The sequence below is a fragment of the Peromyscus maniculatus genome, chromosome 21 (genome assembly GCF_049852395.1).
Source record: "Peromyscus maniculatus bairdii isolate BWxNUB_F1_BW_parent chromosome 21, HU_Pman_BW_mat_3.1, whole genome shotgun sequence".
In the NCBI taxonomy this organism is placed as follows: Eukaryota; Metazoa; Chordata; class Mammalia; order Rodentia; family Cricetidae; genus Peromyscus; species Peromyscus maniculatus.
In genome coordinates this window covers 9,254,084-9,363,561 of record NC_134872.1, presented here as the reverse complement: position 1 = coordinate 9,363,561, position 109,478 = coordinate 9,254,084, and the positions used below count along the sequence as shown (strand labels likewise).

Genomic DNA, 109,478 nt, shown 5'->3' with positions numbered 1-109,478 from the left:
GCAAACACCTAAAGATTTCTTAACACAGATATAACAAGACAGAATTTTTACAAACTCACATATCTTATTTTCATCTTTCTACTTCTTACTCTTAATTATTATCACCATCTCTATTAGAAAGATTCTCTTAACTAGACAGGAAATATGTACATCATTTCTAAAGTTTAGCGTTTATAGTTAGCTTTGTTATAAAGCACTGGGATTTAGTGAGTGTTGTCATTATAGAGTTGTGATACTTGTTGCTAGGGGGCTGTAACATTCTCAGGACAAAGCCACACTCCAAAGTTGCCAGTTCTCTCAGCCGTTCCGGACCGGCAGAGATGCACTGTCAGCGGTAGATAGTTTTTAACTAGAGGCTGTCCCTTCACCCAAATTCATAGTAGTTCCCCTAAATGCTTCAATTCAGACAAACGTTTCTGTTACAGCAGTATTTTTGGTTCGCTCTACTGAAAAACTTCACACTGAGGGTGAAATTACCATATTTAGCTGCTGTAAAGTTCTTCGCCAAATACTTAGGTGATATAAGGTATTTTTCTAAAGACGCTAGTAAAGCCAAAAGCAGCACAGCTCCGAACTCTGTTTCCTCACTGTTTGCATTAAACCAGTGACAAAAACCTCAAATACTAATCGAGCCACTTACATTCTGGTTCCTTTATAGGGACGTCATCGGAGCTGACTTTTCTTAGTTCCACGCTCCTTACCAAATGCTCCGGTAACCACCAAGCTTCATTCTCCTCTTGTGAAAAAACACAAACATGTCCTCGACCCCATATTAAAACAGGATCGAGACCCTTTCATAATCCCGAGCAGGGATCTTTCCATTTCACTTGAGTTTCAGGATTTAGTATTTTCACTTCATTAGCTTTAACTCCTGATGTTATTAGCATCGGTGATATTTAGCATTGATTTCTTGTAAGGAACTTTCAAGTAAAGCAACTCTTTTATAAGACAGCTAGATTTTAAGTTTGTTTCCCATCTATAAAGCAGTCATTTCTTTTTTGAATGCCTGTTTCCTTGTCTCCTTATTAGATTTGCAAAGGAATTACTTATTGTAGGTAGTTTGTTCAAAAGGCAAAAATTTTTAATTTCAACATAAGTTTCTTCATATCTAAGACAATGTTCAGTGTATAAACTGTTTTCCCTTGTTTTAAGGATTTTAAAGTGGCTTATTTGCTCTTAAAGGTAGCTTTTTGTCATCCAACTACAGTAAAAACTTTTCACAGCTATTAGGGTAAATAAGGCATTTTACCAATGGAGCCCCAAACCGCGAAGCGCCTAGTTCCATATCCTTTCAATTTTTCATTGGAACTGACACTTAAACTCTTAGATATCTTCCTTATTCTTTTAAAGGCTGTATTTTAAGTTTACCATGAACGTATTTTCGAGCTGACAAAAGTGTTTCGAGGGCAATGTCGCCATCTTTAGCAGAAAAACTGCCTTTCCCAGAATGCATTTCCCTTATATCAGTCCATAATAATATCAGTCCCTTATATTAGTCCCTTATATCATTCATTTCCCATAGTTCTTTTTGGGTTTGAGAGTCAACTGGTTCTCTTTTACTAGACTTGCTTACAAATTCTTGCCTGGGAGGTTTGAACAAAGTTTTTTGCTTTTGCAATGGGAGATTTGAACAAGCATTTTACATTTTCAGCTATGGCACATTGGGAGGTTTCTATTCTCCTCAGCTGGCTTTAACAGGTGTTTCAACTTCAGACACTGGCCCCGGATCAGAACCACACCTGCCTCGTTAGCCGGCATTGATGCTGGCATTTCTGATAGCAACTTTGCTCGGGGCTTGTGCTTGCCTTAGCCAGTCAGTGAAAGATAAGATCATTTGCAACAGAGCTTTTCCATAGCTCCTTCAGAGATTTTCTCCCACTGATCTTATTCTCATTTTGCTTGTTCCTTCCTTCCCCAGATGCAGAGCTTCAGGTATCTGTCTGCGGCTCTGTTCCTCTGCCAGCTGCCTTTGGAAGAAGGGGCTTTTTTTTTCTCCCCCCCGAATCTGCCTCAAATTCTAGCAGTTTTTTCAGGTCACATATTTTCTGGGGAGGATTATGTCCCTTCTCTGTTTCTTCAGAGTCTTTCTCCCAGACAGTTCCAAGTTTGGTCTCAATTTATCCCCTCTACCCCAGAAACAGTTTCCGACACTACAGTGGCGGCTTTCCCTGCTACTGAAGGTAGGGCTTTTTATCCGTTTCTGTTTTCGGGGTCTGTATGGTTTGCATACAGACTAAAAATCTAACAAGGGAGATTTTTGCCATTTCTAAACTCCCATTAGGACAGGTGTTTTGCCTCATCAGGCCTTCACCTGGCCCAGTCCCCCAGTGGGTTGTGTTTGCTTGTCTGGGTGCTCAAGGACAGCTTATGCCAGAGGCAATCACCCCTCAGGGCTACACTCCTTCATCTCAGGGAGTCAGGTGAAACAAAGCTTTTCTCAAAGAGGTGTTTTCTCTGACAGAAAAAAAAAAAAGCCTTAGTCCTGGGACAGTACTGTTCTGCCCTGACTGGCTCTTTCCCCAGACAGACAGCGTTCTGACTAGGCAGCACGACTGCTTCAGACACAGTTCAGCTTTACTGTTTTCCCAGGAAGGTCCTTTCTCTGATAGGAAAGCTTTTCTCAGATTTTTTGTAGCTGTGGACCTATCAACCCAGGACTTGTAGGAAAGTGTGCAACTGTGCCGTTCCCACCAGCTTTAGCTTTGTTTATTAGCAGTTTTCCCCTGGGTCCTGCACCTTCCTGCCTCAGCTCTGTGCTCCAGAAAGTTTGCAACTGCAGGAACCCTAGTATCCCCAAAATGCACTCCAACTCAGAGACGCTGGCCAGTCGCCTCTGGGTTTTTGGTCAGAAGCGAGGATTCAATGCTAACAGTTTGCATTGCTTCAGGGGATCTTTGCATTAAGACAATTAGGAGCACCTTTTCATTCTGAAATGCTCACTCAGACAAAACCTTTGATGCCTCAGCTCAGCTGTAACTGTGAAGCTTGACTATTTTGCTTTTCTCAGGCAAAGTTTCCTGCCCTTTTGGGCTCTCTATAGCTCTTCACCCTTACTCTCCCCAAGCTTTTCCCTCGGGGTACTCTGACCCACTGTCTTTTACTAGCTTGAAGAGACAGAGCTTAGAAGGGGTTTTTAGAAACTTGTCCTTGCCTCCTGCATTGCAGGGAGGATTGTTAAAGCTTGAAAGAGAACTTGGAGAGGTTTTGCCATCTTAAGAGGTTTGTTGTTTTCCCTTAGAGCTAATCACAGGTGGTCCCCATACTAATATCTTCAGGTGGTTCTAATTTTTGTCATCTCCCAGAAGGACAAATTTAGTTTTTAAGTTTAAGAGAGCTTTTGAGAAAGATTAAGGTTTTTTAGAGAGTTTTTTTCCCCAAGTTTTTCAAGAAAAGCTTTAGAGTTTAAGAGAAAGTTTTTTTTTCCCCAGGAGAAAGACCAACTTTTCCCAAAACTTCTGAACTTTAAACTTTTTGGCTTCTTACACCCCCATTTTTGCTTCAGGGAGAAATCACTTTCTCCTGCCGCTTGGATTTGGCTTTTCAGCTGTCCCCAGGTCAAAAGCTTCCATAGGAAACTTTTCCTTCCCCATAAGCTCAGAGAAGAGCTTTTTTACTTCCCGTAAAGCCCAAAGAAAGATTTTTTTTCCCAGTTTGCTTTCATTGCCCCAAAGTTAGAAAATTGGAGAGTTTTTCTGTCTAGTTGCCTTACTTATTCCTACACAATCTTACACTTCTAAGTTTTTCCTACACTATATTACTACCCTATACCTTACTTATTTTTCACAGATAGAATTTGAGAAAGGGATAGAAGATAGAAAATTTTGACAGAAGAGAATTTCGCTGCAGCATCGGACATCCTTCCAGTCCGCTTTCCTTTTTCTCTCGAGGATAAAACCCCTGCCTCCCGAAAATATATATAAAAAATATATATTTTTTCATAACACCGGCATGCCTTTCCACTGGCAGGGCTGACTCAGCACTTATACCAACTCTGTAATAAAACTATTATTTTCCCTTATCTTTAGTCCCTATTACTTTGTCTTTAGTCCCTGTACATTTGTCTTTAGTCCTCCCTTTTTAGTTCCCCCTTTTTTTCTTTAGTCCCTTTTTTTCTTTTTTCTTTAGTCCCTGTTCATGGCGCCATTCTGTGGGGCATTTACCCACCACCCCCAAAGCTTCCCAGAGTTTTCTTGAGTGCGAGCAGCAGGAAATATTAGATAGAAGGATTTATAGTGGAGAATCTTGCAGAGATAAACAGATAGAAAATAAAGGATAGCCTCGAGAGGGCCTGGAACCTATTCCAACGGGCCCCGACTATCTCTGGCCCAGGGTTTTTATAGAGACGCGAAGGGGCAGAGCAAAAGACCTCCTCCCCCAGCACAGCCAAGTGCAGGCCATCTCAGACCCCTGCACTCAGGCCCGTGGTCCTGATCATCCTCTATTCGGACCTGCTGGGTAAAGCCACCAAGAACCCGAGAATGGGCTCCCACACCCAGCCTGCTTCCTTATACCTCAGGACCACCTGCTTAGGTATGACAGCACCCACACTGAGCTGTGTCCCCCCAACACCAATCGCCAATCAAGAAATGCCCCAGAAGCTCACCCACAGAGCAATCTGATAAGACATCTTGTCAGTTGACCTTCTTCTGTCAAAATGACCCTAGCCTTTGTCCAATTGACAAAACACAGCACAGATGTCTTTGCCTGTCACAGGCTTGGCAGCTGTTCCGTCTCTCATAAATCTTTCTTTCCCCACACTATGCCTTAGTTGACCGTGTGGCATCTTGCAGACTTCAGATTGTGTCAGCTCCTGCTTTCCCCAGAGGGCCACTACCAGGCTCCTCCTGTCTCTGCAGCAATAGTGACTCTTGATTAAAAAAACAAAAAACAATCAAGCTGATAATAGAAAAATAAATAAATGAATTAATTTTAAACAATAAAAAATAAATAAAAATAAAAGAAAATCTTGAAATATTAAACAAACAAACATTTTACTAAAGTTAAAAAAAGGGAGAACTAGGGACTCATCATTCCATTTCACATTCTATTCTTTCCCTTGTTTTATAGATTTTAAATTTTTTTATGGGTGGATTCTGCTGGAGGATCCAATGCAGATAAGCACTGGAGGGCTCCTGTTGCAAATTACCCTCTGGAGCGATGGAAGGATCTTTCTAGTAGCACATGGAGGAGACCCGATCTAGTGTTGGTGTGGCCCCCGGGGATCCGGTTATGTCTTTCCTCAGGACAATGAGGTTCCTCTTGGGATTCCTGAGCACTGAACACGCCCTGTGGCTGCTGCTGAAGCCCAACATGACAGAGACCTAATGGGTCTTCATGAAAAAAATCTACCCTTCTGATGCCAATGGAGATTGAGAGCACAATATGGCCAGCTTTGGCAAGCATTAATGTAAGCCTAGGAACTGTAGCCATGAGATTGGATTCTCCAAAAGAGCTGCCAGCTAAAGTCATGCTGGGATCAAGAAAAACGGTCCTTGGTGATTCATGTTACTGGAGTTGTATCCATGCCAGTGGATGTCCACACAATCCAGAAGAGAATTTGATATTGCTGCTGCCACTGTTGCTGTTGTAGCAATGGCACACATCGCTGCTACTGTTTTGGAGTTACCATTTCATAAGGATTTGACTAAGAACTCAGTTGACTCCCATTCATGTTTTGGGGTTGCATTTTCTCCCTTCTCCTACCCAGCTACACTGGTTCTGGCCCGAGCCTATTAGCTCCTAATTCTCACATCTCTGCAACTTAACTAGAGAACTGTGCCAAGTCTGGTCTCCCCACCTCCAGGAAGAAAAAGGGGTGTTTGGGGATTTGCCTGGTTGTTCCTCTCTCATGCATCCCCATCATTTGACTGTGTTTTAGAATCCAGTCCTAGAGAGGTTGGTCTGGATCTCTTTCTATGTGGGCAGAAGTAGATGCCTGGCTAGTACCCAAGGAACTCTCAATTGTTAATATTCCTGAATGGATAGACATTATAACCCTCAAGGTGCATGGGGGGGGTTGAAGGCAGGAAGAAAGTGAAGAGCAGATGTGAGAAGAACCACATCCCTGCAGAGTCATGGATTCCTTAAGAGAATACATGGAGGTTTGCACAACCACGTTCTAGAGTGTCAGTGAACCTCAAGGGAGGAGGCAGTCAGGTGTCCCTGTGTTGTACTAGGGTGAAGTGAGCCCTGTGGAAGCCAGGCTGGAGGAGAAGGGTGCGGTCAGAGGGAGAGCTGAGCATCTATGTATTAGAAGGTTAGGCTTTAGGAAGCAGCTGCTATGGCAGCCATAAAGAAAGAGCTAGAAGTGAGAACATCCATAATAGAAGACACCTGTGTTTTGTCCTTGTAGAGTCCAGGTTCTAAGTGAGAGGGCAAGTGGGAGTCCTAGAGTCCAAGAGAAGATACAGAAGATACAGAAGATACAGAGCTGGGCAGCCATGAGTCTGGATGTGATATGCAGAACTGAAGCCATTGGAGATGGTACTAAGGTTTGGATCAATGACCTTCAGAATGAGTCCATGATGCAGGAGCCAGGGCAGGGAACCCCAAGTGGGGCAGGTGCAATAGATGTGGTACAGCTCAGAGTCTGCATCCCACAGGACCCACCAGCTGCTGTACATGTAGAACCTGCATCCTTGTGATCATGAGCGTCTGTGGTGGGACCACGGTCTGGTTCTACAGATTGGGCTGTCTATTGTCATGCCCTCAGCTCCTCATCAACACTGATGCAATGGTTATCTGTGGGCACAGGCTTCTACAGGGGACTGGGTGGGGGGTGTTCCAAGGGAGCAACAGAGATGGGTGAGTGTCCCTTAGGGGACAAATGACATCAGAAGAACCTCTGGCAGGGCAGGAGAAGTTGGGTTATTATGTGGACCAGAACGAGGAAGGAATGGGAATGTTTGAGATAATGGGTGATGGATCAGCTCATAATTTGATGTTTGTCTGAGTTTGCTGAGGAAAGAAGCTTGGACAGCAAAGGGATTATTTGGCTTCCACAGCTCTATCACACTCAGTCATTGAGGGAAGTCAGGGCAGGAGCTCCCAGCAGGAACCAAGAGGCCGGAACTAAAGCAGAGACCATGTAGAAATGCTGCTTGCTGGCTTCCTCCCCATGGCTTGCTCAGCCTGCTTTCTTATAGAAGCAGGACCTCGTTTTCCTCTTGCCACATGCCCCTGGCTTGTGTCAAGTTGACAACAAAACAACCAACACCTAACAAGGGTGTGACATCATGGTGGGGTGTGCTGCAGGGAAATGGACTCCTGCTGGATTTTCAGGACTCAGGGGGAAGAACCAGGAGAGGCACTGAGGATTCAGGCCTGCCCAAAAAGCCTGGGATAAGGCCAAGGCTTTCAGATTCTGAATCCCGGTCACTGGCTCTGTAGCCTGTTACCCACAGATACACACATCCCTTCAGCCCCAAGGAACACACACACAGTTCCTCTCTCCTCTTCTACTCTGTCATTTCTCTTTTGAGTTCTCATGAAGCCCTGGCTTTTGTTCTCTGTGTCCAGTGAACAAAGCCCTTCTCCAGGGTGTCTCACCGTGGACATCTCAGTGCTGGGCACCATCTGAGGGAATGCAAAGGACCCCTGTGGGACAAAGAATGTCCAACATCAGGGGTGATTAAAAGAAACAAACAAACAAACAAACACCAGCCTCTCCTGGCTGTTCCTTTGGTCCCTGTCATGTGGTCTTTGTGGACACAGTTCTGAGGCTGGCAGTGAACAAGGTCAGGGAGGGTAATCTCTGCATCAGAGGTACAAACTAGGTACCCTGAAGGTGCCTCCCATAGTCCTGTGAGATGCCCAACCCTGGAAGGCTCTTGTATGAAATATTCTTCCCGGTGCTGTTCATTTTCCCATATAGCCTCACTACAAATTTTTGTTTTAAAAAAATTCAGATGTCACTAAGATAGCCACAAAAGTTATTCAGGGTAACACATGGCTAATCCCAAATAGGGTGTAACCCTGAGAGAGCCCAGCTCCAGCTGCACATGTGGCCCATGCCCCACATCTCTAGCCTGGCAGGACCTTGCTTCCTGCCAAGGGCGGGGGTCAGCTATGCTTATAGAGGCCAGCCTGACCCAGCCTGGAAGCCTTGTGTGAATACACTCTCAGGAATTTCTCCCACCTCCTTCAGGCCTCCACGTGGAGCTGTGTCAGCTCTTCAGCACAAAGGATCCAGAGGGCTGGAGCCACTGATAGGGGGCGGTTCTCAGAGCCACTGAGCAAACAGAGAGGAGCCAATAAAACATCAGGCAGTGGGAACTGGACATTCTGCAGGCTGTCCAGATACAGCTGGAGCAGACATGGGTCCTCGAGGCGCCCCTCTCCTGGCAGTGGTCCTTGTCTTGGGGCTGTATGCTCTGGTGGAGGGCCAGAAACCCTGTAAGTAAAAGTCCAGGGTGATCCCTCAGGTGGGAGGTGAAACCTGCTTGAGTCCCCATGAGTGGTGGGCTGTGGGTCACCCATCCCCTGTACTAGATGGGGTTTTTCTAGATGTTTCCTCAAAGGACAAAGGCAGGGTGACAGCTTGCAAGGAGCTAGACAGCACCCTGCAGTCTGGGTGCTGCTTGTGGGGCTCAATCTGTGACTCCTATTCAGAAGGGCCGAGTCCACAGGTATCAGCCTGGTTAGGAGGACAGCAGGGCATGCTGTCCTGGGCCCATCTTGTCCCCTTCTACCTGGATCTCTGCCCAGGTCCACAGGGCCATCATCTTTACAGAAGGTTTGTGTGGCCTTGTTTCTTTTTTAACAAATGAAGCTGTTTCTATAAAATCCCGTGGTTTCCTCAGGAGGAAGTCAACAGCTCTAACATGGGCAAAATAAGCCCCCATGTCAGTCCTGGGGTCATAGGACTTTGGAAGGTCCCTGAGGGCCCAGAGCAGGGGGAGGCAGGCATATGGCACCTTGGACAGGTTCGACTATGAATGGTTCTCTCCACAGCTCCCTGTCAGTGCTCAAGGATTACACCACAGAACAGAAAGACCTGTGGCTACCTGGGCATTGCCAGCAAGCAGTGCTTTAATCTCGGATGTTGCTTTGACTCCAGCATCAGTGGGGTCCCCTCGTGTTTCCTCCCACTTCCAAACCAAGGTATACTTTGGAGATCTGGGTCTTCTTCCTGCTGTCAGCTTAGGATGGGGCCCTGGGCAAGGTCTAGAGCAAGTTCTTGGAAGCCTGGCTGTCTAGAGCTAGCCCAGGCTTAGGAAAAGGAAGCCTTAGTGTCTCTTCTAGACCTTCCCTACCGTCTAGAAGCCCTCTATGTATGCCTGTGAGCAGACCTGAATGTTTCCCCCCTAGATTTAAAACCATAATTCCAAAGATGCTGTTGAAAGGAAATAGAGGTGTTGGGTAAGATGGCATCACCACCCTGGCAAACAGACTTCAGATGTTAAGTAGAGTGTTGAGGTTTCTGGTAGATTTTTATTATTTTTGAATGTGTTTGAAGCCAGGGCAAACTATGAATACTGTATGCACAAGGCTAGATGTGTGTGTGTCCACTGCAGGCATGGATCTTGCCATTGGGGCACACTCATGATTGGATATTCTCTCCCAAGGTTTTTGTGTACTTTAAAGGAAAATCAGGTTGTTTGTGGCCATGTGCTAGGCCCTTCTCATGATCAGGGTCTTTAAGTCTCCCTTGGGCTTGGTACAGTGGGCTACTCACATTAAACAAAGTTGAACCCTGAGTCCAGAAAGGGTGATATGGTTTTCCCAAGATTCCGTTTCTATCGATATTCCCACCTCTGCTGACCTCCCTATATTCGTGTCCTCCTGTGGGAAGCACAGCTGGTCCCTAGCTATTACTGTGCTGAGAGACACCAACCCAAGGAGCTCCTTGGGACACACTGAGGCTGCAACTCCAGTGTCTTTGGAAAGGTGGGACTGGTGGCCCTCAGTGAGCAGCTAGCCTGACAGAGTCTTGTATGCTGCTTCCCCCATAACCAGAATCAGAGCAGTGTGTCATGGAAGAATCATCTCGAAAGAATTGTGGGTACCCGGGCATGAGCCCTGAGGAGTGTGCTGTTCGAAACTGCTGCTCTTCCAACCTGAGCTCTGACGTGCCCTGGTGTTTCTTCCCACAGTCTGTGGAAGGTAAATGGTTGCAGGTGAGGGTCCCCCTAGGGCCTGGCATGAGCTTCTCCCATCCACTCCCACCTGCGGAGGACCCCTCCTGTGTGTGTGTGTGTGTGTGTGTGTGTGTGTGTGTGTGTGTGTGTGTGTGTACATTCACAGGTGTTTGGAGGCTGGAGTTTGATATTGATTGTCTCCCTTAGCCTCTCTCCACCAGGTCCATCTTTGAACTTTGAGTTCACTGATTGGGTAGGGTGGCTGGACAGTGAGCTCCAGGGGTCTGTCTACATGCACCCCAACCCACTCCCAACAGGAAGGTTATAGACACGTTCCAGCACACCTGCCTTATTGTGGGAGTTCAGGGGTTCGGAACTCTGACACTCCAGCATGGGCAGCAGGGTGTTTTCCTGACTGAGCGATACCCGGGTGGTTTGTTGTGTGACCTCACACACTGGTCGGCAGGTTCCTCTGGGAAATTTCTAGTGTTTGTGGAGAACAGGCCCTCAGAGAATGCCGAGGCTTGGCGGTCATCCTTTCCCATTTTGTCCTTCCTCGGCACCTGTTGGTTATGAGGGGCCACACTGCTGAGCGCAGGCACTTGTGGCTCCTTGGCATGCTTACCAACCACCCTGCTTTTCCTCCTCCAGATTGTCATTACTGAGAGGTCCTGCTGTCCTGCTGCTGGCTCCCTGCGAGCTGCAAGCCAGAGGATAAAGGTCTCAGCTGGACTCCATCAACTTCTGAGTTTTCATAAAGGATCCTGACTCTCTGCAGTGGCCAATCATGGCAATATTCCTAGTAAAGAAACCTTTAAAACCTGGCAAATTTTATTTTGGTTTCTTTGAGGCAGATGGATGATGGCAGAATGTATGTGAATATGTGAGTATGTCCGGGAGTGTGTGTGTGGTGTGTGTGTGTGTGTGTGTGTGTGTGTGTGTGTGTGTGTGTGTGTTTGGGTGTGACTACATGGTGTGTACATGAGGATATGCACAAGTGCGTGAATACGGGCATGTTTGTGAATACATTGGTGTGTGCCTGTGTGAACAACATTGTATGAATGTGTGCATGTACACATGGGTAAGAGGTACAGTCTCAACACATTTTCATCCCCTCTGAGAGCTGTAAGTCACTGGACACTTGAGGGCACTGCAGTAATGTCAGTGTTCTGCATCTGTGAACGTCAGAAGCCACATCTCTAGGGTTCTGTACACTCAGATCTCTTTAAAGAACTCAGGGACTCTGACCTCTGACTGAGAGGAGCAACACGTGATTTCTGATCACAATTCCCCAGACCCATCACTTTTACTAAATGCTCAACGAGGTACTCACTTTGGACTTGGGTCCAAGTCCACTGGTTGCCTCCCCTTCCTGATGTGAACAAGAGCAGGGAGGACCTGGTTCCTGGGCCTGCTCCCTGAACGGGGTTTCTTGACCTGAGAGCATCCTTCATAACAGCTCAAATGGAAGTTACTGAAAGAGGAAACAGTGTTTCCATGGGGCAGTTATTTTCAGGGAGACTCCAGCACATCCTTTCCTCACAGCCTTGTCTAAGGCATTGGTCCTAAACCTGTGGGTCGTGACCTCATTGACAAACGTCTGTCTCTAAGATATTCACACTATGGTTCATGCCAGTAGCAAAATTACAGTTCTGAAGTAGCATCGACATGACTTGGTGATTGGGGTCAGCAAAACATGAGGAATTGTATTATTGGGTCCCGGCATCAGGGAGGTTGAGAACCACTGCTCTAAGGGCTGTATATGGTATCCAGCTGTGGCCAGGAGGATGCCCGGATGCCATAAGATTGGCTTCTGAGAAATTTTTTATCTCCTTTCCTTTTCCCAGCCCAAGGCAACTGGCTAGCACCACCCAGTGGCCTACTTCTGTTGCATGGTGTAATCCTAAGTCCTGGACCTCTGGTTTGCCTCACTCCAACCTCCTCCTCTTGGGAAACACTGGAGAAAGGATGGCTCCCTTTTCGGAGCCCTCATTCTCAGCTGGGGCCATCCAAGAGCAGTGTGATAATTTGCTTATCTGTTGCTGTGAGAAAACACTGGCCAAAAACAACTTGGCAGGAAAGGGTTTATTTGGCTTTTACATTCCTATAATGGTCCATTATGAAAGGAAGTCAGGACACGAACTCACACAGGGCAGGAACCTGGAGGCAGGAGTTGATGGAGAGGCCATCGAGTGGTGCTACTTACTGGCTTGTTCCTCCTGGTTTGCCCAGCCTGCTTCCTTATACCTCAGGACCACCTGCCCAGGTATGGCAGCACCCACACTGAGCTGTGTCCCCCAACACCAATCACCAATCAAGAAATGCCCCACAAGCTCGCCCACAGGCCAATCTGATAAGACATCTTGTCAGTTGACCTTCTTCTGTCAAAATGACCCTAGCCTTTGTCCAACTGACAAAACACAGCACAGATGTCTTTGCCTGTCACAGGATTGGCGGTTGTTCAGTCTCTCATAAATCTTTCTTTCCCTACACTATGCCTTTGTTGACCATGTGGCATCTTGCAGACTTCAGATTGTGTCAGCCCTTCTCTTCCCCAGAGGGCCACTACCAGGCTCCTCCTGTCTTTGGAACAATAGTGACTCTTGATTAAAAAAACAAAAAAAAATCAAGCTGATAATAGAAAAATAAATAAATGAATTAATTTTAAACAATAAAAAATAAATAAAAATAAAAGAAAATCTTGAAATATTAAACAAGAAAACATTTTACTAAAGTTAAAAAAAGGGAGAACTAGGGACTCATCATTCCTCTCCACATTCTATTCTTTCCCTTGTTTTATAGATTTTAAATTTTTTTATTGGTGGATTCTGCTGGAGGATCCAATGCAGATAAGAACTGGAGGGCTCCTGTTGCAAATTACCCTCTGGAGTGATGGAAGGTTCTTTCTAGTAGCACATGGAGGAGACCCGATCTAGTGTTGGTGTGGCCCCCGGAGTTCTGGTTATGTCTTTCCTCAGGACAATGAGGTTCCTTTTTGGATTCCTGAGCACTGAACATGCCCTGTGGCTGCTGCTGAAGCCCAACATGACAGAGACCTAATGGGTCTTCATGAAAAAAATCTACCCTTCTGATGCCAATGGAGATTGAGAGCACAATATGGCCAGCTTTGGCAAGCATTAATGTAAGCCTAGGAACTGTAGCCATGAGATTGGATTCTCCAGAAGAACTGCCAGCTAAAGTCATGCTGGGATCAAGAAAACCGGGCCTTTGTGGTTCGTGTTACTGGAGTTGTGTCCATGCCAGTGGATGTCCACACAATCCAGAAGAGAATTTGACATTGCTGCTGACACTGTTGCTGTTGTGGCAATGGCGCACATTGCTGCTACTGTTTTGGGGTTACCATTTCATAATTGCTTACTACAGCTAGCACAGTGGAGACCCGGGCAACAAAAGTAGCTACCACAGTTAGTTAATCTTTCATTCCTTTGGGCATGATAAATTTAATTCAGTAGTTATATACATCTCTATTGGCTTTGAAAATTATAAATTTATAAACTCAAGTTCCAGTTGCTTTTGGGATACTATCTTACAAGGACTCCAACGTACAGTATTGGTGGTTAAGGAAGGGAATGGCTCAGTTGCCTTTAGCCTACTGGCTATGGGTGAGATAGGACCTCTGTTGGTCTTTTCTGTATCAAACACACAGATTGCAAGCCCAGAGCCACTTTGAGATCTTTGGCAGCAATTAACTATGCAGCTCTCACACAATTGAGCCTTTATGATAATGAGTATTCAGAGATGGGTAATGCCTTGGGGGCACTCACCAACCTAAGACAGAGCACCTGTGTGGCCTGGGCAGGCATCTCTATGACAGGTAAGGTGATCTGCTGATGTTCCACGCAACCCACATCAGAAGCTCATTTTTTAATAAAAGGAGGACCTGTAGGGCCCTGCCCCCATTTTGGGTAACTGTTGCCTTGCTTGTGGACCTTGATCTTGATATCCTCCCTATGCTAATTTCCTGCCAGGTTCCACCCTCCTGAATGCTTAAGGGAAGTTCCTTGTCTGTGTATTCTGAATAATGGGTGTTAACATCTTAGATCCAAGATTGTAAAACATCAGTAGCCAACTTCAGCCCTCTGGGGTCCTCCCATTGTGCTCTAAGCCTGTATTTAAGACCTCCTATCCCCTTCAAGAAATGACATTCCACCTTTAAAATTAACATATATATAATTATATATTAACATATATAATTAACATATATATATAGAGAGAGAGAGAAATAAAATTGAATAAATACAGCAATGCAATATATGAAAACCACAAATCTGATTATTATCATGAGTGTAATTAATAAATATCATGAGTGTAATTTAAAAAATAAATTAAAAAAATAAAAATTAAAAAAAGGAAATGCTGAACTGCTCTATATGAAAAAACAAAACAAAACAAAAAACCAACCTCTCTTTCCCCCTTAACCCCGCCCCCTCTAATGTTTTCCTCTTCCTCATGTCTCTGTCTCCCTAAGATCCCTCAGCGGCTTCTGCCTTCTCTGCCAGACCTTCTGTGCTATCTGTTTCACAGGCATCCACTGTGCCCACTTTCTCATGGGGTACCTCTGAGAACCCCAAAAGGCAGGGCCTGGTAGGAGGGTCTTGCAGCCGTCAATCTTACAAGAAGCAGATGCACAAGGGATTTGGGATCCTCAGTTGATCTGCCCTGGCTCTGTGGGTGGGTCTTGTACCTGCCCATGTGTCCCTTCTCCTTGGTCATAGCCCCCTTTGCCCTTCAATACTGTAAGCTGTCACCCTTCCCAACCCCCCCCCCACTCCCCTGACCCCCACTCCTTCAACCCTCACCCACCCCTCCCCACCACCCCTGCCCTGTTCCTGTGCACCCTGGGAGGGTGACCCGGCTGTCCACCGGATAGCTTCGGCTTGCAGGTTAGTCAAATAGACTGGGGAAAGGAGAATCCCGTTGCTCCACAGCCCTGTTGGAAGGGGACACACCCCAAACCCTCTGGGTCTCCTGGAGGCTCTGAGAACAGGACACACAGTCCTCGGTCACAACTGCCAGGTTTCATCCAAAGCCTCATGGCCAGTAACCCCCATATTTATATTTTTTCTCAGCATTCAGTTATTGTTTGATACTCGGGCAGCGCAATAAAAAACGTGCTGATGAAGGAAGGGCCAATGCATTTCTCCAGAGTCCTGCCTGGGATTGCCCACTGGGCAGCCACTGTTCTCTGGTGCCCTCTGCTGGCCGACTCAGGGAGCAGTCTGCCTCCAAGCTTCTCAGTAGCCCACCAGCTGCCAGCCACCCTGTCAGGTAGGTAACCAACCCAGCCCCTTTTCGCTAGTGGAACTCATAAGGGTAATAGTTATACCATGGACTTTTATTGAAATCAGATGTATTGATGAGTGAGTGGTGTGCATTAAAATTTAAGTAAGTAGTCGGGTGGTGGTGGCGCATGTCTTTAATCCCAGCACTCAAGAGGCAGAGGCAGGTTGATCTCTGATTTTGAGCCCAGCCTGGTCTACAGATGGTCTACAGAGTTCCAGGACAGGAGGACCTACATAGAGAAACGCTGTCTCAAAAGACAAAACTAATAAAAGGGAAGTAAATTCAGCAAGTCTGACAAATGCACACAGTTGTGTAAATATTATTTTAGTCAAGCACAGACTCATTTTGCCCGCCAAGTAGACCCTTTTGTCTACTGCCATGTGTCCACTGCCTGTCCCTCCAAGAACCAGGTAATCAACTTCCTTTCTCCCTGGCTCCACCTCCTTTAGAGCTTCCTTATGGTGTGTCCTGCAGCCAGTGAGTTGGCTTTCTCACAGAGCCCCGCCCTCCTTGCATGTAAGGAAGCTTCATTCTTCACTGTCACTGAGCAGCAGGGCACGGTGATGTGTTAGGATGGGCTTTGAGTCATGTCCAAATCTTAGTTAGGAAGGAAGCTGCCAGGAGCCCCTGGGCCCAAGTCTTTGGACTGACTTTGTAAATAATCGATCTCTGGGATAAACACCCATCATTTTGATGGGTCTGTTGAACTTTATAAGAGTCAGGACAATTGAGGTCGCACCGTTCTCCAGCCCACCAGCCATGGGTGAGGGGACCGGATGCTCTCTGTGTTCATCCAGCCCTCGGCTTTATCAGTGCATATGATAGCACAGCTCCCTTTCATCCTAACTAACTTTTCCCAGTAAACGAATGATGTTGGGCTTATTTTTTAAATTTTTTTGTTATAGTAGCCTCTGGCAAAGTATCTATCTAGATAGTTCATTTTAATTTCTTAACATGAAAAAATTATTTTTAGTTGGTCATGCACATACCAACGGCAGGTATGTGCAGTTTAAGGGACAACTCAGGGGAGCTGGTTCTCTCTCCTACCATCATGTGAGTCCTGGGGTTTGAACTCAGGTCCTCGGGCTTGGCATCAAGTGTCTCTTCCCACTGAGCCATCTTGCCAGTCCCAGCTTATACGTTTTTTAATCATGTGCTTTGTCTTTTTGCTGTTGGTGTTTTTACATCCCACGTAGAACTCATCTCGCAGAGCCCAGGGTGGTGGGTCACCCTGTAATCTTTGCCCTTGAGAGGCTGAGGGCGGGCAGAAGGGTGAAGCCAGCCTTGGTTGCAGAAGTCCAGGCCAGGCCAGGTTTACACCCAACAAACAAACAAGTCCCCTATCCCTGTGTGGTGAGCAGATATCTTCTTCTGGTCCATGACTCATCCTTGTGTTTACTTTGGCAGTCTCTGGCAAGAGTAAATCCTTCTAATTTTGATGAAATCCAGGGGTGTGTGTGTGTGTGTGTGTGTGTGTGTGTGTGTGTGTGTGTGTGTGTGTTTCACTCTCTGTGTCCTGTCTAAAAACATCTGTCTAACCCAAGGCACAAACACTTCCTGTTACATCTTCTTCTGGGGGATCCATGTCCTCAATGGCCACATCTCCTGTGTGACACCTCTTAGGGAGATCTGTGGGTTTTCCTGTCATTTCCTCCAGCGTAGCCACTGCAGTGTGAGGACTTCTTGGTGTGTGAAGCTTTTGGGATTCCCAGACACACTTTAAGCATGGAGACCCTGATGGGCCTGCTCCTCGGAACTGCGGCTTGCCTGGCATCCTTCAGCCTATGACTGTGCTGGCACAGTCCTGTGGAGATGTTGTCTTCTGAGCGATTTATCCATCTCACCCAGTTTCTTGTTTTCAGGTTTACTGACTATCATCGTAGGTGTGTGTGTGGTCACATGTGCCATGGCATGTGCCCAGGGGTCAGAGGGCAAGTCTGTGGAGTCGGATGTCTTCTTCCACCTTACACAGGGATCCCAGGGCTCGCACTCAGACTGCCCAGCTTAAGTGGCAAGGGCCTTTATCCCTTGAGTCATCTTGCTGGCCCACTGCTCTAGTAAAATGTCACTATTTCCTGGTTTTGTCAAGCCTGATCATAAAGTGACTATAACATTTCCACTTTATAGGGTTGACTGTTTTCTTTGTGAACAAACACACCATTAAATGCTGGGAATGTAAGAGGTTGTGTTATTTCAGGGTTACAGTTTGATATGCATAACCGTAGGCTCAGCTTCCTGATTACCCTCTGTAAATATGTTATGTAAATATTGTCCACTTAAGCTTCTCTTATCTCAGTGGTGTTTTCTCTGCCGATGGTGCTTTTGGAGCATTTCTATCCCAATCATTCCAGGACTGCTGGGCAGATGGGCTTTCTCCAGCCTCCATAGCAGGATGCCTGGTATTGCCACACCTTGGCTGTAGATGGTCACATACAGTGTCCTTCTTTGCCATATCCCATCCTGTGGTTGCCTAACTCCTGCTTTGTCTGATATCAAAATCGCAGCCCCTGCTCCCAGCTCTGAGGCCTGGGAGCTCAACCACCTCTGGTTATTGGGTGTTTTAAAAACCTTGCTTGGTAAATCACTAAATGCTGTTTAATCAGCGTGGCTCTGGCAGAGCAGAGAGGGAATGGATTGCTGGTCAGGAAACACACAAGACCTAGTGAGGAAGAGAATGACAAGACAGTAGCCCTCATGGTGGTAAAACCGCAGAGGTGCCTGGGATTTTCCAACAGGCCGGTTCTCCGGCAAATTGACTCAAAACTCTTCTACAGCGTAACCAAGTGTCTCCAAAAAGAAAAACAGGATCCTGATACAGATTATATTTTTGATGAAACGCCTCAACACTCTTTTCGTTCCATTTTGTGTTGTACCACAACTCCCTGTCTGTGACTTTAGGTGATCTCTGCAAGGGTTTGAAGGTCTTTCATGGGAGGAGTGTTAGGTCAGGAAGGGTGGGCACCCCTGGCTCCTCATACTCCCCAACCTTATCACCCAGAAACCTCCTAATGACCCATGAGTTACTTATCAGCTCTTCTGTTTTATGGCTCCATTGTTTGCCATGTAGCTGGGCACATAAGAGTATCAGTTATCATCTAAATAGCCCTCATAGCAGCGGAGGGTGCCGGTCCAGGATATGGCCTGCTGCTGCTTTACCGGGGTCTGTCAGACAGAGTGGCAAGCAACTGTACAGCCTTGGAGACAATTTTCTAATCCCCTGGGAGCCCCATGGCTGCCCAGATTCAGGCAATCACTGATGACTAATGTCTGCCTTTACAGTACAGGGCTGGGGCACACACTTCCGACGTGTGTGCTGTGGGCCAGGGCATCAGTGTTTATTACCCAAGCTTATTTATTCTGCTCACTGTACCCCCTGCAAAGGCTACCCTCTGTCTTGTGGGTCACTGAGGTGAGCAGGGGCCAGCTCCACCCACCCCTAGAAGAAGAGGCTCGGGAGAGAAACTCAAGGACAACTGAGGCCAAAGCTCTGCCCAGGGAAGGAAGTCACTGTGGTGTGGAGAGTGGGCCTTGGTCCGCACAGTAGGACGAGTCTAACTGGCCCCACGGTAAGTGCCGGTGGAGTTACCTGTAGGAGATGGCCATCACCATATGAGTGACAGGGGCATGCTGGTCTCCTGTCCACCGTGTGGCTCTTCCACACATCCTACCACCATTGTGTTTTGTCGGACTATGGAGCCACGTGGCCTTGTAAAGGCCCAAGCCCAATAAGTCTTTCGTCCTTTGAGTCAGAGGTTCTCAACCTGTGGGTCTTGGCTCCTCTAGTGACCTTTTCACTAAGACCATCAGAAAACACAAATATTTATCTTACAAGTAATAACAGAAGCAAAATTACAGTTAAAGTCATGAAGTAGCAATGAAAATAATTTTATGGTTGGGCGTCACCACAACATGAGGAACTGTATTAAAGGTCCACAACACTGGGAAGGTTGAGAACTATTATTTTAAGTTGTTTCAAGTATTTAGACACATTGATGACCCAGTAACTAAACAGAGTTCTTTGCTTTTCCCCCTCTCTCAAAGAAGGACATGAGTCTCCCTCTGCGGGGAAGCCCTTCCTGTAGACCCAAGCACCTGTTTCACTATTGGAGGGGTTTTTTTTTTCTGTGACGTCTTCTATAAATATGAAATTATGATATTAGCATCTAGTGAGATTTGTCCTGCCTTTCTCCTGTCAATCATCATGATCACCATCTTCTTCCTCCTTTTCTTCCTATTCCTCCTCCTCCTCTTTTCAAAACATACTTTAGATATAGCAATACAATTCACATACGAAAGGACAATAAATAGAATGATTTGATATAGTTTTTGTTGTTGTTGTATTTTTCCTTTTATTTTATTTTACAATACCATTCAGTTCTACAAAGCAGCCATGGGTTCCCCTGTTCTCCCCCCTCCCACACCCTCCCCTTGCCCCCAGCCCACCCCCCATTCCCACCTCCTCCAAGGCAAATCCTCCCCTGAGGACTGAGATCAACCTGGTAGACTCAGTCCAGGCAGGTCCAGTCCCCTCCTCCCAGACTGAGCCAAGCGTCCCTGCATAAGCTCCAGGTTTCAAACAGCCAACTCATGCAATGAGCACAGGACTTGGTCCCACTGCCTAGTTGCCTCCCAAACTGATTAAGCCAATCGACTGTCTCACCTATTCAGAGGGCCTGATCCAGCTGGGGGCCCCTCAGCCTTTGGTTCATAGTTCATGTGTTTTCATTCGTTTGGCTATTTTTTTTCAATAATTGAGTAAAACCGAAATTTATTATAAGCCACTGTTGTCCTAGGGACCTCCATGCTATATATATAGCCTCTATGGTTCTATGGGTTGTGGTCTGATTGTTCTTTATTTTATATCTAGAATCCACTTATGATATAGTTTTTTTTTTGTTTTGTTTTTTTTGTTTTTTGTTTTTTTGTTTTTCGAGACAGGGTTTCTCTGTGTAGCTTTGCGCCTTTCCTGGAACTCACTTGGTAGCCCAGGCTGGCCTCGAACTCACAGAGATCCGCCTGGCTCTGCCTCCCAAGTGCTGGGATTAAAGGCGTGTGCCACCAACGCCCGGCGATATAGTTTTAAACAGAAGAAAAAGGGGGAATTTTCAACTTATAAAATTCCTACTCCCAGAACAAATTTTTTAAAAATTGTTTTTCTTTCTAAGTGTGCCAGTATGACAAATGTATCCAGTGACTAGTCGTATCTAATTCCTATCACACTAATGGTCACTGGAATTAAAAAGAAACTTGGCCAGTTACATTCATGAACCCCGGTGGCAGCACCAGGTGGCATAGAGGGGCAGTACCCTGCTAAACAAATGTGAACGGTGCAGGCCGTAACTGCTGGGTCTCGGCTCTTGAGAGGGTGCTTCCAGCCTGGGGCTCTGTCAGCACATAGCTGAGTCTTAGTCCTCTGGATTGCCCCGTGTCCCGTGCCTTAGTACAATCTCCTGTCACTTACTTTTCTTGTCCCTCTATCTCACCCCCTCTGCTCAGCAGAGCCAGCCCGGGGCCACCTTAGCTTCTCCCTGATGAAGTGATGTGCTGTCCCAAGGCCACAGAGCCCCGTTCTTTCCTTTCAACCTACTGCACATGTTATGAAACGAACACGTCAACCACCCAATCCTTCCCAATAGATCAAGCTACCCGAGGGCGGGGTCCCTGTGGGTGGAATTGCTACCTGGGGTCAGGATTTGAGATGCTCCGCCACAGCCAGCATTTTATCAACAGTGGCCACCAGGTCCTCTTCGGTATCTTCCACAACACCTGGCTGGAGACTGTACCTGGCGATGGCTATAATAAATATTGACTGTTTGTCTTTTGCTCAATAGTATTTCTGCCAGCAGGAACTCAGCAAATATTAACTCACTGGTAAAACTCCCCAAGTCATATATATAAAAACCAGTTGGCCACGAGGGCTCTGGGTGTGTGGCTAATCTGTGAGGGACCTTGGTGGGCAGGTGTGGAAAATGGGGTTATTAGGGCCTAGAGACCATGCCGGTGCAGTTGTGATCAGGAGTGAGTTGACCCCCAGGTCTCACCATTGGCTCCAGTTCTGTGGTGGGGTTAGCCAGCAGGTGAGTGAGTGCCAGGAGAGAAAGCGTCCTGGAGACACGGGCATTCGAGTGAGTGGGAAGAGATTTAAGGTCATTGTCTCTTAATGAACTAAGAGTCACACAGCAAAGTGGTCGGAGTCCCCAGTGCAGCAGCCCGGGAGGTAGAAGCTGTGAGGCAATTTTCCCTCAAGCAGAGGAAGCCAGCAAGCCTGTCCTGAACGCCAGTACAGAGCTGCCTGACATGAGGCCCTGTGGTCACTGGAGGACTTAGTCTAGCTGACACATCCTTTCTGTGGCTATGACCCCACACCATTCCTAAGGTTGTGTCTGCATTCCGTCTCCCCTGAACTCAAAACCCTCTGTCTGCTGGGCTGTAGAGCTGACCGTTGCTGGCGATGTTGGAGACCAACAATTCTGGTACCAAATGTGGTGGATTCTGTGACATGCGAGGGATACCCCCCCTCCTCGTCTGCTCTTATTCTACATTTAGTGACGCACGTAGTTGGCACCTGTCCTCCTGTGCCAACAGACACTCTGCAACCATCTGTTTGCTCTTGGGACAGTGGGTAGCAGTTTCCTAGGACTCAGAACAGCCACCTCGCTTTGCCGTGTGTGTGACCCACTGAGCTGGCTCCTAGCAATGACGACAGACCAGGGTGCACTTGGTCCAGAGACTAGCAGTTCTGAAGGTAATCTCCTCCTCTACCCGACGGTGTGCTAAGCCGTTCCTTAGTCCTTGCTTCCCCCCAGCTCAGGAATGCAGCCTGGGCTCCAAGCAGACTTGATGCGTCAGCTAATACAGCCTAAGACAAGGTCTTAGAAATACACCGTTGACCAGTTAGTGGCAGTGCAAACATCGTGTGGGGCACTCTCATACACAGAGTAGACGGCACACTCACTCAGTGTGTTCTCCTGATTCCATGGACGCAGTCAACGTGTGATGAACCAGCTGGCGTAGCACAGCATGCCCCAGCAAATGCACTCTAGTTAGCAGGAGGAATACACGTGTACTAGTTTCATGTCAACCTGACACAAGCCAGAGTCATCAGAGAGGAGGGAGCCTCAGTGGAGAAAAAACGCCTCCATAAGATCCGGCTGTAAGGCTTGGGTCTCGTCCTGCATCTTAAGAGTTATACCTGATTTTTTTTTTTAAACCTGTTTTCTTCAGAATCCATTAGAGAATGGGACCATTTTCCTTTTGTTTCTGAGCCAAGGAGTGCCTGATGCTGAAGGTCAGGCATCCTGCACATGATGGAAAGAAGTAGGCTTGACACCAGCTTCAGCATAAACACGTGGATGACATGACACCAGGACATTTTCAACTCCATCGGCATCCCATGCGGCCATCCTACTAAGCACCTTCTGCTGCAAGAAGCTGCTGAGTGCTTCATTTCCCAGGGCCTGGTGGGAGAGAAAGCTGAGGTCACCTTACGGAGGCCCAGGAATCAAGGGTTTAAGTAAGATCTGAGAAGACTCTGTTCCCTGGGAAGCTTGGTGCTGGGTGGGATGTAGCATGGGGCCCTCACTCCCAAGCAGGTGAGACTTTGTGGTGTTGAGCAGTTCTCTGGGTTAGAATGTAAAAACAACTCCAAAACAGGACCCCAGCTTCCACCGCAAGCCTAAGCCTGGCTGGGTATCAGAGGATGACCCGGTTGGTCATTCGAGGCTCCCCGGCTCCACCGCCCCCACTGTAGTTGGATTTGTTCAATGTAAACTTTCAGTGTTTCAAGTGTATTTCCTCAAACAATGTGGACCGCAGCGGCCATCTACAGGGATCTTGGCTTTTGCTTTACCTGTCTTGATGCCTCGTAATAAAGAAATGGAATTCTGAAAGTGCTTTCTCTGCCACTGTCCTTGTTGGCGTCTCTGTTGCTGTGACAAAACATGGACTACAAGAGATTTGGGGAAGAAATGACGTCATCTTACTTTACAGTCTGTCATCAAGGGAAGCCAAGGTGGGTGGAACTCAAGGCAGGAACTTGCAGGCCTGAGAGATCACAAGGGGACAGAAGCTTCCCTGGCTTGCCCAGCTTGCTTAATGGTATGGCCCAGGCCCACCTGCCTAGGGACAGTACCGCCCACAGTGGACCGGTCCATCCTACATCAACTTGCAGTTAAGAGAATGCCTCACAGGCATGCCACAGTCGGGTGGAGGCAATTCTTCAGTTGAGGGGAGGCCAGCAGAGGGGAGGTCAGCAGAGGGGAGGTGAGCAGAGGGGAGGTGAGCAGAGGGGAAGTGAGCAGAGGGGAGGTGAGCAGAGGGGAGGTGAGCAGAGAGGAGATGAGCAGAGGGGAGGCCATCAGAGATGAGCCATGGAAAGCACCAAATGCTCTGGACCTTCCTGCCAGAAGCAGAGGCTGAAGTGGCCTCAGAGCCACTGGCTGCTGTAGAAAGGACCACAAGAGATGGTTCACCTGACAGAGACTTGGCTCTCCAGCCTGGAAGCCCACGAGTCCAAGATCAAGGTGTTGGCCGAGCACTGACCTCTGCATGGACTCTGGGCAGGAGACTTTGTTTTGTTGAGACAGGGTCTCACTACACAGCTCTGGCTATTCTGGAACTCACTGTGTAGACCAGGCTGGCCTGGAACTCACAGAGATCCACCTGTCTCTGCTCTCCACTGCTGGGATTAAAGTCGTGAGCCACCATACCCAGCTCAAGGGCAGGGGACGTTTTTTGCTGTTCTTCACTCCTGGTGGCCGTTTCTTGGCACTCCTTGGCTTGGGAACTTGTCCCTCCTGTCTCTGTCCCATTGTTAAATGGCCATCTTCTCCCATGTCGCTGCTCACCTGGTCCTGGCTCTGTGTCTTTTCCTCCTCTTAAAAGGACGTCCATCAGTTGGAGTTATGGCCACCTTTACTCCTGTATCATGCTATCACTGTTCACTGAATTACATCCACAAGAACTTTATTTCTAAACAAAGTCACAGGCCTAGGATACTGACCAACCCAGCACATTTGAAAATCCCTGCCGGGCAGTGGTGGCGCACACCTTTAATCCCAGCACTCAGGAGGCAGAGCCAGGTGGATCTCTGTGAGTTCGAGGCCAGCATGGACTACCAAGTGAGTTCCAGGAAAGGCGCAAAGCTACACAGAGAAACCCTGTCTCGAAAAACTAAAAAAAAAAAAAAGAAAAGAAAAGAAAATCCCCATGACACCACCTTGGTTCACGGAGAGAGGCAGTCTGGTACCCTAGAGAGGCAGCGGCTCATCTGGGTTGCTGGTGGGCAGGCCTCATGCATAGGGGTTTCCCATGCCATCTGTCCAGGGATTTGATCCCACACCTGCAGGTTCGTTTTTGTGAACATCTGAGAAGAGCTGTGTGCCTCCTGGTCTGGTAGGGAGGGGCTCTTGTCTTCCCTGAAGAGTCAAGGCCACCGCAAGGCCGCAGACTGGCTCCTCTGAGGTGGCTCCTGTCGCTGGGTGGTAAGAGCTATGAACCTGCAGGGGAAAGGCGGGGCGGTGTGTGTGTGTGTGTGTGTGTGTGTGTGTGTGTGTGTGTGTGTGTGTGTGTGTGTGATGCACTGCCCTGCTGCTCGGCTGTCAGCTGCTGTGTTTTAGACTTATCTCTGTTCCAGAAGGTGTCCCTGGGAGATGATTCCGATGCCACAGCCCCGCCCACCTACAGCCATCTGGAGCCAGGGATGGCTGTGGAGAGTCCCCTAGGGCGGCCAAAGCCAGGGCCCTGAGTCATCTCTAAGCTGGCCATTGTTTTCCTAGAACACCAGGACCTGTGTCTTCCCGACAGTGGTGGGTGGATACTGTCTTCATACTCAAGGCTGGGGGCTCAGCCCTAGGTGGGGATCACCTTCTGCAGCTAGTATGCCACATTTACATTTATCCCCAAAAGACAGGGGCACCCCTGAGCCCGCCGAGGTGTTTGCTTCCCCCAGCATCCACATCTAGGTCCTGATGACTCAGAAGGGCCTGGGAGGCCAGAGAAGAATTCACAGGGAGGGAGGGAGGGAGGGAGGGAGGGCCACGCCTATCGCAGCTGTAATACGAGTGACAGGTGGCCAGCAGGAATTCCTGGCGACGACGACGACGACGACGCTGCCTTCATCCTCCACCTATCTGCTGGCTCCGATAACCGCCAGTGGTAACTTGAGAAAAGGGAGAGGTGGCCCCATGTTCGGCCTTCACCTGCCCCGAGGACGGTATTATTATGGGATGCTGATAAGTGTCCCCAAGCAGGTAGTACCACTCCCGATGCCCTTCTGACCCTTACTCATCTAGTGAACTCATACCCAGGCCTCAAAACCCAGGTAGACTTCACCCCACCCTGACAACTCTTATGTCACAGTTCCCGACGTAAGCCTTTTCTCTCCTCTCCAGGCTGTGATCCCTGAGGGCTCTGCTGGTTGTCATGAGGTCCCTGTATCTGCAGGCTGTCTCTGGCCTTTGATCCGGACTCTGTGTATGTCAGGCTCTCCCGATATGGGAGGCTGCATCTCTGACGCCAGGACCAGCCTTCAGGCTCCCACTGGCCAGTCAGTGAAGGCTGACTCCTGGACACCCCCTTTAGGAACCCATTCTCATACTGGCTCAAAGCGGATGCCAAGTCTGAGCCGTCAGATGTAGCCATTTTTACAGGATGATGTACAAATGTGCTGGATGGTTCTCAGGTGGTCCCTGTGAAAGCACACGGATGTCACAATGCTGGTCAGTGAGGACCAGGCAAAGGAAGATCCCCGTTGAACTAATGGCTAGCCCCAGCTGCTGGAGTAATTTCACGGGAACTCTGTCAGACTGGAGAAACTGATTCTTCCTTCAGAAGCCAGGTCTCCTTGTACCAGCCTCATCCTCACAGGCTGTTCAAGGCTGCTTTCCAATGTCGACCATTTATTGAAAGTAAGGCAAGGCAGACTGGACAAAGATGAAGAGTCTGAACCTGCTTGGGTTAAAAATCTGCTTAGGAGGGGCTGGAGGGGTGGCTCAGTGGTGAAGAGCACTGACTGCTCTTCCAGAGGACCCAAGTTCAAGTCCCAGCACCCACATAGTGGCTCACAATTGTCTGTAACTCCAGTTCTAGAGGATCTGATGTCTCGTCTGACCTCTGCACGCCCCTGCATACATGCAGGTACACACACACACATACATACACACACACACAATTAAGTAAGTAAATTAAAAAAAAAAATCCACTTGACTCTAGAGACCAGAGGTGCTGAAAACAGATGTCTCTAGACAGAAGGGGGGGGCTTTCTATTATTTGATTTTAAAAACCAAATGTATATTATTTTTATTAAAATACATTGGATAAATGCATTTTAGGCATTAAAGCATAGCTAATAATAATAAATGGCTTTTCTGGGGGAAAGTATAGAGCTAGAGTCTCCACCTTTAAGAGTGATAGACGCTGGAGACCCAGGGACCCAACTTAGTTGTCATATGCGTTTCAGGTGTCAGTGGTGTTGTGGACTAAGTGGCCCAGGGTCCTCTGCATTGCTCCTGTAAGGTGATTGAGACCACAAGACTAAACGTCCCTTGCAGCCTCACCGACCCTTCTTCCAGACTAGGTTCATACAGTGATTGACAGACCCTGCTTCCAGGCTGAACTCTGAAGTGGCTGTCCCACCCCTCCTCGTTCCTCCCTCCCCACCCCATCCCCCGACTTAGGATAGGGGAGGAGTCTTCTGGAATTCACAGGACAGAAGGTGGTGGAGCTAGAGGCCAGAGTCCACAGGACCCAGCAAACATATGGGTATAAAAGGGCCTTCCTTGTGACCCTGCACATCCTGTGTGCTGATCCTAAAGCTTGCCTGCTGCCATGGAGACCAGAGCCCTCTGGCTAATGCTGCTGGTCCTGCTTGCGGGGCCCTCTGGGCTAGCTTCGGAGTATGTTGGCCTGTGTAAGTACCTATCTGCTCCCCTGGGTACTAGGCTGGAACCTCTCAGCAGGGGGAGGGACACAGAAGATCGACCTGCCTACCTTCTACATCAATTTAACTTACCAGGCACACGCTTTCTTACAGAAATCCTACAGAGGGTCTCTTTGTGTCCCATTTCACAGTCAAGTTAACGGAGGCTCAAAGAAATTGAACATACTTCTCTCCTCCTCAGGTGCTCATCCTTTCTTATTTCCTTCTTTGCTGGAGATTTCTAGACAGTGGTGGTCTTTACACACTGTCCCGGCAAGTCACCAGAACAACAACAAAAAAAAGATAAAGATAAAAAGAAAAGAAAAGAAAAGAAAAGAAAAGAAAAGAAAAAGAAACAGTTGAGAAGGCAGTGGAAACCACCGAATCACAGTGCTGGGTGAGAGGTAGCCAAGCTCAGAGACGCAGGGTATGACCTTCACCAGGTCACAGCTGACCAGGGTGAAGACAGTAGGTCTCCTGGGGAGCTGTGAAACCCTGCTACCCCGGGCAGGGCATGTCAGCTGCGTAAGAGCATCTTGGAGCTGGAGCCAGGTTGAAGTTTCAAAAAAGGTCCCTTGGGGCCCTGGGTCAGGGTCTGGAGTAGCTGAGAAAGGCACGAAGGACCTGCTGCAGTGGGGGAGATGAAGAAGGGTGCTGGGTTCCCATGTTCGTAAGGGAAATCAGCTAGCCGATGAAAGGAGGCAGGCTTTAGGGGCGCGTGTGCAAAAGCGTACGGTCTTGAAGCAGGAATGCAGCAGATGGAGGAAGCTCACAGCTCAGTCAGGACAAGCTAACCACCCTGTGGTGGCGAGCTACAGCAGAGACACTGGAATAGTTCACATGGCGATCTTCCCTATGGGACACTTTCCGCCGGGGAGGGGACAGTTCTTTCTTTGTTTTCTTTTCATTTTTCCTTATTAAGAAATTTTCTACTCACTCTACATATCACCCACAGATCTCACCTCCTCCCTCCTCTCATCCTCCAGCCCTCCCTCCTAAGCACCCCCACATCCCCACATCCCCCAAATCAAGGTCTCCCATGGGGAGTCAGCAGAGCCCTGCACATTGAGCCTAGGCAGGTCCAAGGAGGGGACAGTTCTTATGGATCAAACAAAGAAGGGACCCTTGTTTTAAGGTTCAGGGGCCCCTGGATTCCTGGGATCCTGTGGGCTGGAGGGCATTTAGACCTGTTTATGATTTCCTAACCAGGTGTCATGAAGCCAAAAGATAAGCCAAAAGAGGGACCCTAGACAAAAGGCCAAGTTCTTTGGGTTAGCATTCAGTGGTGCGGGCAGACCACAGCTATCCTTCCAGATCCACGAGTGCACAGCAAGATCAAGGGCCAGCCCGGACTACATGAGAGCCTGTCTCAAAAAAACAAAAAAAAAAAACCAAGATTTATCCTGAGTCAAATATGAGTGGCTACAGCCAGGAAGTTGTCCACCATGCAAGTGGCTGCAAGAAGCTCTGTAGACACAACAAAAGATGGTCATAAATCAAGGCATTCCCTGAGTACGCTGATGGGGATGTCAGGGCTACACCAGAGGGCGGGGGCTTTCGGATGTTATCTGATGGCGTTCTTAGCTTTGGAGTTGGTGGCAGCTGGGGGGTCTGTTAAGGCAACACATTCTAAAGGTTTCAACTTCAAAGGATGCTAGGCACAGCGATGGTTGGAACCAGCGGCAGCCCAGCATGATTTTAGTTCAGTATTCCCACTTTCCACCGTCAGTTCATTTCGTAATGAACTGCTTTTCTTTAGTCATCCCCCATGGGGCAAGACTGTCACGATCTTTGAATTCAGGAGGAAGGGTGGAGGGGGGTTCCACAGGAAGCAAGAAAGTAGCCCCAAACATGTCATCTGGCAGCTGACCGGGTTTTGTTTGGACAGCTCCAAGCCAGTGTATGGTCCCGGCAAAAGAAAGGGTGGACTGCGGCTACCCCAGAGTCACAGAAGAGCAGTGTAACAACCGTGGCTGCTGCTTCGACTCCAGCATCCCGAATGTGCCCTGGTGCTTCAAGCCTCTGCAGGAGACAGGTAAGGCCAGCCAGCGGTGCCCAGGGCAGCCCTGTCTTCCCATGTGGCTGGGCCTTAGCGAGAATCAGCATTGTCGCTGTGCCTTGGTGGAGGCCTCACATGGGAGACCTCATATCAGGGCCTTTGTGCCCGGGGCAGCTAGTGGCCAGTGGCTGGCCCTTTCTGTAAAATATAAACACGTGTTCTGAGGGCCAGGGAGATGACTCAGTCAGCAGAATGCTTTCTACACAAGCATGAGGTCATGAGTTTGATTCACGAAACCATGTCAAAAAGCCTGGTGCGGTGGTCGATGCTTGGACCCACATCACCAGGGAGGGAGAGGCATACAGATCCCTGGGCCTTGCTGGCCAGCTAGCCTAACTGGAGAGTCCCAGGCCAGGGAGAGACCCCCATCTCAATAAACAAGGTAGGTCTAGTGAGGTGGTTCAGCAGATAAAGGTGCTTGCTGCCCAGCCTGATGACGTGGGTTCAATTCCTGAAACCCACATGGCGGCTGAGGAGAACTGACGCTCCCCCAAGTCGTCTTCTGACATCCACCTGTGCACTGGCATGCCTCCCCTGCACATATGCACACACACAGAGTAAATAAATGTAGATATACACATACATGAACACACACACACACACACACACACACACACACACACACACACACACCAAAGCAGATAGCTCCTGAGGAACAACACTTGAGAGTCTGTTGAGAGTCTGTCCATCCCTCCCCCAAGACACACACACACACACACACACACACACACACACACACACACACGCTCGGTGGAAACTGGTGTGAAACATGGACACCATGGAGCTGTGGAAGTGGGCTGATTCTGAGCCTGTTCTTAGCAAGCTAGCCATCTCTAGTCCCTATATGACATGCTCACAGCAGACCAGCAGCCAGGAGACAGTGCTGGTGCCCTGATTCCTCCCCACTCTTGTTCCTGCCTCTGTTATCCCCTCCCTGGGTGGAGCCGGTTGCAGGGCAAGTACCCTGAGAATCCCTGGGTAGGGCTGTGTGCAAACAGCAGATGGCCAAGCACACGGGTGGCTTGCCAATCCTGTTTTATCCAGGCCCGCAACCTACCACATCTTAGGGGGGCCATCTACTGAGAACCATCTGTCACATCCAAATGCTGGCTCACCTCCTAAGAGGCTGTATCTCTGCAAGGCATTGTCCTGGGCTGGCACTTAAAGGAGTCCGATGTGCTCTTTGGCCTGGGTAACAGATGGCCGAGCCCCAGCTGAATGGAAGTGTGCCATGTACAGGCTCCTTCTCCTTCCGCAGAGCCCAGGAGGACTGAGTATAGTCAGGAGCAGTGGCAGGAGCTGGCCACTGCCCCGTGATTGGCAGGTCACTTGCCTCTGGCTCCCTTCCAGGTACCATTTCACATACCCGCTGCCAGGACCACTAGGGGTCCGGTTACCCGGTTTGACAGTGCCAGGGAGGATGCACAGTGTCTCTTGCAGGCTTTGGGGGGCACACGTTTCCCCTGTGACCAGGGAAGAAGGCAGCCAGGTGCTGGCCTGGGGAAGCCAGGCAGCCCTGGGTGGGGATGATCGGACTCACCTTGACCCTTTCCTTCCTTCCCAGAATGCACATTTTGAAGTCACCCAGGCTCTGGGAAGGGGGCTCTGCACCCTGGACACTTGCTGGCGGTGGTGGCCGAGGGCAACACTCATCCCTGCTCTGTTCTCTCTGCTGCTGGCCAACCTAGGAGCCTGGAGTCCTGAAGAATAAAGACCCCAACTCAGCACAAGGCTGCTCTGGTTGCTGAGACCTCTGCTCTTGCGTTTATTTCTGCGTGTCGCTCTTGGGGTGGGGGTGGGAGGGGGGGTGAAGGGTCACACTTCACTGAGGAGAGGGTGTCCCAGGCCCATGGGGAACAGTCCCTGAGTTGTCATAACACACTGAGAGCAAGAGCCTCAAGTCAGGAACCCTCTGTTGTTGAGATGAAACCCTCTGACCCAAATCAACTCAGGGGCAGAAGGGTTTATCTGGCTTACACTTCCAGGTCACAGTCCCATCCCTGAGGGAAGTCACAGCAGGAAATTGAATCAGAAACCATAAAGGATGCCTCCTGCTGCCACAGTCTTGGGCTCCTGTTTAGGTGACTTGCTTATAAAACCCAGCCCCTCCCCCTTGCAAACCCTCCCCCGCGGCCCCCCCCCATGCCCAGGGATGGTGCCGCCCACAGTGGTCTGGGCCCCTTTATATCAGTTAACAAGTAAGACAATCCCCGCCCCACCCCAAGACAGGCCAATCTGATCTGGGCAGGGCCTCAATTGAGACTGCTTTCTCAGGTGACTCTAGGCTGTGTCAAATTGAGTTAGAGCTAACTAGGACAGTACGCAGGTGGATCCTTCTACAGCACATTTCCTCTGTAAAATGAGAAAAAGGAGGAGAAGATAGAGGAGGAGGAGAAAGAGGAAGAAGAAGAGGAAGAGGAAGAAGAAGAAGAAAAAAGAAGAAAAAGAAGAAGAGGAAGAAGAAGAAGAAGAAGAAGAAGAAGAAGAAGAAGAAGAAGAAGAAGAAGAAGAAGAAGAAGAAGAAGAAAAAGAAGAAGAAACACCTCTCCTGCAAGATTTACAAATCTTTATGCCTTCCTTGCAAAGAAAGCAAACTAAGAAAGCCATCATATATTCTGGCCTCGTTTGTATTTATCTACAGTCAAATTTAACATTGGCCACACTGTAGGCGGCATTTTTTTTTTTCTAATAGACAGCAATGGTCTCACATCCCTGCCCAGTGTCCACAGCCTCTAGGCTGTTGGTAACCTCTCTTCATTTCCTGGTGAGGCTTTTCTCTGCACCCACCATGGGAAGGTTTGGGGGTGGAATCCCCTGGATGTGCTGCAAGGCTGATCCTAAGTCCTACTCCCACAGGGGACCCTCTTGAGGCCACACCATTCATGCTACTGTATGACCCAATTACAGACAACATTGCTTTTCACTAAGCTGAGGTTCCGTGGTTTCTTCTTCTTGGAAAAGGCCTCGGTCCCCTGAAACACCACTGCACTGGGAATGATGATTCAAGGTGATTTTGGGCCAATCACATTGAAAACATATCAGAGGGACTGTTACAGTGACCGTGACACCCAGGATGTACAGGGGAAAACAGTGGGAACCCACTCCTTATAGGACCATCAGAGTAAACTCTGGAGACAGATGTTTGAGCCTGAATGATAGGCAAAGCTCCTGCCTCCTTGGCTCCTACTTGCTTTTATAAATAAAGGTTTATTGGAAGCAGGGCCAGGATTACAGTGTAAAAGTGGGGCACTGTTATCCAAGTGCAGAATTTTGACATTTTGTTCATTGCATATTTCTACACTACTTTTGATTTTTTTTTAAAATCCTGATATCTATCTTGATGGCTGATTTTTCTGTGCATTTCCATGCAAAGGGAACACTTTACACTGCACTTGACCCTGGTCCCCACCCTGCTTAGTGACCTTGGACTTGGGGGCCCTCACTGTTAGAGCTCTGGGCACATCAGAAGTGAGATGTGCCCTACGCTCACATACAACAGGATACAACAGTAAGTCTTCCCGCAGGCCCCATGTCCCAGAGCCCTGACATAGAGGGAGGTTGTCAGGGTGTCTTTGTTTAGAACCCAAAGGGGCCCTTCTAGTTGTCCACCTGCAAAGCTCAGGAAGGATACTTCTAGGTTCATGTCACCCTTAACTACAAGCCATGTCTCCAGCCTGACTTTCAGTTTTAAATGGGATCTCGAGATATTTTCTTGACCACTGAGCTCTCTGGTGTCCCCTGAACACTGTCATGTGAGGTAAGAGCCTGGCTTCCTCCACCTGGCTCTGCTTGGTGAAGGGAGGGTCCCAGGGGATCCAGTCAGTAAACCCAAGCATAGGGACAAGCTTCTTGAATGTCGTATTGCAGAGGTGCCCCCTCAGCATCAAGAAACCCGATTAAAGAGGTCCTGGAGAATAAGAGACCATGGTCACAGAGGTCCCCATGAGGGAGTCAGCAGTCCCTGGGCCTTCTGTGGCGAATGGAGAGACAGAGGGGGAAGCCCCAGGTCAGGGTCAACAGCGCAGGACCTTCCAGGCTGGCAGGATGGGCCAGGTTCTGTCTCCTCACCCACAACTGGTTGGCTTTGGAGGTTAAGCACCCCAAGGCTTTAGAAAACCTCTCCCACTTGTAAAGCCCGTGTTTGCATTATGCAAATAAAATGCAAAGAGAGCGGCTGTTTGTAACGGTCCGCGGGATCTGAACTTCACGGTTCCAGCTTGGCTGAACTAACCAACCTGTCATTGTTCATCCACACTGGCCACCCTCCTGGCCGAAGCTGATAGAAGAAACCCCCGCATCTTGTCACTCTCCGGTCCTTAGTCACACCAGGAGGTCGCGGTCACTCTGAGGGGAGCACCCCTTCTCTGTGGGACAGGTGCACTGGACTTTGCTCTCCTGGGGGTGCACCAGGCTCGGTCCCCAGATCCGTTTTCTTCAGCACCCACCCACCCGTCTACCTCTGCCTGGCCCTCCCTGACCACGGGAACTCAGGATGCTACCCTCCTTCCTCAGGGTCTCAGGGAGGGGGGAGGGTGGTGTGGGCTCAGCTGAAGGCAATCTGGCAACATTCCAGGAGCCGTGGCGTTCACGCTAGAATTTCTGGGAGTGTCTTCCAGGCCTAAATGAGGCCCTCTGTGAGCCCACCAGTTACTGAATCAGAACCGTGACTAAAACTCACATGGCTTCACACTGCCCTCTGCTGGCAGTGTGGAGTGGTGGCTGCTTCTCACCTCCTGTCCTTTCTAGCTTCCTAAAAAGAGGCCAACCCAGGGCCAGTCATTTCCTTGGGTGGCTTTGCACTGTGCGGTGTCCTAGGCTTGTTTATATCCTCCAACACTGTCACCTGAACCAGTGTGGTGCCGAGACCTTCCTGGTTGTGACTGGTAAGCCCAGGGTCACCCTACAGCATGCCTGTGATCTCCTGTGGGAGCCATGGGACACACGTCGGCCAAAGATAGGTATCTCCCATCCAAGCCCATTTTTGTGCTGTCTAGGACTTGGGGTGGGTTGGGGCTCAGAGACATAGTCTCACTGTATTGCCCTGTGGGTGTTTGGAAACTTGGGGTGCATTTCTGAGTGTCATAGGAACATGGGGACAAGGCTGGCTTTGAGTAGATACAAGGTCAGAGACGGCAGGAGTCTGTGATGTGCCAAGTGCGCTCGCATAGGCTGCTGCCTCTGTCGGTGATGACCCAGGATCCTGTCTGCTCATGGTGGCTGCAAACCTGTTGTCATGATTTGAACCCAGGCCTTTGCTCTGTGCTGCATCCTGACATAGGTCATGCCCTAATTTGCTCCTCCATTGCTGTGATAAACACCATGACCAAAAACAACCCGGGGAGGAAAAGGTTGATTTGGTTTAGATGTTACAGTCCATCACTGAAAGAACTTAAGGCAAGAACCTGGACACAGGAACTGAAGCAGAGGCCATGGAGAGATGCTGTTAACTGGCCTGCTCCGCATGGCTTGCTCAGCCTGCTTTCTTATAGAACCCAGGACCACTTGTCTAGGCGTGGCACTACCACAGTGGGCTGGGCCCTCCCATATCAATCGGTAATCGATAAAATACCCCACTGATTTGCCCACAGGCCAATTTGAGGGAAGCATTTTTTCAGTTGAGGTTTCTGTTCCGGTGGAATTCCACCTCAACTCCCCTCCCCCACCTCTTTCCCCAAACCAGCCCCCTCAAAGCCCACCAAACACGGCTTCTCCCCCAGAGATGCTCAAGACCGCTCCTATAGGGTATTTAAACTGAATCCCAGAAAACAGACACGTGGTTTTTCGGTCTCTTGTCCCTGTCTCCTCTCTGGAGAATCACCTGGGAACGCTTTACCCATTAAACCGGGGCTTTTTCTTATTTGGTCTGATTTGGATCGCTGTGTCGGCAGAGAGGCTTATGGGGATGCAAAAACCTTTCAGTTTCCTCTTCCCAGACGATTCAACCTCATGTCAAGTTGAAAATAAATAAATAAATAAATAAATAAATAAATAAATAAATAAATAAGGAGCCAAGGCAGGTTGTTTTTGTTTTCTGGCTTACTGTGTCCTGCATTTACCTAGCATGGAGCTACAGGCAAGGTGTCCATTCCTCTGTAGTAAAGCCCGCACGACACAGCTGCCCACTCGGCCTGCCAGGACTCCTGTCCTTACAGGTGGCCTGCTTTCAATGATTTTGTGCAGGGGCTCTGGTCCACCCCTGGACCAGGGCCACCCTGGTCCCTCATTACATCCTCTAGGGTGTGGACGTGCCAGTCCATATTCATTAGATAGTTTATCCCTTCACTTCTCATACTTCATAGGAATGTATGTTGTTTTCAAAAGTTTGTGTGCTGACCTGATTATGGAATGTGATGTGGAGGGGAAGGGGTACAGCGTGTGTGTGTGTGTGTGTGTGTGTGTGTGTGTGTGTGTTAGCTGGGGTTCTCTAGAGGAATAGAATGCATGTATATTATAAAAGGGGATTCAATAAACTGGCTTATACCATAGGGGCACTTGGGAGTCAGGAACAGAAGGATCATTGCAAATTCAAAGCCAGCCTGGTCTAGACAATGAGTTATAGGCTGGGCAGGGTTACATAGCGAGACCCTGCTTCAAGCAAGCAAAAATCAAACCAAACCAAACCAACCAACCAACCAAACAAACAAAACCCCCAAAAACTAACGGTGTGATTATCAACCAACCCCCGCCCCCAAAACACAGTCTATCAGTTTCCCACTCAGGCAGAATCTGAGTTTCTGCTCTGAGATTTGAGTGTGTGCTGCCAGAGGTCCTGGCCATTGCTTCTGGGGTGGCGCGTCCCCTTCCAGGCTGCCCGTGTTCTATTTCCAGCCTTCCCTCTGGGCACAGCGATTACTAGCTGCTTTTCTCTGCAGCTGTCCTTGCCTGCATTGGCCTGGTCACAGCAGCCTTTCCAATTTGTGGCCCCACCTCCCTAACCTGCCCCTAACCCTAATCTGCCCCCCTTGACATCCAGATCTGTTCCACATACTGTGAGTGTGCAGCCCCAGTGACCACTAGAGGGCACCCTTGAGCACTCACATGCATTTGTATTGTCCTTTCAAAGCAGGATACATCTCACCCAGCAAAGGATGTGGCACTCAGGTCCCCTAGGGGAGACTGTGTTGGTGACACCCCAGAACAGTTTGCCAGGAGCTTTCAGAGCTGCTGTGTGTGCTTGGGGGAGGAAGGTTGAGACCAGTGGTCCTCAACCTTCCTAATGCTGCGACCCTTTAATACAGTTCCTCATGTGGTGGTGACCCCCAACGATAAATTTTATTTTCATTGCTACTTTATAACCGTAATTTTGATACTTTTATGCATCGTAATGTAAATATCTGTGTTTTCCAATGGTCTTAAGCGATGACCCACAGGTTGAGAACAACCGTTTTTTGACCAGTACTGCTGCGTTGAGAGAGATCTCACTGAAGGAGCGGTAGGTTCATGCCAAGGTTTACTGTTCTGTCTTTGGTGTTGTGTTGGATAGTTTTATGTCAGCTTGACATAAAACTAAAGTCATTTGAGAGGAGGGAGCCTCAATTAAGAAAATGCCTCCATAAGATTGGGCTGTAGGCAAGCCTGTAGGGTATTTTCTTAATTAGTGATAGAAGAAGGCCCAGCTCACTGTGGGTGGTGCCATCCCTGGTCTGGTGGTCCTGGGTGCTGTAAGAAAGCAGGCTGAGTTAGCCACGGGGAACAAGCCAGTAAGCAGCACCCCTCCATGGCCTCTGCCTCAGCTCCTGCCTCTAGGATCCTGCCCTGCTTGAGTTCCTGTCCTGACTTCCTTCGGTGATGAACAGTGATGTGGAAGTGTGAGCCAGATGAACCATTTCTTCCCAAGTTGCTTTGTTCATGGCATTCACTCACAGCAACAGAAACCCTAAGACAGGAGTGGACTTGTGCCCTTTGCAAGATCTCAGGGCGGCAAGGCTGTTCCCGAATGAGTCTCGGTGACATTACTCTTGAGCCATATCTGTGGACCTGAAAGGCAGAGGTGGTGGGAGTGTCTTGGCTGCATCTTAGGCACAACTCTGAGTTTGAGAGCGCCAGAGTGTATCTGTGCCTTCCTGACACCTGAAGCCTTACAGAGCAGGGTATAGGCTTGTGCAGCTCTGCATCTGTATCCAACACGGGGACCTTTCTGCTTGCTCTCCTGGCTCTCTGCTTTGCAGTGATCATCTGAGCTGGAGGGACCTGGGGCTGCATCCACTGATGACCAGGAGGGAGGAGACATGTGGTTAGACTATTGTCTCTTTTTGATGCCAGGGGACAGTCCTGAGGATACAAAGGCATCAGGGTCCAAAGCCGAGCCTGTGTCCCTTGGAATCAATCATGCAAATTGCACATAGAATTGGCTTCCTCGCTGGCCTCTAGGACCCTGCAAAGGCTGCCAATATCTGCTAGAGGAAGGGTCTGTGTTGGCATAGAGACAATAGGAAGTGGAGCTCAAGATCACTCTCCTTCTCTCCAGGATGCAAGCAGGAAGGGTCAGGGCACTGAATGGTCACCGGGAAGCTTAAGACTCACGCATCGTCAGGAGTGTGGCATCTCCTCATGGAATCTCGGGTACCTACACCCAACTGGTCCAGTTGCGATTATCCATGGCCAACCATGATCGGAAAATATTGAAGCTACTTTTGGAGGGAGACCATATTTGCCCCACTTTAATTACAGCATATTGTCAAGACCACTCTAATTATGGCTAATGCGGTTAATCTCTTACTGTCTTTAATTGAGAAATAACCTTGTCACGGGTACATCAGAGTACGTCTGGGGGCATCTGCAGCAGCCCTGAGATCCAGCAGCCCTGAGACGCAGGCATCCCCTAAGGGTCCTGAGTGTATTTCCTGAGAGGGTTTATTTCAGAACTACCACAGAAGGCTCAACCCTGTAGTGTGAGGTGACCTCAGGAGAACAGGTGGCCTGGTGAAGCAAGAGGATGCAGGGAGAAATGAACTGAAGCACAGAACCAGGAGGGCACGCCTATGCCCGGGCCACACTCACCAATGCACAGGCCCGCACACCCTCACCAGGCCACACTCACCATGCTCACCTGCACCCCCCCCCACCCCTCCAACCCCCCCCCCCCCCCCCGTGTTGTAGGACACCGCAGGAGCCATTGGCCTGTTGTACCTTTCTGACCTACCTATCAGGGTCTCTGTTCTGTGTCCTAGAGGTGGGCGCAAGGTGCAGGTGGAGACCTTGGCTCTAGGCCACAGCTGCTCTATAAAGATGAATTCCAGCAGATCACCTGGCTAAGAACGGAGGGGGCCCAGATCTCAAGCAGCCCACCCTCAGCCACGTGAGGGCTGCCTGGCTGCCTAGCAGCCGCTTCCCAGAACCCGAGCCTAAGCCTGAAACCTGTCTCTTGCAGAAGCAGATCCCTGAGCAGAGCAGGGCACTCCCTGATGTAGCTGCCCCAATCCTGGGACATGAGGAGAAATGGGCAGGGCTGTTTTGGCTATGCCTGTGGGGTTGCAGTGGTGGCGGCCTTCATGTCCCAGTGGACAGAGCAGAGGACATGGGTCAGGGAACACAACCTAAAGACAGATGCCTAGGAAGTGCTGGAGAGAGCAGGCCGACTCTACAGTGAGTGGGTCCCACCATGCAGCCAATCAGAACTCCCACCAGGCAGACACATGCATCTTCAGACAGTGCACACATGGACTTGACTCAGGAAAACGCAAACCACTTGGAGCACTTGACACCAAATGCACGTAAAAACTTTATATAAAATATTTTATTAGCAGTCTTTATTTCTTCCAAGTATCTAACTTTATATTGACACAACCCGCTCCTCAAGCTCCCCTGCTGGGTTCTGCTGGCCTTTCCATCACACTCTCATTTAGCTGGTGTTTGTCAACAGCCTCGATGGATTTCCCATTGGCCTTCCGTCTCCTGGGCCACAGGCATGGGTGAATTGTTTCTTTCCTCCTTGGAGTAAAGGTAATGGGGAAAGGCTCAGAGGTTGGTGTGCGGCCGACGTGGAGGGAAAAAAAATCACTGAATAATACTATCTGACATGTGTGGGAGCAGCCCTGCACGGGTGCACATACGAGCGTGCCCATGAGTGTACATGCAAATTCCTGTGTAGACACCCGAGCACAAGTGCATGGACACCAGCGTCTCTGACCTGAAGGGAGAGTCTAGCACCTACGGTGTGCAGTGCTCATGGGCTCACCCCCTCTCTGGGAGAATCCCTGGAGAGTTCAACTCTCTCTTGACAAAGGCATTGGAGAGGCTGGGGGCGGAGGCAGGATGGGATGGACAGCGGAGGGGGCTGGACGGAGGAGAGCAGCCCCACCCCTGCACCCAACCTTTTCTGAACCTCAGCCCGGCAGGGCCCCACAGGCCTCCCTCTCTGATGAGGCCCCCGCAAATGCTGTCCCTGGACTTCAGTTTCTACCTCTGCTAACATGAGGAGGTGGTATAGCCTTTAACCTGATGGAATCCTTCAATTGAAGGATCTCAACTGGAGATAAAAGGAAGGCCTGGGTCCTTAGAGTCACATGGAACCCAAATGCAAGGGAAGTCAGCCTGACTTTAACATCAGTGTCAGGAAGGGTGCACACTGCTGGATAACTCCTACCATGACGGAGACAAATGGGCAGAGGAAGAAAAGGGAATGCTCTAGAAATCCAGACTGCATCTCTGGAATCCAAACTATATATGTGGTGGTAAGCAGAGCCACGCTCCAGGGCACCTGCGGACACTGGATGAGGGAAAAGGATGCAGCATCCCCTAGTATGGCTGTTAGCCTTCCTCAAGTCTGCAGAACGAGTGAGCAATGCTGTCCTGTGGGGTGACTTCTGACCCCTTGCCTGTTCTGGTCAATATCCTATAACAACTGCCCTCGTCACCCTGCCCGTCAGCAGCCTACCAGCTCTTGTATCATGAGCTCAGACTTGGCCCAATGGAAGGACCCTCATTTACTTAGGGATGGCGACAAGCTGTTCACAGTAGCGAGGAGAAACCTGGACAGGAAAGAACTCCTCCAGAGGGTGAGGCACTCTCCCAGATTTGAAACATGGACCACTCTGCCTCTTTGATTGACAGCAGAACAGTCTCAATGGAGAAAGTCAGCCCCTGGCAGATCCTGCTGAGCATGACCCAGTACACCAACCCAGACTCACCCAGCGTGAGTCTGAGATCTGACCACCCAACTCCCATTCCTTTTAATGCACACTTTCCCATCGGTCAGTAGGCATCCTCTCTGGATGCGATGTAATGCCTAACATCTTGAAATTAAATGAACACTTTTTTTTTTTTTAAATGAAGACTTTTTATAAAGGCGAATCGTGTCCCTGGTTAAAAGCTGAATCTAGAAGGCAATGCCATGTTTGTATAGAACAAGCAAACTGAAAATTACATTGTAATATGCATTTCAATTGTGTTCTCTATAAAAGATCTAGGAGTGAAAAAAATAAAAAGAATCTCTAAATATTTTCAAAGCACATCCATGCGTTAAGTAAAATTCGGACCCTTATCGTTCCCTACAAGTAAGATATGAAAGCTTCAAGGCCACGGCCGAGGAATCTCAGGACCTGTCAGAACATGATTTAGTGCAATTACTTACTGGTGTGGAAACCGGGGCTCACAGGGGTAAACGGACCTACCCATACAAATACACAGGCTTTCCCGGGAGACTCCATCCCAGAGTGACAGTGCTCCAGAAGCAAGCAAGCTGTATTTTCCTAAAGGGGACATCCACGGCACCTCCCCTTCCTATTAGCCGGCCTGCCCCTCACCGATGCCCCACGGCCCCCCTCGCCTTCTTATTTCAAGGGACACGCCCAATGTGTCCCCAGGCCGGCTTCCCAGGCTCAATGGAGGTAGTTAATGTGATTCATGAAGAAAGAGGGAAAAATGTTCTTTAAAAACTGACAAAGTTAATCTATGTATTTCTTGGGCAAAATAAAAGTGGCCAGAAAAACTAGGAAGAAATAATCTATTTTGCTTAAAATAGAAGCACATGAAAAAGGAAGGTCCGGAAAGGGCCTGCCAACATCTCCCTCAGCCCCGTTGGCATCACTTAGTCCCTGCTGGCCCAGCACAGCTGGTGTGGTGCTCTCCCTCGCCTGGAACCCACGTCTGACCGACCTTCTGTGGTTGTATCTGTGAGTCCCACTCGGTGACTATATGGGACTCTTCTATTTCTAAGCAAACGCACCTTTCACACCCTGAATCAGTCCTCAAGAAGTACTGGAAAAGATACAATCTCTCAAAATGAGTGAAATTTATCGACTTTGGCTCGGAAAAGTGACTTCATCAGAAATGAACTTGAGCTCATCAGAGACGAATTTTAGAAAGATGAGACCATAAGAAATGACAGTCATCAAGCGGAGTCCCGCCAGGTGTGGACGTTTCCCCACCAAGATATCCACCTCTCCGGGGACCAATGTGGCCAGCACTCCTCATCCAGGGCCAGTGTGTCCTGGACTCCAGGAGGAGTCTGCTGAGGAAGCCTCTTGTCCCCAGCTGGGTCACAGGATGACACCCTGTGCCGGCTGTATTTTAAATCCTGCATGTAAAAAACCCCAACCGTCCTACATCTTCCTAGTTAAAGCTAGAAAAGGGAAAGAACAGTTCCAACCCGGCGGGCAGAGGTGCTGAACACTGGTCACCTGCGACCTGCGACCTGCGACCTGCGTGGCCTCCAGGTTGGGTTGGGAGAGTCTGTGTCACCAGGAGCAGGCACACCGCTGCCTCCCAGCAGTGCCCTTGGGCACAATGTCTGCTTTGCCTCCTTGCTGGCCTGCGGGTGTTTTACCTCTCGGCCCGGATTTTGTATCTCAGGACAAAATAGGCAATGAGCCGCAGGGAAACGAAGAAAATGCCTAAGACGATGAAGTCCAGGTACAGTTTGGCATTCTCCACATCCAGCTCGCGCAGGATGGCCTCTGACTTCTGGAAGTGGCACGTCTCTGCAATGTCACAGTGTAGATCCTCCCGGTCCAAGCCATAGATGGAGAGGATGACCCCCTCGAAGCCATATCTAGGGAGAGGAGCGCCCGGGTATGAAGGGCATCCATTGCGGAAGGTCACTCTGCTGGCTCTCCACTCTCGGGGGGCCCCCTTCCCTGAACTGCTTCCTGACCCCACAGCCATCTTCCTAAGACAACTCTCTAGAGCCCTTCTACCTTGTTCCTAGTCCGGTTTCTTCCAAGGCCACCAGGGAAAATGTAAAATGGAATGAACCGTGTTTTATCCACTCGGGCAATAAATAAAAACAAAAAAAAAATATATTTGGCTTCCTTCCAATCCTGCACACCTTTTCACTGTTATGTCTAGCTAAGGGTTGAATATCCTGGCAAGAACACCGGAGCATTTAAATCAAGCCCCTTTTGGTCCAGTCTTGTCTTGTAGGACAAAAGCACCAATCTTCAGAAGAAAGGCGCTGGTCTCCGGTTTCCCAGGATTGGCAAGCGCGCGGGTAGCTGAAACTCTGTACAAGGGCTTTGTGTCTGTCTTGTTCTCCTGAACAATGTAGCGGGGGCCTAAGCTGACACTCCAGGAAAGCAGCACTTGTTCCCAGCGTGGACCTCTGTGATCAGGGAAATGGCTGCAGCTGGGGTGGGGGTGAGGACACAGGCCCAAGTCCTAAGGATGGACACTGACCGCCCAGGGAATGGCCAGTGTGCAGGGCCACTAAGGCAGACGGGTGGGACTTTGGTAGACCCTGGACCCAAACAGCCAGAAAACTCTAGTTGGAAGGCACTGGGATGTTTCAGCGAGGGCACAGTGCACCTTGTTGTGCCTCGTTTACGTTTTATAATCAGGATCTCATGGTGGCATTTTTTTTTTTTTACATAAAAGATGGGCACACCTTTGGAAATGCCCAGAATGTGAGGGCATGCCAAAGCATCTTCAGACTAGGAGTCTATATGCACTTGGGTGCACTGGAAGGGTGAGGCGCACAACTAAGAAGAACACAAAGGCTTATTCTTGGACTCGGGATGCAGATTCAGATTCAGTGGGCAGCCGAGCGGTGGTTGTTTTGAGTCCCTCCTCCAACACCACTCACTCAGTTCCGGGGTCCGCCCCTCCCACCACCACTGCCCACACGTACCTGACATAGGAGATATAGGACATCCACTGCAGGTAGGCTGGGATCGTGTCAAAACTGACGAAGAATCCGGAGAAGAGCAGGACAGGGATGGCAGTCACAGGACCCACGAACGTCGCGACCTGGAAGCGAGACAGGGACATGAGGAGTACTCACTAGATGGGGCAGAGGATATCCCACCCAATCACCTGACCCTGAGGACATCCCCTGTGGTTGGAGAGGAGGAATCTCAAAGGGCTAGAGTCTCACTGGGCTGGCCAAGACCAGGATGGCCAAGAATGTCCCCTAGCAGGGCCAGAAGTCAATCTCCTGAAGAGGGGCCCTGCAACACAGGCTGAAGAAAATGAACATTATTTCCTGAGGGCAGAGGCCAACACTTTCTGGGAATGGTCTCTGAGGGGCTGTAGTGAGAATTTATAGCCGTCCCTGATGCTGACAATTGGGTAGAGCCACCTCTCTGGGGGTTCCACCTAGAGGCAGAGATACTGTCTCCAACCTACGGTGGCACCAAATGCCAGAGCCAGGTTTCAAGGACCCCATGGGACCCACTGGAAGGCCCCTCCTCTTGGGTCTTGCTGTCCCTGAGAGCTAAGGGCAACACCTGGCAAGCAGCTGTTCCCACTGGCCAGGCTCCGAGGGAAAGATTCTAGGGTGCAGGTGTGATGTGCATGTTGTGTGTGGTGTGCATGTTGTATGTACATGAGCTTAAAGGACATCCATCACCCAGTCAGATACACCCTCTGGGGTCCACAGCTCTTAGGGGAGAGGCAGAGAAGGGTCTGAGAAGGTGAGATGGGGGAGTCAAAACAGGGGATAAAGCCATCTATGAGAACAGTATGGTTCTGATGTCTGGGTGGCACTGGCTGGGTACATGGGCTATGCTGAGATAGGAGGTCTACATGTGGGTGACATGCTATTCTGTGGGCCTGATTTGGGACTGGTATGTCCCAGGCCCTTCTTTGGAGTGTTGTCTTCTTGTGACAATGCCATGAGGCAGATACCATGGCTGCTCCCACCTCTTAGTGAGGACCCTGGACCCTGGAGGCCAGGAAGCCATTGTTGAGGACTCTGGAGATGAACTGGGAAGTATATGGCACCCAGGAGCCCTTGGAACATGGCTTGGAACCTCAAGAGCCTAAAGTGGCTTTGGCTTGTTAAGGAAAGGGAGGCAACTGGAGTTGGAGATGAGACCAGGTTTCCAAGAGACAGAGAAGGGCTGAGGTGAAGAGTAGGTACCCACCATTGGTGTGCCAAAGAGTGGTCAAGTGGACCTACAAGGGCCAGCAGAGAGAAATGGAGAGCTTGACCTCTAAGACAGCTGTATAATGCCAACCAAGCAAGGCATCTCTGGTCCTTAGTCTTCCCTATCTGTAAAATGGGGTCCTGGGGTGTACTTGGTACTAGATATGCTGACACTTAGAAAACACTGTAGGGTACTCATGTCTAGGCATGTGCAGTGTGTAGGCAAGGCCACTCCGCAAGTCTCTTACTTCTCAGTAAGAATGCCATCCTGACCACTGGGGGCAATGTCATTTTTTCCCCCGATGAGTGCAGCTTTGTGAAAAGTTCTGGAAGTTCAAGGCAGAATCGAGGGCATGGGGATCACTGAGCCTCAGAGGGGAGTGGTCTCCTGAGACCGAGGAGGCCTAGGGAAGCCCCAGTGCTCCTCAGCACCTCCTGGGCTGTACCTGAAGAGACGTGGAGGCAGCCCCAATCAGCAGGCCTAAGGACTGGGCCACCAGGGAGGTCATGGTGCCAAGGGCAGCGAACAGCACGAAGCGTACGGCGTCCGACGGCTGTGACGTCATCCAGTACACGATGCTGCAGTAGGCCACGGGAAACATGATCTGAAAGGACAGAGCCGGTGTCCCTGGGGGCTCCGCTTGTCCCGCCAGCGGACAGTGGCAGACCCCACAGATCCCACCAAATTCCAGCTTTGCCTCTTGACAGAACACTAGTAGAAACCAGTCCCACCCAGCTCTGTGGGTGTGGAGAATTCCGGTCCCCTAGTGCCAGTCACTAGTGGCTCCCATACCTGGAAGGGGACATCAGCCATGGTCTTGGCCAGGTAGTAGGCCTTCAGGCTGTACCAGTAGTTCAGGTGCTCTCGGAGGAAGACACTCATCTCGAGGGGAACTAGGGAAGAAGGTAGACGAGAATGGTAGGGTGGGCACAGCCAAAGAGTCAGATATGCACATGAATGGCCTTGGGCTGAGCCCTGGCGGTTCTGACCTATGTCACAGTGTGGGCCATCACTCCAGTACTCTGACTTGAAACAAAAGATGGAACCAGATTCATTGGATGGAAAAAGAAAATCCCTAGCCATTTCTCTAATCTCAAGAGTTACGGGGTGGGCTGAATGAGAAATTCCCCCATAGGCTCATGTATGTGAACACTTGGTCCCCAGTTGGTGGCGCTGTTTGGGGAGGTTATGGAACCTTTAGGAGGCAGAGCCTTGCTGGAGGAAGTGCATCACTGGAGGGTGGGAGTTAAGGATTTATAGCCTCAACCTACTTCCTGTTTTTGCTCCCTGCTTCATGTGGCCAGATGCGGGGCCTTCCCCGCCATTATGGATGCTGGCTCTGGAACTGTACGCCAAAATCAAGGCTTTCTTCCTTCATTTGCTTTTGGTTGTGATATTTTATCACAGTGGCAAATAAGAAACTGATCCAAGTGGTCACATGAAGATCTAAAGTAGACCATGTCCCTGAGAACACCAAGTGTCCCCGTGATGGCTAGCGGGACTGTTATGACCAGCCCTATCCCTGCTGGGTTCATCAGATCTCTAACCCTTAGGTTTCGGCTTTTGTACCCAGCAGCCCAGAGTGGCCACAGCTGGCCACCCTCGGCTACCTGGACAGCTGAACTCCACTGGTCAGGTGGGTACAGCCAGTAAGCCAGCTCTGAGGGTCTCTTGAGGAGCAAACTGGGGAATTTCTCTCCATTGCCTTCCACCATGCCTAGCTGCCTTTCACTGAGATTTGGTCATTTGTACTAAATACAGTATTTTTGTGTGCATGTGTGAGTGTGAGTGTATGCCATATGTGGGCAAGGACCCACAGAGACCAGAGGCATTGGATCCCCTGGAGTTAAAGTTTATAGGTGGTAGTGAGTCATTCGACATAGGTGATAGGAACCACATCCTGGTCCTATGAAAGGGCAGGCGGTATGTGCTCCTAACCACTCAGCCATCTCCCCAACTCATTATACAATACTTTCTTATCCAATAGCATCATGTATGTTTGTTTTGTCAACATACAAAGGTTGAGTTTGAAGCATCAAGGCACTGTATGCTATAGAAGTCATGCCTGGTCAAGGCAAGGGCCCAGCCCCCACGCCTCGGTAGGCGTCCCAGTGAAAAGGGAGGGGACACTCACAAGTCAGGACCGTGGGCATGAGGGCTGCAAACATCAGGAAGAGCATGGAGAAGAAGAGGAAGCCGGAGTTGCTCAGGACCTTCTTGGCTTCGTTCCCGATCCCCAGGTACAGCAGGCCAATGAGCAGGCCGATCCCGATGTGCGAGGTGATTCGCAGGTGCGTCAGGACCTAAGGGCAGGCACAGCTCTCATCCAGGGCACAGGCGTGAGAGGACAAGCCCAAGACCACTGGAGGCATCGGTTGTGACTCCCATGACAGCAGATCATATGAGCCACCTTCCCTTTCCTTCAGGGAAATAATCATACATGCACACACGCGCGTGCACGTGCGCGCGCGTATACACTCCACCACCATGTCAAGTCATGTACCACGGAAACAGATCACTATGCTTTGTGGCTTCTCCTCAAAGCTGGCACACAAGGCTGGCCTCCCTCCAGAGGAGACAAAACCATGGTGGGGATGACTCTACTGAAGCCTCTCATCCTGAGTTGTGGCTCGGGTTGCGATAAGCCTGAGCCCATGCCTGATAAGTTACAGATATCCCAGATCAGGGCCCCGAGGCTACACTGGGCTTCAGCCTCCCCAGGCAGGCTGCCTCGTGCCTACTGGACGGGTGGTACTAGCAAACTTGAGTCATCCCCTGCCTCCCTCTCTGCGTGATCCTAATTCTCTGCCTTTCTTCTAGCACGTCTATGCATGTCCATATTGGGGTTATCCTTTGTTTGGGGTTTGGAGTGGGAAGATTGATGGGGGCCATGCCCACAGCACATACATGACACCAGCAAGACACACATTGGGTCTTGTGGACACAGGTACCTTGGGGCCTTTTGTTACTGCAGCGCAACAGTGAGAGCTGACTGATACAAACTGAGGAACAGCAACTTCAAAGTGTGCTTGGGGTGCGTGTGTGAGGAGACAGACTGATCGAGGACACCCTTACCGAGTCCCGCATGATGCTGAGGAAGGTCCTCTTAAAGAGGATGCAGAATTGGGTGAGGCAGCTGGCCGAGAAGCTGTGGCAGCCTTCCATGGAGGCAGAGTCCTGAGGACACACAGTGAAGGGGGTGAGTGAGCCTCCTGCCCATCCTCCTTGTTCAGGAAGGACCCTGCAGGACCCATCTCCAGACCACTCCAATCCCTTCACCTGCTTTACCTCCTCAGCAGGCCGGTGCCAAAGAAATGGGTTCACGTCCGTGTCGCCCCCGAGGTCCCTCTTATAGTCAGAGTCACACATGCCCTCCCGCACGGCTCTCACCAGGCGGCTGTTCTGATCGCCATACTCGCCTGACGCCACTTCCATGACTGCAGGAGACACAGAAAGGTGACATGAAATGGGGACTCCTGAGAAGAAGCACGACAGTGCTGATGGGAACTGAGGGTCTCTGTCACTTTGTGCTAGCAAGGTCTATACGGCAATGAGAATGCTTTACAATGAGTTATAGTGGTTCCTGAGAGCCACGGCAGTGGGTTGCTGATTGACTAATGCTCGTTCACAACCCCCCAGTAAGCCAGGCACGGTGTCAGGAGACCAGAAATGCAAACACACTAATGTGCATCATGCTATCGGCTCACCCAGGAAGCAAGGAACGCATGCATCTGTGCCATGACCATGTGTACAGCGTACATTGAATGCCTGCTCTGGACCAGCAGGGGCTAGAGTGTGAGAAAGCTGGGCTCCTTGCTCTCATGCTGAATAAAAGGGGCAATGAATGGTCCATAGGGAAGGACTGCCCACAGCCCACAGGGTCCACTGCTCTGAGGCTGGGGACCATGGGCCACACCCCTCGCCTCCAAGCAAGCAGCTTCTCCCCTGGTTTTCCTTACTTGCTTCCTCTGTCCATCCTGGACCCCATCAAAGTTCCCTCTGCCTAGACTACTTCTGTGACTGCTGACTGGTCCCCACTCACTCCATGGTAACGACAGCTTGTTGTTGCCTAGAGACCTCTGTGACCGGTTCCTTCCTCCACCACCTCCCCGCATAGCACAGTCCTCATCTCTAGATAGACCCTGCTGCTGATGTCCAAAGACCCCTCCTCTCCTGGACCCTGCAGCAAACTTAGCAACTCCCTTTTCTAAGCGGCATACCAGGCTGAAGCCAGGACACATCGGGCCCCTCTGGAAAAGTGTCACTTGCCACACCAAGTAAGTCCCCAGCACTGCCCGGTCCATCTCTGGACTCCGCGGGGGTATACACACCACTCCTAAGTGCTGCAGGCCCCGCCTTTCCTTCAGAGGCCCGTCAGAGGAGAAAAACCCCTGGGAAGGGGCCTCCTCAAATCACCAGACACCCGCCATCTTCCCACGACCCATGGGATCCTCCCTCCTGCTTGTCCTCCTCTCTGGCTTCCACTCCCTTCCCCTGCTCAGCAGGACTGACTGACCTGCTCTCCTCTCTTACTCTCTCCTGGGAGGGAATAAGCCAACTACAAACAAGATCTTTCTCTTGGCTTTTAAATAGGCCCAGTTCTTCCCTTTACACAGCACGTTCCCTCACCTGTCCCCTCCTGTCTCCTCCCCCACCTTATAGCAGTATGCTTCTTGTGGGTGAGGAACATTCCCAGGATCAAGGACCCCTGAAAACAATTTGGGAAATGACACATGGAAGAGCCCTGGGAGCTGAGTGGCCAGATGTTTGAAAGAAATACAGCTGTGGGGAAAAAAGCCACACAGGAGGGTTGTCCGGCTGGGGTCTCTGAGTGGCCCTGAGTAGCAAGGTGCTTACAGAGAAGCAGTCATGGATGTAGCGTTGGTCCTAAGTCTAGTGGCCAGAGTCCCCATAAGAGGGGATGCCGAAGAGACAGAGGGCGAGGCCAAGCAAAGACAAAGCAGAGCCTGGTCATTGGACAAGTCCTTCTGGGAGAGAGGCCTGCCTGAGGTTCTCACAGGTACCACCACAGGACGGCCCCGCCCCATTGGTGAGACACAGCAGTAACTCCGGACTCAGGCATCGGATCTCAGTGGAACACACAAGACTGGGGGGAGATTCCCTTTCCTTCCAGCTGGGTGGGCTCTACTCACCGAAGTCTGCAGGGTTGTGGTAGGTAGGGCAGTTCAGACCCAAATCCCTCAAATACGGCACGAGATTCGAGACCTTCCCCCGGTAGACACACTGTCCTTGACTTAGGACATAAAGCTGAGGGAGAGGAAGAGAGAAAGGCATCATTCACAGCCTCTCCTCTGTGTAAATCAACGGAGCCTCTCACGTCTGTCAATCATCCGTCAGCCAGTCTGCCCCCCACTGGTCAGCCAGCTTGTCAGTCAAGCGGTCAACAAGTTATTCAACCAGTCAGTCATTAGTCAGTCAGCCAACCAGCTCGTTGACCAGCCAGTCAGCTAATAACCCTGAGAACCGGCAGAAAGAATAAGGATCCAGGGTCTAATTTTCCCAGGCTGCCTCAGTCCCATGAGAGATCTTGGGATGGAATCTGGGATGGAGACGGAGGTCAAGTACATGGACAAGGGTGGGGCCCGTGTACCTACCTGGTCAAACAGCTCGAAGAGCTTGGCGCTGGGCTGGTGGATGGTGCAGACGATGGACCGGCCGCCCTGGGCCAGCCCTTTCATCAGGGACACCACCTGGAAGCAGGAGGCGCTGTCCAGGCCACTGTAAGTCAAAGACACCATGAGATGCTGTGAATGGGAAGAACAAGCCTAGTGCCCCGGGTCTTGGGGGGGGGGGACCTGGACAGTCACTGCCGAGGGAGGGCATGTCGTAGGACCCTGTGGCTGCACCCCCAAGGTCATGCTCTTCTCAGCCTGCGTAACTGTTCAAGGGTGGCACTTTGGTGGGAGCTGTGTGCGCTGTATGCCACTCCTGGCAAGAATGCAGGAGACCAGCAGATTCCTGAAGGGCTGGATGTGGAATGGGGGAGGGGATCCCCCACCTGCCTTGGCGAGAGACATCAGAACTGTCTGGGTAAATACGGGGCTCCAAAGTAAGCAGTGAGGCCCGGCAGTTGGTCGCCGCAATCCCACACCCTTTGGCCCACTTGGGGGCTGTTAGAGGGAGTGGGCTGGGCTGTGGCTGTGCTCCTTCTGAGGTTTTATTGACTATACCGATGCCTTTTGTGTGGAGGCAGCACCTTGAGGCGTGCAGGGTTTAGCCAGGATCTGGCACTCCTGGGTGAATTTTCCTCTCTCCTGCTTGAACACTCCCACCCCATCTTGTTTCTACTATGTAGCTTCCAACAAGAGGAGTGAGTCACAGTGGGGACCCCTGAGCACTCGCTGTCCCCCAGGGCAGGGAGCCTGAGAGAGGCAATATGAAGGTTTCTTGCAGCTGTCTTTTGGGCCCTTCTAATTACCACCCACTGTGGGCCAGGCACTGGGGGGGGGGGGCTGAGGTGGAGGTGGACCCTCCCTGGGATGCTGGAGAAGGCCCTCAAGTTCAGTGAGCATCCACGAGATGAGCACACAGTGGGAAGGAGATGACCAAGTCTGGATAAAGTCAGTCAGGACAAACCCTGTGCGGCCGGCCTACTCTGTTGGGAATGCCCGAATACAACATGCTTGGGAGAAAGCTGGGCTGACTAACTAGTGGCCAGTGTGCTCTGGAGCCAGGACTGGAGACCAGCATCTCCCCAGATGTAAGCAGCTGTGTCCAGGACGGAATTCAGGAATCCCATGGCCACACAAAGGCGGTGTGCCACTCAAAATGGAAGCGGGTACTTAAAACACAACACAGCAGGCCCCTTCCTCAGAATACCCCACCACACCAGGCTTCAGGGCACTACACCACTGGTAACTCGGGAACAAGGGAGAGATGGACACTACGGGATTGTTTCCAAACTCCAACCATCTCTCCACATTCAGTACCCCACGACCCAAGCACACACAAGCCTCTGAGCCAGTGGCTTCATCCTGCCATCCCGCAGACAGGGCAGTCTCTTGTAGTTCCTGCAAGGCCATACCAAGATGGCAGGGCCGCTGCTGAGAACCCCAGAACAGACTCTAGAAGGGACTCTTCCCTGTCCTTCCCTGGTCACCAGTGCAGACACCAGACACAGGCGTACCTGGTGGGCTCATCGAAGAACATGACAGGAGGGTTGTTGACCAGCTCCAGGGCGATGGCCAGCCGCTTCCGCTGGCCCCCCGAGAGGCTCCCCGTCCGTGTATTGGCACAGGGCAGCAAGCCCAATGCCGTCAGGATCTCCTTGACCTGTGGGCAACAAAACCATATCTCTATTAGGAAACACCCTTCCAACCTCATGGCTATAAGGAACACATACTGAGCTCTGTGGGATGCCCTGTCCTGCTGGGCACAGCCTCGCTAGTCCATACACAGATGTCTACACTGCTGGACCGTCCCAGGCCATCCCAAGTGAGTGGCAGGTGCTGTCTGTCTCTAAACCTGTGGTCCTGACTGGAGAGACAGGAGGAACTGTCGAGAGTCAAGAAGTGGCATTGGGAGTTCAAGTCAAGGGCTGGAGTCTTTACCCAGCCTCCAGCTGGTGACTCGATGTCATCTTTTACTTCTAAGCTGAGCCTAACGTCTGGCGCGCAAAAAAAAAAAAAAAATGTCCTATAAATATCTGATCAATGGATAGATTAATAAACACATAAGTGGATGGATGATCAGGTCACTGACCATCAAATGCAGTTAACGGCTGCAAAGTGCCCTGTTGGAACACTTAGCACACATTAAGCATTCCCAACAGTTATCACTCATGTTTCTCGTCTCACATGGAGCATGTGAGCAAAATTCTCTCCAAGCTCCCTAACACACCCCCTGAGCCAGCCCTGTCAGGAGGCCACTCGAGACTGTGAACAGGTGAGTGGCTCAAGGCAGCAAACGGATCTGTGTTGTAAGTGACACAGTGGCCACCCTGTGCTCAGGGCCCTGGGAGGAAGGCTGGGAATAGAGACAGGCAGTTAGCTGTGTGCAGCGTCCTCTGCTTGTCCCGGGACGGTGACCTAGTGGTGTCTCAGGGAACAAGCAGGTCAGCAGGCTCTTGGGAAGTAGAGGCTCATCCATTTGCCACATCCCTGCCAGGCTTCTCTCCAGGGGGTTCAGTGATTCCTTCCAGAGTTTGCCCAGAGGCGGGACAGCTCTGAGGCACCCAGTCCCTGGAGGCCATACCAGGAGGACCTCGGCCAGTGGCCTCTCTGGGGAGATGAGGTCATCCAAGAGGAGGAGAACTCGGAAAGAAGAAAACTTTCCACTCGGGACTTGTGAATTATTTATGCGTGGCCAGGACAGACTCGGGTGGCAGAACCACCTAGAACCCAGTGCTGGTGGGGCTGGGAGCGGGTGCAGTGTGGGGCCAGGGACCCGGGATCAAGTCCTGCTCTGCCTCTTCTTGCGGATGCCTTCAACGCGGCACCGCCATCTCCTTCTGGAATGCCATGCCTCCGAGAGACGGATGTCAGCCCTGGGAACAGCTTCCTGGTGGCTGTCCGGGAAGGGCCAGAGAGGCAGCACCACAGTGGATGGGCCTTTCTTGTTGGCATTTTTGCTTCTTGCCACAATGTCTGCTGGTCTTCCAACACAAGGCTTCCAGGCTCTTACAGACTGAGCCAGCAGTGTGGCTGGGGTCATTTCCTCTGTGGGGACATTCCATACACTAAGTGCACCCCCTTTTCTTCACTGTCATGGAAGGGAAGTGGAAACAGAGGCCACCAGCTGGTGGCTGTCCTTCTGGCCACATGACCCTATTTCTACAGCCATCAGGCCTGGCCCATTCTCTCCAGCCTTTTCTCAGAAGTAATACTATCCAGGTTGGTTTTGGTTTAAAAATAGTCAGAAAGAAAAAAAAAAAAACCAGGGTCATTTTTTAATATGTTTCCCTAAATAAGCAAACAAACAAAACACAAAGCAAAACATCCTCATGGTCACTTGTAATTCAAGTCCTCCTGGGACCTCACTGTCTAGGGATGGTCTCAGCAGCCCGAGACTGGCCCATGGCAACCTCCCTCTCAAGGAAGCAGCTGTACCAGAGGGCTCCTCAGAGCCAAGGTGCCTTTTCTGGGAAACAAGGGAGTTTGTGAACAACATACTCCATGATGTACTAGAACATTCCATTCCATTGTTCTTCCACGCGCTATACACGGCATTCACCAAGGTACTGCCGGGAAATGAGTCAGGGTAGCCTCCTGCTACAAATCTGTCCTTGAGACGTCTGTTACTGGCTCCAGGATGATGGGAGCTGTGCACATGTAAGAGTCCTGTCAGTCTGAGGCCTCGCTATGACTTTTCCCAGAAGGCTCCAGGCTTCTCCAAAGGATGCAGCAGCAGAACAGACTCCTGAGGCCTGACCAGCACCCTGAAGAGGGACCAGCAGCTAGACTCTGGCACTACCAAACAGCATTCCAGGGAAAGCAGCCCTGGAGGCCAAGTGCCTGCCTCACTGTGGTCATCCGCTCAGAGGCCTGAGTCCTATGACGTCTACATGGGACAAGGCTGGCCACAGAGCCACAGCTGTGGAGAAATAGCCCTGCCTCCATCTCTCCGTCCTGCATTCACATTGATTTTAGAGGCTTAAAGACTTGAGCCTGAGTGGCTGGTGCATGGGAGTGACCAAGGATGGGAGGTGGTCCAGGAACAACCACAGTCTTCTGATCAGTTGCCAGGAGCCACAAGGATGCTCCAAAGGAAAGAGCTCCATCCACCTGGATTCACTTCTGGCTTCTGCCAATCCCACCGCTGTTCCAGCCGGTGGCCTTCCTTCTCACCAGTGGAAGTTGGGATGCAAGGGCAGGGGGTGCGGAAGTAGGCTCGGATAAAGGATGGAGGACCCTGTCCGTTGGTGCAGGTCATCTCAGGCTCAGCTTGGCACACCGTGTTCTGACGCTTGGTTTCCTCTCTTTCCTTTCTAGAGCTTTCTTTCGTCATCCCAATAGTTGCTTGACTTGAGTCGGCTCAAGCTGCCATGACAGAGTATCCCAAACTGCGGGCATAGACACTGGAAATGTCACCTCAGAGTCTGATAGCTGGTCAGTCAAGTTCAAGGCATGGTGGCGCTGGTTCTTCCCCGCCCCTCCTGACTCCTCCCTCCCCGGCTTGCAGATGGTGTTTTCTCCCGGAGCATGCTTGTGTGCTGACCTCCTCTTCTTGTAAGGACACAGTGAGATTGGATCAGAGCCATCTCAATGACCTCAAGTTATCTTAGTCATCTCTGCAAACAGCCTGTTAATTCTGAAGTACTGGGGTTAGAATGTTAGCTCATCCTCTTGTGTGTGTGTGTGTGTGTGTGTGTGTGTGTGTGTGTGTGTGTGTGTAGGGGGGTGTCAGCCCCTCAGCTGTCTCTTCTTGTGTTCACTTTCAGGGACAGTGGAGGTGTGGGGGATGGGTGTCCTTCTAAGTCACATTATTTGGAAAAGACTGGAGACTACAAAGGCTCTGGAGCTCACCCTCAGGACAAGGTCACAAGCCCCATTCTGCTGCCCACATGTCGTCCCTGAACTTTCCACATCGTCTCTGTGTCGGGTACAAATGGTCAGTTTCTTCCCCTCAATCTCAGAATAGGAGAATTCCACAGGAAACATTTTCGGTAGTTCCAGTGGGCTGTTTTCGCTTCAGAAATAAGTTCTTCCTCTCTGCACTGCACGCCCTACTACCACGATAGAGAATCCCAAGACTGTGAGGGTCTTGTGAGAAAGGGGAAGAGGAACCCTCAGGCTGTCCGGAGCTGCTTTTCCACTGCCAGCCTTAATCTACATTCTGGGCAGTAAAAGGAGGAAGCATGTGAACAGAATTATAAAAAAAACACTTCCTTAGGTAAGTATCTAATGATACCCAACTAAATGATGCACCTCACATCACGCTATGGGTGTCCCTGGCAACTGCGCTACCCCCATTTCCTGGCCTTGGAATGTTCCAGGAGGCAGAGATAACATCATGTAAGGGGGAGGGGCTTCTGCTACATTCGTCTACAGAGTATCCCAGGAGTACTAGCGCCAGAAAGGAGGAGGATGGCTGAGCCTCTCTAGGGTAGCCTATGAACAAGGATTGATCTGCATGACCTCCTGGGGCTCCTGGTGGGTCCTGCTTGCATCCTTCCCCATTCCTCAAGGGTTCAGGGAGCCAGGAAAACTGGTAAAAGGGAGGAGAAGAGTCTCAGATAGGCTGGGAATGTTTTTATCTTCTTTTGGAAAAGCTGCTTAATAACACATAAGAGTTCAATTTCTCCTTGCAAAGGTATGTGGGTGGAGGGGGTTATTTTTAAACCAATGACTAAACCATCTCCATTGTCAGCATTTCACAAAAATTTATTTTAATCTAAAATGTATTAAACACCCAAGGGGGTGGAGCCCTTGGCCAGGCCCTGAGGCTGGCATCTTCTGGCCATAGAGGGGCGGGGCTAAGGCTGCATACTGCTGGATCTACACGTCAATCTAGCCCCAGAACCATCTCTCCTGGACTCCAGCCATTGCACCCTGCCACACACTTTCTGATGCCCCCACATACACACCCAAGGAGAGGCAAAGAACATCAACAGAGAAAAATCTAGAAGAGAGGAATAGGTAGATCCTCCCTGCCAGTCTCCACATGTGCCCCCATCACACTCTGGGCCACACGTGACTTGGAGCATCACACTCACCATCTCCCGTCTGCCTTCATCCTTCTCCTGCAGCTTCAGATGTGCAGACACCTGTAGGCAATAAGGACAACAGTGAGGTGGCTTCTGGAAGGAGGCGTCTCATGGGATCCAAGCCAGGTCCAGGGGTCAAACCACAGTTCAAAGCCACACCATGGTGCAAAGCCACACCACGGTCCAGGATCCCATCAACTTTTTAAGCTGCTTGATGGAGTCACAAGACCCAAGAGAGATGAGCTTCCCACTCCCATGGCCTGATAGAGGTGGGATCCTGGGAGAGCTCTGTGGGTCTGCTAGGCTTCTTGTTATCTTAGGTGTCCCCGTGAGATGTCTCTGTTCCAGCACAGAGACAAGGAAACCCTAAGCAGCAGGGTTTGAAGACAGTCTTGGAGGGGACCAGTAGAGCATTCAGGACCTCCACAAATCAAACTATAAACCATTGCTGACTTGAACTTGCCACTTTGGGAGGATCTGCAGATAGCAGGTATGGGGCAGTGGGATGAACTTCCTGGTTTTTTTACTCAGATACTGTTTACCAGTGTAGAATGGGGGCCCCAGCCTTGCCGGGTGAGACCCCAAGACAGAATCACCTAGCCCAGGTTCATCCCTGTTTCAGTTATATCAGACTCTGTGTTCTTGGGCACATCTGGGCCTCAGTTTCTTGACCAGCACAAAAATAAGCTTAAAATCTTCCTCATTAATTGGTGAAGTTGCCAAAGGGGTCAGATCAGAGACTGAGAGGCAAGAGAAGGGACTGAGGAGGTCTCAGGCCTCAGAGTGGGTCAAGGGTAGGCCTACATCACCTCTACAAGGCCAGCTGCCTGTCTTGTGACACTGTCACCAGGACCTGTCGGGATGGACACACGCGCGCGCACACACACACACACGCACATAAAAATGTACAATTGCTGTAGGTCAGTAGCCAGTGGCCAGGAAGTGGGGCCCATGGAAGACAGGATCTTGAGGGGTAGAAAGTTTAAAGAGAAACATCCTCAAATGTGCTGTGAAAGCCCCCGACTGAGGATCTAAGTGTATGTGATTCTGAAAATGGATGTATTTCACAGCAAGACCTAGAGGAGTCATAATCACCACAGAAGAGAAATCAGTGGAGCTGGAGAGTCCAGCGATGGTTCTCACACCAGCAACCACAAGGTCCACCAGGGACTCACCAAGAACTACAACCAGGCCACCCAACACACGGAGGGCCACTCGGGACTCACAGGGCCAGGCAAGCACATGAAGGCCAAGATTTGAGGTGAGGGAAACCTTCTCAGTAGGCTGCCCACCCTGGTCTGGGTGTACACCCTTCTGCATCCTCTTAGCCTGACAAGGCCCCACTGGAGGCCAGGTAGGCAGGCAGATCTCCCTAAAGTGACTATTCATGGGCTGGGTGGTGGTGTTCCCTTACCGTACCAGGGCAGAGGAGCTAAAGTAACTGTTACTGCCGGGCCCTCTCTTTCTGTTTCCCCACAAAGCAGGTCGAGGAGCAGATCCCAGATCTGAAATCGTAACCCACTTTCCTTTATTGAGCTAAGACTCCTTTGAAATCACACAAAGTGCTGTATGGTGGCTACTGTCTGGGCTTTGCCCATTCCAAGTCATGAACGTGAGGGCAAGACCTCTCCATGTAAGGCCACCAATATGAACATCTCATCTGCTAAGTGAAGTGCAGAGTCTCTGACGATGTCCTCTTCAGGACCAGGGGAGGCACAATCCTATCGGGACTCCATGCAGTGTCACCAAGAAAGCAGAGAAACGGTGTCAGTTGGGCACAATGTGATATCACAAGCAGAGGCTACCAACCAGAGCTGAGCGTTGGTTTGTAAATTACCCTTTAATGAGAGACAGTCTAGAGGCTTCTTCTACCCACAATGAGATCACGTGGGCTGTCACTGACTGTGGGGTAGGCCTTTATAAAAACAAAATGATCCCAGAAGTCCAGAGTGCTTGCATTGGTGGGGACACCATGCAAAGAACACAGCCTGGCTGTTCTGGAAGCCTAGGATACTGGCATCATCTGGACACTTGCATGTGCCCAGAGGGAAAGGTATTTTTAAACTCTCCCTGGATTTACACACTGGAGTCTCCTGTGAAGATACGGTGAGCAAATATAGTAGGAGTGGAAAGAACCATGCAGACCCAGAAGGACAACATGGATGAGCCTCGGGGTCAAGGTTCGACCCCACCTTCCTGTGCTACTCATTCACTATTCCACTAACAGACGGGAAGAGTCTCATAGACGAGGGAGCCATGGCCAAGGCGCTAACGCTACATCACAGATCGAGGTAGAGTTCTCGGTGGTGAAGCTTGGAGACCCTGGAGCTGCTTCCGAGTTCCCGCATGGTGCTGGAAAGCCTGCAGCCCCGACTCACGGCTTAACTCCCAGAGGCTCTTCTCACCCCTGCTCCTTACAGACAGCTTAGCCTAGACCCTGTGGGTACCCAGAAATGGCTGACTCTGCCTTTCACCTGGTATATGGGTGAGTCTGATGAAGCTCTCAGAGAACTAGCAATCCGCCAAAGACAGAACTCTTCAAGGACGGTGATGGAGGCTATGGCTGCTAGGTTATATGAGCTTGACATAGGCTAGAGTCATCGGGAAAGAGGGAGCCTCAGTTGAGAGAACAGCCCTGCCAGGTTGGCTTGTGGGCAAGCTCCACCCCTGGGCTGGTGGTCCTGGGTTCTATAAGAAAGCAGGCTGAGCAAGCCATGAGGAGTAAGACTGTAAGCAGCACCCCTCCATGGCCTCTGCGTTAGCTCCTGCTTCCCGGTTCCTGCCCCACCCTAGATGATGGACTACAATTATAAGCTGACATAAACTGCCCCCCACCATGTTTTTGGTCATGGTGTTTTATTCCAACAACAGAAACCCTAATTAAGCAGAAGGGAAGTTGGGGAAATAGGAAGGCGGTTTCCACGAAAACAGTCACTCAACTTAGTGATTAATAATCTCAGAAACTTGGTTGTGACTTTGCCAAAGGAGAGCCATTAAAACTCCTAGTCCCAGGGATTATGTTCCACACAGCTGTGTAAGCCGCCAGCCTGGGGAGGCAGCTCTGAGAAAGGGAGCGAACTGCATGTGGCCGGGTGCAGCAAGTCTGCGTTGTGCCGAGGGCAGGGGTGGCTCACCATCATGGCCTCCTGAACGGTGAGGTGCGGCAGCAGCATGTCATCCTGCATGATGTAGCAAGAGACCTTCCGGAAGCAGCGCAAGTCCCGGGGCATGCCGTTGATGAGGACTGCCCCCTTCATGCCCGTCTCCCTGGAAAGGCAAGGAGAGGTGGCTGTCAGCCAGCTCCTTCGGTATCCCACCTTCGGGTGGCTCGGAGAAGCCAACCAGAGAGGGGGCCTACCTACCTCCTGGGCTCTTCCCAGCAGGACCAATCACCATGGTGACAGGATGGGGCAGAGGGACCAGAGACCCAGAGCACCACACTAGCTCTCTGCCGGGAGCAAGTGGCCAGCAGGGAGACAAGCCACACACCAGGCGTCTCCCAAATGGTATGTGTATCACACCAGGTGGAAATGGTTTCTTTTCTTTGTCTACTGCACGAACATGCCCGAGGATGCTCCTTGATACAGCCACAGGGCAAGGATGTACACCACTGATTACCCCATCTGCAGCCCAGGATCACAGGTGCATCCAGCAGGTGCCTCAGGCTCAGGTGGCTCAGAGAAATGTCCCAGCCATGGCAGTTCAGCCTCAAGACTGGTCCTGATGCAAGGGGAGAACCTTCTGACTGCAGGTGGGGAGGTTGGGAGCCTCTTGTGTCCTGACAGGGATGGAGGGCCACTGCCCCAGCTGCCACTCTGTCAGCTGCGTGTGCACGCTTGGTCTGCTGCCTCTCAGGTACTTCTAAGCGCCAGCAGAGCTGGCTTCCAGGGACCCCCTGTCTTCCTTTCCTCCCAAGGACACCTCTTTGCAGCTCTGCCTCCCTGTGGCCAGGGAGAAGAGTAGCATTATAGAACCCGTGGGGACTAATAGAATCATTCTGGGTTCCAGCTTCCCCTGGCCCACTGTCAAGGCTGACGGCCTTGTAGTGGGCCCTACTTTCTTCCCAGGCAATGACCAGCTCCCCTGGCTTCCTCTGGGTACCCAGCCTGGCAGGGCTGCCTCTGCATCTCTGGAATACATAAGCACCCTGGTCTTCTAGGAATTGCCGTAGTGTTCTGAAAAATAGCCAGCCTCCCCCCCCCAATACCCCACTTGGCGCCCTCCCTGTCTTGACCCTGGGAGTTGAGAATGTGGCTGTGATCTTTAGATGTGAATGTATTGGAGAAGAACTTGTCACAGTGATGGCTTTGAAAAATCATAATCTCTGATATTAAGAAGCAATTCAGAGCTCTAAGGAACGGTGAGTTTTATCTCCCCACCTCACCCCAGTAACTGACATCATTAGTATTACAGGTGTTCATCATTATTCTCAGCAACTATATTATATTCTGGCTTGCATCTGAAATGTCCCTCACAGGGTGTGCTTGACCTCTTGGTCGCCAGCTTGTGGTATTGAAATGGGAGGCTGTGGGGCCTGGGTGGTAGAGGTGGGTCACTGAGGACAGGCCTTTAAAGGCTGAAGCCTGGATCTTCCTCTGGCTCCACTCTATCTGCTTCTGGGGCAGTGCCAGGAAGTGAGAAGGCCTCCCTTGGGGAAGCCCTCCAGCTTCCACAAACCAAGCTGCTTCAGCTGCCATGCTTTTTCCCATGACTGTGCCCTCCAAGACTATGAGCCAAACAGACCCTTGCTCCCTCAAGTTGCTTCTGCAACAGGGATTTGGCCACAGAAACAGGAAAGTAAGCGACACGTTCTAGGTAGATACTGAAGCCACGCAGAGTTTTGTACACTATATGGACCATGACTTTTTCTATGCCACGTGTGTTAAAGCATAATTTATAAATGAAGCATGGCAAGAAATTAATAATAACAACTAATAAAACAATTATAATGTGTCATAATAAAATTGTCAACATTTTCATCTTTGTGCTTTGGGGACATGATTAAGAAAAACAAGGGTCCCTTGAACAAAATCCCACATCTCTCCAGCCAATCGCATAGCCTATACAGTTAACAGGTATAGAGTGTGGCTACACTGATCCATGTCCTAGATGGGACAAAAGTGGCATCAGATTTCATCAGATTTGTTTTAAAAAGATGTGTGCAAGTAAAGTATGGATTGTTTAGAATGGAATTTGAATTCTTTTGGTCCATGGTTAACTATGGATTATTGTTGCTGCCACTTCTTGCTCTGTGAGAATGGAAGAACAAGATTTCAGAAGGCCATTCTTTTTTATTTTATTTTATTTTATTTTATTTTATTTTATTTTATTTTATTTTATTTTATTTTATTTTATTTTATTTTATTTTTGGGTTTTTCGAGACAGGGTTTCTCTGTGTAGCTTTGCGCCTTTTTCCTGGAACTCACTTGGTAGCCCAGGCTGGCCTCAAACTCACAGAGATCCACCTGGCTCTGCCTCCCGAGTGCTGGGATTAAAGGCGTGTGCCACCACCGCCCGGCCAGAAGGCCATTCTTAAGCACTTCAAAAGCTTCCATTTTAGAATCATTCACAGATGAATGACCTTGGTGTGACCTTGGCAAGGGTGATTCCTAACATCCTGAACAACCATAGAGACCACAGGCCTTGGACATGGCAGCTCCTCACTCTCCTCTGTCACGCCTTGTCTAACTGTCCAGCAAGCCTCCCGACTGGCTCTCTGTCTTCCAATTATTGCTCTTCCAGATCTTGACCTTGGTACATTTTCCTGTCCAGAGGGTAAACTGAGGGAGGTGCTAATTAGGAAGCTGCCTTGTCCCCCTGCCTGTGCTCTCTTCTTCACGGCCTGTGCAACCATCAGCAGGTGCAGGCTTTCAGCACTGGCTTCTCTGTCCTGTTTCCCTCCTGGATTCTCAAGCTCTGGACACAACATGCACCACACACACACAGAGGCACGTATGAACGCATGTGCTCTGTTTCCCAGGAGCCCGTGTGAGCAGAGCTTCTGGTAGCAAATGCTGTGCATGACAGAATGCTCCTTGTGACGATGGCCCTGAAGTGGCTCCACCCCTCACACAGCTCTCTCTGCTGGCATCTGCTCACCTGTATCCTGCCAGAATGTTCATGAGCGTGGACTTCCCAGCTCCAGAAGGACCCATGATGGCCACCAGCTCTCCACTGTTGAATTTCCCAGAGATCCCTTTCAAAAGGGTCTTGTATCCTGCAAAATGCAGATTGGATTAATTTTTCTAGTTGTCGCATGCTTTGTTAGGCCTCAGTCCTGAACCGCTTGAAGCCAAAGGCAGAGTCTCCCACAGTGCAGTATGAAAGGCTTATAGGTGGCGTTCTAGGCCAAAAGCAGACCTTGTGTCTGTTTTATACTACTGTCTGCTTCCCAGAATGACCTCACACTGTATATTCATGATCACGGCACATGCATATTGCTTAGGGTTTGCAGAGCACTTGTCCAAATGGCATCTAAGTTTAGGAGGATCCACCATTCCCATCTCAAAAGGAGGACAGGTGGACAGAGCCTATTCAGCACCGGACCAATGGCCATTTTCTCAGCCTGATGTGGTGCACAGGTGCCTGTACCAACAGGCAATTATCTCAGCATTTCATTTGCGAGCTTTTTACTTACCCTTCTAGGCTTACACAAACACAAGTAATTTGTACACAATTCACAAGCACTTGCTTTATGATTAAATAATATAATCAATGCATTGTTAATTCCTCTATGAATGATTGAAAGGGCTTATTGTCACAGAGTCACATCAAATGTCTAGGGAATGTCTGCCAAGTGTCTTCTGCCAGGATCTTTAGAAAAGGGGGGCAGGGGCGGGGGGGGGGGGTACACATCCGAAACAAAGTCAGAACACTGCCGTTTTCAAGTAGACGGTGGAAATGTGCTATAAATGATAAATGGAAGCCATTGGTTCGGAGATAAAGATGCCAACTCAGACATGTCCCTCGGCATGGTGTCAGATAAGAGCCCACCCTAGCGTGACAGGCAGACATTACATTTTAGCTCCTGTGCATAATGTCTAAAGAGACCTCATGAGCCAGGGACATGTGGAGAACTTGCCTGGTCTTCCCAAGTCTCCAGGGAGCACCCAAATTCACAGATCTGAGAAAGCTCCACCCCAAAGGAACATTCTACCCACAGTCTTACTGTCTCTCATGGATGGGACACTTGGACATTCCCAACCTGTCACCAGGTGCCACCTTAATTTGGACAAGGAGTCCCTGGAGCCTTGTTTAAGCGAGGCAGGGAAAAGCGGAAGCTAGAGCCAGGAAGCCTGAGGCTCTGAGACTGAATCATTAAGCAGAGGAGGTTGGCTGTCAGCTATCGCCCCAGAGGGCTGAGAATCATCCCAGTGGGAAAAGGGGCCCAGGAACGAAAGGGAGGGGCACCAAGGGAAGCTCTGAGCTGTGGAGGAACCCAGTTTCCCTATATAACGGCATGGGAGAGCAGGAACTGTGTCTGTCTTCAGTGGACAGACAGACGAGCAGACAGGCAGACAGAAGTACGGGAGAGTCAGGCAGACACTCTTCCTACACAAAGCCAAGCTCCCTGACCTGCAGGCTCATCAGACGGAGTTCTGCCACCTGGGGACAGATGTGGACCTCCAGGGGCCCCGAGTGACATCACCAAGGGAGCGGTAAATGCCCAGGCGCCTGCTCATTACTACACTTATCTATCTAGGCTGGAGTTGGGGTTACTGTGGAGCAAACGAGCAGCTTCAGGCTGCCTCCACCCCAAGACGAACACTCAGCCCCTGCTGAGCCCCCATGCGCTGGAAGCTGCTCAAAGCTGGAGACGGGTCACTGAGATGGCCACCAGCTGAGGGAAAGCCAAATATGGTGCAAGTTCCCTCTGGATGGCTCACATGAGAAAAACACATAGATGGCTGGACACAGCTGGGCTCCCAGCCTCCTGATCACCAGATGGGCATGTATGACGAGGTCTAGAAGCCACCTCACACTTCTCCTAACATGGCAGGCAGCTGTTTTTGCACATCCAGGGCAAAAGCAGATAGTTTCTTCTCTTAAGAATCAAGACCACATTCCTTTGCCTATGAACAAATCAGTCCTTCCTCTTTTCCCCCTTATCCATTTTCATGTGCATGTGTATATGTGTGTTTGCATGTACATAGAGGCATGCATGTATGTGGAGGACAGGGGTGGATTCTGGGAATCATTTTCCTCTTTCACCTTACTGAGGCAGGATCTGTCAATCAAACACAGACATCGTGGACATGACTAGTCTTGCTCTACCTAGCTTGCACTGGGGATCCCCGCTCCCGGCCTCCCTGGACTGAAATTACAAGGGAGCCAGCCATGTCCACCCAGCATTTACGTGACTTCTGAGGTTCCAAACTCTGTCCTTCAGAGGAAGTCCTTGGACCACTGAGCCACTTCCCTCGCCCAAGCCTTTCCTCTTTCGCCAGGAAAAACCACTCCCTAATAATCCCATGAGCCTCTGCTGGCCACGTGAGACTCTCCCCAGCTAAGCTATACCTCTCACAGGACAGCACCTCCAGGATGAGCTAATGCTATGCCGGAAAGCAGAAGCCGTGCTCAAGTGGAATGCAATCGCTGTTTCCATCCCCTGCGCTAACACAGCGCTTCACAAACTGCACCTTCTCCGCCCACCAACGAAGGGGAGGCGGGTGGTGTAACTCAGGACCGGGACTACCTTTCTCGTTTTTTGTTTTGTTTTGTTTTATTTGTTTGTTTGTTTGTTTGTTTGTTTTTTTGTGGCCTGTGGCCTGCTGGGTGTTCCAGAAGGCAGCTTGGCTCACCTGGGTTGGACCTGGTGCCAGCTTTGCCCCGCACTATTGTTTGCCCACAGCATTCTATTCTTCTGTGCATTTTGCACACGCAGAAGGATCCAGAGAGGGCTGGCGCTGGCCAACTCTACCCAGCAGCCCAGCCAAGGAGACAGGGTACCACAGCTTCAGGCAGCCTGAGTTAGTTCGCAGACCTGGGGCCGCCTGCTTCTGTGCCAGCCTGGGCAGAGCAACCTGCAGGTCTCAGCAGCCTTTTCCTCTCCTGACCCCCCCCCCACCTGTGAGCAGACTCAGTGCTCACCGAGTGCAGCTGCTCAATGCCGTCATAAAACATGCCACGTGTGTTATGTCCTTACTGGTGCCTGTGGTCCAAGGCCACGCTATGGCACTGAATATCAATGGCCTCTCTTCACTTCAAGTAAAGGGCGTAATCCACATAGACGTTGTTCCACACAGACATCATGTGGATGACATTACATCATGTCTGTGTGGATTAAGGATCCTGACTATGTCCGGGGTACATGCAGGGCACCAGCTCCAACCAAGAAGCACTCACGAGATTAGACAGTTCCAACCAGCTGCTTAGAGCTGTGATCATTTTCAAGGAACTAAAACCGTTCCTGGGAAGCCCGGGAGTCCCAAGGGCTTCTCTGCACAGGGGCCTGTCAGTCTGGAAGAAATCCTGTCCCCAGCATCTGCCCCAAGGTTGGCCTGTAGCTGTGAGAGCCTGCCACCACCACGGTGATGGATGGACACTCCCAGCAGCAGGCAGTCTCTGCCAATTGGCACTCCCAGGGCCCAGCACAGAGGTCACCCCATGAGTGGCAGCTGGAAAACCCACCCCCCGAGGAAGGGAAGGGAGATGTGTGTCTGGACAGCATGCTATTAACATCTCTGCAGGTGGGGCACCATTGTGGACTTCTGGGGAGCAAGCTGTCCCCAGGTGGAATGCAGTCTACTTCTGTGACCTCAGCACCCCCAAGGAAGCAACTAAGGGGCAGCACCTGGCTGCTTTGGGGTAAGAGAGAGGCTTCAGAGGCCCAGACCTTCCAGGGGCCTCAGAGGAGTGTCCAACACTGACTCCAGGTCCAGCTACTTCACAGCCCAGGGCACTTGGCTCCACCCCCTCTTCCCGGGACAGCAGAGAGACAGCAGAGAAGTAGATGCCTGACAGATGACAAAAGCCGGCAGCCAGACTCCCTGTGGAGCCCGAGAGTCACGTGCTAAGAGGCAAGTGCCCAGTGTGTGGACCCCTGAGCCTCAGGGGCTGGAGCTGGGAGAACCTGAATGTGGTAGGGAAAGCAGGACCACGCCCAACCTAGGCAGAAGTGTGGCCAAGCCGTGAATAAAGAAAAACAATGCAAATGAGACAAATAAAGGCCATCCGCTAGGCCCTGGGAGGCTGAGGATTTCTTCCTATCTATATAAGTGAGCCTCAGGCAGGGAGCAGCAAACCTCAGCGCTAACAGCATTCCAGCCTACTGGGGCCCTCTTCCTGTCACACCTACCGGGAAGAGCTCATGGCGAGTCTGCCCTGTGTCCATGCACACACACGTATACACACTCTGTGTACACACTGCCGGCATGTGCACAGGGACATTCTCCGTCTATACATGAACACACCGTGTGCACTCACGTGCCTGCAGCTTATTATAAACACCATGGATGCAACCTCTCCCCCTCCACTGTGTTCGCACTCATCCATCACAGACACACCACACACACACACACACACACACACACACACACACACACACACACACACCTAAAGCACACAGGCTGAGTACAGACAGGCGAGGTCCTCAGACCACAGCCTGGCCATCCCTGGCCCAGCATGGAGGAAACTGGCAGTCACTCGCATCCGCCCACACGAAACAGCTCTCCGTTATACAGAATTTTGTATGCTTCTAAAAGCGAAGATAGTCTGTCTCCAAGCATCCAAGCCAGGCTCGAACAATCTGAAACAGTTCTTACGGTACAAATGATGCCACAGCACCAGTGAGGACTCCAGATAGTCTCTAAATGCCGCATCAACCTTAACCTGAAGCCTATCTAGCTGTCCTGGCCTCCACACCTAAGGCCCAAACTGCCTCTGCTTAAGCCAGTGGTCCCTAGAACAAGCCTAACCTCACTTCTGGCTTCCCCTGCTCATCTCCCCACTCTCTCAGCTCCTACCTGGAGGGATCTGGCTCCAGAACAGACTGTCTGCCTTTCCTGATGCTTCACACTCCCTCCTCAAGAAATACCCAAAAGACAAAAGTACACATTCTTCTGTTCTTCTTATTATTACTATTTCATCATTTTATGTGAGTGTTTTGCCTGCATGTATGTCTGTACACCACGTGTATGCCTGGTGCCCATGGAAGCCAGAAGAGGGAGAGATTCAGATCCCTTGGAACGGGTGGTTGTGAATCACCATATGGGTGCTTGGAATAGAACTCAAGTCCTCTGGAAGGGCAGCCAGTGCTCCTAACTGCTGAGCTGTCTTTCCAGCCCCGAGGTACATAATCTTGCAATACCTGGTGGCATTCCTTTCTTACCCTCTTTTGGGGGCTTCTCCCCCAGTGCCCAAGGACCTTCTGAATTGCCGATCAGCCGGAGCATGAGACAAACCTAACCCTACCAATCAAATTGACGCTCTTGGCAGTCTGTGCTTTCTGAAGGACAAAGGGACTTTGGAGCAATGGCAGTGGTGGACATGGGATCTGGAACATTGTCTTGGTAACAGAAATGTAGACCCTCAAGCTGTACAGGGTCCTAGTTGTCAAAGTCACAGGGAACCAGTGCCGGAGGAAAGCACTGTGATCTGCGCCCAGATGTGCAAACAACACACTGGTCCATTGGCTGTCCTCTCTTTGGAAGAAGAGTAGGTCCTCTGTCGGCCTATGGATATCCACCAGGGGCTGAAGTCAGCCAGCGCCGTGCTCCAGAAAGCAGTGGGGTAACTGCAGAGCAGGGAGCCCTGTGTCCTTCTGTCCCCAGCTCTACTTTACAGGCTTAACAGTGGTCACCTGAGCCCTCCAACTGGCTGGCCTGACCAATGGTTCCCGTTTCCTGCCCCTCACCATCTGCTGCTGTGGATTCCTTGGGCCCTAGGTGTATGCAGAAGCCCCTCCCCATCTACCTTCTAGTCTGGACCCAGTATTTTTAGTTGCACTATGCACAGGGTAACATCAAGAAGTGAAAGTGCATTAATACATTAGTAAACACGGAGAAAATGGCCGCGAGTCTCCCTACACCCTCACTTCAAACTTTCCTCTATCTCCATTGCCCATAGCTGGCCAACCCACTAGGCAGCTTCCATTTGGGGTCCTAGGAAACAGGCAGAGAGGCCCTCCAAACACCTCTTTCCCTGTGAGGCTCCACACTGGATGGCCGAGGTCCACAATAGCACCTGCCAGGTGTGGGTGTGCGCCAATGACATCATCACTCTCCAATGGGATTCAAGGGCTCTTTGTGTAGAAAGTTCATGGACAAACAGGAAGTCACATAGTTACTGGTGAGGTCACATAATTACTGGTGAGGTCACGTAGTTGCGGTGATAATTTGTTTGTGCTTTAACAAATAAATCGTGCCTGAAGATCAGAGTGTGGAGCTAACTACTAGAGGCCAGGCAGTGGTGGCACACACCTTTACTCCCAGCACTTGGGAGGAGGAAACAGGAAGTGATATGGCAGGGCAGAGAGAGGAAGTGATAAGGCGGGGTGGAGACAGGAGCGTGGCCCCTTTCAGGCTGAGGATTCAGTAGAGGTAAGAAGTTTCTCTGGTGGCTGGCTCCTTTACTGATCTTTCAGCATTTACCTGATATCTGGCTCTGGGGTTTTATTATTGAGACCAATTAGGATTCATGCTACACATACTTATAGTAGTACCTCATTCTGGACCTAGCTTAACTGAGCCCAGTTTTTCAACTTCCAGCTCAACAAGGTAACTAAAGGATGTGCTGGTTCACCTAGTCTGGGCCTTTGGTTTGTCCCTAGCTCAGCATGTTCTGCCAAACGACCCTTTCCCCACTGCAAGGCCTGCTGGGAAAGCCTCCCTTGATTCAGACCAGGACCCACGTATGCCCTCACAGTAGCCTGTGAACAGGCATACGCCTTGCCCTCTGCATGTTGAGGCTCTGATAGCATCTGATGTGGTGTGCCAGGACATGGAAGGTGCCCTGCAGAACTGTGGTGGTGGCTGGTGGCACAAGTCTCCCTTCTATGGCAACACCGGACACTGGCTTCCCTGTCCTATCCCAACACACTTGGCTTGCAATGACATCAGGAGGGGCGCTTTCCTCTGACAGCCTCCCCAGATGTGACACTAAAACAGAGTTAAAATCTGAGTGGTGAGCCAGGCCAGGCAGCACACGCCTAAAATCCCAATGGCTCAGGATGTTGAGGATGGAAGACCATAAGTTCAAGGCCTTGCAAGGGCATCTTTTGTTGTTGTTGTTTTTCAAAACAGGGTTTCTCTGTGCAGTTTTGGTGCCTGTCCTGGATCTCGCTTTGTAGACCAGGCTGGCCTTGAACTCACAGAGATCCACCTGGCTCTGCCTCCCAAATGCTGGGACTAAAGGTGTGCACCACCACTGCCCAGCTTGCATGGACACCTTAATGAGACTCTGACTCAAAACAGAAATTAGTAAAAAGAAAGGAATGTGGTCAGGGATGTGGCTCAGTGCAAGAGTGCCTGTCCAGTAAGCGTGAAGCCCTAGGTTCAAAACCCAGCGCTACAAAGAAAGCAGCAAACTAGAACCCAAGTTCCAAACTTCAGAACTCAGAGGAAGGGCCTGGGGAGAAAGGCCAGGCAGGATGAGGCTGACCTCCACCCTGCAGTCACCAAGTCAATCAGACTCTTGTGCTTCCACGCACCTCTGCTGTGAATGCATGACATGTGACATGCGACACATGTCAGAGCTGAGTGACATTAGAGCCATGCTCCACTGGAGGGCAAATACAGCACAGCTTCTAGAAGCCAGTCTGGGCTGGTAACCACTGGGCCTGAGTGTTTACATCATGAGGTTTCCCAGAAGAAAGCGTCAGCCCACCACTCACTGCTCTCCATCTCCCGGCAGCCACGGACAGCTAGAGAAAAGATACCCAGGTAAGCTGTGTGGGGGTCATGTCTGCATTTCGGGGACAGGGACAGAAATGGCCGCTTGAAGTGCCGCTTCCAGACCTGGTTTCAACAACCTGCCATCAGGGTGGAGGTGGGGGTTTCCTGGGCCCACCCCCTGGACCACCCTCCCCTTGCTGCTCCGAGTGAGGCAGACACAGGGAGAACTTATAAGATTAAGCAGCCCCCCTGAGAGAAGCATCTCTCAGAAGGCCTGCTCACCTGGGGAGCTCTGTGTGGCCCAGCTAGGAACTCAGGCTCCACGGTGGACTCAGCATCTTCCACTTCCGCTCTCTTCCTGGAATCCCACTCTCTTTCCACAGAACCAACTCTACCTGCTTCAGCCCGTGGCTCTGGGCCTACTTTTCATCCATCACTCCTTAATATCCCCTCAGCTCTCCATCTGGTCACAGTCTCCCCAAGATGTGTTGGCCAGTTCATCCCATGCTGCCCATTCTTAGAACTAGTTTTAAGCCCCCCAGGAAGCGCATGGATTTGATAAGGTGACTGGCCATGCCCCCAGCCTCCCTTACACGTCGTAAGACCTGGGACAGCTCCATGTGTTTCTACTGTCTGTGCATTTTCCTTTGTTGTTTGGAGACAAGGCTACCTACTTTGCGCCTGGTGCTACCGAGACACAGTGGGAGAGTTACAAAGCATTTGACATATGGCTGGGCCCCACAGTCCCTTTCTGTCACCACCCACACCTTCACCCACAGCAGCCCCTTTCCTTTAGGCTAATGGTCCACGACACCCATCTGTCCCCTTAGTGTCTTGGCCATTTCACCCCCCTAGGGAGTCCAACTAGTAAGTCACATAGATGGGCCAGTTCCTAATCTCACCTCTTACCCCAGAAAAGGACAAGAGTAAGTTTGTGGAACTGTGTTTGGGGTTAGGTAAGTCAAGACACACAGGATGGCCTGGGTTTGGGATCCACTATCGCCTTGTGTCTCGATCCCTCCTCTTGCAGCTGAAAATATAACTCAGTTACTATGGATATTCCCGATCCAACTCATGTTCATTCCTGGGATAGCCTTCAGCTACAGCAGGAAAAGGCCTAATTGCAAGGGAGATAAAAATAGCTAGTAGTGTCTGAAGCTCGGTGACAGTGGCTGAGAGGTGATTCGTGTTAGTGGAACCATGGAAGTGTCACTGATGAACGTTTGCACCAGCAGTAAGTGTGACCCAATCACTGAACTGTAACAATGAACACGTAGCTGCAGGGAGAGCTGTGGCTGGGCTGAAAGGACGTCCTCAGGTTGTTCTTGGCCAGTTCTCCCTGGGATGCCCCTGAGCCATCTTTAGAACACTTTCATGAGCCAGTGAGCTAGTGTGCACACCATGACTGCCAGACCCAGGAGTGTGAGCCTCCTCAGGCAGGAAGAAAACTGAGTCCAGCAAGACACTGGGCATCTCAGGATAGCGAGACGCAATGGGCAGGGGCGGGGGAGCAAGCTCAGTTAGCAGGATGCTTGCAGGCAAGCATGAGGACCTGAGTTCAAGCACGAGAACCCACACCAAAAAGTGCAGTGGTATGCACTTACAATCCCAGTGCTGGGAAAAAGTTCAAGGCAGACAGATTCCTGGGGCTTGCCAGGTAGTCAGCCAGCCTGGTGTCCTGGGAAAGCCCCAGGACAGTGAAAGATAGGCTGCGCCTTACAAAGGAAGTGGATGGCATATGAGAAAGGCACTAAAAGGTCATCTCTGGTCTCTGTATTCACACACACACGCGCGCGCACACACACGCACACACGCACACACGTAGGCACACACCTCCCTCCGCCCAGGTCAACAGGTATCAAGGCTATGCTATTCCCAGAAAACGTGACTTTTAATAGGTTTTACCCCGAGTTGGCAGGGCAATGATCTCAGGTATCATCAACATGCCTAACTAGAAGCCACCAGCTTCTCCATCATCAGCTCCTCTCCTGTCTCAGACCTAAAACTCAAAGTTTCTTTGAGCTTCTGCTGCCTGGGGGGTGGGGTGGGGGTGTCAAATGTGAACAAATACATTGCCTTATTTAATTCTTGATGCACGCTACAAGCACACTTTCAATACACTGACGTCAGAGTGGAGAAAGGCCGAAGTGAGTTTCTCTATGCACCACACCAAGTCCCTAGGAAAGCCTGAACCCAGGCAGAGTCACCTCTGTGAGAAACCAGGAGGGAACAGCGGATGTGCTTCATGCTGAGGGATGAAGGTGATAGGGTCTCAGGAAAACTGGCAAGAAAAAGAAGTCCTGAGAAACTTACAAAGCTCAAGAGGCCTCTGCCTGAGCCTATAAAAGCAGTGAACTCCTGCTGGGAGAAAAGGGACTCTTAGGTGGACTGTGCAGGAGCCTCCAGAGAGGCACCCTCTGTGACTTGTCACACGGAATGGGGTGAACGTTGAACAACACTACTGTCTGAATCGTCTATACGCCCACATAACTCCTTATACATGCTCCCATCACTAACCCCAATAAACTCAGTTCACCAAGCCAATGTGTGTCATCACTGGTTCATTCTGTTGTCGGTGCCCTATCTGAGGCAGCTGGTTAGTTAGCTTTCACTGTCAACTTGACACAACCTAGAGTCCCCTGAGAAGGGAGTCTCCATGGAGGGACTGCTCAGATCAGACTGGTCTGTGGGTATTATCTGTGGGGACTGTCTTGTTCATCGATGTAGGAGGGTCCTGCCCACTGCGGGTGGTTCCACTCCCTAGTCGGGTAGTCCTGGGCTGTATAAAAGAAAGCAGGCTGAGTGTGAATCTGCAATCAACTATCCAAGCAGTGTTTCTCAATGGTTTCTGCTTCCGTTCCTGCCCTGACTTCCCTTGGTGATGACCTACGACCTGGAAGTGTAAGCCAAACAAACACTTTCCTAAGTTGCTCTTGTCAGAGTGTTTTTAGCACAGCCACAGGAAGGAAACCAGAACACAGGGCAAACAGTGTTTGGTCGCATCTCCTCAGGAAAACTCACGCGACAACCGGCCCATCTCCAGTCTGAGGCGCATACCTCAGCTCTTCCTGAGCCTCAATCACTCCTCACGGCAGTCTCCAACCCTGCCCCACACATAACCTCTACTGAATTCTTTATTCTCCTGTTTTTTTTTCTTCTCTTTCTTCTGTTTAACTCTATTCATCCTTAAAGAGTTTAAGTCATTCATGCATATTTCTGGAATTTATATAAATGGCGCCATATCGCCGGTCCCTGGGGTGGTTTCTCACAATGTATTTACAATCTCAGTGCTGGGGAAATCTTAAGACAGGCAGATTCCTGGGGCTTGCCAGGCAGTCAGTCAGTCTAGCCTACTGGGAAAACCCAGGACAGTGAAAGAAAAAAAATATATACATACATACATACATACATACATACATACATACATTCCAAGAGACTAGGCTCTGCTTCTTTACACAATTCTAGAATATTCCACGTTGAGTGTATCTGTGGTTTGCTAACTAACTCTTCTTTCTAGTGATAACACATGGTGTTCAACGTGGACAGTGCTCACCTCAGTCTGGGGTGCTTCGGTAGCTGAAGGGACCTTCAGCGTTGAGCCCTGACTGCCAGGTCACTCATCATGGGCCTCAACCACAAGAGTCACCACAGCAAAGGACTCCGTCCTCCTGTCTCTGGGCTGTAGCCCCATTTCTCCTGCCTGTGACACATGGCCTATTTCAGGCTAATGCTGGAAGCCCCATCGTCACCCGGTCTTGCATATGACACACTGTGCCTCAACAGCTCGGAGCCTGCTGTGTGTTAAGCCTTCACCTGGTCGCTATGGAGACCCTCCTTGCATCTGAACCAGCCATCTGTCTCCACATTTAGGATAACATCTCTATAGCTGTGTGAAGTCTACTGTATGCCTCAAGAATTAATATTAGTAATTAAAACTGGACTAAAGGGGGCGGGCTAAAGAAATGGCCCAATAGTTAGGCACATTTGCTGCTCCTGCAGAGACCAGGAATTTGGTTCCCAGCACCTAAGTTAGAAAACCCATAACTACCTGTACCTCCAGCTCCAGGGGACTGATACCTTCCTCTGGCCTCTGTGGGTACCAACACACAGACACATACATGAAAATAAAAACATATGATTAAAAGCATTGGAATAAAGAGACTAGAGATTGCCAAAGGTCATAAAAGTCAAATTCTGCAGTAGCTGGTGAATTCAAAGGGCACGAAGGTCATGTTACTTGTCATTTATTGTAACTCAATCAGTTCTGACGCCGGAGAAAGATACAAACATGCCCATCTATGTTCCTGACAGTGGATTCACAGCACTCCGCAATCTACAAAATAAGCATGGCTAAACAAGGGTCTTTACTAACTTAAAGAAATGTTTACTTTATAAACACTATGCGCGCGCACACGTCACTATATCATAAGATGGCATTTCTCGCTTTCTGTGTCAAAATTACAAAGAAAGCGAAACTCATGTAGTTGTTTTTATGACTTCAGGGAGTTGAAGCTATAACTGTAATCAATCCCTTCCTCCTCCCTTCCCCCCTCCCTCCCCCTCCTTCCCCCCTCCCTTCCCCCTCCCTCCCCCCTTTCCCTCTCTCTCCCTTTCTCTTCTGTCTCCCTCTCCTCTCTTTGCCCTGGAGCAGACCTGCTCTGGTTATTGCTTGTGCACATGGACCGAGATTGATTTATGAAATATTTATTAACAAGTGAATTACCTAGAGCAGCTTGGTTGTTCCGCCAGGAGCTCTCAGAACCGAAATGCCTCACTAATAATTCCTCCCAGAGTTATTCTAGACCCACGGAAGGCTCTAAGAAGCTGCTTCCCACAGACACTCCCTGAAGGAGTCCTCCAGTTCAGCTCTTTGAAGCGTTTGCGTGGCTGATTCACAAATCGAGAGGCCCCGCATCTAGAATGGGAAGAACCTCCCCACGTTAGCATCATTTCAGCCATCCACACCTGCGCAGAGTACAGGTCCCTGCCCTGCTCTGCCTGCTCCGGGATGTTCCTGCTGGGACACAGATCTTGATCAACTTCGAGGCCATCCCAAGAAGAGGCAGACAGGGAGGGTTGTGTATTGTTGAACCAGCCCTTTGGCTGGCTTTATCCTGGCCCTTCCATCATCACCCCCCACCACCACCACCACACTTCCCTGTGAAGACAGTCTCCTGAAAGCGGAAGTCTCAGGAACAGACAGGGAAATGCACTTGAGGGGCCAGGTTGCCCCCATCTCAGGGCTGCTCCCTCCTCTGGCTCTGGTGGGACCCCCACATGTAGATCCAGGCTCTGGGCTTCCCTATGCCTCCTTCTCAGGAATAGCATGCTAGCTTCAGTCTTGTTTCTGGGCTGTTAGCTGCCCTATCCTCCTCCTGTCCCCACGGATGGCCAGGGTGGTCACCTGGCCTGTGCTTCATTGCAAGTACCAAGAGCCATTCACATACAGAAGGTCCAGGTGACCCAAGAAGCGTCCCTCTTGCAGCCTCTGGAGTATACAGACGGGGGCAGGACTCTCCCTTCCCCCAGTGGTCCCAGCTGAGAAGACAGGAGCTTTCTAGTTCCTTAAGCATTTGTATAGCTGCAGTCCTCACTCCTCCAGTCACCTGACGGACTGATTGGAGGTTCATGGCGGGGTGTGTGTGTGTGGGGTTCATCTCCCTAAGCAAACTGTCCTTCCTTTGGTTGCTTGGTCTGCCATCTTTCAGAGGTTCTGTGACCCAGGCACTTAGTTCATCCCACCCACTCCTTGCTACAGAGCATGGCCATGGAGACATTTTAGGAGGCCTGGGGTTGCACCAAGGGACACAGGGTTCATCCAACAGCCACATGCCCTCTGGGTACCTGATGCCTTCTCAGGGCCCTTTGGACAGTGATGGGCCAGCGACTGAGGAGTGCCCTTGCCAGGCATGGCGACCACCCTGTTTCTCACCCACCCCCCTCTGAGTCACCTTCTGGGGCCTATCAGGCCCTGAGCTGGCTCTGTATGTGAAGGTACTTCCCTTATTCAAAGGTCACCCAGAGCCTCCTGTGGGTGTTTTCCACACTTTTCTTGGTAGGGACATGGGTGGCTTGTAAACAGCCCCAGCTCTCCATCAGCAGGAGTAAGAAGAAGCCTCCATTGTCGTCCACCCCCTCCCCACCGCACCCCACCGCACCCTACCCCACACTAGGACCAGTGTGGCCATATCTATGGTCCAAGTACAATCTCTGAAATCCAGGGATTATGATCCTTACACATTAGAATCCGCCATTATGTAAATAAGGAGAAACTGAAGTTCATTTCCCAAGAGTGAGAACTGCAGAGTTAGACAATATGGAAATCGGGCTGCAGGAGAGCCCGCCCGCCCATCCGGGGCTTCTGCTGCGGCATTTTGCTGGCAGGGCACTGGCTGTGATTTCGTTTGGGTTTTTGTTTTTCTTTTGTGCTAGGTGCTGAACTCAGACCCATTCCCCAACTCTGCCTGTTTCTTATCTGATCCAAAGAGTGTAGAACAGAGGACTGCGGGGATGTCTACTGCCCTGTCCTGATGTGTTACAGTCAAGTGCTGAGGAGCTGGCTTGGTAGAGCTGGGCACTGAGAGAGACTGGTGAGGCAGGGGGTCTGGGTGGCATCTTCTCAACACTAGCCAGCCCCTGCCTGCCCGCCATGACATATTCCCACCCTGGGGCCACCCGAGGCTCTGCAAAGGGTTCTGACACTTGCAACAGAGGCTGAGTTTTCCAGCCAAAGATCAAGAGGGTTTAAGAGATGAAAACCAAGAACTCCCCAGTCGGAATGGTCCTCTAGGCTCCCCTCCTGCTCCTTCTGATGGGACAGGGCCCTGGAATTCTGCGACAGATGAGTCTCCTCCACTCACAGAACATCCTCTGTGGCCGTTCTCAGTGCTAGTTGGCAGGCAGGGATGGAGATCATCTGGAGCTTCGGCAACATGCTTCCCAAACCAGTAGATGGAGCCCCTTCCCCCCTCCCCACCAAGGGGCACTACAAGTGCTCATTCAAGTCCACACAAGGGGGAGTTAGATCGCACCTCTGGTCTCAGTGAGACAGAAATAAAATCTACGCTCTCTTAAGTAACAGCAGCAGGAACTGCTGAACCAGGTGTTCTGTCCCACACTCAGTACCGAACGAAGTCTGCTGTCACCGAGATGCCCTGGGGACAACGATCCTCAGCCCAAGTCACCAGGAAGGAATAGGGCTGAGCAGGTCCTTGGGTTCTCAGTGAGTCAGCACTGGGCCCTCCCCTCCCTTGGGGGGTAGCTTCTGCATCTCTCTTTCTGATCCTCTAGTGTCTTCCAGGGCTGGAGGAGCCGCTGACATGGAGGGGCTGCCTGGACCACTGTGAGTAAGACCCCGTCCTCCCCGGACTCCAGGGGAGTGACGAGCAGGGACACCCCCTGACTGTTTCTCAAAGGATCAAGTGTGGCTCCCAAGTGGCCATGCACTCCTCACTGATCTGATGGAGCTCCCCGCCAACAGGGTCTGCATCGCCAAGGGGATGGGAATTCCCACGGCTGCGTGTTCCCCACTGCTGCGTGTTCCGTAACTCAGGCGCGCTGGAGTAGCACAAAGTTAACTGCATTCCAAGCCCTGGAGACAGACACCACACCAGCAAAAGAAATTCACAACAAACAGCTTCATGGGTCACTGCTTTGCTGTGTCTACTCTGAAGGGCTATGGGTGTGGGACCGTGGAGCAAAACGGATGTGCTCCTGGGGGCCACGAGCCCTCTCTGGAGGAAGTCACACTGTTAGTCTGTTATTATTTATGCTGCTTACCTTCACTGTTTCATGCCAGGGTCAAGTTCTATCTAGATGGGTCTAACCTCAGTCATGGCCTCATGCAACCCCAGATAGCTATGAAAACAGCCCAGCAGAAAACTGCAAACTTACTCAGAACATTGTAAACATTTGGGGGGAAAAATTCAAACTTGGTTGTGGAATTCTCAAGCATGAACTCTACAGATGACCATGTCCAAAGGCTGGACACACGCCTGTGCGGGACTTCAGTGTCTTCTCTCGGGGTCCAGGTTTGAAAAGCCACTTTTCCCTAAGGGAATCTCAAAAAGTCAAAGTATAGGGTGAGAACTGCATGTCCCTCTAGAACTTTCTACCTCAGCCCTGGCCTCCCAAGTCCCGGGACTTTTCTTCCTCTTCTGCACTGTCCTTGACAGGCTGGTCTGTGAAGCAAGCACAGTGCTGTGGCACTGATTCCCTAGGGAACACACAGGCCTCTGGGTCTGACCTCCCTATGGAACGTGTCCTGGTACACCACCACCCCACTTCCACCTGTGGCAAGCTTGCTGCTGCCCTGGGGGTAGGAGGGGATCTATTGCACCTGAATGTCTTGATCAGTGGGTGCTGAGAGCTGGTAAGTCAGCCTGAGCTCCATCAGCATCTTAGGTGGCAAGATGTGTTACCCATGCTCAATGCTCTACCCATGCTCAATACTCTCACCATATACCTACGAAATTCAGAATGTAAGGTTTTCAAAGACCCATAGACTCCTTGCCAGACCTAAAGAGCGCTAGGGCAGAGGCCACAGACACCCACGCCAGTCAAATTCCTTCTAAGCCTGCCCACAGCCTGATGCCCTCTTCCACCTGCCCCTGTGCCCTCAGTCCTGTGGGTGGAGCTGAAGGTCATGCTGGCCATGTGTGAGTAAATGTGGAATGTTCTGGCCTTGGTTGTTTGTTTTCCCCAAGCATGGCTTCCAGGTGTCACCTGGGAAGACCTGCTAGGGGCCTCCACCCTTTGAAACATCCAAAACTCGCCAAACTTGTCTCCAGGTTCACTACTTCCTCCTCATTGAATACTACTGTAAGCACCAGGCATATGAGTGTTCAAGGTTACTGGTGGCCATGATCCTAGGTGGTCAGTGACTGTTTCATATGACCTCAAGGGTCAAATAGGAGGAACTTAGGAGTCAAATCATGCTGGGCTTTGCCTTGGGGTCTCTCCTGTCATTAGCAGGGCCTCTGAAACTTCATACTGTGACTCTTTGACTGGGTGGAGATGGTGCTTTACAGGGTTGCTGGGAGACAGCCCTGGCTGGCATCCTCTCCTGCCCTAACACTGTATCACCATCCTCAGCTGCTTTCCTCTCCTACAAAACCCAGCTCCCTTCACAGCCCACGATGAGCACACGCAGGGTGATCAAAAGAGGGTACTACCAACTGCCAGGACCTGGCGCAGAGGTGATGGGGTGTCATCATCACACACTGCTTCTCTGGGTCTGATTTGAGGGATGAGGTGCTAGAAGCCTGGACATCACCAGACACTCCCAAATGACAAGAAGAACGTTCTAGAACTTCCATGTCCCGCTCCTTGACTCAACTAAAGATACCATTGGACCAAGGCTCCTTATTTGAGTGCCACGAACATCTGCCTACGGGAACTGCATGGTAGGCTATTCCAACAATGGAGCCTACTCTAGAAGAACATGTTACACGTAGACATGCTGAGTCAGAGTAGGAATTGGTCCAGGGCTTGGCAGGTAGCAGCCCCCATCATTTTGGCTCTACCCCACACAGATGCGTGACCTCGGTCAGGTCTTGAACACATCTCTGGTGACCGATGAAGTGGTGGCACATGGGGCTTTGAGGACACGTGGCCCATGAAAGGCTGAGCCACGGTCTGCACGGGCGCCTTGACCTCTAACGCCTGAAATCACAGCAAACTTGCCTTCAGAATGACGAGAGGGCTTCGACTCCATTGTATTGATTCTATCATTATTGGTTTTGGATGTCCCACACGATACTGTTTATTCAGTTCTGCCTGCAGAACGCAACACTCTGGAGGTGCCAAGCTGTTTGACCCACTAAGATATGGCTTATTGCTGCTATGATTCCCTAGCTGTCTTATAGAGAATTTTAAACTCACCCAGTGTCCTGCTGGTGAGTTGAGGAGTGAGTTTCACACCTACATTCCCAACCACTGGCCTCCTCATTTGGCCTTTTCCTTGACTTCCTGGGAGGGCGTTAAATGGTGTTAAGACTTGGAGCCATTTTATTAAGAAAAGAGACAGAGAAGTGAAATTTAAAATGTAGTTTAATTTATTTTAGCCTTTGTTAAAAAGAACTGCATTTTCTATAAATTTTGTTAAGATTGCAGAACTTCCTGTAAACATTCGCAAAGCCCCGGCCTTGGGTGTTGCGGCTGCCTCTCGGCCAGCACCACTGCTGTTCCCATTGCGGCTGCCAGTCAGAGAGTGGGTACAGCTCTCTCATGTTCACTCATGAAGATCCAGCCACAAGACAAAAATACACAGGGCCTGATAGTCTCACATCCTCCCCAAGATGACCTACATTAACCTCTCTCAGGAGGCAGATTCTGAAGTGTAATGTTGCTTACCCAGCTCCGCTTCTACGGTGGAAATTTCCACCCAGCCACTCACAAATGCCGATGCTTAATATAAATAGTCTCCAAGATGCAAAACTCATCATTCAACGACCTGAAAGTTCTCAGAGGGCCTCTCAGGTGTGACACAGCTATGACCTGTCCCGTATAGGGCAGTGCCAACTCCCAAGTAAGACGTGTTTATCAATGCTCTGGAAGGAGGGCTGATTCGGTTCTGATATTCGCCACCAGGAAGCCACCAGCCTAAGTCTTAGAAAAGGCAGCTGTGAATCTCTGAGGAGAATGTGACTGGAGTTGTTTGGGACAGAGACCCATCCCTGGTGGTCCTAATGAGCCATGCTCAGCCACCTGCCTCCAATATGCTGATTAAAGAGACAAAATAATAGTGAAAAGTAGAGATTATATTAGTCAATATAGCCTCATTGAGAGAAACAAAGAGGCCCTGTGACCCCCTAAGTCCCCCTTCAGGGCTCTGACAAGAGGCTCAGATGTAAGTAGAGGGTAAGAGGTGTGACTTTAACTAGTCCTGGTCAATGTGTCTTGCCACCCATCATTGTCTGGGCTCTGGGCTCTCCTGCACCGTGGTCTGATACATCAGACCTCTGTGAAATGCAGCCCTGGGGGACAAGTTCCTCTTTGGCGTTTGCTTCTCCCAGTCTGAGATTCTTGTGGGGGGATATTCCAATGTCTTGGGGACCACGGTTAAAGTCCGATGGCCACAGGGAAGGGCATAAGGTCTCCAGGAAGTTCCCTCAGTCTACTCAGGGAACAGAGGGCTCAGAGTCCTGTGTGGCACAAGGCTCCAAGCCCCAGCCTCTCTGTCCCTCACTGGATGGAGCTAAGGACACCTCCACACGGGGTTCCAGACATACGTTCACATTATTATATATATATTATATATATATATATTATAACAATGCTGCAGTTATCGCAAACCCACACTTCCTTCTTTTGACAGGGGTTTCCGCCCATCTCCCCACCACAAACCCCCAGGGAACAGAAGGGGGGTTCACTATGTCACTGCTACTCTCCACCGTGAAGCTCCGGTTTCCTTTAGTCCGCTGTCAGTTCAGAGAATTTACACTTCGGGGCTATCGTCTCTCTTGCAAAAGGTTAGCTCTACAAACACACACACACACACACACACACACACACACACACACACAAGTGGAGACGCAAACGAGGAAAACACAAGCCAGAGAAGTCACCAGCCCCAAGGGGTCGCCTCGCATCTGGGCATGCGCCCCAAAGGTTGAGCAGACCATATGTAAGATAGTGTTTAGCACTTCACAAGGTGCCTAAATTAAGCCCAGAGGAGCCATCAGGCTGGTGTCTCAAGAAGGCCTTGGTCCCCAGGGAGGGCATGACATGGCTCCTCCTATTCCACCCATGTCCTGGGTCTTCCATTTACCCAAATGAGAGAAACCGTGCTTTTCTTACATCTGTGGGTTCACAGACATAGCCACAGACGCTACAAAAAAATGCCCTCCTGGAGTTCAGCTATTGTTCATTCTCTGCCATGCCCAGGATGGAAGTGACTCAGCTGGGCCAGGGAAGCCCTCTGGATTCCAGCTGGCTTTGTAGATCCACAAACCAGTCTCAAAGGGAAATTCCAAGATTTGGGGACCCACCCTGGTCCTTTTCCAGAGCTGGTCACAGCGAGGAGGTCTGCCTCTTAGGCCTTCCCCTGCTCTGAACTTGAAGCAAATCAGACCATTTCCAAGGAGTCCCAGACCAGCAGCGTCTCTTGGAAAAGGGGGTCCCGTGGAGCTGTGAGCTCTCTTTGACTTTGAACAGCAGTTTGGAAGCCCCCTCACCCCACCCTCAGCCCCTGCCCACACGCGCAAGTCTGATCAAAACTTCAAGGGCACAGCCGGCACGCAGAAAAGCCTGAAGCATTCTGGTATCTGCTGTGTTATTCCCACCCAGCCATATGCCCCCAATTAAGCTTAAACAGGAAACAACCCTGTATATCAAAATATTCATCCAGAAATATGTCCTGCTTCATCTGCTCCAGCGCCTTCCTGTTGGAAGAGTTCTCAGTCCCGGGTGCCTTTTGGACCTGGGTTGGAGCGTGTGACCAGGGGCTTTGCACTCTGCAGGAAGGCTTAGTAGCATCAGGACCACTTGAGCCCCCTAGAGCGGCAATACTGTCTTCTTAGCAACAGCGCCGGGTGCGCGCAGCCAATGGCGCAGCTCGTCGCTGCTTCCAGCTGGAGGTTACTAGCGAGCGTTGACCGATAGTAACCCCAACGCTGGCGTCGGCGGCAGGCAGGCGCGCACTGCGCCTGCGCGGCAGCTCACACCTGCCCCGCCTGCACCTGAACACTGGAGGAGGCAGCGCCTTGCTGTGTCTCCTTCCAGTCATTGAGAATTCAGTTTCCTACGAATTCAAAAATCCTGCAGGCAGCCTCCACGGAGCCTGGGGCCAGGGTTACTTGCGAGCTACGGAGCCGGTGTGTCCTGGCCGCCTGTTGGATGCGCGCAGAACCACAGAAGGAAGGGAGGGGTGTTCTAAGTAATAAGACCCGTGATAGTGCTGTACTTGGCCAGTGCCTCCATTACTGGGTCATGTAGATGACAGTCGGCTGGAATGAACTATTCTCTCATTCATATTCATATTCATTCTCCCCCGCCCCCCTCATCTTGGAGATCAAGCAGAGAGAGATCCAACATGTCCGGCAGGCAGTGATGGGGGGTTCTGGACTCTGGGCAGACGTTAAAGCTGCTGCCTGCCCAAGCCAGAAAGGTGTTTGTTTTGTTTTGTTTTTTTCCAGGACCTCCACTGACAGTAGGTAAAGAGACCTTCGTGTGGACACCTGGCAGTGTTTATCTCCTGAGCAAGAACATGACACGGGCCATCTTATGTGGGTCTGGGCCTCCCGGAACATTTTGAAGCAGAGAGTTTAAGCTCTGGGGTAATGAGACAATGTGGGAAAGCAAACAGTAAATAAACATCAGCTATTTTTAATTGCAAGCAAGCACGACTCCCTGAAAAGTGGGAGAAGAGGCGCAAGACTGAGATCTCCCACAATCCATGCTGGGATGCTTGGCCCAGGCACTTCTGGGCAGAGCCACCAGTTGCCACATGACAGACACAGAGCAGGTGACTCATGCGGCTTCTCCGCCGAGCGCCACCCTTGCCAGTTCCAGAGAGCAAGAACCTTCTGGGAGGAGTGCTGGTCTCTGCCCTGCGACCCACCAGTGTCACTGTGCTGTGGGATCACAAAGCCAACTGGGACCTCCTTTCTCCACCGGCCACATGTTCCTCTATCATGTGGCTGCCCGCCCTGAGGCACTTGGTTACTGTCTTGTCCCTGATCCGTTTCTTACACTGTCCAGTTTGTGAGTCCATTTCAAGACCAAGATGACTTGTTCCACGGAGTTCCAGAGGCAGGACCTGGGGTCAGCTCAGGAGCTAAGGCTGATTTTTAGCGCACAAGCATTTTCTAAGAATGAGCCTTGGGCAAGCACATCCATGCTGTCCAGGAGTCTCAGTTCCTGGTGACTGAAGTGATCCAACAGGTTGACTCATGGGGAGGGATGGTACAGATAGCTTGCCCCCACACATGGGAGTTCAGACTCGGGCAGGCCCAAGGCTGCAGTTGGCTCCAAGATCTAGATTCTAAACATAGGTCTTGACTGGATATAATCACAGCCTTGACAGTCCTTCCAGCATATCTGACTTTTGACACGGAGTGCCATTTACCCCACCGCCACGGACGTGGCTCACAATGCAGCTGGCTCAGTGGGAAGTGAAACTCCTGGCTCTGTCAGCCACCAGCCATCCTGGACTCTGAAAAGCCCTCTAACACCCTTTTTCTCACGGGGGCAAAGCACCAGCATCAGGCATATCTGATTTGAAGACGCATTTTCCTCTACACAGTAGGGGTTTTTCTCTGCATTGTCTCATGAGGAACGTGCCTCGTGACCATTACCTCGATTGTGCGGTGTAGTCTTAACTATGTTTAATCTGACCCACATGGTTACCTCTTTTCCTTAAATAAGGGAATCTGTGGATGCTAGAAGTGAACTCAAAGGGAGCAGGTGTGCGGTTACTAAACGTTATTTTCCTGCCAGTTCATAAACAAAAGGAACGGTCTCATGTTCAGCAAAGCTGTCAGCTGTGGTTCTTTCTTGAACCAGGAGACCCGGCTTCAGTTTAAAAGGACTTGCGTCTCAGAAGGTGGAGGTTTCTGGATACAAGCCCACACTGAGGTGCTAAATGCGAGCAGGACACAGGGCAAGCATGGCAAGAATGTCCTTGGAAAATGAAATGGTGACACCGACACCCGTTGTCAAGCAGTGGTGCACAAGCCTGCAAAGCCACCCTGCCGAGGCCAGATGGCTCAAGAACAGGGACATTCTTGGGAAAGTGACAGCGAGGTCGCATGCCCAAATAAAGAAACTGCCAAACAGAGCACTCAGGAAAATAAGAACTCAGGGCCAATGTCATCGGGGCGTCTGATCCATGTCCAGAGGTGTCAGCCCTGACCACACAATGCTTTGGAAACACGTACCTCTCACTCCAGATCTCAGCTGGAGATAGCTAGCTTCTCACGTGGGCGACTAAAGGGAAAAGCTGTGCCAGCCAGAAGACCCTGGATGCTGGGACTAAAACCTAGCAAGTCAACGGTACTCAGCACTCACCACTCTTGAGTCTGTCCTGAGAGTCGCACTATTAACAGTTCCTCAAATTCTATTTGTACCACTAAAGAGGTTCCTTATCACCAAGGGTGCTGCTCTCAGGACCCAGAACAGATGGCCCACCCATCTGTCCCCAGGAGTTACCAAATCCTAAAGAGCTAAGAACTGGCCTCTGGGTTCACCAAGGCAACAGATGGCTATCGGGGTGCTCTCCGAAACACTTAAGCCACAACAAGACTCTCTACAAGCAGTCTGGGACTATACAGTGCCTGAGAGGGTTAGCTAGGACTCCAAAGAAAGCAAACAGTGTGTTAAAAACAATTTCCTTTTGGACCCAAAAGAAAGCCTAGCACAAGACAGGCCATGAGGCTCAAAAGAATTCTCCCATGCTAGGGGACGGTGAATCTCCCTGGAAACCTGAGCAACCCATCCCTGTCTTGGGGCTCTCTGGAACCTTCCCTTTTGGGGCTGGGCTCCCCTTCCCATCCCCATTCTTGGGCACTTGGTTCAAGTCCAAGCTTCCTAATGGAATTCCTGAAAGGGGTTTATTAATGGCACATTCCACTCATTTCAGCCAGCCTGTAATGACAAGCCTTGTGAAATGGTGATGGAAATTAAGAGAAAGCAAACCTTCATTTGAGAAGGGTGTTTAAAGGCCTTTATAACTCAGAAGCAAACCAATACAGATAATCGGGCTTGGAGCTGCCCAGACTGCTGAACTCCTTCCTAGTTTTTCTGGCAGGGTTGAAACTGGGGGACTCAGTTGCAGCATAGACTGTGGTGGATTCTCCTCTGTCCACAGAGTGTGGCATGTGGAGACATGGCCTGGCCAGGCCAGGCTGAAGAACAGTAAAGAAAATGTGCCAAAGCCCCAGGTGTGATTGCGTTTGTTCCCAACCTAAACTTCACCAGGTGATCTCTGCAGGTGAATTCAATTCCGAAGAGCCATGTCATTTGCTGGGGAGAGCATGTTCTCTGCCATCAGCTCCCTTCACTGGCAAGGACACAGAACAGGCACATCTCTCCAGAGGAGGATGGAATTAATTGCAAAGCCCTCCAGATAGCTTTATCAATGGTGCATCCAAACAGGACCATGAGACAGGAACCAAGGCCACTAATAACTCCATCTGTACGGTAGTCATCCAGGGTGAATCCCCCCTGAGGGGCAACACCCATGAGGTTCCTTGTGGGTCACCAATCTTAGTTTGAAATCCCACAGATATGGTGTCAGGTTGGTCTTTTCCTACAGTCATGACCTTGAGATGGGTAGAGGGGTCAGAACCCCTCCTGAAACAGCCTCAGGAGCCACGCAAGCTGAGGAAGTCCCCGCATGCAGCCAGCTGTGACGTCCTTGGGTGGCAGAAGGGACAGGTCCCCAGGACACTCCCGCCGCCGTTCTATCTGCAACATTAGCCGATCACGCCCTAATGAAAAGGAGACCGCTGTGTGGGAGCCGTGAACCTCCATCGCTCTCACTGTCTCTGTTTCACCATGTGTATTCCCTCTCGGGGGACCCTCGGCCTGGGTGGTCTTCCGGAGTCACTCTGGCCTGAGGGGGGTAGACTGCTCGCATCAGGCCCCGGCGACAACAGCCCGTGCGGCGGCACCCAAGGCGAGATTGTTCCCAGTCATTTGTCCCATCAGCCCACACTACGTGAGTGGGTTCCTTGAGGGAGAGTAATTACCAGATCAGAAGCCGGTGAGATGCTCCTCGGGGTGCGCTGCGTCCTCCCGAGACTAGCTCCTTTCACAATTATGTTCCCTACCAGGAATCTATTACATGATCTAGTTTTTCCTCCAAAGACATCATTAATCATAAGGTGAAAACCTATGTGCAATTGAAAATACATGTTTGGTTAAGTGCCCCTGCCAGTGCTTAGCAGTCTGTCAAGCTCCCAGATGTTAGAGAGTTACAATGACCTCTCCCCCCCAAAGCTACGGATACATCCCTTCCCAAATCTCTCTCCTCCCAGCAGAACGAATTTTACATCCTCTCACTCCGCCTGCTTTCTTTAAGAGGACGATGTATTTATAGTGCTATTGTCTTTCAGAAGGCCCAGTGTGGTAGCACCACATTCTGGGAGAACTCGTGGAAGGAAGTGGTTTCTGTGGGGGGTCTACAGAGGGCTCCAGCATCTATCTGGGTAACAGAAGGGAAGAGCTGGGTCTGCTCTCTGGCTTTGACTTTGGACAACTCTGCTCCTGGACTCCTGTCGCCTTTACCGATCTACAAATCTGACAGGCTCAGGGCTCTCAGAGCTCCTGGTTCTTACGGGAAGTTGTGCCTCCAGCAGGGCTGTGGCAGCCAGCCCCAGAGTTACACCATCAGCCCCAGCACATCAGGGTGAATTCTAAAAGCCAACAACCAATCAGCTTGGTATACAGACAGCAAGACTAATCAGGAGGGGTGGCTTCTACTCTGAAGGTCACCTTGGAGCCACACAGAGCAGATTACAGATCCCAAATCACGATGCTGGAGGAGGAGAAATGGGAAAGAGTAGCCAGGATGTGACCCCACACACAGCTCCAGTTACTGCTGGAACCTGTGAGGGTCCCCAGCCGTCAGAGGGGCAAAACAGCAAAGGGCCCTCATGGGGGGGGACAAGGGAAGCAGAATTTGTGGGCATTCAGGAGCAGAGGTGTGGAGGGGGGAGGGGAGGAGATGCGGGGGGAAGGGGAGGGAGTCCAGAGGTATGTGGAGCATGTCAGCCAGCCGGATGCCTGACCCTGGGTAAAATGTCCACTTTATGGATTCCTGCTACTGTGGCGGTTCCGAGTTGGGGAAACTGAAGCCCCAGGTTCAGAGTTACCAGGGTGTAGCCCTGACCGGTGCCGAGAGAGAAGTTACAGGGGTGTGGGCAGCTCATGCCGTGAGCAGCTGATGGCGACAGATGACTGGACTTCCTTCCTGCAGCCCAGTGGACTCTTTCCCAGGGCACCCGAGCCTCCAGAAAGAGCCCCATTTCCCTGCTAACTGCAGGAGGATGACCCTTATGGCTCAGAACTAGGCAAGGTCCGGCCGCCATGCTGGGCTTCACAGAGTTGGCCATCACCACCGTGGTCTCAGGACCTCCTCTCTCTAGGTCAGGAGTATGGCCAAGCCCCTTGACCACTCTTGGCCTTAGTTACCCCTGATTTCAGTGAGAAGAAGGCGGGCCCTTCTCATCAACTTCTTAACTTCATGCTGACACGGTCAAGCGTATAGACTCCGAGTTGTAGGTCTAGCGACTAGGGAAGGACAAGGCACAGGGTGGGGAGGGTGGGCACCTCAGAGATGCCACTGCAGAGGAGGAAAAGAACTGGGGGAAAGGTCAGCCAGCCACGCCTCGCCCGGTGAGAATCCCCACAACAGGGACACACCAGACTGAGCACGCCTGTCATCCCCTCTGACTCACAGGTAAGTCCCGCCAGGGTTCCTGTTCGACTCCTCCCAAGCCTGAACCCACAGAGGTTACTACAGGGCAAGTGGCCACCTGGCTGAATGGCCGTCCACCAAGGCACTGAGAAGGGACACTTGTTGGCTGACTCTGATGGTGAATGGGGCCTGTTTACTCTCAGAGGATGTGAGGTGGGCACAGCACCTGGAGGGCCGCCCCTCCTGGGCCAAGACTGGTGTTCTGGGTTTCAACTCAAGATGCTCTGATGGTTCCTCGGATGCCAGCTTGACAGGGTTTAGAACGGCCATGGAAACAAGTATCCGGGCATTTCCGTGAGTGATTACCCAGATGATGTTCATGGAAGTGGGGAGACCCACCCTAAACGTGGTCAGCACTGTTCCACGGGCTGGGGTCCCGGACTTCATAAAAAGGAGAGAGAGCTGTGCACCCGCATCCCTCTCTCTGCTTCCTGAATGTGGCTGCGGCTGACCGGCTGCCTCACGCTCTGGCTGCTGCCCCTTCCCGGTCATGATGAGCTGGACCCTGGACCTGGGAGCCCGAACAGACCCCTTCTTCCTTAAGTTCTTCCTGTCAGGTATTTTGTTGCAGCAAATGAGAAAAGAAGCGAACACACGAGGCTTCCAACATCTGAACCCCCACATGGCACACCACCTTCACCTACAGCATGGGTTTTCAAATCCCCCCACAACAACACCTCCAAGGCCACACACCACGCACGTGCAGAGATCGCTGTGTGCCTCACAGGTCTGCCGCGGCTTACCCACATCAACCAGGGAGGCCCAACGGTACATTTTTCTGTAAAATCTGTACATGCCTACCTTGCCGTTCTAGCAGGCTCCACAGAACGGGCCTGCGGCTGAGCCTGGTGCACTTTCCTTCTTAACAAAACAGGCTGCCATCTGGGAATGTGAGTATCAGGTAACAGTGCCCTACAATCAGCCCTTGAGAGGGGATAGGGCCTGTTCCTGGTTGTGCAAACCCAGACATAATCGTTCACAACCACCAGGCTCAGAGGTCCTGGGGACTGGCTTCTCAAGTTTCCAAAATTTTGTTTACCGCCAGGACCAGATTGGCCCTGCAAATGATCTCACAGGCTTAGCTTCAAGAGGCAGAAAAAAAAAAAAAAAAAGAAAAGAAAACAAAGAGAAGAAAAGAGAAGATGAAAACCAAAAAGGCTCTAACTTAGTCCTCTTAAAAAGAAAGGCTGCGCCAATATTTAAGACCCCACCCCCCATTAAAAATCCAGTGGCACCTGATTCTCTTTGGATGCCCCACGTGCCTTTCTGGCTTCCAACTTGCACAAGGTGATTCAGTAGACGTCAGGGACTGCCTGGTCTGTTCCACAGCTACCCCACTTCTACAAACAGCAGACTAGACTGGAACCAAGAACCAGCCAGAAAAGCGTGTGCACTCAAACCTCAGCAAGCCTAGAGAAGGTCGCCAGGCAACCGGGACTGTCAGTCCCAAGCCCCTTCAGTATGTGACAGGGTTCCTCATCATATGGTACTCCAGGGGCCTCCTGTGGCCACGGCTCATTTTATGAAGGGCTGGTGTTTGTTTGTTTGTTTGTTTGTTTGTTTTCATAGGCCACCAGCAGCACCACCACACATTGAAGAACCCTCCAAAGATCTCACAAACAGTTTGTTCCCTGAAAGGCTGTGCCAGACCCTGGAATGTTCTTGAACAACTGAGACTTGGGAGGCAACATACACTTTCTCTGAAATGGTGGAGAACTATTCCACCTTGAAAGACGGGCATAAGCTGAGTGTCCTCTAGGGAGGACTCTCAGAACACAAGCACACACTAGCAACAGGCACACCCGGATGCTGGGTGAGCGCTGTGCAAGTCTTGATCCAGGCCCCAATACTGGAAATCAAGATACTTAAACTCATTTTTCTGAGCACTACCAGTGGAAATTTCCATGTGACCAAATGTGACAAGTCACAATCAAAGATGTGTAACAATAAAATTAACTTCTGGTGTGTATATCATAAGCTGTCCAAGAAACAGATGAATGTCATGGTTACGTTTGGGTCCTGTCCCCAAAGTACCTCATTATGGATAGGTACATATTCTTTAAATCCAAAAAAATATATATATGCAGCCATAAACATTTCTGGTCCCAAGCATTTCCCACAAGGGACACTTAATCTGTACCAATATCACCCAAGCTTAGAGCCACTTTGAGACTGTCTAATCCAACCTGTGTGTTTCACAGAAGGGAAGTCAGCTGTGGATCGGCGAGAGAAAATTAGCCAAGGCAAGGCTGCCTTGGAAGAGAACATATCTCAACTTCCAACTGAAGACCGAGCCTCTCCCCAGACGACCTGTGGCTTCCTTCACAGGCTCCCCCAAGCACAACTACCAAGTCAGTGGCCTCCCTCTTACCTTTCTTCCTCCACCAGGGTCCCTCGGGAACGGAGTAGGAAAGGTCCTTGAATTCAATGTTCACAGCTGCCCTCCGGGGCAAGGAGGAAAAGCGCTGGGCCTCTGTGAAGTTGTTGTCCACCTTCTTCAGGTGCCCGTTGAGCAGGTCCGTCTCAACGTCATCCACGTTGCTGGACACGACCTCGTCCACCGACACGCACACAGACTTGGGCTCCGTCATCGCTGCAGAGTAGCTGCTGGCATTCTGCAAGGCAAAGCGGAGGCAGTGAGATGTGATGTGTTGTGTGCTCCGTGGAGAGAAGGTCCATCAAGAGACTTGCCCCTGGGCTCGGGGTCATCGATTATCCATAGAGATACTTTTTATACTTTGAGAATACCTTTGTCCCCAGAGGGGAGAGAGGCCACCTGCGGGAACTGTCCCAGCTAGTCATCACTTTTGCTTCTAGTAAAAAGACACCAGAGATAAGATGCTAAACACATCGACAGTCTTCTTTCAGAATCACAAAAATCTGATCATAAAACTTTAATAAGTGACTCACTTTCCTCTATAAAGAAGGGATGAGCCACCATGGAAAGCCACCTCTTTCCAGTCTACTCATAAAAACTTCAGTGAAGGGACATGAGGGAACAACTGAAAACAGCGTATTTAAAGTGAGCTGTAGTCACGTGCTCCTGTGTCATCTCTGACGCGTCTAGGACAGCATTATTAAAGGGCTGGCTTTGTGGGGGCTGGCCATACTTTAGCGTCACATTTTCTAGATTTTTGTAATTCACTCCCATTGTATCTTTCCAGTAATATTGGAGGGCTGGAGTAGTTTGTACATTTTCTCTGTTATACAGGCAAAGAAACTGAGGCACAGACGACTTAAAACACAGTGAGGAGCTTCCTGTATTACATAGGCACCCCATCGCCAGCATAGGGCAGCCGGCTATGGACAAGTGCTGCAGCACTGTATTACACGCAGAGCCCATAGCTTTAGCTTTAAAGCCGTTCACAAGGAATGAAATGCACGTAGTGGGTGGGCCAAGGCCCAGGAGTATTTATGCAAAGCAAGGGGTTTGCTTTTCTAATGGCTTGGCAACCATGGCCTGATCAATAAGCTTTAGGAGCCTCCAAACAGAGCAGAGCCCTAAGGGGACAAGCTGTACTAAAGTGTTTCTAGCTGTCTCTGAAGCTGGGGGTAACGTCCAAAAGTGTGGGTCTTCTGCAGGCTCAGCTGGTTGCTGATAGCCTATAGGGAGAGCCCACCCCTCACCACTTAGGGTCACCAAGGCTACTGCCCAGCCTAGAGGCTGTAGTCTTCTGAGCTAGAGAGGACACGCATGCCATTCTTCTTCTGTTGGTTTATTAACTATTTCTCAAATAGTGCTTGTTATTTATTATTATTTCTTTAAAAAATAAAACTGTAGTGGATTATCTGCAGAAAGTCTCATACAGGGCTGAGGAGGTGACTTGGTAGGTTGAATATACTTGCCTAGCATGCACAAATCCCTGGGTTTCTTCCGAGCACCCTCTAACTCTAGCTTTGGGGAAGTAGAGGAAAGAGGATCAGAAGTTCAAATTCATCCTCAGCTGCATAGTGAGTTCGAGGCCAGTCTGGCTACACAAGACCCTACCTCAAGGAAAAACAAGCAACCCAACAACAAAATCTTTAAAGTCAAGCCTCCCATCCACCCACCCACTGAGAACGTGCAACTGAATCATAGAAGAGCTGGGTTTACTATCATTGTGGCATTTGGGGGTTCAGAGCCTAATGGTAAGCTTGGGGGTGGGCTTTGGATACTTAATACAAATGGGGCATGATGCTGGGTGGTGGTGGCGCATGCCTTTAATCCCAGCACTCAGGAGGCAGAGGCAGGCGGATCTTTGTGAGTTTGAGGCCAGCCTGGTCCACAGAGCGAGATCCAGGAAAGGCGCAAAGCTACACAAAGAAACCCTGTCTCGAAAAACCAAAACAAAACCCCAAAAAACCAAATGGGGCATGAAAGAGGCAGATTCAGATATTCAGAATCTCTTGGTGATGGGAAAAGGAGCTTGCACTTACGAAAAAGATGTGTGAACTGCAAATACACACCCACCTTCGTGAGCATCTCCTAAGTCTCACTGACACTCCTACTGGGTGAATGGAAATAAAGGTGCAGAGGGAATTCTTGAAATCCAGTTTAGGGCAGCAGCCATGAAGCATGGATGCTCTTTCCAGTACCAACGTAAGTGGGTTCATATGTGCCCAGAACTACGCCTGTGCTGAGACCCACAGAGCCTAATGGAGAACCCTACCCCCAGCCTTCTGTGTACACTCATCAGGTGCCTTCCCTGAAAGGCCTCTTGCAGGAGTAGGTCACTCTGTCATAGCTCATTGGTCCCACAGGAATACACCCATGCAACTCAGAACTTATCCAACAGGCACAGGGACCTTCTTGAGACCCTTTGTGGCTGCCATGGCAGGTTCATAACCACAAGGGTTATGGAGGAGCCTGGGAAGCACCAGGTGCTGGTTTTAGGGGCAGGCCCAAGACAGTCAGCTGAGGCCAAGTCCCTCCCTCCACCTTGCCTTGAAGGGGAGGTACTGCCAGCTTGGCTCCAACCCTAAGGGAGTCAAGCCTTTCTCCATCATAGCCCCCTGAGCTCTACCCCTCAGGTTCCAGCTGCTGTTCCTTCTTCCTCTCCGCAGGTCCCCACCATAGGTGTCCAACCCCAGGGAAGCCAAGAAGGGATCGATTCCTACTCCGTTGAAACCCAAAGGAACAAGGGCCCTCCCCGCCATCATCACACTCGCAGGCTGTGGCAGATATCAGACAGGCATCAGGCCTTCTCCCCGGACTCCAAACCTATCTATGCACACGTCCATTCCCTTGACAGACTGAACACCAGATAAAGGCAATCAGCAAGCCAGACACAGACATGGACTCTGGCCCTAGCAAGCTCAAGTTCAAGACTGAGCCCAGGGAAGAAAACAACCATCACAACAGGATTAAGGAAAGGCCATGGAGGCGTATTAGATGCAGACCAGACCCTGAGGTGGGGGCCTAGAACAACGTCTCTGTCTGCAGAAACAGTCCAGGCTGAGATTAGCAAGATGAGATGGAGGCGGGGCTTTGTATGCCATGCTCTCTGCAGGGGGCCTCTGTGAACAGTGAGTGTGGAATATGGAGACCTAGACCTGTAGCAGAATCAACCAGAATCTGGGTTAGGGTTTTGGGTGGGAGAGGAGGCAGGAAGCAAGGTACTTGGCATAGATGAGATGAGAAAGGCAAACTTTAGAAAGAGATATGGAGATCAACAGGGACCCAGAGAGGGACCCCCGAACCTGGAGCTCCAGGCTCAGAAGACTGTAGCAATCACCTGCAGAGCTAGGGATGGGAGAGCTTAACCGGCAGGTGGTAACGGGGCTGTAGCCCACTGCACCAGCCAGCAGACCGACCAAGCTGGGTGACTAAACTGAGTAGCGAGGGAGGAAGAAGCAGCCAGAATCAGCTACTTAGGATGTGAAGTGCTCGAGAATAAGACCACGTGCGCGCGTGTGCTTGCTAGGCAAGCGACTGTCAACAACAGTGACTAAGATTCAGCATGCTTTAGTCCCCTCCAGCCTGCAGCCTGTGCTCTTAGCCTTTGCACAGTACGGGGGTGTAGGGGTGTGGGGGGGAGGCAAGAAAGCATCAAGGTTCCCCATCTGGCTCAGGACCCCTCAGTCAGGAGGGGTCCAGCTCCCGGAGACGTCTGAGTCTGAGCTGGCCTTCTCACGCCCAGCCATTTGAGCTCCGCTCACTGCAGACAGCCTAGGTGCCGAGTGAACTGTCTTGTAGAGTAAAACGCACAGCAAACAGGAACTCATGCAGCCTCCCTGCCCCGTCCCCCCCTCAGCAAGGACAGCGGGGGCCCCACCCTTCCTCCACTGGTGTCCAGTGGCCTCACCCAATTAATAAAATCATGAAAACCTATGTGATGAGACAGTGGCCTGTCACTCCAAAATAGACCAGCTCTCTGGAAACACATCCTCCGATGAGAGCTGCTAGCTAGCAATGTAGGTTACAGCAAGCTCTGCCTCAGCCTCCTGAGCTCATTAAAAATAAAACAAATACCTATGCCCTCCTGCTGTCTCCACTGGCTGGGCTGTTTCCCTACCTTCCTGTCTGGACACTGTGCCCTCTCCTCATGGAATGTGTTTTGCTGAGAGGACAGATGGTGAAGGCAGGAAGTCCATTTCTGGGGACTTTGTGCGGAGGGGGTCCTTGTTGGGACCGTTGCTGGGGGCTGTTCAAGAGGATGCTTCCCTGGCACTGGGGTAGAGTGCTGAGGGAGGGCTGCACAGATGCTGGACATCTGGAGACACCGGAGTAGTGTGGGTAAGGTCATACACAGCCAGCAAGCCTTACCCACTGGGAGACCCCTTCACTAGGAGGCATTCGGCGACAGGAACTACTCTGGGCACACTGGAGTGAGGATCGCTCTCTCTTCTCTTTGTGCTTCCTCCCTGCCCAACGAGGATGCTCACCTCAGGACATCCTGAGCCCATCAGAAGAGAACATGCTAACCCATAATCACAGCAAGTCCCCCACAGGAAAAGTGTCCACATGTCACACCCTGAGCTAAACTTAAAGGGCAGGTTATACTTGAGTGACCACTCACAATGCCACAAAGCTCTTGGGGACACATGCCCACCTTGTGTGTCCCTGCAATCTCAGGGACCCTAGTACTGCTGGAGCTCTGGCCACCCTCCAGGGTTTCCTCCAGACGTGTAGCTCACTCAGCCAGCACCGGCAGGATCCCAGGGCAGGGGAGACTAAAAAGCAAATCTTGAGGTCTCGTTATAGCTAAGATAGAACATTAAAAATAATGAATCTGGTCTTCGTTTTGTGCCTACAGCACCTGGTGTTCCTAGCCGTTGCCGCCTCCTACTCTGAGCCAGGTCCCAGCCAGGCTGGCCTTGCTTGACAGACAAGATCGGTGGACCCAGAGTGGTATGACCACAGGCAGATAGACATTTTTAAATTAACACAAAGTGCCAGATTTCCAGGAAGAAAATTCTCTTCATAAATATATCAATAGATTTCCTTGGGGGTGGGGGAGATCAAGCCCAGCCATTATGATATCTGTAACCTCACAGCAGAGGTCCGGGCTGTATCAAGCCATAATGTTATAAATCAGCATAAAGACCTGTATCCTACAGCATTCTGGCTCATTTACCCACATGCCCAAGCCAGTTCTAAATGATGGTATGTCCCGTGCAGAGAGAATCCACCAAACTTCCTCTATTTGCAATCATCATCAATTATCTTAATTTTCCGTTGCCAGCATAATCCTCACATTGATAGATAAGTGTGCAAGGGACAATTTTTCAGTGTCACCCAAGCAATCAACTAGATAAAAGCGAATATATATATCTTGAGGAGAAGCGATTCCTGTTTTCATTGACTCTGACGTGTCAGAACCAGAGCACACCCCAAGGATGGGAATCCACTTTGGGGGGGTGGTCCTTCCCGCCCACCTCACCCCCTCCCCCTGCTAACCACCACTCCTGTGCATCTTCGCTCCACTCTGTCGGTTTACACAAAATCATTACATAATGAGTCGGCGGGCTGGGCTCGAGTTCTACAGTAACCTGTTTGGAATCACAGGATGCAGTTGTCAGAGCAGAGCATGCGCACAAAGCCTGATGCTTTTTTTTTTTCCCTCTAGGGCTCAAGGCAAGAGGTAACTGTCGGTCAAATCCTACTGAGCCTTGCTGACTTCAAACACAGGATGCTAAAAATGAAATAAAGGGGAGGGACTGTGCAATGTGGGCAGAGACAGGGACGACTCGGGTGGGAATACGGGGGGGGGGCTTGCTGTTTGTACTCCACACAGTCTGAAATCAGCTTAAGAGGATATTATCCGCAATGTCCCCGTGTTAGGCGGAGCCGGTAGGGCCAAGTGTGAGACCAGACGGGCGGTGGGCTGTGTGGTCTTATTGTAGGTTCGCTTTTTTCCAGGTGCATTGAGGCACCGCGTAAGAGGAGATGCTTGCCCACCTCTGGGAACAGCACTTGTCTAGCAATTAATTCAGTAGCACTCGGTTTCTGCCCTAGAACTGGTACCTGGGGTGGGGGTGGGGGAGTTAAATGCCCACACCCTGTCCTCACCCCTGCAGGGATCTGTCTCCTCTGGGACTCTGCCACCTCCCCCCACCCCACCCCAGAGTAGCTGTCCCTGGGGAGCGCAGGAGAAACAGGCTCTGTTTCGTGGGGCACAGCTCCTCTTTTTGTCCCCCACTATGCCCAGCACTCCGGAGGGTGGCGCAAGAAGTCCCCGCCACCCGCCTGCCCCGCAGAACTCCCCAGGGAGATCCGACCCTCCCTGCCCTCGGGCTGGGCCTGTAGTCCCTTCCCAGTGCGCTCTCACGTCCCGAACCCCTCACTCAGAGGCGGACGAGTCAAGGCCATCTGTCCACTTGTGAGGCTGCTAGCTGCCCCGCGCCCCACTCCGGGTCCCTCCACCTTCCTGGCGCCCTAAACCAGTGCAGAAGCATCCTGAGACTCCAGGTGGCCGGGGTGGAGGCGAGCGGAGCAGGGCACCTCTTCAGGGCGCCCCGGGTCAGCGCCCAGAGGACGCGCTCCTAGGCGGCTGGTGTGAGCACCAGTGTGCGGGGCTTTGTGTTTCCCTAGTAGATGAAAACCCAGCCCTGAGCGCAAAGGATGTGCGACTCACCATGGCGGTGCCGACCGAGAAAGCGGCCATCAGACAGGCCATGCCCCGGGGGCGGCGGCAGCAGCGGCGGCGGCGGCGGCGGCGGGGAGGAGGCTTCGGGCGGCGGGGACGAGGTTACAGGAACGAGGCTGCGCTTGCTCCAGCTCCACGACCGTGCTCTGCTCGGGTTCCGACTGCGCCCCAGCCCCGCCCAGACCCACGATTGGTCGGCGCGAAAGGGGCGGGGCGCCGACAGGTGCGCGTGCTCTTGTTTTGCTCCTGTTGCAGAGAGGCTGGAGGATGCCCTAGACTGGGAGCCATCTGCTAGGCCTCTAGCTGGGTCCTACCACCTGGGCATGGCAACCCTGGTACAGGGACCTCCACAGGGGCTGGGCCAGCGCAACTCTAGGCGAGCCAGTGGGGGCACCATACAAACCATGGGGTCCTTGTTTAGGAAAACCCCTGGGGGTAGGTTGAGGAGCTAAGGAACAGGATGAAATCTGGTGCCTCGCTCTTCTTTTGCCTTTGTATGCACCTGTCTTCCAGGTGGAAGCCCCAGGGAGCAAGAGAAAAGGAGAGGCCTGCTTCAAGGCCCACCCCACAGCTCCAGGGTGGGGTGACCCCTACGGAGCAGGATGGGCCTTCATACAGGTAGCACCTAGGGCTCCATCAGCACCACTCCATCCCCAAATAAGCCACAGGGGTGTTTCCTGTGTCTTCCACAGCCATGTTCTTGTACCCAGCATCTACTGAAGCCCGCTATTATTTGTAAGCGGGCCCTGTCCTAATGACTGTGATGGCATTCTTTAATCCCAACTGCAGATACTAAGCTAAGGCTACTGTGGAAGCAATTTTCTGTCACCCCCAGCACCACAGAGCCACCTGCTCCAACATTTGGGTGTGCCAGGACACTTTCGGGTCCCCTAGAAGGGGGCAGGCAAATGGGTGTCACACTATCAGATCCTTGACCTTGGTCAAGGTTTTCCCTAGAAGGGAAAGTGGACGTGGCTGAGTTTGGAGGGAAGAGGATGGGCTTCCATGCCTGAGGGGCTGATGTCCCTATCTGGTGTCAAGAAGGCTGACAAAGCCAGGGCTTTCTGGAAAAGTTATGAAGACAAACCTCCCAGGGAATGAGAAAGGTTTCGGGGGCTTGGGTCTGCTGTCTGCCCTGGTGTCTACCACTGCTCCAGAGGCAGCCCAGACAGACAAGAGGAGATGTGGAACAACGTGCAGCAGAAAGACCATGACATCAACATGCCTATTCACATGATATATTCACAGATATCTGTTCTCTGCCTGGCATCTACTCCCCTCATTTCCAGAAGTCTGCTCAGAATTTTCTTCTGGAAATTTTATTTCTCAAGTCCCCGCCCCCCCCTCAACCCTACACCCCCATTTCTATGCCGTTTGATTCATGCACAGTTAGTCAACCTTCAATACAAACAGAGGCCAATTGGCTTCAATCACCAAATAGCCTCAACGCAGCCTGGCCCAGAGGATGGTCAGGAGCTGAAGATGGGAGGCAGTGCTTTCTGGGTTTCTGAAAAGGAGCTGGAGTCAGCATGGAGCCTGAGGAGGAAGCCAGAGAGGGCAGACATCCATGCATGAGGTCCCCATTGATGTGTCTCAGGCCACTGAACACATGTGTATACATGGGTAGTGATCCTCTTGACCACGATGGAACCAAGTGATGGGTGCTTTCTAGCTACAAACAAATATCTAATTGCACTGTTTTCTGATGGCATTCCACTCATGCCCAAGCAGGGAATAAGTGAGTGGTAGAGTTGGACAGACTTATCTTAAGTGATAGAAAGCCAGCTTTGACTGGCGTAGTACATTGCTTTCTGTAGTGGAACTGTTCAGGGACAACAGTTTCAGGACTGATGGGGCCAAGGACAAGTACACACACACACACACACACACACACACACACACACACACACACACCACATCTCACTTTCTCCATAGCTCCACATTCATGCAGTGGCTTGTCTCAGGGAATGTCACCTTCCTCCAGTTCCCCTTCCTTCCAGCTGCACCCAGTCATATGGCCAATGGTGCCCAGTCTGGATGGGCCCTCCCAGCCTGCACCATACAGAAGGAAAACTCAAGTAACTGAATCCCGAGGTACCACAGAAGACTCGACAGCCTGGGTGTTTTGTTTCACTGGAGACCTTCTAACAACAGGTGTGGGTACCAGGCCAGCCAATGTGAAGGGGGCACAGAGTAGCATTGTCCAGTCCAGACACAACCCCAATGGGACTTTTTACCAAGACATGACCATAGACGGGCCTGATTAGCCCGGAGGACTTCTGGTAGGAAGCCACTTCCTGTTTCAGTAAAAAGGCTGTCCATTATTAAATACTGTCATCCTTGATGTCTTTGGGAGATTGGTTCCCAGACCCCTATCCAATGCCGAAATCTGTGGGAGCGCATATCCCTCATACGCAAGGATGCAGGGTTTGCTTATGACCCACCCATCCCCTCCTGTGTACTCCGGACCATCTCTGACTCACTTCTAACATGATGCAATCACACCTAATAAGATGCAAATGTCATGTTAGTGCTGGTAGTACATAGAGGAAGGCTTCTTAAACTGTGGGTTCCCACTCCATCTGGAGCTGCATGGCTGAATGTGTAGGTCATGGAGAAGTCGGCAAAGGTTAGTTCAAAAATCAAAAACATAGTAAACCCAAGGTGTGTTTGTCAACAGTCACCTGTGCCGCATCACAGACATCACCACATCTTTGATCCTCAACATACAACACACACACACACACACACACACACACACACACACACACACACACACACAACTTTGCACTACACAGGCCATCATACTACCCAGAGCTGCCTGAAACACTTTATTTCAGATTTCAGGATACCAAATGTTGAGTTTTTACCATGCATACATACAAAGTTGTGGGCTCTCACGGAAACATAATGGTTTAATTATGGGAAACAACGTCTCTTAATATTTTCCTGCCCACTGTGGGAGGTGCCATTCCCTAGGTTTGGGTCCTGAAGTGATAGGAGAGAGAGAGAGAGAGAGAGAGAGAGAGAGAGAGAGAGAGAGAGAGAGAGAGAGAGCCAGCCAAGCACTAAAAGCATTCATGCATTATGTATCCTTTCCTCTCTGCTCTTGACTGTGGATGTGATGGGGCCAGCTGATTTAAGTTCCTGCTGCCTTGGCTTTTCTGCTATGAGAAACTGGAACCTGGAATTGTGAGCGGAAGTAGACCCTTTGCCCTTTGAGTGGTGTTTTGTTTTTATAATAGTGGGAACTGAAATCTGGGCCTCAGGAATGTCGGACAAAGAGTTCTACCACTGAGATACACCTCAGCCTTCCTTGCTGATTTTTGTCAGTGTGTTTTGTCACGGCCGCAGAAATGAGACTAGGACAACATGTGGGTATCAAGTCCGTATACCTTGGGATTGGATTAAGTTAGAAGCACATTTCTCTCCTTTGTACCCAAATTTGCTTTCCTCTTTAATAAATGGTAAGATGATATATGTAACGAATTGCTTTAAAATAAAGTTGTCATTTACCATCCATAACTGTTTGATTTATATACCTATTTTATAAAATTGCATACCCACAACCATGTAAAAATGTCTCAGCTGAAAAAGGGTGGTGAGAGCAAACAAAACAAAACAAACAAAAACATCAAGAAGAAGCTTATTTTAAAGAACAGCATACCAATTGCTCTCAGTCACAAGGCTATGTGGTCGGTTGGCTCCTGTCTGGCACCCCAGGCCCCAGTGAGGCAACCAAGCTAGGAGCCATCTGTTCAGGTCTCTGTGCCTCCTCAGCTCAGTGTCCACACACCCAGTAATCCAGCAAGGCTTGGCAGGACATGCCTCCTGCCCCTCCTCCTCTGGATGTGTGCCAGTTTCTCAGCATCCTTTGTGAAATGCTGGGCCTGCTATGAAATGCTGTTCAATGTGGTCTGATCAAGACAGGCAGAGTGGCCAGCATAGCCCATTCTAAAACCTGGATGCTGTATCGTGCTAGCACAGCCCAATCGGGGTTGATGATGGTGTGGGCAGCTGCAGCAGCCAGGTGGCCTTGAGTGACTTCCAGCCAGCCAGGGCCAGGTCAAGGCCAAGAACTGCTGCTCTTACTCTCCTCTGTGGCAGACGTGTCGTGTTGGGGTTTCATAGCCTGAGTTCAGGCTTCACACTTATGTGTAATAAACTTGTCCCTACATCTCACACCATCTCCATGCCCAGGCTCCACGATGGTCCCTGTATGATAATGACCATGTAGTCATCACAAGCCAAAACCTGTGTCCCTGGCCACTGCCTTGATACCTGTGGTACTCAGAGGTCAACAGCGCCTCTGCCATTTGACTTCAGTCACTCACTGTCCTTCACACATGGACTCCCACTGGTCTGGTGTGCACCTTGTACTGCAAACCTCACACTAAGGAACATAGAGTTTCTCCATGCTGGACAGGTAGCTGCTGAGTGAGCTGAGAATGGGGGAAAAGGAGGCTCTGAGGGCTGAGTCTCTGGTGTGAGAACTCTACAGTTAGTATGTGGTATATATGGGTCCAATCAAGACAGGCACCTAGGATCCTCCACAGGGCTTCCCTGTGAGCATCTGCAGGCAGCTGGTCAAGCATGACGCTGGCTGGGCCTCTTCAAGTGTCCCTTTACTGGAAAGTCCCAGCAACAGGTCCAGTGTGCCTCCAGAAAGGTCTCAGGACAACCATTGCACCAGCTCTCTGCCCTCAACCAGCCAAGGAGAGCTCACACGAGTTGCCTCCCATGACTATAGATAGCCTTCTTTGCAGTCGGGTGATGTGACTTTCAACACTGAGCCAGAGTTGGTTTTGTGGGGAACAGGGCATGCTGCTCTCGGTGGATGGGAGAGAACTCCCATGGCCCACTTTCTTCTATTGGCTGTAGAGCTGTCAATCAACGCCTCACTTTCCTCTGTTGGCTGTAGAGCTGTGTCAATATGAGCAATTCTTCCTGACTAAGATTCTGACTTGGGCTCTACAAATCCAGATGTGCTGGATGCCAGAGTTGTTCTCAGCACTGGAGACATGGGTGAACCACACAGAATCCCACCCTCAAGGGACAGTAAGGTTTTAAAAGCCAAATACATATCTCCGATTCCTTCCAGGAGCCCAGCACTCTGGGGGGCATCTCAACTTAGGGTGGGGACTGTCCTGTGTGTGTATGTGGTTCAGCCAGAGGTAAGCTGAGGATGTGGGTCTCTCATCCCTGGCATCCTCATCCTTACAAGTCCACCCTCCAGGCATTCATCCTGGGGACTTGATCTCTGGGGCTATCTCCTGCAAGCTGCCTCATCCCTATACGGTTTTCTTGTAACCTGTGAATGCACATCATCCTTTGAGTCAGCTGTAGTGGTCATCCTTCCTGGATATAAGCCTCAAGGTACAGGCATGTTTATCCATAGCCAGGTTCCCACCATAAGACAGTGCCAGCTTGGGGGAAGGATTCTGCCTGGGCTAGAGTGTGTGAATCAAGCTTATACCCCAGTCTCTCTCTTAGTCAGGATGGATATGTGGCTGTCAGTGTAGACACTGCTTGCCAGTATAGACACATGCCTGTTAATGTAGACACATGCCTCTCTTTGCAGTATAGACACATCTCTGCCAGTGTGGACACTGTCCATCCATGTGGACACACACCTTCGGGCATGTGTGAGTGTAGACACATGCTGGCCAGCATGGACTGGTACCTGTCCTGCTACTGTGTGTTTCCTTGGGTGCTGGGGACATTTCCTCTCTTGGCCACCCTCCATATTTTGAAGGAAAACACAAAGCTAAAGAAAGCTGGTCGCTGTGTGCCCTAAGCATGTTGCACACTGCCCATGATGGTATTTGACATGGCAGATTAGAAGGCTATCTCCTGTTCTCCAAAGCCTCAAGCCTGGACAGAGCGCTGGTCCTGGGGAAGGTGTTTGCATGTGCGCTTACAAAAGCTCTAACAGCCACCCTTCACCCCCACTCCCTACCACCCCTCACAAATATCCAGATGAATCCCTTTGTCCCCAGCACAGATAGGCAGCTGGAAGGTCAGGGGTGTAAGCTGCGGAGAGGAAAGAGCAGGCACAGGGCATGTGGGAAGAGCCTGGAAGGCAGAGATGGACAGGTGTTTTCAGGGAATGAGAACATACATATAACATATTTTTCAGATAAAGGAAGAGGCAAGCTGCTCTCTACTAAAAGCTTGTTTCTATTCTTCTCATTAGCCTGGAACTCAGGATGGCTGGGAAAGATCCAAAAACTGGAATCTTCAAACGAAGGAAGAGGAAGTACCGACTGGCAATGAGATGACCTTCTAAGAGGAAGATTGGGACAAATATGCCAGGGATGGACCCTGGAAACTTCCTGGAGGCCACTTCCCACACATCATTAGAACCTCTGGTCCTCTATAAAAGGTCCTTGCTCAGAAAGCATTGGTAACCTACATTGGCAGACTTCTAACCTAACTCCAGGAACACACTCCACTCAGAGCAGTCAGCATCCCAAGGCTCCAGCATTGCTAGGGCCCATAGATTTATAAGGCCAGGGGGTCTTCAGATCTCCAGAGACTAGCCTGGTCCCCAGAAGGAATCTTCACACCAGATACAGTGGCCTTCTTGCTTGTCCTAAGGACAATGTGAGCTGAGAACAAGTGAAGGGGGTGGCCCCGTCTCCCCCAGGGGACTCTTTGCAAGAGCTCCTCAATGTCTGGAAACATGTACCCTCTCTAGCGGGTTTTCCCTATCCATCATCCTGAGCAAAGTTTAATTTATGAGTTAGGCTCAGTGAGACATAAACAACAGTGACCAGTAATGCACAGTTGCAGTGATACACGGCCATGAAAACTATCCACGTGGCCCCTTTCCCCTGAAAGGGTTAATGCAGCCAGACTACCACAGTTCCCACAGCCTGCCAGCACAAAGGCCAGGGAGCAAAGACAGAGTCTGAATCTTGAAGTTGTGCTTTAGTTAGCGAGCTAGTGACCTGGGAAAGCAGTGGACTGACACCCTGAAAAGCCGCCTCGTCTAGTCTCCAGCCTGCAGGTTTTAAAGGGAGGGGACCAAGGCAGTCAGGCCTTCTGGAGCTCCAGCTTCCCATTCTGGTCTTGTGGTCAGTCGTCAACCATCTCTGAGACCTGTTGTCTGTGTCTGTCTTGTTATCCACCCCTGTACTCTTCCGAGCTCACTGCATGTCTGAGCTTGGGCCCTCTGTGGACCACCGGGTCTTGTTAGTGTCGGCTGGTGTCAACCCTGGGCCCTCCAGGCTGGAGAGTTCTCCAGGCTGGAGAGTTAGCGCAGAGCAAGCCAGTCACCATCAGGGTGTATGCTCTGAGCAACTAATGACATTTATGTGTGGATACGGAATGGAACATGAAAGTACTTCTACCATATATCCCTTATCTCCGTCATTAAGATGAATAATAAATGTTTTCAGGACACAGGCAATGGTGGGTAACTGAAACTTCACAATAATGAGTTCACAGTTGTCTTCTTCCCTGTGGTTTAAACACACCTCTTCTTTACCCTTTGACAATTTTATACTTCCATACGATGTGTCTTGATGCTATCTACCCCGATCCCAGCTTTTACCACTCTTACTCAGTAGTGCTAGGGATAACAGCCAGCGTGACAAAGCATGAAGAAGAAATAAAGGGTACAGAGATTGCATCTGTACTTTCACATAAAGTGTCTGTCTGCATAGGGAATTCACCAGGGTTGTGAGCCACAAGCCAAACATAGGAGGAAAAAAGGAAAAAAAAAATCTATCTTTGTGCTCTAGAAAGGAACGCATGGATGCTGACAGTGAAAATGTCACAGCATTTACAACGCTGCTCATAAGCACAACTCCAACGTGTAGGGGTAAACCTCGCAAAACAGACCCGGGCTTCGCGTAAGAGTAACTTCAAATTCTGCTTAAAAGTCAGACCATAAAATGCTTAAGAAAAAAAAAACAGGAGAGAAAAAAAAAATTAGGTTCCGAGGCCAGACAAAAAATGCTTAATTCAATTCACAAAGAGAACGATCTGCAAAATGAACCAACTAACTGGGCTCATCCAAACAAAACTGTTGATTCTGAGATAGGGCTCAGTTAAAGTCGAGAAGATGAGTCCTAGACCAGCGGAAAGTGTCTACACACCTCACAGCCCATGAAGGGCTGGGGCTGAGAATAAAGAATCCTCGAAGGCTGGAGGTAAATTGTCACTTAGATTATAAAGTAAGCAAAATGTACCAGCATTTTGTGGAAGGTTGCCAGATACTAATGAGGCTAGAAGTCCAACTGCATTAACCACTCCAGAAACGCACATCAAAACACAATGAGATAATAGTCCTCACCTATCCAAATGCTGAAATAAAAAAACACTGGGATTCCAAGGGCAACAACCCCAGGTGTTAGGATGTGAAAACCCCGTCACTCAGGCATTGCTGGAGATGTGCACAGTGCAGCCACTCCAGAAAAGCCTGATGGTCTCTTAAAAAGCTCATACAATTACCATCTAACCCAGTCCTACACTACAGAGACGCGGAAAGTCCTGTCTGCACAAAGCCCTGGACACCTATACTTAAAGCAGATTTCTTTGTGATAACCAGACATTGGAAACAGCCCAGCTCATACCGAAAAGTTAGGCTTTGGTTCACTAGGGGCAAAGAATACTATGCAGCGAGAACTCTGGAAACAGACACAGACGGAATCAATCTCCAGAGACTTCACTGGGAAAAAGCAGGTCCCAAGAGTACATGCTGTAACATTCTTGAAATGAAGGTGTGAGACAGATGGGCCATGTTGGGTGGGGACTGGGCTTAAGAAGGAAATGGAGGTAGAGGGGGAGTCGACGTGGCTATAACAGAGTGACAGAAGGAATCCTTTTAGGGTAATGTGTTCCATCTCTAGGCTGTTGTCAATGACAATATCCTGATTGTGACATTATGATAACTGTGCAAGAAGTTACTGTTGAAGAAACTCGGGCAGAGGCTGGCTGGCTGGTTTCACTGCTCTTTCTTAAACCTTCAATATGAACCGAAATCACCTCAGACATAAAAGTTCAACATCTGAAAAGTCACAGGACACTGAGGGGAGGCTCACCCCCAGTCTGGGGGGTATAGACATCACATGGGGTATCGGGACACGGTAAGGGAGCTGCTGGAAGACAGGGAAGGAAGGTTCCAGGCTAGCCAGGACCTGACTAGGTGCGCTCTGGGTCAGTATTGAAAGCTACACTACCCAACTGCTAAGAAGGCCATAGCACAGGGACACACTCATTGGACCCCTCCTTAACTGGCTAGGGGTTGATGAGAAGGCTGGACGCAATGGCTGTCCCTGAAGACTTCTCTGGAAGGGCACTGGACCTGTTTCTGGGACCTTCCAGGGAAGGAACAATCCAAAAGGTCACACCAGCATCGCTGCTTTGCCAGCTCCCTACAGATACCAACACCCCTGTGGCAGGGACCCCTAGACGTCTAACTTGATTAGACCCATCCATACCACACCAAGCACAAAGGTCCTCACCCCACAGATCAAGTCCTCAGGGGCCCCTTTTCTCCTCGTTTTCTTCAGTTGGTTCTCACTGGGCCACTGATATCGGTCCCTGCTTTCTTCCTGGGCACCTCTCACTGTATTTGTTGACTGACTTACAGAAGTCATAGATCTTTGCATTGCAGTTAAAATCCCCATGATTCTTTGCTGCCTAAATGGGGACCCACAATTTATGCATTCCCTGACCACATCTAGTTAGCGGTCAGGGAAACATTTAATTTTTTTTTCTTTTACTAAAAATCATTTTGCCTTAGGCTTAGTTACCTCTCGCTACGCGACACTGTGACAAATCATCTCTGCTACCCATTCTAGAACTCCGCAAGTCACCCAGGGAAGGAGACCCTCCCTTTTAGGCGGGACAGGATTCCACGTTTCACTTCTGCAGACAGGCAAAGCAAACCCCAAGGCACCCACGAGGTTTCCGCTTCTGTTTTTCTGCTTCGTGGAGAACAGTTTTAAAATGAGCCTGAGGCAGTCACGTGTGTGTGGGCATTGCCCAATGGAGGTGCCTCTGTACCGGCAGGAAGGACCGAGGTTACTCCAGGGCAGTTCTGAGGCAAACAAGACCTAGTTCACAACTCCGGAGCCACAGGCTGAAATCCCCCTGTGACCTGTTGTCACACTCTCACTTGGACAGTGCATTGTGAACATGGCAGGCAGTTTTAACACACACGCTCTAAACCAGCGGTTCTCAACCTGTGGGTTGTGACCCCTGTGGGAGCCGACCCACCCTTTCACAGGGGTCGCCTATCAGATATCCTGCATATCAGATGTTTACACTACGATTCGTAGCACTAGCAGAATTACAGTTGAGGAAGCAGCAATGAAAATCATTTTATGGTTGGGGGTCATCTTACGTCTCGCAAAATGTCATGTGTTCTGCTGTGTAAGTTGGCCAGGAAGACGGTCTGCACCACCTCGCTCCAGACATCCATTTGTGCTTCCAGAATGAGCACCCAGTGTTTTTTTTTTTTCCAACTCTATTCTCTCTGAAGCACTCTTTGCACCCACCTTACCCAGCTTTTCCATTTAAACACGTCACCATTATTTGTAGGTCTTTGACGGCTAGCTCCATTCCCTGTACCATACATGATTTTCGGACACTCAAGCACACAGGCCCTGTCTGCCGGAAAAGGAATGGGACCTGTCACCCAGGGCCGAGTTGCCTCTCACCCATTGAGTGTTGCTGTCTGCAATGGTTTCCTCTCTCTCTCTCTGGACATCATTTCTTAGAGTTAATGTTACCCAATACCAAGAACCCAGATGGTAGATGCAATGTCTCCCACTGCACTGAGGTCATTGGCCTGTGACTCAGAGTCAGGGGATGCCCGCCCTCTCCCACAGCCAATTTGGGAGCCCATGGAAGGCAATGCTGGAAGTGTGACAACAAGTGACTTCTGCCACTTCCCTTGAATTGGCCTGTCCACAAGGAAGATCACCAACCCACCCAATTACATAATGCGAGTAAAGTGTTCTTGATTTTTAAAGTTGATCTGACTTGACCTTGGTGGGTTTTGTGGATTTTTGTTGTTGTTTTATTACATTTTGTTGAGACAGGGTCTCACTAAGTAGCCCTGGTCGGCCCAGAACTCTCAGGGTAGATCAGGCTGGCTTCAATCAGTGACAATCTCATGAACAGAGCTACAGTGTGTGCTCTAAATTCCATCCCCTTAAAAGTCAAGGTAGCATCACGAACAGCATTGCGTGTGTCTGTGATGAAGATAAGTGACATCCATGTTAGCCAAGACTGAGGCCGCCAGTCCTGGGGCAGTTGCCTGGAGGGGGTCCTTTTAAGGATTGTGGGTGCTACAGACAATCCCACAGACACATGCTCAGTGTGCAGGTGGGGCTGGTCGAGGAAGTCCTGATCCTAGGAAGCAGCCCGGAGTGCCTCCATGCCCATGCTGCACGGCTCTTACCTGATGCACTCTGAACGCTTTCTGTTTCATTAGTGTTTCTGGTCTCAAGCCAAGGAAGGTGGAAAGTGATGCTCGGGCTGTGGGACAGCTGAGCCCAGGAAGGAAGTAGGGGAGAAAATGGCAGTCAGTCTAGGACGTAGCTGGGAAACAGAGTCAGTAAGAGTTACGCGACAGGGCCCTGAGGTGGGCATGGTGATGCTCACCATCCCCAGCACCTTTCTGGGCTAATGTTACCAGGACAAACTCATCCTCTGTGGTTTGAATTCATCCCCCCGAGTCCATGTGTGAGAATACGGCATGTGGGGCCTGCAGGAGGTGGCAAGGCCATGTGAGCTCTGTCCTCCTACATGGGTCAATGGCCTTACTGTGGAAGTGGGCTTCTGGGGAAAGGGTGGGCTTGACCCCTCCC

At 50.6% G+C, this 109,478-nt stretch overlaps 3 protein-coding genes across 5 annotated transcripts; 2 read left to right on the top strand and 1 right to left on the bottom strand.

Annotated features, from left to right (window-relative positions):
- The first annotated feature begins 8,221 nt into the window (after positions 1 to 8,221).
- Positions 8,222 to 10,908, top strand: LOC102926208 (trefoil factor 2-like). 2 transcript variants are annotated; one of them, XM_076558476.1, is made up of 4 exons: positions 8,222 to 8,394; positions 8,953 to 9,102; positions 9,958 to 10,104; positions 10,731 to 10,908. In XM_076558476.1, the coding sequence occupies exons 1-4, from the start codon at positions 8,316 to 8,318 to the stop codon at positions 10,742 to 10,744; spliced, it is 390 nt and encodes a 129-aa protein (XP_076414591.1). In that variant the 5' UTR covers positions 8,222 to 8,315; the 3' UTR covers positions 10,745 to 10,908. The 2 variants fall into 2 exon arrangements, with proteins under 2 accessions (XP_076414591.1, XP_076414590.1); XM_076558475.1 differs by having other exon boundaries at positions 8,233 to 8,394; positions 9,958 to 10,118.
- A 16,191-nt stretch (positions 10,909 to 27,099) lies between these two features.
- Positions 27,100 to 31,109, top strand: Tff3 (trefoil factor 3). The gene is made up of 3 exons (XM_006997719.4): positions 27,100 to 27,291; positions 29,189 to 29,335; positions 30,924 to 31,109. Exons 1-3 carry the CDS (start codon positions 27,210 to 27,212, stop codon positions 30,935 to 30,937), a joined length of 243 nt encoding a protein of 80 aa, XP_006997781.1. The 5' UTR covers positions 27,100 to 27,209; the 3' UTR covers positions 30,938 to 31,109.
- Positions 31,110 to 39,075: 7,966 nt separating this feature from the next.
- On the bottom strand, positions 39,076 to 97,810 carry Abcg1 (ATP binding cassette subfamily G member 1). 2 transcript variants are annotated; one of them, XM_042265679.2, is made up of 15 exons: positions 97,639 to 97,810; positions 90,954 to 91,197; positions 62,429 to 62,546; positions 59,464 to 59,596; positions 56,339 to 56,389; positions 51,812 to 51,957; positions 50,280 to 50,403; positions 49,818 to 49,932; positions 47,953 to 48,101; positions 47,740 to 47,841; positions 46,799 to 46,967; positions 45,457 to 45,557; positions 45,110 to 45,268; positions 43,425 to 43,543; positions 39,076 to 42,350 (listed from the first exon to the last, which is right to left on the bottom strand). In XM_042265679.2, exons 1-15 carry the CDS (start codon positions 97,678 to 97,680, stop codon positions 42,122 to 42,124), a joined length of 2,001 nt encoding a protein of 666 aa, XP_042121613.1. In that variant the 5' UTR covers positions 97,681 to 97,810; the 3' UTR covers positions 39,076 to 42,121. The 2 variants fall into 2 exon arrangements, with proteins under 2 accessions (XP_042121613.1, XP_076414589.1); XM_076558474.1 differs by lacking the exon at positions 97,639 to 97,810 and adding an exon at positions 91,331 to 91,529.
- Between the last annotated feature and the right edge of the window lie 11,668 nt (positions 97,811 to 109,478).

Excerpts from the sequence above, each read along its gene's own strand:
- LOC102926208 (XM_076558475.1), top strand. The coding sequence starts at position 8,316 with ATGGGTCCTCGAGGCGCCCCTCTCCTGGCAGTGGTCCTTGTCTTGGGG. Across the intron at positions 9,103-9,957 it reads CCTCCCACTTCCAAACCAAG|AATCAGAGCAGTGTGTCATG; the intron begins GTATACTTTGGA and ends CCCCATAACCAG. Across the intron at positions 10,119-10,730 it reads TGGAAGGTAAATGGTTGCAG|ATTGTCATTACTGAGAGGTC; the intron begins GTGAGGGTCCCC and ends TTCCTCCTCCAG.
- Tff3 (XM_006997719.4), top strand. The coding sequence starts at position 27,210 with ATGGAGACCAGAGCCCTCTGGCTAATGCTGCTGGTCCTGCTTGCGGGG. Across the intron at positions 27,292-29,188 it reads TTCGGAGTATGTTGGCCTGT|CTCCAAGCCAGTGTATGGTC; the intron begins GTAAGTACCTAT and ends TTGTTTGGACAG.
- Abcg1 (XM_076558474.1), bottom strand. The coding sequence starts at position 91,384 with ATGACTAGCTGGGACAGTTCCCGCAGGTGGCCTCTCTCCCCTCTGGGG. Across the intron at positions 56,390-59,463 it reads CCGTTCAGGAGGCCATGATG|GTGTCTGCACATCTGAAGCT; the intron begins GTGAGCCACCCC and ends TATTGCCTACAG. Across the intron at positions 51,958-56,338 it reads ATGAAGGCAGACGGGAGATG|GTCAAGGAGATCCTGACGGC; the intron begins GTGAGTGTGATG and ends TGTTGCCCACAG.